Here is a 144179-nt window from a genome sequence, read left to right on the forward strand (position 1 = left end):
CTTGTCTCAAAATAAAAATGAAAATGACTTGGAATGGAGTTCAGTGGTAAAGTGTCTGTGAGTTCAATTCTTAGTACAAAAAATAAAGGAGAGAGAGAGAGAGAGAGAGAGAGAGAGAGAGAGAGAGAGAGAGAGAGAGAGAGAGAAAGAAAGAAAAGAAGAGGAAAGGAGAGAAGGGAAGGGAAGAGATAAGCTTAGTTATCTCATGATTCTGGTGCTGTGAAATCTAATGACATAGTGGAGGCGTCTAGTGAGCCTTTGTGCTGCATCATAACCTGACAGAGGGCATGAGACAGGGAGCTACTGGGAGCTCAGGCCTTTTTTCTTCCTCTTATAAAACCACAAATGTCAAGATGAGAGACGCACCTTAAAGACTTCATCTATTCCTAATTACCTCCCCAGGGCCCCATCTCCAAATACCATCAACATATTGCTTTGAAGATTAAGCTTTTTATACAGGAACTTTCGGGGCACACATTAAAATCATAGAATCCCCTCCCACACAGTCTGAGCAACATCCTCCTGTCTTGTTTATTCTCCCTCCATGGAGTGCTAACACTCCATGGAACCCCTGTCTACTGCTGGGGTGTGCCTACATCATTAACCTTTGTGTAGCCCTCCAATCCTCCCTTCACCCCAACTAGTGGAAATGGACACTAGACTATACTGCTTCCTTCAAATACCTTGGTCACCCTCTGTCTGTCTCATCTTGGGTCTGCAGATGCTTATTGTCCTCATGGTCCCTTTGTGGCCCCACTCTTTCTTCCTCATTAACGCTCCACATTCTTATCCTTTGTGGCTCACCCTGACCCAGAATACCAACCTCTCTCCATCTTCCCCACCTCCCAGTCCAGGTTCTGCTCTGCTCACCAATGCCTGGCCCTCCCATTTCAACTCAGGTGAGCATCCAGAACCCATGTGGCCCACAATTCTCTGGCTTCCCACCTTCTATGTTAGTCATCACCTGCCACTGGCCAGGGCACTGCCTCAAATGCCAAAGTGGGGCCCTTGCTGGTGACTTTGGCATCTGGTCATGCAGACCTGAGGCTCTCAGATACTGCCAATACTGCTGACCTGACTTTTGAATGAGAAGTGATTCCAGGCTGTGCCTGGCTCATCCTGGGAGTTAGGATGCATGAGTAGGTGGGGATACATGCATACGTGCATCCATCCACCCATCCATCCATCCATCTATCCAGGTGATTCACCCAAATCAATGCCTGCCTTTCTTACCTCAGACTCTTACAAGGAACAGCTGCTCTAGCAGGAATTGCTGAATGTGGGGCAAATCATTCCATGGTTCTGGGGTCTCCAGATGCTAGGGTTCCAGGAGCAGAGGATAAGAAGCCAGGCTGACTTGTGAGGACAGATATCCTGGAGCATATTTAGGACTTGATGAATTGATTGACAGGATGTTCGGGCACCATAGGTACTTCTTGGGAAGGCAGCTGAGATCTTCTGAGTCCTTCCCACCCTTCCATCTGTCCACCCACCCTTGCATATATCCATCCATTTATCTACGAAGCAGAGTAGCTTAGTGCAGAGTCATAAACTCCATTGTCCACAGGGCCACACAATCATACAGAATAGATCCAGGATGAGGATGTTTAGGGGGTCTTTGATTCTTGTCTTGGTGTTGAGGATGCAAAGGAGAGTGGTGAGGACTGGGGAAACTTAGGAAGACGTACCCTATAAAGGAATCTTTTGCTATTTGACTTGGCTAATATATGCCATGAGCAAATGTAGGCCCTATTAGACCTGATGTCCTGATTATTATAGAAAATCTAGAGTTTTTATGTAAATTTTCCTGATTGCTAAATGCTGACAACTCATAAAATTTTGAAACCTTGGATTGGCTGCCAATTTTGAGTCTCCAAAAGAGATCCAAAAGATAGATTTTGGAGCTAGATTTAAATCCTGCCTTGCCACTTACTGTATGAGGGTAAGTCACTCAAATGCTCTAACCCTCAGTCTCATGTTCTGTAGAATGGGTGAAATTCACCTCTCGCCAGGGTTGTTAAGAGGGTTAGAACAGATAACACTGCATGCAGTGGGCACCAGAGTAGTGCTCAAAAGGAAGGGCTGCTTTTGTTTTTATTATCAGTATTGAGTGTCTGCAGTGGCCGTGGTAGGGACTCTCCTAGGGCAGGGGCAGTCCCTGGCTGGCTGGCAGGAGGACCAGGGGCCTCACAATCAGTATGGAGACTTCCCCTTCCTCTCCCCTCCCACTGTTGCTTCACATCCTGTCTCTAGTCTTCCCTGGTTGCTTCTGTTGAAAGTAAAAAAGGGGAAAAGAGAATTTTTAAAAAGCAGAACAGAGGGGTGTGTGTGTGTGTGTGTGTGTGTGTGTGTGTGTGTGTGTATTTAAAATCCTATTTAAAGTTAAAACTATCAGTTTCCAGAAAAGTCAGCATAGACCACAAGATACAAGTGAGTAAAAGAAATTGTCTCAGTGGGGATGTGTGGTGGTGGTGGGGACTGCAGGCTCTCTACTCTCAGAAATCTTTCCTCTTTGCTGGGGAAAGAAATTGACCAAATCATGTTATGTGCATGCAGGAATACGTAGCAATGAATTCCATGATTATGTATAATTATAATGCACCAATAAAGATAAGTTTTTTAAAAAAGAAGTCTTTCCTTCTCTGAGTGTGTCTGCTCAGGGAATGGTCGGGGGATGAAGGGCTGACTCTAGGGGCAGTGGGCAGGGCTGGGGCCCAGCTGTGCCTGGACCTTGGTAATGTCTGGGGAAGAGCCAGGCTCTGCTGTGCTCCCGCTCTCCTTGTGTTGTAGGCTCACTCTCTGCTCTCCCCCACCCCTGATTCACTCCCCCTGTCTCTCTCTGTCCCTCCTCATTGCCTCATGAGTTCTTCCATTCCTGGGGGGTGGGGAGGTCTCCATCTTCAGCATTCCTTGACAACAGGCTTATTTTCTCTGAAGAGAAAAGAGGTGTGAGGAAGTTTCTGATTGCCTCACTCATCGCCACCATGAATCACATCTTCGGTTGCTGGCATGGTCATCCATTGATGTCTCCAAATTAGAATGTGTCACTACTAAGTACTGTGTGACCTTGACCTGTTTCCTTCACCCCTCTGAGCCTCTGTTTATTCCATCTGCTAAGAGGGGACAATGATATTTAGCTTACAGAATTAAGTGAGGGGTACAAATTTAATACTGGCACTATCAATTCCTTAAGGTCAAAGACAATGTCTTATTCAGGTCTAGATTTTTAGAGTCAGGTTCACAAAAGCTCAGTAAACATCTGTTGAATTAAGTTGTTTGTGAATGGTGCATGTATGTATCTATTAAGAATGCTTTTTGCTATAAGAAAATAAATGTCTAATTTATAGTAGACTCTCACCTAAGCAAATCACTTAACTGCTTACATTGGTTTATCAACTTATAATGTCAGTGTAGTCTTATTCACAAGTCTCAGGCTTTGACACTTCTTGTTACTTTATGATCACAAAAGAGCTACTGTGGCTGCAGACATTTTATTTGTGTTCAAGCAAGAAGGAGGAAGAGCAGATGTTAGCTGCACATTTCTCTTTAATCAAGAAAAGCAGAAACTTTTTCCAACCCAAGATTCACTTAAATTTCATTTCCAAAACTAAGTCAAATGTTCACTTAACTGTAGGGGAGTCTGATAAAGGAAGTATTTAATTTTCCCAGGTTCTTTAGGCGAGATGGCAAGGGTCAAGGGGAAAACCCCTTGATGAGGGGTTTGGATTAAATGTTGTCTGAAAGACCCACTACCTCTTATAATCTAGTTGCAAAAAATCCTTTGTCGAGGCCAGAGATGAACAGAGTGGAAGCAGAGTTAGGGAACCATTCATGTGAACATGCACCTGCATGTATAGCCATAGATATATCTGTAGGCAATGGAAACTGAAAGATTGGATTGAAGCCTCTCTGGCACTGGGCTGACTCAGACTCAAGTAAGAAAGCCATGGGTGATGTGTGTGGTGGTTCCCTTTGTGTAGGAGCCCATGGTCCCAGCTCCCGAGGGCTCCATGATGGTCCAGCTGCTCTGACTGGACCACCGTGTGGGGTGGGAGGGCAGGAGGGGCAATCCCTTCATTTTCTGTCATGAAACAATGAGCCAGGAATCTTAGACTCCTTCCAGCTTTGTGTTTCTAGGGAGGTACCTATTTATTATTAGCCTTAATAGCAGTGAAACCATCTGTTCTCTTTTGTACTTATGTGTGTTTTTTGCTCTTGCTAAACTGAATACGTATTACTCAGAAATTTAAAGAAAAACAGAAGATAAATATGAAAAGAAAGTGGATAGAATCACATGCTCACAGACTACTGATTTTTCATCACAGACTACTGTGAAAAGAGAATTTTTAAAAAGCAGTCATTTGCAATTAGTTGATCCATGAAAGCCAAGACTCGGTCTGTGGCAGTTATTTGTTATCTTTTATAAGGATAAATTATATATATATATATATATATATATATATTTACATACTCATGTATTTGTACACACACACACACACACATATATATATATATCTTTATATTTTAAAAAATTTAAAAATAGCTTTGCTTTGCTGTTGGTGGGACTATAAATTAGTATGACTACTATGGAAATAATTATGGAGGTTCCTCAAAAGACTAGGAATGGAACCACCATATGATATAGCTATACTATTCCTCAGTATTTATCCTAAAGGACTGAAGTCAGCATACTATGATGATACATGCATACCCATGTTTATAGCAGCAAAATTCACAGAAGTCAAAGTACCTAGGTGTCCATCAATGGATGGATGGATAGAACAAATGTGGTGTATATACACAGTGGAGTTTTATTCAGCCATAAAGAAAAACAAAATTATGTCATTTGTGTGAAAATGGAAGGAACTTGAAAACATTATGTTAAGTGAAATAAGCCAAACTCAGAAAGTCAAGGGATGTATGTTTTCTCATGGATGTGGAAGCTAGAAAGGAAAAAAGAAAAAGATACAAGAAAGGTGTAGGGAGTGGATCTCATGAAAAGGGGGATCAGTGGAGTAAAGGGACCAGGCGGAGGGAGAAGGGGAGGTGTTTTAGTCAGCTATTTTGCTGCTGTGACTAAAAGATCTGACTAGAACAATTGTGGAGGAGGAAAAGTTTATTTGAGGACTCACAGTTTCAGAGGTCCTACTCCATAGAAGGCTGGCTCCATCCCTCAGGGCTCTAGGTGAGGCTGAACACTGAATATCAAGGTGGAAGAATGTGGCAGAGGGAAGGAGCAGGGAGAGGGAGGGAGGGAGGGAGAGAGAAAGGGAGAGACTCCACCTTCCAGAAACAAAATATATACCCCAAAGCCACGCCTCAATTCTAATCTCCTCCAGTCACATCCTACCACTTCAGTTACCACTCAGTTAATCACTATCAGGGGATTAAATCACTGATGGGTTAAGACTCTCACAACTCAATCATTTCTCCTTCTTGCATTGTCTCACACGTGAGCTTTTGATAGCCAAACATAACAGGAGGGAAAGAGGAAATATTGGGGAATGATATTGGTCAAATTGTATCATTATATTGTGCACATGTACAAATATGTAATAATGAATCCCACCATTATGTACTTCTATAATGAAAATAAATATAAAAAAGTTTTGCTTTGCAAAAATTGTTATTTTTGATTGTAAGCTTGATAACAGACATACAAAGAATTTACTCAGAGAAAAGTACAAAAACTGAATTTCTGAATTTTTCTTAACTAACTTTGGTTATTAGAGAAAGAAGAGTACATAATTGACTTAATTATGAGATCTTCACCCTATGGCCTAAATTATGTTAATTATAATATTCCTTAAATATACATGAATACAAAATTTTAAAATTTATACTTGATTTCATAAGAGCTGACAGCAGTTCTACTACTTTAAAACCAAAACAAATATAGAAATAATATATAAACAACTTTATAAAACCAATAAAATTCAAAATAATATTAATTTAAGATAAAGCATAAGAATGTTTTACTGACATTAAGTAACAACTTCTTATATGACTGGGAGGCATAAGATTTGTTTTGTTTTTGTCTTTGTTTAGCATGCCTATATTCCTAAGGACAGACAATTAAAAATAAATCTTATGTTTCATGAAATATGTTTAGTTCTTCAACTAATACTAGTATTGTAATTTTGAGACATTTGATGCATGTTGTAACAGAAGGTAAATAAGTAAAGACATTAGCTAAACATATGAATTTCTGGGGGACACAAATATTCTATTGCAGTGAGTTTGCAATATAGCAGGAGAAAGGAAACGCTGGTATTGATGAATTTTATGTGCCAACTTGGTTCGGCTCAGTTTTGTCAAACACAAGTTGAGATGCTTCTGTGAAGACATTTTGCAATGTGACTAATATCTATAATCAGTTGACTTTATGTAAATGAGATTACCCTGTTTATTGTAGGAGGGCCTCATCCTATCAGATGAAGGCCTTAAGAGCATGAAAGTGGGATTTTCAGGAGCAGAAGACATTCTGCCTGATTGTAAGGCTGAAATCATGCCTTGAGTTTCTTGCCTACTGGCCTGCTTTATAGATTTCAAGCTCATCTGCTTCCACAATTGTGGGAAGCAATTTCTTAAAAAGACTCACACCCCCCACCCAGCTATCCCTACCTACACCCTTTCTTTGGGTTCTGATTCTCTGGAGAACCCTGACAAAACGACTTCAAAGGCTAATAGGGATACATCACAAAGACAAGAAGTCAGCTAGAAGAGGCTCCCACTGGCAAATCTGGGATAATTTGAACATTGAAAAAAGTAAGAACTAAGCTTAATGAAAACTTTGAATAAATAAAAACTCATGGTTTGTATATGAGGTGTCCCCCGAAAGCTCATGTATTGGGCAATGCAGGAATATATAGAGGTGAAATGATTAGATAACAAGAGCGGTGGTTTCATGAATCAATCCATTTGATGTCTTAATAATTTGAATGATTTTCTGGGTGGTTATCGTAGGCAGATGGGGCATGGTTAGAGGAAGTAGGTCACTGGTGTTGTGGCCTTGGATATACCTTGTTCTTGGCTCCTGTCTCTGTTTCTTGGAGTGAAGTATCATCTATAACTATTTTCAAATGGCTCATGTATATATAGGCATGTTATGTATTATAATAGATATATAGAGTTTTTTGCCACACACATGTGGCAAAGAGTTTGGTGCTATTGCATTGAGGTGAGGGTATATGTGTGTTTGTTGTATTTCTCTTTCCATTTTTCTTTATGTTCGAAATTTTCCATTAGGAAAAGTTGGAGTAAAAATCTGTAAAACCAATACAATCAAAATAATAACATAAATTTAATGTGATAAATTGTTTTACTTATCATTCTTTGCCGGGTGACCAGTAGGTGCAGTATGTCAGAGAATTCAGTTTCATGAGAAGATGCAATTCTCCAAACACTTTCCCTACCCTAACTGTTGCAAAGACTTTTTATGGGGTATTATGAAGATTTTTGGCCTTCTCTTGACTTGATGTCAACATTGACATATAAAATCTGTCCCTTTCTTTTATATGTACTATAAGACACAGAAATTTACTTGGTGTCAGTCTGATCCCAAACAGAAACATAACTTTCAGCCAGATGTGGCCGACAGTACCTCATACTAAGGTGGTCATGCAGATAATCTAGGGTGCTGACCCTGGTGGTTGTCTGCTTACTTCCCTACTATCAACATAATATTGTGCTGTGCCAGGTTTAATACTCACTTTCCCAAATTACCTTGTTAGTAATCATGGCACATGACTCAGTTCTGGCCAATAGGATGAAAGCAAAAATCATTCACTAAGTGAGACTTCTGGATGTCCTTTGTACAAGGGACATGGGTTCAGAAAGCACTAATGATAGATGTTTAGATTATCATATGAGTTTGGATACAAAAAAAGGTTTTTTTCTTGGTTCCAGGGATTGAACTCAGGGGCACTCAATCACTGAGCCGCATCCCCAACCTTTTTTTTTTTGTATTTTATTTAAAGACAGGGTCTCACTGAGTTACTTAGGGCCTAGCTAAGTTGCTGAGGCTGGATTTGTACTCATGATCCTCTTGCCTCAGTCTCCCAAGGGGATTACTGGCATGTACCATTGCGACCGGCTCAAAAAAAAAAAAAAATTCTTGACAAATTATTAGCAAGTAGAATTTGGTACTATATAAAAAAGAATTTTATATGATGACCAAGTGGGATGTAAAGCTTGTTCAAGATTTAAAACAATCCATCAATGTAATCCATCGTACCAACAAGCCGTAAAAAGACAAGATTACAACAGTTTAAAGATCTTAAATGGCTTCATTTTTTAATCTAATATTGACAATACTTAATTCTATAAATGTGATAAGTGTTCTGACGGGTAAAAGGTTGTTTTTATAGACGGAGAAGGGCTGAAGAAAGCAGAAACAAAGTAACAAAAAGTAGACTATTTCAAAGTCTACTTGAAAAATCAGGGACAAGAAGACAGACCAATAGAAAAATAACTGGTTAACATCAGATGGCTTCAGGTTACTTTTATTAAAGGATGTAAGGATTAAAGCAGAGGGGACTTCACTGTCACACTGATTGGCTTGTTTGGGAAATTTGACTCTCTCTTATTCTCCTGAATTCTCTGAAGGTCAAAGAACAATTTAGTTTGAGTTTGTTGATGTGGAACTTTAGCAAAGGTAACTCCATTTTTGATTTTTAGCCTGATCTGTTGGGGCCGACTTGTGGAGTTTAATATACAACAATGGCCTCCTATAATTTTTATTGAATGAAACTAAAGAAGAAAAATCATATGATCATTTGATCCAGAAAAAGTATTTGACAAAATTTGACATGACTTATGATGAAAACGTTCAGAAAATTAGTACTAGGAGGAACTCCCTTAACTTAATAAAGCACAGCTGCAAGGAACCTTCAGCTCACAGCATACTTAATGGTGAAAAGTAGAATGATCTCCCTTAACAATGGGAACAAGGCAGGGGGTCCTTGCTCTTAACTGTGCTGTTCAACACAGCACAGGAAGTTCTAGCTAAGGGCAGTAAATAAGAGGAAATTAAGAAGGCATACAGATAAGAAAGGTAGAAATGAAATCATCCTTATTTTCAAATGACATGATAGTCTACAAAGGAAATCTTGATGAATGAAGTCAGAGCAGATTTAAATAAATAGAAGACATATAATGTTTATGGGTTGGAAGACTCACAATGAAGTTTATCAGTTCTTTTAAAACTGAAATATAAAATTCAATTCCTATCAAAATCCCAGCAAGAAAGTTTATAGATGTATACAAGATTGTCCTACAATTGATATGAAAAGACAAAGGAAATAGAATAGCTATTTCATCTTAGCTTTTAGGACACCAGTGGGTATATTGTAGTACAGTTCTGACATGACCACCCAGATAGCTCAAACCCCACAAATTAAAGGACACAGTTCCCAATGGACACCAGTGACAAGTACAGTCCTCAGGACACCCACGGTTCTGACCATCAAGCTATAATCCAGGGAATTCCCATGATCTCAGGTTTGATAATTTACTAAAATGACTCATAGAACTCAGGAAAGCATTGTACTATGAGTACAGTTTTATTATAAAGATTTAAATCAGGAACAGCCACATGCAGAGACACATGGGGTGAGGTCTGGGAGGGTCCTGAATGACTTCTCCCTGTGAGTCATGTTACATCACCATCTTGGCATATTCATGTATGCCAGAAAGCTCCAATGTCCAGCGTTTTTACTAAGGTTTCATCGAGGAAGCATGACTGATTGAATTTCCTCACTTTCCATTCCTCTCCCCAATCCCAGAGGTTAAGAGGTTAGATGATATTCATGTGACTCAAAACCCTGATCACATGGTTGGTCTTTCTGGTAACCAGCCCCTGTTCAGAGTCACGTCATCATGTAGCATAAACTCAGGTGGAATCCACAGTAATAATATGAATAATAGACATTCCTATTTCTTAGGAAATTCTAAGGATTTAATCTTTTCTTCCCAGATATAAGGGTAAAGGCCAGTCAAGTTCTTTACTATACTACCAAAGCTGAAACAACTTTGGAAAAAAAAAAAGAACACAGTGGGAGAAATTTCCATACCTGCTTTTCAAGACTTAATCATAAAGCATAGTAATTGACTCTGTAGGGTATTGCCAAAGGAACAGACACATAGATCAAAGGAGTAAATTAGAGAACCCACAAAATGACCAAAATAAACATGGCTGTGACCGAAGATGTGATTTGACAAAAGTACAAAGGCAATGCAATAGAGGAAGGGGAGTCATTTCAGTCAGTGATGCTGGAGCGATTGGATATCGATAAACAAAAATAACCTAAACCTTTTACAAAAAGTTCACTTTTATAAACTCAGAACTTACACTCAAAGTTAAGATGGAGCATAGCTTTAAAAGTAAGTCATAAAACTAGAAACCTATTAGAAGATAATATGGGGGAAAATCTGTGGGATCTAGAACTTGGTTAAGTGTTCTTAAATATAACCCTCGAAGTACTATCCTTAAAAGAAAAACATGGATCAATTGGATGGCAATGAAATTAAAAATGTTCACTCTTCAAAAGACTGTTAAATGGATAAAAAGACATGCTGTGGACTATGAGAAAATATTTGCAAAGCACATATCCTGCAAAGAATTATTATCTAGCATATATGAAGACCTTTCTTAACAATGAAAAAAGAAGCAATCCAATTAGAAAATAGGCAGAAAACATAAAAAGATATTTCACTGAAGAGATCCATTTGGCAAATAAGTGAATGATGAGATGTTCCATATAATTCATGGTTAGGGAAATGTGAATTAAGATCATGATGAGATATACACATATTAAGAGAGTTAAAATGAAAAAATAGTGGCAATACCAAAATACAGGCAAGGATACAGGCAGACTACATCTATCATACTCAGGAACATAAAATGGTATGGAAAACCATAAACCTGAGTTTATGCTACATATGCCAGTATGGAAAACTGGCACTGTCTTAGAAAACTAATATATACTTATCAGATGATCTGGTAATTATACTTCTGGTTATTTAACTCAGAGAAATTAAAATTCAAGTTCACACAAGGACATGTGCACACTATTCATAGATTTCTTTGCCATGGTCAGAAACTGAAGTCAATGAAGATGATCCCCAATTAATGAATATTTGAACAACTGTGATCCATCTATCTGTATCCTGGAATACTGCTCCATGGACCATTGATGGAGGAATGATCTGCCTTGCAACATTTTGGATGGAGCTCAGAGCTATTATACTGAGTGAAAAAAGTCAATCTCAAAATGCCACATACTCTGTAATTCCATTTGTATGATATTCTTAGTATGAAAAAAAATCATTAGAAATAGAGAACAGGTTAGTAGTTGCCAGGGTTGAAGGATGGTGAGGGATTATGTTAGTTTTTCATTGCTGTTACCAGATTACCTGACAAGGACAACTTAGAAAAGGAAAACTTTATTTTGACTCAGTTCATAGTTTAGTCTATGGTTGGCTGACTCCATTGCTCTGGGCCCAAGGTGAGGCAGAACATCATGGCAGAAGGGTATAGTGGAGGAATGCTGGTTTGCTTGTGATGGCCAAGAAGCAGAGACAGAAAGAGAAGAAGGGGAAAAGGCCACAGGGCAGATGAACTCTCCTAAGACACACCCTCAGTGACCCATCTCCTCCATCCATACCCACTCGCCTATGGGTACCATCCAGCCAGTCCATTCAAACAAGGGTGGACTGATTAGGTTAAGCCTCTCATAATTGAATCATTTCACTTTCTACATTAACACAGAAACTTTTGGGGAACTCCTCATATCTAACCTATAACAGGGAGAGTGTGACCAGGAAGGGGTTAGTAGCAGGGAGGCCTTTTAGGGCTATTTTTCCAACATGGTAGTGGCTACTATAAATTTAGACATTTGATAAAATGGCAAAGAACTATATAGCCATCCCTCAGTATCTACAGGGTTTGCTTCCAGGATCTTCCACAGACACCCAAATCTGTAGATACTTAAGTTCTTTAGATAAAATGGTATAGTATTTCCATAGAACTCTCCCCACACGCTCCTGTACCTTAAATCATCTCCAGATTACTTATTATACCTAAAAAAATGTACATGCTATATAAATAGTTGTTATGCTGTATTGTTTAGGGGATACTTTCAAGAAAAAAATCTGAATATGTTCAGTACAGACACATTTTTTTTTTTCAAATACTTTTGACCTGTGACTGGGTTGAATCTACAAATATGGAACCTGCAAATATAGAGTACCACTGTACACATGAATTGTACCAATGTCACATTCCTAATTTTCACATGGTACTAGAATTATGCAAGATGTCATCATTGGGGGACCTGAGTGAAGGCTACAAGGAACCTCTATGCTATTATTAGTGTAAGTAGTTAGCTAGAGATGATCAGGAATGGGAAGAAAAAAAGTCAGGGTAAATGGGAGCCACTGTAAAGTGCTCCTGATTGTGAATTGACCCAAAGGCATCAGTCTTCTGACATATCCCAGAAAGAGGCCCAACACTCTCTCCTATAGGTTTATAGGTCACATCAGGTTCTCAAGGCCACACTGCATCACAAACTGCCCTGAGGTCAGTGGACTGTTATATGACCTTGGGCCATGGGGGCTAGGCCAGAAAGGGCAAAATGACCCAAGTATGCAGGTGAATGCCCAATTTTAACAGTGTAGGTATGAGACTTCCTCCAATGGGCAACAGCAGCTACACAATGCACCAGGCCCAAAGAGGTGTGGACCAAGGTTTTGCACCTATACAGGTTCCCACCCCTGCGTCCTAACAAAGGCCAGCTTTATCATTTCAGAGCCTTGCTGATCTGGCCACTCCTCTCTCTGGGGTGTATCTCACTTTCTCTTGCCTTTCTCTGCCTTGTAATAAACCTGTCCTATATGCCATCTGTCTCTGCCTCATTGTATACTTCTCTGTCTGTGCCAGGGTTATTACCTAATCTTAAGACATTTATGCCCAAGGGCTGAGGACCGCATGGCTCCATAGTCGACTCAACCTCCTGTAACAATATCCTGTCACTTTTGGTGAATTTGTTGTTATTTCAAAACAACAGGGAAAAACGATGAAAAAAATAAAGACTTCTTTAAAAAAAATTTAATGGAGTGTGTGGACCTTCTTGTACATCTTTGTATACCATCTGGTTGCCATGAGGACACACTGATGATGTCAGAAGCACTTGCCCCGGAGGAGGCTCCAAGCAGCTTAAGAAGGTGCAAGTAAGGCAACCTTGCTTCCCCTCCCCATCTCCTCTCCCCTGCTTCTCCTTCCTCAGGCTCTTTGAGTGCATTCTGCTTCAAATGCTGTTGAGTCAGGGGAGAATAAGGTGGTGGGTGCTACCTTGGGAGACACAGACAGTGATAAAGTGGAGTAAGTGCTGGGAGACCTTATGCCCAGTTGGGGGACCCAGAAGACTTCCTAGATGCAGAAGTCTTGAACTGGGCCTAGAAAGATGAGCTGGAACTGAGGAGATAAAGACAGCAGGAGCAGCTGGGACCAATGCTGCTGGTAAGGGTTGGCAGGCTGGACTGGGACTGGGTTCAACCTGGTAGCTCAGAGAGAAGACAGGGTAGAGGCAGGTGGGAGCTGGGAGGAGAGGAGGGTTGTGCATTAATTTAAGGTATTTGGAGTTTAGTCCAAAATTTCTGCAGAGGCAGTGAAGGGCAGGAGAATGGCCTTTACAGATGAATATTTTAGAAAAGTCTCTCCTGCGTTTTTGAGAGGACAGATTGGAGGTGGAAGGCCAGGGTCTGACCAAGAGTGTAATGCGGGTGAGAAGTGGGGAGTCCTGCACAGGGGCAGACCATGGACATGGAGAAGAGAGCTCAGGAAAGCAGTCTTGGGACACAGAGCTAACCAAGGTTTGTAAACACAATGCAGCTGTACTGTAGTATGTTTCAGTGCACCCATGGGAGTTAAGCCCCCTGTCTAGGCCTCTTCTAAGAATCCCTGGAATGAAACTCCCCCCAGGCTGCCAAACTGTCCCCATTTGGACCCTGGGGCAGAGTAGGCCTCAGCTCTCTGAGTTGCTGGGCCAAAAGCCTGCTCACTGCTTGGGAATGCCTTAGTTTCTGCAGATGGCCTGTAGGAGAGTCTGCCTTCTAGAAATGTAAGTCACGTGTTGGCTGAAGGGACTTCTCCACTCCCAGGCAGATGCAGCTGTGGTTAGTGAGGCCCCAGGAATAGGTCCTGTCACTGGAATCCTAGGCCAGTAGCCTGACTCCAGGAGGTCTCAACAAGCCAGTCCACTACTTACCCCAGAAAACAAACAGAAGAGGTCATGGTGAGGAGCAGGAAAAGAACTTTATTCAACCAAGTCACACTGGGAAGGCAAAGTGAGATCCAGCATCTCAGCTCAGTTTTTGGAGGTGCTGACAAGAGCTGTAGGTTTAAATAGAGGAAGATTTGTGGCATGGGATGAGAGATCTGCATAATGAAGCAACCTTGGTCAAACTGCATTCTGGTTGATGATTATTTTAGTTCTGGTTCTGCAGGTGGCTCAGGAGAAGTCCTCATCACACGAGGGGGCAATTACCATTTGCTGCTCAGATGTTTATCTGTCAGACCCGTGATCCTGGAAGGGAGAAATTCAGTGCCCATGAGACAATTGCTCAGGCTTAGGTGCAATTCCATCTTGGGGTGATGTGCCTCCCTCCTGCTCTTCTGGAAGGTGTAGGACAATGGCTAAAGACTTCTAGGTACTACTCTAGGGGTCTGCAACAAGGTGCTGCAAATCTTGCCTCAGTCTTGAAGAGGGATGCAATAAATGAGGTAAATTTAGGGCTAATAAACCTTGTAATACCAGTTTTTATTTATTTTTTCTTCTTTTTAGTTATACGTGATAGTGATAACAGTTTTTAGATGAACATATCTTAAATGATTGACATTTCTAGGTGTAGAGCTGAGCAGGTACCTGACCCAAAGTTGAAGGTAATAAAGGAGACCTATACAAAATGAAGGCAAAAATGCCAAGTTTTATCCCGCTTTCAGTTACCCAGGGGCATCTGCAGTTCCTGTTATGGACTCACACAGGCAGTTGCTCTTCTCTATGCATATCTACATGTGTGTGTTTGCCAAAGTCAATTCAAAATGTCTACCTTGTGTAGGATTCTCTCCCACTTGCAGAAGTTCTGGCAATAGGTATAACTTTCTTATGTTAGTGTTATCATCTACTATGAGGAATGCATAGAGCATTTATCTCCTTCTAGACCAGGATTCCTGTGCACAGGCACCTATTTTATTTTCCTGGATGTCCCTAGCATCCAGGTTACTCAGGCCTCAGTGAATGCTGGTTGCAAAGATTTTACCGCCTGGGAGGTAGAATTCACTGTAAATAGCCTTTGCAGCTACATTTAGAGGCAGCGTATGCTGGGGCTTGTTACATTGCAAAAACACACCTTCAGCTTCAAGTTTTCAGGGGTTTGCATAAGTTATCATATATATTTACAAAGATATATTGTGACCCATAATATATATGATATAGACATATAAATTCACAGGTTAATATTTGGAATGTTAATCAATGCTTCTACCCTCCACATTTCCTGTTACTTCTGCCCTACTTTTTTAAATTCAGTGACTTTTCTCTTTTCATTGCCTTCAAGGAATGGATCAAATCCTTGACTTTTGAACTCTTAAAAGCTTGGAACTATGTATAAACTAGGGCAATACCTGATGTGTGAGCCTAGAGCAAGGTTACCTCCTGTCCCATGTGAAAGGCATTCTTTTGCTGAGATTTTGTGGGGGGATTAAGGGCAGTGAAGAGGATTTAAGTGCTTCTCTGTTTTCCAGAGACCCTGGCCATGATTTCAGGACCAATCCCCAGGGATAGGGAGAGTGACAGAAATCCAGCTAGGTTTGGGAGAATCTGAGAGCAGAGGATACCTTGCTCCCAGTAGTCATGCAGAAGATAGGAGAAACTTCTGCCTGTCTTTTCTGGGTACGTGGACCAACGAAGCCTTACAGGGCTGCCTGCAGCCCCCAATGAAGCAAAATCACCTTATATATGTTCACCTACCTGAGACACCCCACCCAAGGGGAGTGTCCTAAAGCCCAAGTCATAAATGATGGAGATAGAATGTCTGTCCCATGTCCTGGAACAGACTGTGGATGTAACTGTGTGGGTGACACAAGGGACCCAAGACTGGAGAGAGAAGGGAAGGAGCCACCAGCTTGATATGGCATAGAGAACTGATTAGGGGACCAAGGGGAGGATCAGAGCTTTCTAAGAAATGCGAGCAGGGTAAGAAGTGACTGACCCACTGATAAACCAGGGCTTAAAAGAGAAGCATAAAAGAAGCCAAGTATTTCTTGCATAGCTGGGATTGTGGGTTGAGATGCACATCTTTTCAGTCATTTTTTATTTAAGGCAGCATTGTTGGGTTTGAGGGGCAGAACCATTGAATTGAACATTGTCAGATGTTTACTTAGAATGAACAAAAACGATTATTATGTTCTGTGTGCTCTTCTGTAGAATATAAGATGTGGAAAACATGATTTCACTGTGAGGGTGACACTGGCCACCTGCACTTTGGTGAATATGTGTCTCTGTCTGCTTGCTGCACTGGCTGCCTGAGGTCCAGCCAGGCCTAGCTCAGCTATGTCCCCAGTGCTTCCACCAACTCGGGATTCTGTGATAAAGTAGGGGTGGTAGATGCTGCTTTTAGAAACAATACAGGCCAGCAGAGTAAAAGTGAGTTAAAAATGGCCAATGACTTAAAAAGTTCTCGGTCTCACCCAGGCCTACTGCAGAGACAGAGGAAGTGACAAGGGTGGGACATACGTGAAAAGACAGACAAACAGGCAATTTTGGACAATTGCCCACTGATGAGATCCCAGCTCCAGGGAGGCCTTGCCCTCTACCCTCCATCTTTTTGGTGCTGAAAACCTTTCTGAGTTTAGGTGGAGGGTTTTCATAGCAATTCTGGTAGCTACCATGAGTATAGATTTGCTGAGTACCTGATCTATGGCCAGTCTCAAGGAGGGCACTGGGAGTCAGAGTTAACCAGATCCAGTTCCTGCTCACACCCCCACAGGAGCCATTGTTGAAGGCTGCGGTCTCAAACGGCATTCTGTCTACTCAAGGGCAACCAACATTCTGTGCAGATTGTTGTCAGTTCTCAACTTAGTGGCTGAGCAGGTAGTGGTTCTTCCTCCAAATGAATGTGACGTCCTTCCCCAATTCTGACCATCACCAGGCCAGGAGGACCATAGAGAATGTACTATCGGGTTAAGAAATGGGTCCCACAGCATCCTTCCCTCCACCAGGCCAGAATGTCTTCTAGGTGTGTGGGGTGCTGGGTGTATGAGAAAGGCAAGCACGGATTCTGGGGGAGTATGGAGGAAGGTCACTTGACCTGCCTGAGTTAGTTGGTCAGAGAAAGTTTTTGGAGGAGAAGACACCTAAGTGTGTTTTTAAGGGTCAGGGGAAGTTGTCAAATAGCTGGGTGAAGAAATGAAGGTAGGAGAGCTGGCTAAATTGGGTATGTATGTACACGTCTGTTACTAAACCAGTCCTGTTCAGTCTGCTGTGCAGTATGATCATCACTGAAATGAGTTTTGCAAAAGAAAAAGTTTGTTCACAAATGAATATGGGAGGGCAAGTGTCAAGTGGGCCTCCCCAAGGATAGGGCTTAAGGATATGGGGTGAGGCGTGGGAAAAGGTGGTTGGAGGTTAGTTACCATCATGGCGCATACGTCAGAGGTGTTATCTGTACCTCTAAAACTGGTGATTTTAAAGTTGACTAGAAACAAGTAATTAACAGTAAGTAAAGCAGGTTAAGCCAGGAGGGTGTTACAGTTTGGATCTTAAATATCCCTCAAAGGTCATGTGTTAAAGTCTTGGTCACCAGCCCATGACAATTTTGGGAGGTGGTGGAACCTTTAGGAGATGGGGCCTAGTGGAAGGAAGTTGGGTCATTGGTGATGTGCCCTTGAAGAGAATATTGAGAGCCTAGCATCTTCTGCTTTGTCTTTGCTTCCTGGCTACCATGAGATGAACAACTTTGCTCCTCTGATAAAGAGCATAGCTTCATACAGGCCCAGAGTCAAAGCAAATCTTTCCTCCTTACAAGTTGATTTATTTCAGGTGTTTTGTCACAGCAATGGTAAGTTGACTAACACAGAAGGTTATTCAGGTTTTCCATCAGAAGGATACATTCAAAATCCCATCTGTGCAGCAGATGTGTTTAGGCAAGAATGAGATGAATATGCAGTCTTTGGAGGTGGGAAGTCTCTTTCTCTCCAAGTGTTATGTGAAGCTCTAGGGACATTCATTAGATAAAACACTCACTCAGGCCCACAATTAGATTTTACATCTATATGATGAATTTAGAGAAAGGAGAGAAAGATAAAATTAAAAACAGAAAATAAGAAACAGAAATTCATCATCAGGAAAGCACGAGAAATTTGGTAGAGTGGAGAGTTGCTATGGGTGAAGTTCTGATTGCTCTACATTCTCACCCATGTTCTGTGTTTTCAGTCATTTAAATCCGAGCCCACACTTTTTTTCTGTTTGTGTGTAGTGTCAGTTCATTGTGGTTTCAAGTTATCTTCCCCCAAAAGACTGAAGAAGTTAAATAGCTTATGGTCTTATTGCCATTTGTAGATCTTCTTAAGGTTTCTTCAAATCCTTTGCTTTCTAAAAATGAACTCTACATTTGCTTATTATCAAGTTATAAAAATTCCTTATATATTCTAGATACAAGATGTATGCATCAAGAATATTTATCTGAGTGGACCACCCTTTTATTTTCATAATGTATCTTTGGAAGAGCAGATTTTAAAATTTTAAGTCCCATTTATCAAATTTTAGTGATATTTTAATATTCAAGATAGCGACAAACCAGAATTTGGAAATTTGAAACCAACCCATGTGTACACATTTATATTGGTTCTAAATTCATTATTTTACTTGAGAGGAACTGTGTTCTAATGTAGTCGGAGATACTCTCAGGATGCAAATGTTTGAAAGGCTTTTGTTATATACCTTGAAATTGATTTTCTAAAGGATGTCTAGTAACCTTGTAAATGAAGCTCAGACTTATTTTTTTAGAAGTCCCATAGCTTGTTAGTTTTTAGATTAAAGAAACTTTAGAAATTTTAAAAAATTTATTATGCAATCTTATCTTTGTACTTTATTTAGTAAGTCATTTTTTGGGTAGATAATACAAAGATAATTATAGTAAATTTCCAGTGAGCATTTCTAAAGACTGGTATCTTATTTCTATAGGAACTAAGCAGTGATTTATAGAAGGAGGTGCTGGGCAAAGGGCTGTTTGCTTTTCTACACTTCTATTTACCCATCTGTAAAGCTGGCAAAGGTCAAACTACTGTGTCTCACCAGCAACGTGGGCCACATGAGAGCATGTCATGGTAATAGCTACCATTTACCAAATCCACTCAGTCTAGGGACAGGGACTGCTTAGGTTACCTCTAATCCTCACCAACAGCCTGGTCTGTTGAGTGTTATTGTTTCATTTAAAAGGAGTGGATAGTGACTGGCCTGTGGCCATAATACTGACTTATGCTGATGGAGCCAGGTCCCTCTGGTCCAGAGCCTGACCTGTTCCTGTTGTCTTCTCTATCTTCTACGTTTTAGTCATATCACAGACCATATGGAGGTCAACAAAGGTTTCAAGATCTGCAGGAGAAACACAAGCAGGTGGTCATCTTGAAAAGTTGTTTTGCTCTTGAAGAATTCATTGCTGGTGACAAAAGGAAAGAACTTGCTTACTTATTGCCAGAAACCTTGTTAACATCCCTGAGCTAGTTGGTGACCCAGTAACCAGCCCATTCCACAGGCCCCTCCTGCAGGGACTGGTTACATTGGATCTAAACATCTGGGTCAGTAGTTTTAGAAGCTGGGAGTGGAGGGAGGGGTCATTTCAGAGAATTCTCTGAAGGGTTGCCCTCTCCTCTCTATAAGGATAAACTCAAAGAAACTGGATAGGCCTGGGGCAAGATAGACAGGCGTGGGGAAGATGGAAAGGCCAGGGGCAAGATGGACAGGACTGGAGCAAGATGAACATGCCTAGGAAAGATGGCCAGGACTGGGGAAGATGGACAGTCTTGGGATAAAATGGTCAGGCCTTGAGAAAGAGGACTGTGAATTGCCATGTCCTTAGCCCCTTTCCCCAAGTTTCTTCTTAACTCCCACATCTAATGTAGGAACTCATATGTCCTGTTTTCTGAGAATAGTCCTGGATTATGCCTATTTCCCAAGTAAATTATTTATTTTCCTTTTTACTTGAAGCTGTCCCTATTTGCACAGTCCTTATTACTGCAGATGAGCCAGGTGAGACACAGTAGAGACTAACTTGAAGATTCTCATAGAATTAGGGATGCATTGTGGTGTCTCTCAGAAGGATGTTATTATGACAGTGGTATATTAGTTGTGTCTCTTTTGATTACAAGTGATCTCAAATTGGATTTAGCAAGAAAAATGTATTGACTCATAGCTAGATAGTTGGAGGTGGGAGTGGGCAGGATTCAGAAATGACTGGGACTCTAGTAATATCCTTCATTCTGCTTCTCAGCCTTTGTTTCTCTGTCTCTGTCTTGCCTTTTCTCCATCTTTCCATTTCTCTACTCTTACCGATCTCAGTTTTTAGGTAGATCTTTCACATGGTAGGCTTGCTGGCCTCTGGCAGCTTTAAAATTTCATTCTCCAGACAGCAAATCTAGCAGAAAGAGGAACTTCTAGAACCACAAGCATAGTTCAGTCCAGGGAAGCTCCAGTGAGCTCTGCTTGGGCCATGTACTCATGTGTCCATCTTTTAAGCCTACGGTATTAGCATATCAGGGTACAAGGGACAAGACTGCATCAAACCACATTGCCTTGGTCCATTTTGTGTTGCTATAACAGAATATCTGACACTGAGTAATGAGTAAAGAAAAAAAGTTCATTTTACTCACAGTTGTGGAGGCTGAAATTTAAAAATTGGGTGGCCTCAGCTGACTGGCCTTTGCTGAGGGCTTTCTCTAGCAGAGAAGTGGGAAGAGAAATAACCACAGGTAGAAGGGTCTAAACTCATGGTGTGACCTCAGTTTATAGCAACCTGCTATCATGATAACTAACCTGATTCTTGAAGACAATACTAATCCCTTCTGAGGACAGCGCCCACATGACCTAATAACCTTGCAATAGTCCCACCTCTTAAAGATCCACACCCTCTCAAGCTCCAAAAATATGAGCTTCTGGGGGACAGACAAACCATATCCAAACCATAGCATGCACTCAACAAGGAAGGAATCCCAAAGGAAAGCAGGACAGTTAGCAGAGAAGACCAAAGTTATACCATCTGCCAGCTACTATATATAGCCACCACTGTCAGAGTCATTTCCAAAATTCCAAGGGCTTGATAAATATTGTTTATTATTTCCACAATATTCGAAGGAGGATAATTTATGCTCATATAATAGATGAATCTTGAATAGTTTAAGTAACATACCTAACGATGGAAAAGCAGTAAATTGGGGAACCAATTTCTGACTCCAAGTCTATCTACCATTTCCAATGTCATGGAACTAGAGAATGGTGGCATTTTATGAGAGGCAGGAAGGATAATTTGAATCAGAAAGCACTTCTTAGACACTTTATCACATTTATGACATCCCATAATAATTGGTTCAGTCTGTAGATTCTTCTAGATCCTGGGCAAGACAGCCCCTTCCTCTCTTAAGAGGTGAAGCCTGCTGTTCCAGGAGGGAGGTATGAAACTGATCTATTCAGTCCCTGGGTGCTGACTGTCTCAGCGTAGGACCTACCAACCAAGTACCTTTGATAAATTTATCTGAGTATCTATCTGTAAAATGGTATCAAAAAATCCTGCTTCTCAGTGTGGAGATTCCTTAGAAAACTTGGAATGGACCCACGATTTGACCCAGCTATCCCACTCCTTGGCCTATACCCAAAGGACTTAAAATCAACATACTACAGTGATGCAGTCACATCAATGTTCATTGCTGCTCAATTCACCATAGCCAGATTGTGGAACCAACCTAGATGCCCTTCAATTGATGAATGGATAAAGAAACTGTGGTGTATATATATATATATATATATATATATATATATATATATATATATACAATGGAATATTACTCAGCTATAAAGAATAATAAAATTATGGCATTTGCAGGCAAATGGATGAAATTGGAGACTATCATGCTAAGTGAGATAAGCCAATCTCAAAAATCCAAAAGACAAATGATCTCACTGATAAGTGGGTGAGGACACATAATGAGGGGTGGGGAGGCAAGAATGGAGGAAGGAGGGACTGTATAGAGGGAAAAGAGGGGTGGGAGTGGTGGGGGGAGAAGGAAAAAATAACAGAATGAAACAAATACTGTTGGGTATTTTTTCATGTTTATTTGCCTTTTTTTCATTATCCTCTTCAGTGAAATACCTGTTTATATGTTTTATTATATGCATTATTTGCTGATCGTTGAGTTTTCCAATCTTTGTATATTTTGTAAATAAGTATGTGTATTACAAATGTTAAAACAATAATAAAAAGGGGGGAAAATCCTGCTTCTATCAAACACAGCCAAGAAAGTATAATAGAGAAGTATAATAGAAATCTTGCTTCATATGAGAATTATGTTGCTACTGCTGGTGGTGATAGTGCTAGTTCAGAGCCTTTAATTCTTTAATTCTTGAATTATAAAAGGGAACATGGGGGAATACTATTTTCTCTTCAAGGGAAAGGAGGACTCCTTTTGGCTTGCCTGTGTTCCTCATGGTTTAAACAAACAATCAAACAGAAAGACATTTCCCAATCAATGAGACACCACCACACACATATCAGAATGACCAAAATTCAGAACTCCAACAACACCAAATGCTGGCATTCATTGCTGGTGTGAATGTAGAACAGCCTACCACTCTGGAAGTCAGTTTGTCAGTCCTTACAACATTGAGCATACTCTTCCCATATATCCAGACTTGAAGTCCTTGGTATTTATCCAAAGGAGTCTATGACTTAGGTCTACATAAAAACCTGTACATTGATGTTTACAGCAGCTTTATTCATGATTACTGACCCTTAGAAACAACCAAGATGTCCTTCGATAGGTAAATGGATAAACTGTTACATCCAGATCATGGAATATTATTAGTGCTGAAAAGAAACAGCCTATTGAGTCATGGAATGACATGGAGGAAACTTAAATGCATATTACCAAGTGAAAGAAGCCAATCTGAGTACGTTGCATAGATGTGATTCCAACTACCTGACATTTTGGAGAGGATCAAAAGATCAGTGATTGCCAGGGAGTGGGGATAGAGAGATGAGTAGGTGGAGCACAAGGGATTTTTAGGGTAGTGAAACGACTCTGTATGATACGATAATGGTAAATATACATCATTATACACTTGTCCAAACTCTCAGAATGTACACTCCCAAGAGTGAACCCTGATGTAAACTATGAACTTGGGGGATAATGATGTATCAATGTAGTTTATCAACTGTAATAAAGGTACCACTCTGGTGGGGACCGTGGGTAAGGCTGTGCATGTGTAGGGGGAGAGGTCATATGGGAAATCTTGGTATCTTCCCCTCAGTTTTGTTGTGAACTGAAAACTATTCTAGAATATTTAGTCTATAAAAAACAAACAAGCAAACATTATTTCTCCAGTCCTTGAAGTTCAGACACATAGCACACACACTCTGACTCTGAGATTTCTTTCTATTCTGCCACATCTGTGGTTTCTCAACTACTGTTCTAGAAGAGTTTCCTCATTTCAGTTTGCATTTTTAATAGCATTTCTATCTGATGACAAAAATAGGACATATACAAAGTTTGGAAAGTAAAAAAGGAAGAAGAAAAAAATGAAACCTCAAATCCTCCCTCCCAAATTGCTCAACCCAGAAATAGCTATCATGTTTTGGATAGTAGTTGGTTCTATCCTGCATTATTCTACCATCATGAAAAACTTTACAAGCATTATTGTTTTGGTAAACATTTCATGTATGACTATACATACATGATTATATACATGTAATCATTCCGGACTAAGATGGTAACATGTTGGATATTTTCAGTTTTGCACCATTCTAAACAATGTGGTGAACATCTGTGTGGGCAAGGCTGAAATTTTCAAATTATTTCCTAGACTTGAGATTGTAGGGTTGAAGGGATGTTTTGGTGACTCTTATACTATTGCAAATTGCTTTCTAGAAATTTTGTATTTGCTTATACTCTTGGAAGCAGTGTGTGAGAGTTTCTGTTTCTCAGGTTTTCATATGTAAGATAATTAAAAAAAAAAAGCTGGCTGCTGGGCACAGTGGTGCAAACCTCCAATTCCAGTGACTTGAGTGGCTGAGGTAGGAGGATAACAGGTTTGGGGCCAGCCTGGGCAACTTGGTGAGACACTGGCTCAAAATGAAAAATAGAAAGGGTCGCAGCTGGTAGAGTGCCCCTGGGTTCAATCTCCATGAACACAAGAATTATTATGAAAGTGGAGACAAGGATGGTGTCTATTGATTTGATGAACATTTCTTTTTTGTCTGGTAAAGAATGAACTTTTAAAACCTATTTGTTAATTTTCAAATATCCAATTTTGTGAATTATCCATTTGTATGATTTGCTCATTTATATATTGACTCTTTATAAAATGAACTTAAAAACTATTTCCCCCAGTTTCTTACAATTTTTAATTGTCAGACTTCAAAATGGAAAGTTTTTCCCCTTGATATTTAAAATAATGACCTATTCTGATCAAAATAAAATAGCATATTAATAAAAAATTATGAAGAAAGTAAATATCTCCTCCATTCTATCTCTTGGATTTGTATTAACATTTTTGAAGCATTTTCTTCCAAATGTTTATCCTACATGTTGACTGTAGCTTTTGAAGTTCAAAAATTTTAATTTTTATGTAATTCAAAACTATTTTTTTGAATTTTTTGAAACTATTTTTAAAATTTCAATATATGCTCCAATGTTTTTGTGTTTAGGGAAGTCTAATCTAGACATAAGATAAAGAATCAACTTTAAAAATAGAGCCGTGGGCCAGGAATGGTGGCGCGTGCCTGTAATCTCAGGGGCAGGAGGATCATGAGCTTAAAGTCAGTCTCAGAAATTTAACAAGACCCTAAGCAATTTAGTGAGACGCTGTCTCAAAATAAAAAATAAAAAGGGCTGGGGATGTGGTTCAGTGGTTAAGCAACCCTGGGTTCAATTCTCCATTTAAAAAAAGAAAAAAAAAGAACCGTGGTTCTCTTTATGAAGGCAATATATTTTAGGATATTTAGGAAATTAAGGGGGATGTCTTGACGCTATTGCAACTACTTTCTTTCTTGATGCATGGTTGAGTCTTTTGATCCTGAGTATTTTATTTACTTTTATGTGGTTGTGAGGATAGTGCATATACAATTTACCCTTTGCACTCATAACTATGCCATAAGCATTATTTTCATATTGCTACATAATCTCTGTAATGGCCCCTCTGGTTGCTGTGCAGTCATGACTGACCCTGTTCCACTGATGAACATTTCAGTTGCTTCCTATTTTTCCTTCAAGTGATATTTTGAAACACCAAAGTCCAGCCAAGCAGAATCTCCTACTGTTCCCGGGGGGCTGACTGTAACAGAATTTGACTTCTCATTTCTTCCTCTCCTCCCAGGAGCACTGGAAGAAATCGCTTCCCCCGACCCCTGTGTTGAAGATGGAACGAAGGGCCTCACACATGCTAGGCAAGCTCTGTACCATGGAGCTACATCCCCAGTCCAAGAAATAATTTTGAAAGAATGGTTGACAATCATAAAATTAGGAGGAGAGAAACTGTGAGGTGAAAGCATGTTGAGTTTTCAAGAGAAAGCTGCCTTAGGAACCCAGGCTGTTTAGATGTTGTTTTAGGGACTCATGAATGAAGTACAAGTTTATAACAATAATTTCGACAGAATGCTTTCTATTCACGCAGTGCTTGGTACTTCTGAGGGCTGGATCTGTGCTTCTCATTTGCTATCTCTGTGACTTTCAACAGTGATGCACTTGCTGAACTTGCTGTCTTTCTGTAAAATAGGAAGAATAATAGGTCAGAAGAGAGGCCAGGGGAGTGAGGGTAGGGGGTGAAGAATCAGGAGCAACTAGGGAGCAGGCAGAAGGACCTCCCAGGAAAGAGAGATGCTCTTGTATAAATGTAACCTGGATCTTTTATCCCTGGGCCATATTTCTATTTGTACAAGGGGTTTGATATGCAGTCCGCAAGAACCCTTCTTACAGGAACCCCCAGTCCTGAGACCTCCCACCCTAGGCCAGCTCTGCATCTCTGACTGAGGATCTGGCTCCTGTTCATACTCTGGACAGCAGCACTTGTCTGTTAGACTCAGCCCATAGTCCTGAGAAACTTCCAGGGAGCAACATGCCCTAGCATCCTTTATGGCTCCTGGTATGTTTTGGGGGTAGTGGATGTAGGCATCAGCAAAATATATATATTTATTACAGTCCATCCTCTGTACCTGTGGGTTCCACATTTCTGGATTGAAAATATTCAAGGGGAAACACTGCATTTGTACTGAAGATGTACAGACTCTTTTCCCTTGTCATTATTCCCTAAACAATACAGTATAACAACTATTTACATAGCATTTGCAAATGTTGGGTATTATAACTTATCTAGAGATGATTTAAAGTACCCAGAGAGATATGTGTAGATTATACGAAAATACTACTGCCATTTTATATAAGGGGCTTTAGCATCCCCGGGTTTTGGTATTTGCTGAGGTCCTGGAAGCAATCCTGTAGTTTATAATAACTGTCATTTGTCTGTTGGCAAAGTTGGAGAACAATGACCTTGACTTCTCTATGAAAATGATCCTTAATTATTTTCTCTCCTGCAGGAATTAGGAAACAACTCAGTACTTAGTGGTGGAGAACCAGGGACGTGATCAGAAATCTCCTTTCAGGCGTCTTAATGTCTCGTGTGTAGAATGGGAATAACAATACCTACTTCATAGGGTTGTCTGGAGACTGAATGAAATAATGATTGTCAAACGTTAAGCACAGTGCCAGGCACACAGTAAGCGCGCACTAATGTTAGGTGGTTGTTATGATCATGATTATTGGCAAACTGGAAAGACCGAGGAGCCCTTGAAAGACACAGGGTTAGGCGCTGGGGAAAGAGACTTGGAGATGTGCCCAAGGCGTGCAGAGAGACTTGTGCGCCTACCAGCAAGGAGAAGGCGGAGCTTTAGGTACAGGGCGGGAGGCGAGCCCCGGGAAAGGCAGGACGCTCCGGCCACACTCTTCCAGTAGTCGAGGCTCCTTGGCCACGCACCAATCGCAGCACATTATTTTTGATTTTCGAAAGTACCCAATCCTCTAGACTTGCAGGAGGTGACTGCTTGATAAAAGGACCAAGGTATCAGGCCCAGGGCAGTGCTGGACTCAGGACTGTTGTGTTAGGCCCCGCCCCGGGGCCGTGTCACCGGAGCGTTCTGGGAGTACCGCTCGCCACAGCACCCGGCGTCAGTGCTGGAAGCTCCCTCCTCCCAGGCTGTGCGGTTCCGGCGAGGGGTGGCCCTTTAAAAGGCAGTGTCTTGTCCGGAGGGGGCGGGCAGGGGGAGCTGACCGCCGCCCGAGGCCCGGCCCCTCCTCCCTGCCCCCTTCCTCGGTTCGTCCGTCCCTCTCGGGTCCCAGCGTCGCTGTCTCGCTAGCCCAGCGCACGCTCCGCCTCCGTCAGTCGGCTCCGCTGTCTAGTGAGCAGCGTGGACAGAAGCCGGGGCCGGACGCGCGGCCCGGGCTGGGGGCTGGGAGCGCGGCGCGCACGGCCTCCCGGAGCAAGATCGGCCCCCGCCACCGGGCGAGGCCGGCGCCGCGATGGCAGAGATGGGCAGTAAGGGGGTGACGGCGGGGAAGATCGCCAGCAACGTACAGAAGAAGCTCACCCGCGCGCAGGAGAAGGTGAGCAAACCGGAGTCCTGGTCACCTGTACCCCTGCTCCCCAGGGTCAGGCCCTGTCGCCTCCTGACGGCCGCTGCCAAGGGGTCCCCAGACTGCTTCCGACGCTCTGAGTTTTCCCCTTTGGTTCGCGTTCTCTGTCTCCCCACCTGGACTGGGGCAGGGGAGGGCGCAGCTGTCCGCTCACCCCCTCCTCCCCTCAGCCTTCGGCCGCTTTGTACAGTCGCTGTTCCGCTGTAGAGAAGTGGCGGCCCACGCTCTAGGCTCTAGCTGCGCTTGGTCCAGTCTAACCCCACCCTGGAGGCCAAGGGCCGGGAGGCTGGTAGGGCGACCCCCAGCTCTCCAGGCCTGTGCCGGCAATTCCGGAGGGGCCCACGCCGGGGGAGGGAGGGAGCATTTCTCTCCGGCCCGGGGCTACTGCGCGCCCCGGACTCCTAAGGCTACTTCCCAACCCGCGGGAACCGGCGCCCGCTGTTCTCTCCTTCCAACCACCTCTCCACCTTCGACCCCCACTGACCCAAATGAAGGATCGAATTTCCTTTCCTGTGAGGTGCCTGCGGCCTGGGAGCTCCTGCCTGGCTCTGCCAGCAGTAGAGGGCTGCGAACCCCTCCAGGAGGTCCCCTTGTTCGAGCAGGGGCTTAGTGTTTCCCTCTGCCCGGGAGCCGGTGGCAGTACTGGTTGTGGTAGCCCTTGGCCAGCCGGGTGGGGACCTGTCCCAGAGTAGGGGTGTGTAGGGCGCCGCAGGAAATCTGACCCTTCTTTGCTGAGAGAGACTCCCAGCTGGCGCGGGGGGGATGGAGTCGGGGCTTCCTGGGGCACCCTGACTGTGCAGGAAATGCAGGGATTGGGAGGCGGGGGTCCTTGCCCGGTCAGCTTTTTATCCCAAGCCATCTCTGGTTTATTGAATTGGATCACGCCAGCTGCTGACGCCACTTCCCCCAGACGATTCTTACTGAAATCTGAGAATGTAGAATCCGTGTTTCTGCCAGGGTAGCCCCCCAGAGCTCCGTGGCGGACGGGTGGGGACCCGGGGACAAACCGGCCTTCCCCAGCAGGCCTTGTGGCTGTTTATATAAACAATGACTTTTGCAGCTGAGACCTGCGGGCTCCCTAAGGATGCAGTCACGTGATGGCGGGGTGGGGGAGCTTCCCCTGTGCCTCCCTGAGTCCTACTGCTCATCCTTGTGGTTGGGCTAAGGAGGTGTGTGTGTGTGTGTGTGTGTGTGTGTGTGTGTGGAGCGAAGGGCTGTGGGCCAGGCTCCAGATCTGGCCAGCCCCAGGTCCCCACCCCATCCTAGGAGGAGGAGGGATTAGAGCCCCAGGAATAGCTTGGTGGGGGCTGGGAAGACTTGCATCTTCCAGGTTGGAGGGGTAGCAGCAGATGCAGCTACTCTTGCTCCCCCTCCTCCCCATGACTGGGTAATCCATCTAGGTGCCTGGAGCAGGCAGCCCTGGGCCTGAGCCTGTTTCTTTCTCCTCAGAGGAGAAGGGAGATGAATGGGAACCTGAGAGCTAACTGAGACAATTTCCCTGCCCCCCTCCACTGATGTCCAACTCCTGTCTGGCTCCCCATTGCTTCTGGTGTGCCCCTTTGCCCCAGCTGCCTTTTTCTGCAACAGCATCTTTGATGTAATTCTAGGGAAAGTGGGCATGGGCCATGTCCCCTCCTTGTAAGTGGCCGTGTGTCACTGGCTCACAGAGCTACTGTTCCTCCCTCTTCAACCCCTGTTCTGTGGTCTTGGGCAGTTGGCTGACAGCTGGTGGGCTATGGATGCTGGACTTGGCCAACAGCAGGGCTGGCCATGCTCAAACCTGAGCTTCTTGGAACTGCAGTTGCTTAGTGCCACAGCTGTTCTCTGCCCCACGGGTACTAGTTAGACACCCTGGCCCCATCAGAAGCCAAGGCATTGTGACAGGCATCCTGGCTGTCTCTGAAAGTAGACTTCCTTCCATCCTTTTCCTTCTTGGTTCAACTGCAGGCCCTGCTCCTAGGAAGCCCCATACCTCAATCCACATCAATCTTTTCGTTTGCTTTCCTGCCACTCAGAATCCATCACAGGATGGGTGTTGCTAACAGGGCTCTTTCTTTAGCATCCTCTGGTGGTGTTCAGTACCCACTCTAACTCCCATTGCTCATGGGACTTCAATCCTACTGCCTTACAAATAGTCCTACCACCGTACTCACCTTGCCTCAGTCAAATCAATGAGTAACTGGGAAATTCCTATTTCCTTATTCTCATAGGAGGGCATTTTTTTGTTGAAGGACAACAGGACTTATGGTGGAAGGGCCAAAGAATATTCATATAGGAAGAAGTGCTCCCGATCATTCATCCTCTCTTCTCTCCGCATCCCCTTGCAGCTCAAACATCCACCAAGACTCAGAGGGTGAAGCGTGGTCAAGGGCACCCTGCCCTCTGGTGCTGTGGATCTCTGTGGGAGTCAGTGAACCAGGTCTCCTGTGTCACTCCATGGATCCTGGGTTGCTGTTACCCACTGATCCACCTGCCTCTACCACAGTTCTGGGCAGATCATATGTGTGTACTTTGGGCATTCACCAATAAGTAAATCACCCACTAGGTGCTTAGGGTTTATGAGCAAATGAAGGCATTTGGGGGGCTTGGCTTGGTAGCTCTGACATAGGCCTATGGATGGGCTGATTTGTGTCATGTGCTACTTTGCTGTCCCTTGTTCATCAAATCCTGTCTAGATGTGAGCCAGATGCCTTGTCCTAGCCTGAGCCCCTGGTCGTGGTCTCAGATGGGGTGTGTGTGACTCTGGCTTGTGTGTAGCATATTCCTATAAGGTCTCCTACCACCACTGTTGGCGTCTCAGCTACCCTCAGTGTGCCTGGAGCTCAGGCCTGTGGGCGCCATGAGGTCATCTTCCCATTGCGTTTGGCTTGTCGGACCCTCTATAAATGACTGTGTCCATTTTTGGGCCTCAGAAGGGTGGCTGGGCAAAGCCAATTTAGGGTGGAGCCTGGGTCAGATGACAGAGAGGATTAGAGGTTGGCGGATTGGGCCCCTTGGGGGATGGGTGACTGGGCAGAAGGACAGCTGGGGTGCAGGGGATGGAATCTGTTCTGCTGGCGAAAGGTCTGTGGCCCAGGAGTCCTCAGAGCATGTGTCAGGGAGGCTGGGCCTTGTTCTGGTGGAGCTGGGCTAGTGATGAGCACAGGAGAAGGCCTTGGCGAGGGTAGAAGTGTGTACTTTCCCCTTCCTGGCTGGCCTTCCCTGAGAAGGCTGGACAGTGGGGAGCACCAGCTGGGAGGGGGAGGTCCCAGGGCTGTCCATGCACACACTGCGCTGGCATGCTGAGCAGATGCTCATTAAAGGAAGGGGCAGTGGCAGTTATTTATAGGACCCTGACACATGGCCATGAATCTCACCATGTTCCTCTGCATAGTCAAGGTCTCCCCACACAGTAGCCTTGTCAGCCTCTTCAGTAGGAGCAGGCCTGGACACCAAGCCTATCCTTGTAGCAATGATAAGAGTGACCAGACCACACTTAAGAGCAGGTGCACGTGGCCCTTTTAACATGAGGCAGCTGGGGCACAGGCAGTCCTTGCCACCCCTCCAGTTATACAACCCTGTGATGGAGCTCAGTGCCCACCTGGGCCACTGATTTTGCACGTACTTTTCCTCCTTCCCAGGCCTCAGTCCAGAGCTGCTGCACCAGAGCAGCAGGTGCTTTGTCCATCTTTGCCCTTTCCTCATCTCCCCTACCACTCCCTACTCCTCAGATCACCTGTCTTTTCCTCTACCTTTCTCTGTATCTCCTTGCTCTGGGCCTTTTCCTTCTGAGTTTGCCCAGGCTTTTGATGCACATTCCAGACTGGGATCAGCTTCCTTTGAACTCAAGTTATTTATGAACTCATTACCTGTGGGAGAGAGGGATCCTGGCATCTTATCTTGGTGTGTATAGGGGCTCTGGGGCATTGGGTTTAGGCAGGTGGTGAGGGGAGTTTGGAAGCACAACCCTGGGACCTCTCTGAGCTCCTGTAGGCTTGGGTGGCCTCAGTACAGTGTGCTGGCAGGACATAAGCCAGGCAAAGACTGTTTGGTCCAGGGGGCAAATGAGGGGGAGTGTGATGGACTACCAGGGGCACAGGGAAGGAGAAGGGGTCCCAGGAGGCGTGAGTATGGACTGTGGTGTGGAGAGGGGAGTGTGAATGATCAGGACATTAGCAACATGGAAGAAAAGGAGTGGCCATGCAGCAGTTTCAGGCCAGATGTGATCAGGTCTTGAATATTGGGGAAATCGTTGTACCCCAGGAATTCAGGGAAGCTGAACATGACTGCTCTTCCTCATCCTCACAGATCTCCCATCAGGACTCCCTTCTTATTTTTGCTCTCTGGCACCTGGCCAGGCCTTTACCCCTGTAACCCAAGGCTGAACCTTCCGTGGTCCTTTTGCTATGAGGTTCTAGAATCCCAGAGTCCCACCTTCTGCTCAAGGCCTATCCTGCCCTTCACCATGTGAATGACAGCAGAGAGTGCGTGGGCTTTGGGATCCCCTGACTGGCTCTTAGATAAGTCGTGAGACCTTTCCAAGCCCTGTTCCCTTTTGTTGAATTGGGGATAATGATGGTTCCTCTTTACATGCATGCTGTGGAAAGCAGAACCTTTGACAGGTTCCTGGCACATAGCAAATGCTCACTAAAGCCAGCACCACAAAACCCTCACCGGTAGCCCTCCCTCCCCACACAATCCCTCTTTCCAACTCCTCTCCCTGGGAGTGTCCATTACAGGCCTCTGTAGACAGCTAATCCCTGCTGAGCCCTTAGCTGATCAGGGTTTAGGATGCTGTCACAGCCCTGGGGTGGTGCGTGCGTATGTTCATGTGTGTGGTATATGTGTCTGTGTGTGCTGTGTGCATGCGCTTGTATGTGGTGTGTATAGGGGCAATCTATGGCAGGCGGAATCTCTTGGACTGGAGATCAGACTGTTTGGGAGTGAATCTCAACTCCTACACATAAACTGTGACTGGGCACATTTCCCTTGTCTCATCTTTACTTTTCACGACTGGTAAAGTGGTGATGGGGTTTGCATATTCATTCATTTATTCTCACAACAAGTTTTCAGTACCCACTATCTTCTGGGCACTGTTCCAGGGAGTAGGAATCCAGAGGTGAACAGTCTAGGACCCTGCTTTGCTAGAGCTGATATCCCAGTCAGGGAGACTTAATATACAAATGGTTATGGTGACAGGTAGCCACAGGAGCTAGAAAGCAGTAGGGTGTCCTGTATGTGAGACCTGTGCTGATCCAGATGTGATGTGGGATGTTGGCATACAGTGGGAGGGTTGGGTTGAGGTTGTGGGAAGCTTCTGGTCTCCAGGTGAGAGGGCACCTCTGGGAGCAGAACTTCCTATTGGACATCAGGTGTGTTATGCTTTTCTTTTCTTTTGGTACTGGGGATTGAACCCAGGCACACTTTACCACTGACCTATATCCCCATCCTTTTATGCTTTCTATTTTAAGACAGGATCTCACTAAGTTGCTTAGGGCCTAAGTTACTGAGACTGACCTTAAAATTGTGATCCTTCTGCTTCAGCCTCTGGAGTTGCAGAAATTATAGGTGTACCCCACCATTCCTGGCTTATGTTGTGTTTTTCTAAAGCCACCTTTTCATCAAGTCTCCTTTTGGAATTAAAAATACAAAGAAAGGATACCAACGTTGAAAGTACCAAGCAGGGCAGGTCTGGGCAGATGTGTGTGTAGCTTTGGTGGGTGTTTGTGCAGGGCGGGGGGCAGGGCCTCCTATGCTGGATGTAGGCTGGGGGAGGTGGGAGGGACTGCTAAAAGATGAAGAAGACTGTGCCAGAGATGGGCTAGACCAGGAGGGCCATGTGTAAGATTTTCACACAGACCGGTGACTGGCATAGCACAACGACACAGCCTTAGAGAACTGGGGTTGAGTACCCCCCAGGCATTCTTACCCTAGGCTAGTCACGCTGACTTCTCTGATCCTCAGTTTTCTTGTCTGAGGTAGGCGTACTTGCTGCCAGGGCCATTGGGAGATGAAATGAAAACATGCAGGGGAAGCTGCTTGCCCACGGTGGGGACCTAGAGCCACCAGTAGGATTTAGCATCTTGCTATTCTTGTGCCATCTCATGGGGAAGCTGGCACCTGGGCTTCTGTGCACCCCTGCCTCAGTCTGCCACCTTGTAACAAGGCCACAGGGTTGTGCACATGCCAATGACTGACAGGGGTCAGGGCTGAGGAATGGAAAAGAGAAAGGCAGGTTCTTCCTGCCCCAGGGGAAAGTTTGTCAAATATTAACTTAATAATAATAGCTGTGGGTTACTGTATACCTGCCATGTGCTGTCATTCCTGCCAACAAGTGAGGACATTAGGAGTCCCTTGAGCAAAGGAAGAAACTGAGGTTTGGCCCAGTGGTGTGATTCCCTTGAGTTGTCCATCTCTGTAGTGGTTGAGGCAGTGGGTCTGACCCTGGAGACTGCCTTTTAGACATGCAGATGAGATGGCAGTCTCCAGACTGGGGACCCTGTCTGTCCCTCCAGCCCCACTTGGAATCCAGGCTTATACTTTGGGGTGTATGGTAGACTCTGGGGTGATGGGAAGACATGGGGTTTCCAGAAACAAGTTCAGAGTTAGGGGTTCATGCATCATGAGGACAGACAAGACCCTGTGTGCTTGTATTTTCCTCAATAATAAAAGCTATGTTCAATTTATCCCATCTAAAGAGGACTCTGTATTCTGAAATTGTGTCCTGCCTACTTTTGTTTCAGTCATTGCTATAATGTTTCTTTGCTGAAATGATAGCATTACTAGTCACTTTTTAATGTGCTTGGGGAGGAAGTAGACATGCTGCCGATCATACCCAGGCACACAGAGAAGTTTTTCTCTGGTGAGGGACTCCTACTCTAGGTCCCTTAATGCCTACCTCTGTGGCTTGGGTTCAGGCTCGAGGCAGGCCTGTGTGTCTCTGCTTATGAGGATGGATGTCGGCCTATATCCTATTGTCACTGTGGCTCCATACCCCCAACTTGGGCATCCAGTTGTCCCTTGATATCCTTGTTTGGTGGGTTCCAGGAACCCCGCCTTCCAGTTGCTAAAATCCTTCTATACTCAAGTCCCTCATATAAAACCATGTGTTATTTGCATGTAACATAGGCTTGTCTTCCTTAAATCATCTCCAGATTATTTATAATGCTAATATAATGTAATTGTGATTACATTAGTTATTATACTGCATTGTTTAGGGAATGGTGTCAAAAAGTCTGCATGTTCTGTATAGGCAGTTGTTTTCTTTTGAAGATTTCTGATGCGTGGTTGGTTGAATCTGTGGATGTGGATACACAGGGTTGACTGTACTTCTTGCATGCATGGGTGCACGGCTTCTGTGGCAGCAGAGAGACAGCGCTGATGGCTCTCAGAGATTCTGGGTTTCAGGGTGCAGGGTAGAAGAGAGGGACTGCAGGATTTGGACTGGGGTAGGAGGTGCCAGTCCCACTCTGTCTCTACCACTGTGGAGTGATCTAGTTCTCCTTCCATACTACCTTCTCCCTTGATCAAATGGCATGATGAGTGGACAACACAGGGCTATAGGGGGGCCTAACTTAAGCCAGTGGCTATAGCATTTGGTGCTAGGTAACAGGGTTCTTGTGATTGGCCAGGGCCCTGCTAGGGAGTCCTGCCTGGTTTTAGGCCAAATGCCAAATGGGGCTTGGCCTTAGTCCTTAGCAGATGGGTATTCATAAGAGCCTATGGGTGACAGAGGAACTGGGGCACTGACTGGTGGTGGTGGGGATTCGTGTGATTGGCTAGACCAGATACTTAACTGTTAACGCAACCTGCCTCTGCTCTCAGACGCAGTTCTCAGGCTCTTTGCTGAACCTCTTCCCTCAGCTTGCAAGGACCTGTGCCCTCTCTCGCTCCCTGACCCAGATCCTGAGTGTCACAGCAAGCAGATGCAGTGGGATTGGGGTCACAGCATGGGGCAGGGGAGGAGTCCAGACTTGGAGCCTTCTGGGATAGAGCTTGGAGTGCTGTATCGGAGTAGTGTCCCCGGGAGTGGGCAATTGTACCTCCAATGTTGTGCCTGGTTCCCACTGCTGCCTCTGTCTCTTTGGAAGCGCTATGAGCTGTGGACATGTCCCCTCTGCAGTGCGAGGGCCCAGTGCCATGGGCTGAAGCCTGGATCATCATGGGAGTGAGTGAGTGGGCGGCTGCAGGCAGCAGCTGCTACATGACTGAGCTGGGGAGAATTCATTGCTGCCAGGACTGCTTGCTACTCTCAGCTCTTCTAGACCACTGCAGCCTCCTTTCTCAGTGTTACCAGGGCACCCTTTTCAGCATGTTGTCTCACCAGATATGCTCCTTGCTTTTTTGTTGTTGTTATTGTTATTGTTTTGATACTGGGGATTGAACCCAAAAGGCACCTTACCTCTGAGCTACATTCCAGCCCTTTTAAAATTATTATTATTATTTTTTTTGAAAGGGGACCTTGCTAAGTTTCTGAGCCTGGCCTTGAACTTGCAAACCTCCTGCCTCCATTTCCTGCCTCAGCCTCCTGAGTTGCTGGAATTACAGGAGCACGTCATAGCACTGGGCTGGCTCCTTGCTTTGTGTGCATCACTTCTTACGTGGGTTAGATCCCCTGAGGGGACTGTAGCTTACCTATGGGTGGTGACTATGGCCATCTTATTATCTTATTTGTATTCTCTCTTATGTCCATTGTGGGCCAAGATGCTGAGAGGTTCATGATGGTGCTGTCCATGCCCCCATGGAGCTCTCTGCCTTGCACACAGTGCCCATCCTGGGACTGGGGGCCAGGGAGGGCACCAGAGGGAATCTTGAGGTCTATGCCTCGGGCCTGGGCAGTCAGGAAGGGTTCCTTGGGGGAGGTGAGTCTGAGTTGAATCCCAGGGCGAATGAGGCAGGCTGGGGGTGGGGAGACATGCTTCTGGCAGTGGTGGGAACAGCACTCCCAAGGCTTGTTCAGGTACCTGGAAAGGGTGAGTGTGGATGGGGTGAGATGAGGCCTGGGTTTGAAGAGAAAGGTAATTAGAGCTGAAGGCCTGGGATGTAGCCTGTGGGCTTTGCCCCAGACCCATGTCAGGTTCTTCAGCATTTTTCTTCAGGTGGTGTTTGAACCTCTTTTCTGACTCCAGGTTTGGTTCAACTAAAGTCTGGGTGTTTTATTGATCTGGGTCTTGGGAGCTTCTGGCTTTCTGAGGAGGAAAAGACTGAGGCCCAGGAGAGGTAGTGTGCCCTGAGTCCCCAGAGGGAGCAGCATCAACTAGAACAGAATCTGGACATTTCCAGGAAGGTACAGGGGGACAGGGACAGGGTTGGGCTGCAGTCCTGGAGTCTACCTGTCAGGGTTGGGGCCAAGGGCCAGGTGATACCTGCTGCTGAATTGCTGGTGGACAGCATCCTGCACCAGCTCTGTAGCTGCACCATGCATGTCTGTTTCTCTGTCTGCTTCAGAGCCCAGGGTGACACGAAGAGGGTGTGACACTGCTGGGCTTGGAGAGCAAGTTGGGAGGGTTGTCAGTTAATTGCTCACCCTTTCGGGGCACCCCTGTGCTCTGCTCTGCCCCTTGGGGCTGGCCATTAAGATGGGCAAGGGTAGTCCCCTTGCTTTTGGATCAGAGTGATCCTGCCAGCTATGGAGACCCCTGACTGCAGGTTCACACCACTGGATGGGGACATAGTTTTTGGTGTGTGAATGTAGGTTTGGTGGCACCAGCTGGTTGGTGATGCTGATTGGAGCTTCCAGAGATTCCTGTGGCTGCAGGAGTTTTGTTGGACTTCAGGACCAGACGGGGTATGAGGGAACAGGAGAGTCTTTGCCAGACCAGCCCCATTTTCCAACAGCTGTGACTACTTTCTTTGGACCCTTTGCTCAACTTGCCCTCTCTATGGGGCTTCTGCCAAGATGCCTGGGCCCTGGGGACCAAAGTGGCACTGAGGGGCCTGAGCCACGAGATATCCCTTGTGGGGACCCCTGCTTCTCATCTAGCCAGTCCTCTGTAGCTCCCCTGTTCTTCTGGGCCAAGGTGGCATCAGCTGTCTTATTCCATGTTGTCCAGTCCGTGGATAATTGTCTCGGGGGTCAGATTCTGGTGATGGGGTGGATGGGTGTGCTGATCAGGACTCAGGACTCCTGGCAGGTGGGAGAAAGGAAAGAAGATTCAGGGGTGTGTGGGGCGAATTAAGAACCTTAAACCTTTGGAGAGACCAGGGGATTCGTCCTGTAGTCCTGGGCAAGTCGCCTGCCCTTTCTGTTTCATCCTCTGAAAGTGGTCTGGAGAGAGTTCTTGTTCCTGGGGTTTGTGTGAGGTTGAAGCACTTGGCTTGGAGCCTGCTTCCTCGTGCTCTGCTCAGCCCCAGGGAGATCTTGGGAAAGCCCTTGACATCTCACAGGTGCACACCATTGTGACTTTTGTGTTTTTTCTGTGCTTATGACAGGTCTCTTGAAATTGAACTTTGCAGTGTCCTTAAAATTGTTTTCCTGCATAGGCTGAAAAAGCTAAATTGGGAGGTGGAGACTTCACTTCACAAGGGAGAAAGTCAGAGCTCTCCTGAGCTAGACCCTGATTGAAGGGGGCGGGATGGAGGACACATGGCTCTAGGTGGGGCTGCATGTTTAAGGGGCCAGAGGAGGGTCTCAGAGTCATGCCTTCATTCACTGGAGGAGCCTGATGTGCACCAGAGGAGCATGAACTTGAGAGACCTGAGTTGGGCCCTGACCACAGAGCCCAGTGTGCCCATTTGGGAACTGGGAATACTGCAGCCAGCAGAACTCTGGTTCCTGTAAGGGGTAGTGGCAGCAGCTGAGCTCCTACTGGGTCCCTCTGGGTCTGGATGGTTCAGGACCATCTTAGCATCTTCACTGAATTTGGTAAATTACTAAGAACCATCACATCTACCACTGCCATTGTTTCTCTCTGCCCTGTGAGGTCACTGCACAGAAATATGGTCCTCCTGGGCAGATGAGGACACTGAAGCTCAGGGGAACCCTGACGTTTCCTCCCTTCTGGTCCTCAGAGTAGCCTTTCTCGCTTGCTGTTATTCCTCTCCTGGAACTTTGGAGATGGTGGGGGAGGGTAGAGGGATGATTATTGAAGAGCAAATGTGTTTTCAAATGAAAATCAGTGTGTGGGCTGCAGCAATCAGGGAGCACCTGGTATATGTTTGGGGGATGAGGTTGGGGGTGGACCCTTGGTTACCCAGGAAGCTGGCATGTCAGAAGAGAAGGTGGCAGTAGAGAGCTGGACCTCTCACTGTTGGAGATTTCTATATGTCCCCTGGGATCCCCCACCTACTCCAGGAGGAAGGCTGGGTGCAGGGGACCCGGGGGGCTGCAGGAATCAAGGGGCCCCAGAGATTCAGGACTGGATCTGAATGAATCTGGTCTGACTCTGTGGTCCCCAGATCCTCAAGGTGTCAGGGAGAGCTAGGTCAGATACCATATCTCCCACCTCCCACCAAGATAGGTTTGGGAGAGCTTGGGGAATTTAGTAGTTTGAGAGGCAACTTAAGACCAAGTGAATAGCCAGGAGTATGAGCTGAATCTTGTTCTAAACTGGGAATCAGAATCCATAATTAATTGGATGCACTTGCTAAACCTGGGATAGGACCCAAATATTGTTCTTTTTCTGAAATATAAACTAAGCCAGAAGTTTATTTCTTGATGTCCTCTCTTCCCTCCAAGGACTCAGTGAAGCAGTGTGTCCTGGAAGCCGGCCTGGCTGAGCTGGAATGTCACCTGCTTCCCCAAGTGGGCCAGCCTGGCCCTGTCCTACTGGTTGGGTGGGCAGCAGGCCTGGAGAAGGCCATAGCTGAGGCATGCTCTTGTCCTATCCTGAGGACTTAGAGGGCAGTGCTTCCCCATCTCTGTTGGTTAGGTGGGGGTTGCTCCAAGGCTGACTTTGGGCGGACTGCAGAAGCTTTGCTGAGAAGTGGGTGCGGGCTCAGGGCCTGGCTGGGAGAGCTGAGTCAGCGTGTGGGAGACTGCTCCGGAGTGAGGACAGAGCTGCTGCACTCGAGGGTCACCCTGCCCGCTGTGCCACTCAGACCAGAGAGGCCACCCCCGTAATCTGCAGCAGCTCTGTTTCACTCCTGCGCACAGAGTTGCTGCCTTAGCATTGCAGTGCACCTAGGGGCCTGGAGCTGCAGAGGCCTCAGGCAGGCAGCCTGGACCTTGGAATTCTGCTCCTCGCGCTCCCATTACTGCAGCCAGTTACTAAACCTTTCTGGCTCCTGTTCACTCTTCTATAAAATGGGGTAGCAGTCCTGCCGGCTGAACCCCAGTCCTCAAGGAGGATGATGAATTCTATTGTGCATCTCTTCCTGGCCCTGGGCACACAGCAGGCACACAGCATGACGTGAATTGGAGCGTGAAACTTCAGGAGATAAGGGTGGGAAGGGCTTTGCAAAGTATGGCAAGGTGGAAAGAGTATCACTTTTGAGTCTTGGTGGCCCAGGTTCAAATCCCAGCTCTGCTCTCCCAAGTCCTTTGGCCTCGGGCGAGTTGTTCATCCCCTGGGAGCCCCAGTTTTCCTGTTCGTGGAATGGGCTTATCATGAGGATTAAATGGGAGAATGTGTGTTTTCATTTCACACTGAGGACACTGAAGGTCGAGGAGCCAGCTCTGGGACAGGATGGGGTGGTGGGCTGGTGTGGGGGTGTTAGGCCACACTGTGCCCCGTGTGTGTGAACTCTTGGGGCGGTCATTCCTGAGGCCAGACCTTGGCCCACCAGCGGTGGAAGAGTTGAGGCCCTGCTTGGGATCTAATGGCCTGAGGGCCATCAGAGGGCGTAAGGAGGGGAAGAGGATAGTCTGTCGAGGACCTTATAGGTGCTATGCCCCAGCTGCACTGTGGAGCCCCAGCCTTCTCAGTCCTTGCATGGGGTAGCCAGGGATCTGCAGATCTCCACCCCAGCCTTGTCCCCTGCTCCTTCATTCCTGTGACTGGCTGCTCTGTCTGGCAGATCAAGGTCCCTTTACTGGAGAGTGGTATTTCCTCTTGTGAAGAGGGCTGCATGGGAAGGGACAGTTAGGGATGAGACCCCGCAGGCACAGGTGGGGTGCTGGTCTTGGCTGTGATTTCTGGGATCCTGTGCTCTCTCTTCTGTGTCCCTCCTACCCCTCCTCCTACCCCTCTGAACTCACTGCTGCATCCCTTTTCCTATAGGCTTTGGTGAAGGCCAGCTTGTTGAGCCAGAGGGACCTGGTCACATGCCTCAGACAGTGAGACTGGGTCTTCAGGGAGGGTGTTCCACATGAGTCCTGGAAGTCAGAGATGAAAGGGCTTTCGTGCTCTGGAGGCTGGCGACCTGCCTAAGGCTGTGGGTTAGTGACAGTCCTCTGACTGCCCCCTACATTGTCCCCTTGAGCTGGTGAGCAAAGACATTTAATCAGGAGGGTAAGTGAAGACATTCAATCAGCAACATTGTCTCATGCTGGGCAGCAAGCTGGGCAGTGGTCAGCCTCTCTGAGCTCTTCTGTTCCTTTTACTTCCGTCTGATGTCAGTAGGGCCTGGATTATGGCTCAGAGAGGTTTGGCACCTGTGAAATCACACAGCTTGTCAGAGTGGGGCTGGGAGTCCCCCTCCCTCACTTTCCTGTCTTGGCTTCTGCTCAACTGTATACAGACCTCCTGCATCTGGTGGAGGTGGTAGACAGTGTCTTCCCTGGCCCCTTTACCTCCACTTCAATCTCCCCTAAGAACATTCCTCCTTGCCAACACAAGAATAATAGGTGTGGGATCAGCAGGGGGAGACTTGGAAAAGTTCCATCTATGCCCCTGAATATTCATTCCATCTGCCAGGGAATGGGCACAGGTAGGGGCAGAGCCAGGGCTAGGGCCATGGGCAGGTACAGGGTTGAGGGCAGGGGCAGGGCTAAGGGCAGGGCTAGGGACAGGGGTGGGATTTAGGGTCCCTGACTCTCTCTGCCTGTTACTGTTTTCTCTTGCTTCTCCCCACTGCCCTCATCCCTAGTAGCCCCTTCCTTCTTCATCCCTTCTCAACTCTACTGTAACCTCCTCTATGGACTTCTTGGGGGATCAAGTGGTGGAACAACCCTGTGTTGGGATAGGACCCCTCTCCTCTGCTCTGGACTCTGGACCTGCCAGCCTCACCTTGGTTTCCCCATTTCCAATGTAGGAGTCCTTCTCTATGGTGCCTTGGGTGCTGTGTACTGTGGACAGTCCAGGTTTGAGGCAACAGACTCTTAGCACAGTGGCCGGGAGACCCAGGCTCTGGGAGTGACACATGGCTGCAATGAGGGTGGCCCTCCCACTGCTGTGCTGCGCTTTGAGTTTTGGTGGTGGGCAGGACTGGGTGGGAGCTATTTAAAAGCAACTCTGGGCATTCACTCCACTGAATAACAAAAATAACAATGGTGTCCAAAATAATATTGATGCTTTTGAAGTAAACACATGTCTTATCTCTGTTACCATTTAGTAGTTCTGGTGTCACAGACTTGGAAACTGAGGACCCTGATTAATAAGTGAAAAACCTGGTTGCATGCCGAGGTTGAGTTTCTCAGACAGCAACAGACACGAAGAGCTGAGGGCATTCAGAGGGAAGAGTGAGTCTTGTGCCTGGAGGAGTTGATGTGAAGGGCCAGCCAGGGCCTGGCATCTTCAGGGAGGCAGGACAGTGGGGGTGATCATGGCACTAAGACTTGTTGCCCACCCATACACTCAGACCTTTGCTCGGCCCAGAGGGTGCTGGCAGGCCCTTTCCCTGCTCTCCTGGGGCCCTCAGCTCTGTTCCTTCCCAGTATGGCTCCACGCTGAGCCAGGAAAGCAGGTGCTGAGGGGCAGGTGGGAGGCGGATGGGCTGGAAGGGCAGATCCCACCACTGTTTATGGCCAGCATCCTGGCCTGTGCTGAGAATAGCACCCACGCTTGTGTGGGGGCACAGGTGGGGCGGCTATGCTGACATCTCAGGACAGATGGGCCGAGGGCTGTGGCCAAGGGTGTGGTGCGTGCCTGTGGAGACACCCTGTCCTCAGTGGGCCCCACCCAGCATGAAAGAAGAGGCCGGAGAGGCGCCCTGTCACCCACATTCTGCTGCTGAGTCCTCGCTGCCAGCCTTTGGACTTGGCATTGGGGGTGCCATGCTGACGCCCAGCCAGGGTTTCTTGTAGTGGGTGCTGCGGGTCCTACAAGCTGGCCTTGCTGGAAGGGATACTATTTTGAGTTGCTGTTGGTTGATTTCCACGGAGCCTTGTACCACTTTACCCTTTTAACCAAGCGGACCAGGGTAAGGGGGTGGGGGATTGCAGGTGTCTGCAGAGCTGTGGGTGGAGGAGGCCGCTGAAGAGAGCTTGGTCCCAGGGGCCATGGGGTGGGTTGAGTTTTGTTTTCCCAGAGGAATGCTGAGCCCTAGTGAGTCATGAGGGCAGGTGTATGGGGCAGCAGGCACCCAGAGAGGCATGTGTGGGCTGGGTGTGGGGGAAACTGGGCAGGGTGAGGATTGGCGGGTTAGGTTCTCCAAGGTTTCTGGCCTGGGTAGGCGAATCCCAGGTCAAGATAGGGGTAAGAGGAGCTGGGGTTGTGGCTCAGTGGTGGAGCGCTTGCCTAGCATGTGTGAGGCACTGGGTTCGATTCTCAGCACCACATATAAATAAATGAATGAAAATAAAGGTCTATCAACAACTCAAAAATAAATTTAAAAAAAGATAGTGGTAAGGGGACAGAAAAGGAAAACTAGTCACCATTCTGTTTTAAACTGTCTTGTCTACACAGTCATAACTCATTTTAAAAATACCCCTTGGAGGGATTTCTTGGCTTCATCTTACTGATGAGACTCAATGACTCAGAGAAGTGAAGTTACTGCCCAAGGTTGCACAGCCTGGGCTTGCTGCCTGCACCTCTTGCCCACTCACCAAAAGGGGCACTCTGCTGGCTGTTCCAGACTAGTTACTCTAAGCTGGTCACGGCTCTGAGTGAGTCACTTTGGTGGGAGGGATTGAAGAAGGGGATGGGCAGGGAATGGTGGGGAGTGTCTGTGGGTCCTGCCTCTCCATGTCCTGCTGGGTTTTTGTTCAGAGATGTGCATCCTTCTCAATATGTCTCCTCCCTAGTGTGGGCTCCAGGGCAGTGACCTTGCTTGGGTCCCTACAGAACAGGTTCAGGTATACTGTGGCCTCAGAGCATGTTCTGTTTCTAGCCACTCAACCCAGGGGCCTAGGGGCCAAGTCCTGAGCCAGAAGAGGGGACTCACTGTGTGTGTGGGGTTGCTCCTGGGTCTGGACTATGAGGGGTGAAATCAGGTGGGGGGCAGCTTGACCCACTCCCAGGGGTTGGTGAGAAAGGGCTAGTGGGGCAAGTTTGAAGGTTGGCTGGTGCTTGATTGGGTCTGGGTGGCCCTGGCCCTTCCAGGAACCCTGCTACCCACTAGTGGACACCTGGTTCTGCTGATGACTGAGCACGAGCTGGGCCTGGTGGATGGTCTTGGAGAAGAGGGAGAGCGTCTTCACCAAGCCCTGGGCCCAGCACTGCCTGGGCACTGGAGCTTCTCCATCCCTCCTTTAGCTGGCACCTCCTCTTGGCTGACTGGCTCACCCTCAGCCCATGTGGCAGGTGGTAGGGGTGGCACGTCAGAGTCACGGGCTTGGGAGCCCAGGCCACATGCGAATTCTAGCTCATTGCTTATCTAACCCCTGAGCCTCGGTTTCCCCACTGTGGACCACCTCCCTCTCCTTGTAGATTTTGAGAACTCGTTCAGCTTTGGGATGCCTTTGTATGAGCTGCTCTTCTGTCACCTCATGCCCTCCTCTTGGCTAGCCCAGCTCCTCCAGCTCTTCTGAGCTTATTCCCCCTATCTTGACTCTGGCCCGTTGCCTCTGCTCCTGCTGTGGGCTCCCTGGGCCTCCTGAGCCCAGCCTGGCTTTTTGTGGAGTCTGGGTGGCCCCACCCTGGCTGCCTGGCCATAGGCTTATCTCTGAACTGGCTGGAATTTCAGGCACCCTGGGAGGGATAAAGGGAGAAAGGGAGGCGGGGCTTCCTGGTCCCCCAGGGTTAACTGGACACCCTTCCCTGGGTCTGAGTGTCCCTTGCAGCTGAAGAAGGGAGCATAGGGGGAGGAGACCTGACTTTTCCTCCCCCAACCCTCCCCCTCCTCCCTTCTTTCTCAGGGGGTGTAGACTGTCAGACACCACTGCCCCCCACCAGCTGGGAAGGCAGCTAGACTCTTTGTACTTTGATTTTTGACCAGCAAGTCATAGTTCAAGGTATTGTTGTGGGACTGACATAGGTGGCGAAGTTTTCTTTGTTTTTGTTTTTTAAAAAAATTTTTTCTCATTAGTTATACGTGACAGAATGCATTTTGACACATCATACATAAATGGAATCCAACTTCTCACTCTTCTAGTGTACACGATGTAGAGTCACACTAGTCTTGTACTCATATATGCATATAGAGTCATAATGTCCGATTTATTCTACTATGGTGGTCAAATTATTATTTTGTCAATTAAGAACAGAAGAAAGAAAATCAGACATTGGTTTTTCCTCTCACAGTGTTTCACTAAGGAAAGGGAAAATCACTCAAAAGAGGAAGGTGGTGGTCATTCTGGAGTGACAGCCTCCCTGGAGAGGCCAGTTGGCTTCCTTAGTCAGCTGTTCTGACCAGGAGCCCACAGAAAAGCGTGATGAATCTTTGTGGTCTGGTGTCAGAGGGCAGTGACTTCCGGAGCACAAGGACTGGTTCAAAAGGCGGCTCAGATCCCCATGTGGGTGGGACATGGCTGCGAGCTTCCGGGGCAGGGCTGCACCCAGGCTCGGTGGACTCCATGTGTGTTTTGTATGTCATCGCAGAAATCCTTGCAAACTTCACATTCTCACCCGCAATCTGTCTGTGTTGCTTATTTCACAAAAGTGTTTTCTTTACCAGTTAAATCCTTGGAATGCAGCAAGATGGAGTGTGTATCTTGGGCAGTAAACCCCACATGGGTTGCCGGCTACTGCCAGGTGCCTGTGTCCCCCAGCTCAAGAATCACAAGTGGAGTTTGGTCTGTAGAATTGGACAGGTTTGGGTCCTGCCTGACTCTGCTACTAGTTATGTCCCTGGACCTCAGTTTCTTTATCTATAAAGTGGGGCCTGAGGGAGGCCCCATTTTATCTTCTTTATCTATAAAGTCACCACCTGAGGGAGACCCAGTGGTATGAGCCCAACTGTGAGGGGTGTTAATTGGACCAAGTGTTAATTGGACCAAAACAGGGTGATTGGACCAGAGACTCCCTGAAGGCCCTGCCTTGCAGTGTGAGCTTTGTGGGGCTCAGGGGGCGGGTCAGTGTCCTCAGCTGGGATCTATGTAGCAGGCACATGGCCCAGAGATGGAATCTGATGGGGGAGGGGTTCCCTGTGGAACATTTTCCCACAGGGGAAAGGCAGTGAGATGATGACCTGTCCCGAAGCCAGCTCCTCCTGCCACTACCTCCCAGTCAGTGTGGGGAAGTAGGTCCCTAGGGTGGAGACCCAGAGAGACGCAGGGGAGAAAACTGAGGCCAGGGCATAGGTCCATCTCTTGGGGCAGGTTGAGTATGTGTTGGTGTGGGGGAGGGGAGGAGCCTCAGGAGGAAGGACCCTCCATTCCTCACCGAGAGGTGCTCAGCCCTTCCCAGGCCAGAGACCAACTTGGGCTTAATGTTGATTTCCCTTCGTCCAGTTCTTTCTCCAGCTGTCTTGCCTCATTTGGGGTTTTCTTCCCCTGGTCCCACCCTCTGCCTCCTGCCGGGCTCCGTGTCTTCCTCGTGGTTCCTGCTGTGCCTCCAGAGACGTCTGCCCTGGAGGGGGTGTGCGCATGTGTCAGCATCATCTCACATCTGGGGGAGCTTGCACTCATGGGGGTCTGAAGGCTGAAGTGCATTGCCTCCTGGGGATGGAACACCATCCTTGACACTTGTCTAAGACCAGCGTCTCAGTGCTTCTCTTTCTTAAAAAAGTTATTGTATCTTTGGAAGGTAGAAGGCAAAGTCAGATGCACGTCCAGCCCTGTGCTGCAGAAGTCTAAGGTTTTTTTTTTTTTTTTTTAAATCACCTGAGGTCTCAGATCTGGATTTGATATCTGGCATGAGCTACTAGTGGCCCTGGGCCCTGCTTCTGGGGCTTCATTTCCCTGTTGTGACCACAGCTGCAGGGTTAAGGGGCCCCACAGCCTGCAGCTTTCCCACAGTGGTTGTGCCCTCATCCTATTCCCTCCTTCCTTGGTCGCCCTCTCAACTTGGGCCTAAACTTCAGACCTAAACCTTCACCATTAGAATTCCCAGCCTCTGGGCAGAGTGTTGCCATTCTGAAGGGGCAGAGCAGCTGACATCCCCCTGTGTGAGTTCCCTGAGCTCTAAGAGGGAGAGGCAGAGCTTATCTGGGCTAGATGAGACATGGAAGCTCTCCCATGAGCCGTCCCATCGGCTGGGGACAAGAGTGACATCAGCAAAGAGGGCCCAGTCCTGGCCAGATCACCTCAGCATCTATTCCTGTTTCCTCCTTCACAAAGCAGGACGGCCATATGCCCACTTGCTACTGAAAGGATGAGGAAGAAGGGAGGCTCTGGCTAGAAGAGGCCCAGACTACAGTATAACGCCAAGAGTGTCCTGCAAGGCCCCTGGGTAACCCCGAGCCAAAGTTTCCCCTGGAGCTCCACTGTGCTCAGTGTCTGACTGGAGTAGCCTGGTGGCCTTGGCCTGAGCACAGTGGTGGGCCCAGAGGGTGGCTGCAGGGACCCTGGGCCTGTCTCACTTCCCACAGGAAGACAGATCTGAGCAGCATTTGCTCATGGCCACCGCAAAGCCACAGATTCCTGGCTCTGCTTCCATTTATCAGTGTGGCTGAATCCTTTAGCATCTTTGCCCTTCCTTTTCTTATCTCTGAAGTGGGGGTAATGATCTGGAGCTAACGGCATGTATGAAGACTAAATGCCTAGGAGCAAAGAGCATACCTTCCCACCAAAAGGAGAAGCAGTGAGCATACCTGGCCACTAAAGAGAGTATGGATTTCTTGAAGAATTAGCTGGTTTAGGACTGAGACAGAGAAGGGACAGGCTGAGTCTGGAGCATCTTCTAGTGCCAGAAGGAAGTACAGGAAGATTAATGGGGACATATCCAGAGGCTCCCACTGGCTACATTTGGGACATTTGAGCATCAAAAAGAATAATGATAGAAATAGATTTATAACATATAGAGTGTAAAACAAAGACATGAGTTTGTAGTGATACCTTTACCACCCTCCCCTCAAAGACAAGATTGAGGGAAGCTCCTCTTTAGAGAACATTGGGGCACGTGGAGGAGGCTGGGCGACAGTGGAGTTCCTTGAAAATGACAGTGCAGTGCATCTCAGACTTTGATGTGCATACAATGCACCAGGAGGTCTTGCTAAAGTGGAAATCAATTTAGTGGATCTGAGGTGGAGGCTGAAATTCTCTATCTGAACCAGGCTCTCAGGCGATGTGATACAGCTTATCTGTGGACCCCACTTTGAGTAACAAAGTGATTGTCAATCTGTGGGCAAAATGTTGTCATCTATGGGCATTTACACAGTGACAGTGATTACCTTTCTCTTGACTACTTGTCAAGAGAAAAATTACCTCTCATCTCTATAATCCCAGCAACTTGGGAGGCTGAGGCAGGAGGATCATGAGTTTGAGACCAGCCTCAGCAACTTAGCGAGGCCTAAGCAATTTAGTGAGACCCTGTCTCAAAATAAAAAAAATAAAAAGGAGAGAAACAAGATGTATCCCATTTGTTTACAATAAAAATAAATTAAAAAAAAATAAAAGGAATGGGGGGTATATCAGTGGCTAAGCACCCTGAGTTCAATTCCTAGTTACCTTCCCCCCAAAAAAAGAAAAGAAAAACTTCTAGCTCCAGAAAATCTGGCAAACACGACTCAGACCATGTGGTCAAGTTTAGCATACCAGGTAGGGGCGATCCTGTGCTAGTGCAGTTGGAAGAGCTCAATGTCACCTCTGCAATACTCTTGCCAAAAAAAAGTTCAACCTCAGCATAACCACAGGAAAATAACCAGATGAATCCAGAGTGTGGGGCATTCCCTAAGGGGCTGGTGTGTACTTTTAAAATATTGTCAATATCGTAAAAAAGAGTGATGAATAGCTTCGTGGGAAAATGTTCTGAATTAAAGGATCCTGCAGACACGGCACTGTGTGAACTGTGCTTGGATTCCACATTGGAAAGCCAAAAAGTCATCTATACGTGAGGGACATTTTGGGGCACAAGTAGGGATATTTGAATATGGACTGTACATATAGTCCACATATGTATGTCTATATGTACATAATATTATTAAATACATATTAAGCATATTGGGGGTGCTTGTGGCATTATGGATATTTAGAAAATATTCTTAAGATCTATGCTGAAGTATTTAGTGGTGAAGTATTTTGGGGTGAAGGGTCATGATTTTGCAGGCTACGTTAGGTTAGTTAACAAATGTAAAAGGGACCAAAGTGTTTTTATATAGAGAGATAAAAGCAAGTGTGGACATGTGGTAGCAATTGGGTGGCAGACCTACAAGTAGGGTAGATGGCTGTATCTTGCACTATTTCGGCTTTTTTTGAGGTTTATCTTTTCAAAATAAGAAGTTTGGTGGGTGTATGAAATGTGGCAGTGAATGGTGGCTTTGAAGCTCTTTTCTGACCCCTTTGCCCTCTAGCGGAGGATTACTGAAGGCCAACCAGACCCCCCACCTGGCAGTGTGGGAGTGGGCTTAGGCCACTCCAGTGTCTGAGCAGATCACAGGGATGAGGGGGAGTCACTTGTCCCCCTGGGGAGGTGCCAGCAGCAGTCAGGAGAGAGCCTCCTGCATGCCTGGGAACAGGTGGGGGTTGTGTTTTGTGTTTGAGAGGTCTTGGAGCGGGGGTTGGGAGCCTGAGGGGTCTGGTGACAGGGATGCCCTGTAGGACTGTCCTCAGGGAGGCCAACTCTGTCCCTGAGGATCCAAGACTCCCCTTGCTCAGCTTCACTGTTGCCCCAGCTTTGTGGGTCCAGCCATGAGAGGTCCCTCAGGGCAGGAGTGGAGGGGAGGGAGAACCTGGTACCCCTTCTCTGCCCACCTCTGCCCACCCATGCAGACTCTGGTCTCATTGCAGGCTTGTCCTCTGATGTCCCTGGCATTGCCAGGCATGTCCCTCAAGGCCTCAGAGGTTGTGGTGGTGAAGGCCTGCAGCTGGTGGCCCTGCCCTGTCTTCCTGGGAGGTCCCTTGAGCATCAGAGCAGAAGGACAAGGGCCCTGTTCAATCAGCTGCAGCTCCTAGCATGACTGGGGGTGGGAGAGATTCATAAGAGAGAACCCCAGGGTGTCAAGGAGACAGCGTGAAACCCAGAGGCCCTGGGCAGGTGGGCAGATCATTGCCTTTGGCCTGATTCTGGGGATCCCCTCTCACTTTCACCTTGGAGAACTATCTCCTTCAGAGCCAGGCCGGGGGAAAACTGCTGATGTCTTCCGTCTTCTGCCTGCCTTCCTGCCTGGGGAGCTTCGGTGTGAAGTTGCAAGGGCGTGAGGGCGTGCATCCTGTCACTGTGGTCCCCAACCGCAGGCTCTGCTGGGAGGAAGAAGTTCGGGGAAGACACCCTCCCCCCCCCAGGTGGGGCTCACTCTGAGACAGAGCCTTCCTGCGGCTGCAACTGGGCCGGTGCTGGGAGGAGATAATGAAGAAGGTGAAGGCCAGATATCTTTTCTGGGGTCTCAGCAATGTGGTGGTGGGTGGGAAGGATGGGAGTGTGTGTGTGTGTGTGTGTGTGTGTGTGTGTGTGTGTGTGTTGTAGGGTGTGGGAAACACTGGGGGTGACCTAGGCCTCATCTCTTGCCTCCTGCTGCAGGGTGGGAAGCAGGTGCCTGGGCCAGCAAAGCAAGCTTCTACTTTCCCGCCTGGAACCCTGGATCAGGGCTGACTGAGAATGTGACCTTGTCCCTACCTCCCTCCGATTTCCCTCCTGGCCCTGGGTTTGGCTCTTCTCACTGGTCCTGGGTTCTGGGAAGTGCTTATCCTTGCCCCATACCTTGCCATTCAGGCTGTGGGTGTGTTTCCTCAAAGTGCAAGGGACCTGGCCCTTCTCTGGGGTGGGGCAGAGATCAGAGCCCCCAGAAGGGGATTGCCTGGAGCCCAAAGCTCAGCCAGGGCAGGTCACACAGACTGCTCATCTGAGCAGTATCCTCCCCGTTTAACCCTTTTCCCTCCCTGGCCATGGCCATTCCTGACTGGATGACCTCAGACCATGGGTCCTGATTTGTCTGTACCCACCGTCTGTCACAAGGAGGTAAGCAGGGAGTCCTTGGTGTCTTGAAGTTCATGCAGGAGTTGAGGAGATAGGAAATGGTGAGTAGCTTGTGGGGGGCTTCCCCTCCCTCTGGGTTTGGTGGCCCTGCACTGACATGTGCCTTTTGGAACTCACTCTTATGTTTGGGGCTGTTTAGAGACTTGGCACGGTTCCCCATAGCAATGGGAGAGGCTGTCCCCAGAGCTCCTGTTCATGTTCTAGGCTGTGACAAGGGCCACACTGCAGGGATAGCAGGGCCTCCTCCCTTACCCGAAGCCCATGGGACCCTCTTGCCAAGCCCCTGTGGGCCCTGGCACCAGGAAGCACTGTGCCATGTTGTATCTGGGAACCTCCCAGCACTCCCAGGGGAGAGGCTGAGCTGTGTGGATGTTGGCGGAAGGCGGTTCTGCAGCCAGCCACGCGGCGGCCTGTTGTCGGCACTTCAGCTCCACTCACGTCTGGCCTCAGGCTGAGAATGTGGTGAGAGGAAGCTTTGATATGAAGTGACACTGAGTGGCACTGATAAGGCTTCCTGAACTAAACATTGGTTCTGCTGGCCATGTCCCATGGCCTCCCTGCCTGCCCCTTCCTTCCCTCTGCTAGCTAGGTGTGTCCAGCCTGGGCCTCGTCTTCTGTCACGTGAACAAAGACTTCTCTTTGTTTATTACAAAATGAGACACCTATGGTTAAGTGTAGGATGAATGTAAATGATGCTGGTGGTCTTGGGCTTCCCCCGGGCCCAGGCGTAACCCTGAGAGAAAGTGTGAACAGGACTGTGCCACCTGGCCCTCCTCATCCAGCTCCTCATCCTTCAAAACCCAGCTCAGTTGTCCCATATTCCCTGAGCCTCTGCTAGACTAGGCTCATCCTGGACACTTACTAGCCCCCTTCCCCCAGTGGTCTATCTGCGAGCTGGGCATAGGAGGCACCCACTCATGGTGTGTTAAATGGGTGGGATGGATGGACCTTTCAGAGTAGAGGGTCAGGTGTGTGTGTGTGTGTGTGTGTGTGTGTGTGTGTGTGTGTATGTGTGTGTGTGTGTGTGTGTGTGTGTGAGAGAGAGAGAGAGAGAGAGAGAGAGAGAGAGTGAGAGATAGAGAGAGAGAGAGGGAGAGGGAGAGAGTCACCTGAGTGAAGGCAGTGGTAGGGATGGAGAGAGCAACCTTGTGTCCTTACCCCAGGATGGGGACAGATACTGATGTGACTGAGCAGCCTGGGCACTGGGGCTGGTCAGAGAGGCCCCCTCCATGGAGTCTGGGCTGTGGCGAGGGTCCCACTCCTGGAATGTAGAACTAGAAGCTGCTCTGAGTGAGGTGGTGGGATTTGTCCCTGTCCTGGGACAGGCAGTGCCCCATGTTTCTTTTCCCCCTCTGGCAGCCCCACTGGAAACTCATTGAGGATGGGGCCTCGTGTCCTCCTTCCTTGTCCCTAAGATGGGGTGAGTGCAGGGAGGGTTGAAGAGGGCCGCTTCCCTGGGCCTTGGCTGTGCTGCATGTATGGTGCTACTCCTGTTTAAAAGTTCTGCACTTCACGGCTGAGTGCTTTCTGTCCAAAACACAGGAGGAGACTGAGGCCAAAAGATGGATTGTTTTGTTCAAGGTCACATGGGTGCCCTTGAAGCTCCTGGCTCAGGTGTGCCAAAAACCACTGACAGTATCTTGTGTGTCTGTCCTGTGTCTAGCCTGTGCGGAAGCTGCGGACCCAGAGATGATGGGGATGCTGTCCCTGACCACAAGCTGCTCATGTGGGTGGGGGAGGGGCATGAGGTGGACACTCAGGCACATCACACAGCAAAAAGGAAACGGGTGCCAGGCCCACAGTGATCCAGAGTTTTTTGGGGAAGAGAGAAGTCAGGGACAACTTCACAGAGAAACCTGAGCAAGGTTTGAAAGGATGCATAGGAGTTTACCTTGTGCATATCTAGGGTGTGGGGACGAGACCTCTGTCTAGCATCTTGGGTTGCTGTCTGTCTGGACCTGGTGTGAGGGGTGGGGATCTCAGACCCAGTTTCCAGCAGTGTGAGGCTGCCCCGTGGGCATTTTTGGGACTTGCTGTTTTTTGAGTATTGTGGGCTAGGTCCTGCCATGGGTTTTGAAACCCTGGAGGTGAGTGTGGATGGTCTCTTCATTTTGCAGATGAGACCCTTGAGTACTGATTTTTTTGACTCATGGAGGTTTTGCTTTGGTTTTCTCCTTTTGCTCCAGGGTCAGTTCCTGGCACCCAGCTGTGCTTGCCTAGCTATGTCCCTGGGTTGTAGCACTGAGTCCTTGGTGGCTGCCCCTCTTGTCCACCCCCACCCTCCCTCCATCCTGTGGGACCTGCAGTGGCTTTGAGAGATTTGGACATTCTCTGTCATGTGTCTCATCTCTTCAGTCTCCTCTGTCTGTCCTCTACCCTGGCTACCAGAACCCTGTGTGCTTCCCTCTGTCTCCAGGCTGGGATCCACCTCTGAGCATACCTGCTGCCCCAGTAGAGATTCCCAAGGCAGGTAGAGAGCAGGCACCTGGCGAGAGATGACCAAGAGCGCTGGCCTTTCCATGCTTCCTAGGTTGGACCAGGAAGGATGTAGCAGGGCAGTGACCACCTTGCAAAGTCCCGTCAAGGGTGGTAAGGTCCTGGCCTGGGCCTGAGTGAGCAAAGTTGACATTCCAGGAAGTGTGGCCCACCTGAGTGCTTTCAAAGGGAAGATGTGCCAGAGAACATGGCAGGTGGTGACCTGCTGGCCTTGGACAGCTGCTGGTTTGGCCCCCTTGCTCACAGGGCTCCCTGTCCTTCTTGCCTCTAATTTTGCCTCCCCTGCCATTATATCTTTCTTCCTTACATGAGAGCTCTGGGGTTGGAGAAAGCAGGGCCAAGGGAGGGAGGGCAGGTCCTTCTGGTCAGGGCTTCCTCTCAGCCTCCTGATTGAGGTTCCACCTTTTTCTAAGTTTTTCCTCTGTTTTGGATCTCCCTGTTTGCCCTTACCCACCCACCCTACCTCTCCACTTCCTCTCCCGGACACAGCGGAGGAGGGACAGCTGTGAATGATCAGGACAGACGGGTGGGGAGGAGGGTAGGGACTTACCTCGGATGTTTCCAGCTGAAGTAGAGCATGTGGTTGTGTGTGTGTGTGAATGCATGCATATGTATGGGTGTGAGAACACGCGTGTGTGTGACCATAAGGATCAAGGCGGACCTGGCATTGCCTGTTGGGTTGTGGAGAAGGAAGCAGGGTGACTGGAGCAGGTTACACCAAACAATCTGTTTGGATTGTGAACTGACTCCAGGTGACCTCTGACTCAACCTGGCCACCCCTCTCTGCCCTCCTCCATCTGGGACAGTTACCTGCCAGCTCAGGGGCTCTCTGTGCCTTCCTGTGGTGGTCATGGCCCTTGAGCCCAGGCAGCGGAGTCATGTGGGGATGTGGGGCTGCCCGTCTCCTGCTCAGCTCACTTGTCAGCTGCCAGGATTGGGGTGGAGCTCCCAGGGATGCAGTGCGAAATCAGCAAGGAGTGGGTGTCTGGTCATTCATGCTGTCTCCCTTCTGGTTTTATCCCTTTAGCAAGCCTGTCCTGAAGCTAGCCCTGGATAGAAGGTGGGGAGGCTATAAGGCCCAAGGGACTGTCTTACTACCTTTATCCATTCTGTGTTGATAGAACAGAAGACTCCAGACTGGATAATTTATAAAGACAATGTGTTAGTCAACTTTCTGTTACCATAACAAATACCTGAGATAATCTACTTAAAAAATAGGAAAGGTTAGTTTTGGTCATAGTTTGGGAGATTTCAAGTCGTGGTTGCTTGGCCTGTTCCTTTTGTGTCTGTGGCAAGATAGCACCTCATTGTGGTATAGCAATCTGTTCTTATGGCAGCTGAGAAGCAAAGAGAAAACAGGAGGGGCCAGGGTTTCAATATCACTTTCAAGGGCACTCCCCCAGTGACTTCCAACTAGACCCCATCTCTTAAATGTTCCACTGCCTCCCAATAGTGCCACTGGCTGGGGACCAAGCCTTTAACACATGGACCTTGGGGATACTATCTAAATCATAGCAGAAAATAAATGTATTTCTTACAGTTCTGGAGGCAAGCAAGTCTGAGATAAATGGGCCACACCTGGTGAGGCCTTCTTGGCAAATCATAGATGGCAGAAGATATCACATGACAAGAGTGGGCATAAGAGGGGTCACGTTGCTCTTATAGTCAGCTCTCTCTATTCACAAGTTCTGCTCCAACCAACTGTGGATTGAAAACATTTGGGGAAAAAATTTCCAGAGAGTTCCAACAAGCAAAACTTGAATTTGCCATGCACTGAGCATCATACTGAACCCACATGAATGAAGCAATGTGTGGGCACTCCCTCCTGTAGCCTCCCACCATTCCAGACTCTGTCTCTCCAGCACTCCTTGAGCATCATCACCTCTTATCTTGTGCCTTGTTCCTCTACTATGTCGCTAGGCCCACAGTGGTTGTGTCTGTACTGAACATATGCAGACTATTTTTCTTGTCATTATTCCCTAAACAACACAGTATGACAACTACTTACATAGCATTTGCATTGTATTACATTCTCTAAGTAAACTAGAGATGGTTTAAAGTCTATGGGAGAATGTGTGTAGGTTATATGCAAATACTAGGCCAAGATCTATAACTGACTTGAGCATCCACAGATTTTGGTATTCTAGGAGGTCCCAGAACCAATACTCCATGGACATTAGCAATTTAATAAAACCAGACTCTCAATAACCCATTCTCTTGATAATGACATCAGTGCATTCATGAAGTCCCACCCTCATGACTCAGTCACCTCCCATGAGGCCCCCACCTCCCCACATTGCTGCATTGAGGATTAAGTGTCCAGCACAGGAACTTTGAGGGACAGGTTTAACTCATAGCACCTGCCTTGGGGATCACAGTAGCTGGGAGACCTCCTGACCGTCTCTGTGCCTGGCCTGGGTGATATGGTCTGCAGGTCCCCATACCCTGGTCTGTGGTCTTGGCTCTTGATCATCCTTGCTTTGGCTACTCTGCTTCTCAAGGTAACACTCTTCTCTTCTCCCTCTCTCTTGGCAGGTCCTTCAGAAACTGGGGAAGGCAGATGAGACCAAGGATGAGCAGTTTGAACAGTGCGTCCAGAATTTCAACAAGCAGTTGGTAAGTGCAGTGACCCTTAGCCTCAGGGAACTCATAGGAATCGGACAGTGGCTTCCATGTGGAAAATGGCAAGGACCAGATTTGTGGAGTAAGAGAGCTTGGAGGAAGATTAGTGTGGGCTGGTGGGGTCACCAAAGACTTCCAGAAGGAGGGGGCACTGGCACTGGCCAGGAACACTGGAAAAGAAGAGAGTCAGGGTATACTTCAGAGAGTGATGGGGGAAGGGGAAGGGGTAGGTGGGAGCAGGCAGTGGCTTGTGGCCAGACTCTGGAAGAGCTTGCATACCAAGGCAAGTGGGAGCTACAGAAGCTTCATTCCAGGAGAGCGGCATCTGCAGGATTTAGTGTGGGGGCAGAGCAAGCTGGATTTGATTTGGGCATCTGCTGAGCATGATGGGTACTGGGCTGAGTGGCAGGCTTCAGGCTGGGTTCTGTGGATTATTGTGGATGCCTGCAAACAACCCCAGGTGGCTGGTACCATTAGTTACCTTGAGTAGACGATGAAGCAGTTGAGGTTCAGAGAAGTGGGGTGATTCACTTTTGGAAGTGGATGGAGACCCATGCTTATCTGCTTCTAAAACCTGGAAGGGTTTCCAGGGCATCCTTACCAAGGACCATTTCAGGCTAGAGGCCTATGACTCACACTTGGTTTACTCACACTTGGCAGGTGGGGGCAGTGGTTAGATATGAGGGAGGATGTCCCTACTGAAGGGAAAACCCTGAATATCCTGACTGGGCTGTCCCTGAAACTTCCCCCCAGAGATTTTCTAAGTCTAGAATAAGCTGCTTCTGAAGTTATGTCTGAAAACAGAAAAAGGTGGGCAGTGAGATGACCCTGTCAATTCTCCTTTCCCTGGGGAAGAACAAGGTAGCAGGAAGGGAGGGAAAGCTGGATCATGCCTTTATGGCTTCTGAAAGCCAGTCCCAAGTGAGAGATAGACAGAGATGATGGCCAGTGGAATAGGACTGGGCATGGGGAGTAAGGTTAGGATCTAAGCTCTGCTAGCAATGGGGTTGGGTGGGCACAGACTCTTGATACTCCTTGTCCATGGCTGTGGCCTTTGAAGGTTCCCATCAAAGTATCTGTAGTTGGAATGAAGCCCAGGGGAAGAGGTCTCCTTTGGAGAACCTCCACAGCTCACTGGCCAAGGGCTGGGAGCATCTGGGAGTGACAGAAAACAGCTGGGAGAGGGCTGAGAGCATGCTGGAGAGAGGTCCTGGAGCATGCTGGGAGAGGGCTGGGGAGCATGCTGGAGAGAGGTCCTGGAGCATGCTGGGAGAGGGTTCCTGGAGCATGCTGGGAGAGGGCCAGGGAGCACTCTGGGAGAGTGCTGGGGAGCATTCCAGGAGGGGACTGAGAACATTTTGGGAGAGGACTAGGGAGCAGGCTAGGAGAGTCCTCAGGGCCAAGCTACCCTGGCCTGCCAGAGAGGCTGAGCCCAAGAGGTTCCCAGAGCAGGGGTGGGAGTCATCATGTCTGCTTGTTCATCAGACCAGTACAGTAATGACAGGTGTTTTAAGACCCTTATAGATCCCATAACAGGGCACATCTACTGTGTTAGTTTCCTCACCTATAAAATAAAGACTTGAACAAGAAATCTAAAGCCTCAACTCTGATTCAGTCTTTTGGAAGCTCCGGATGTATCCACTTCTTAGCTGTTTTCCTTAGCTTTTGGGCAGCTCCAAAGTATTTACGGATTGCCGTGTAGTGCTATGTGTTTTATAGGCATTTCCTTGCAACCCTTGAAATGGGCACCATTATTCTCTTCATTTTGCAAATGTGGCACTTCAGGCTCAGAAAGGTTAAGCAATTTTTTCAAGTCTGCACAGCTGATTTGAGGAATTGGGAGTTGAAATTCAGGCCCTGGATCCTTGAATTTGCTCGAGTTTCTTCTCTGCAGCTGACCCCCAGTCCTGAATGCAGGTGGCTGGATTGATGGGAAAGCTACAGCCCTTGAGAGATTGTGGTGGAGTCTCCCCAAAGCAGTCTGGACTGTTTGGTAGAGGTGAGGAAAGCGCAGATGTGGGAGCTGAGGTTCCTGTGGCCTGGCTCCAGAGCTGAAACCACAGCATTGCTCTCCCTGCTCATCCCTCAGAGTGACCCCTTTTGAGTCCCTAGCCCTGGGCAAACAATCACTCACTGATCCTTGGGCAGAGGTGCTGGGCAGTGTTGCCAGGGCTAAAGATAGCCAGTGCTGGTGACTTCCTGGCTGTGGGCTTGGAGTGGTCACCTGAGCTGAGGCTTCGTCTATCCCAGGTTTGGTGGGGTGACTGACTTATCAGGGGCCAGGGGTAGTAGTGGGGGTGGGCAGTTTTGAAGTCTCATTCAAGTATTGGGGTAATGCTCCTGTGGTAGTCAGCTTTTTATTGCTTTGACCAAAATACCTGGTACGAACAATTTAGAGGAAAGATTTATTGTTCGTTCACGGTTTCAGAGAGTTCGGTCGTGGCTGGCTGGCTCCAGTGCTTTGGGTCTAAGGTGAGGCAGAACATTATGGTGAAGGGTGTGGTGGAGGAAAGCGTTTTAGATCATGGCAGCTGGGAAGCAGAGAGAGAAAGACAGGAAGGGGCCAGGGATAAGATATAGTCACCAAGGGTACAACCCCTGTGACCTACTTCCTCCAGCCATTCCCCACCTGCCTACAGTTTGAAGATATTATTCTGCTATATTATGTTTTCTCTGGAAACCAGAGTAGTCCATTTAGCTATTGGTGGGTTAATCCACTGATAAGGTCACTCACTTCCCTAAAGCTCCACTACTGGACATTGCTGCATTGGGGACCACACCTTCAATACATGAGCTTTTGGTGACATTCTAGATCCAAACTATAACACCTCCCTTGGAGGCTGTGGCACCCATCAGTTCTGGATTTGACTGGTATGTGGGGATGACTGGGGTGTGGGGGTGAGTGCTGGGATTGGGAACGGTGTGAGTATCACTGCTCTTGAGGGAGGAAATTCAGGGAGCTGCTGTGGGTTTGTCCTCAGCCCACCTGCGGGGCTTGGGAGACTCTGAGAAAGGCAAGATGGAGACAGGGTGGGAAGCCTGGAGACTAAGCTTTCTCCTGCCTCTTTACCTGTGTGTCCCAGTATTATTGGGCCAAGCACTAGGTGTGGACATAGGTGGCAGGGAATTTAGTCTCCAGAGAAGCAAATCTTTCCTGTGAGGGTGAAGCCTAGGAGAAGTTGCTCACGTTGCCATCACCTACTCTCACAATGATCCAGGTGTTTAGCCCCTCTTGGGCCTACTTGGCCCTGGTCATAGGTAGCGCCCTTGTCTTCTGACCCTACACTGAGTGACCACAGGGGCCTACTTGACCCTCCCTTACTTCTGGAAACCATCCCAGGTTTTGCAGCTTGGCTAAGCTCTTCTCCTTAGGGGCCCCTGCAGCATGCGGGATCCTAGGACTCACTGAAGTGGGGCAGTCTGGTTTCTTCTTTGACCCGGGGCCCACCTGGTGTTCTGCTCACAGTGGGCAGCCCTGGCTTTTGAGTGAAGACTGATCCCCAAGCATTGAATACTGAGGGATAGCGCAGAGCTGGAGCCAGAAGGGTCCTTGTGGGATGGATCATCCTTGCACTTCAGACCTTCCGGGAAGATGGGCTTGAGTCTGCAGGCCTTGGGGATGTTGCTTAAGCCAAGCCCTTTCTGGCACTGCACCAGGTCCTTACTAACTTCCACAGGCGAAGTTAGGCAGTGGCCCCAGAATCTTCTTCTTCTCCAGCTGGGCTCTGCAAAGAGTGTGATTAGAACCCCAGAAACTTCCAAAAAATTATTTCCCAGGCATCCTGTTTAGGAGGCGTAGGAAGCCAGTGTACAAGTGAGCACACACAGTTCTGAATTGATCCAAGGTGCTGGCCTGGATGGGATCCAAGGTAGGGGAGGGCGTTTTTCAACTTGAGGACTGACTGTTGAGTGAGGCTTAGGGATCCAGCTGCATAGGAGAGGCAGAGCTCCCGGCAGCCCCTTGCACATCTGCATACCACGTGCTTGCTCACAGCTCAGCGTTGTCTGGGAAGCACAAGAGGCCCTGGTACAGCCTGCAGCCTGGGTGAGTGCAGCTGTCCACCCGATGGGGAACTCTGCTTGGGTGCAGTGTGGAGTTGGATGGGGACCAGGCTAGAGGTGTAGCTGGGTTGAGGGAGTCTTGGCAGGGAAAGAAGCTGGGTCTGGAAGATTCTATGACATCATATGTCACAATAGCATTGCATCACGAATACTCTTGAATCTTCATCTCACCCAACAAAGCATTTAATTGTTAGATTAGGGAGGCAGTGTCTGGAGTGGATGGATCTTTCCTCATTGGTCAGTCAGAAGTCCACCTATCCTTGCTGGAATTCTAGAGAGGTCTGAATGCTTGTGGATTGGCCTTTTGTTTCTTCATTTGATTTTTAATCAGGATTCTCATATGTAGGTGCTCATAGACTTATGTTTGATCAGGGTTATGTACAATATAGTTGACCTTCCTTATCTGTATGTTCTGAATTTGCAGATTCAACAGACTGCAGATTGAAAATATTTTTTTGGGAAAAAACAATAAAATATAATAACATACCTATAGAAAAACCCAATATAAAGCAATATAGTGTAATGATTATTTATATAACATTTACATAATAGGTATTATGAGTGATCTAGAGATGATTTAAAGTGTACAGGATGATAGAGATGGTTTAAAGTGTATGGGACAATGTGCCTAGGTTATATGCAGATATGATGCCATTTTATATAAGGGACTTGATCATCTGTGGATTTTGATATCTGCAAAGGGGTTCTAGAGCCAATTCCCCATGCATTCCACGGGCAACAGAAAAAATTTTAGAGGCCTTTTGTTCTTTCTACTTCCTCTATTTTATTATATAGCTTCTTTCTTTAAAAAATATTCTTTTTAGTTGTAGATGGGCACAATACCTTTATTTTACTTATTTTTATGTGGTGCTGAGGATTGAACCCAGTGCCTCACACGTGCTAGGCAAGCGCTGTACCACTGAGCCACAACCCCACCCCCTATGTAACATCTTATATGCTGTTCTCAGCTACCCCTGCTGCATGTTCCCATATTGCAAAAGCATTCATTGTAGTGAATAGGCAGAACTGTGGGTTCATGGGGGCCACATTGTCACCAGTTACTCACTCAGCAAATCCCCTGGCTGTAGAGGGTCTCCGTGGCTCTCCTAGTCTCTGTGTGACTCTGGGAAGGTCACTGACCGTCTCTGCCTCCTTACTTGTCAGAAGGGTACAGTGGAGTTGAGAAGATGCAGTGTACCAGCTCCTGAGGGCAGCTGGTACACAGAGCTCTGTGTGCCCCAGGGAGGAAAGAGCAGGCCTGAGAGCAGTGCCAGGGTGAGCCTGGGAAGGTGGGGAAGCCTGCTTGCCCTCCTTGGAGACTGACCTGCATGGGCGGAGACAATCTTCAGACTGACTATCTGCAGGGTGACTGATCTCCTGGAACCATGGCTGGCTGCTGGGCCTGTATCTCCCTAACCCCTCTTAGGGCAAGAGGATCCAGAGCAAGGATGTCTGTGAGGCTGGGGTGGGTGTCTGTAAGACCAGCAGAGTGCCTTTCTGTAACACAGATCAACCTTAGCCATTGCTGTTCTTGTGCTGCTGCCCCACCCCCACTCCTCACATGTAGTCCATCTCCTGAGACTGGTCTTTAAGGCCTCTGGAATCTAGTTCATTGGACCCACTTCCTGACCACTTCTGATGTGCCAGACTGTCATTTACCCAGCTGGCAGATGAGGAGACCCAGGCTCAGAAAGGCCCACTAACCTGGGCCTTACTGTCTGGCTCCAAAACCTGTACATGCTTTCTTCTTCTCACACTTCTTTTGGAGCTTTCCATTTCTCACTGCTGGTGATCTTAGACCTGTTACCTGTTATTCACCCCTCTTTGTCCCAGAGTTCAGTGTCCCTGGCCCCCTTTCCTTTTTTTTTTTTTTTTTTTTTTTGGAGGGAAGGTACCAGGATTGAACCCAGGGACACTTAACCACTAAGCCACATCCCCAGCCCTTTTTACTTTTTATTTTGAGACAGGGTCTTACTAAGTTGCTTAGGGCCTCCCTAAGTTGCTGAGGCTGGCTTGGAACTTGATATTGTCCTGCCTCAGCCTCCAGAGCCCCTGGAATTATAGGCATGTGCCATTGTGCATGACTTGGCCTCTGCTTTCTGTGGTATTGATGACCCAGAGGGATGTGAAGCTAGTTTCACCCTCAATGCTGGCTCTGCTGTCTCAGGAGGCTCTGGGGGCTGTTCTCAGCTCAGGAGTCTTCACACTCTGCTCACTTTCTCTCTTCAGCCTTTTCTTTCTACATTCTCTATCCTACATCCTCCCTTTCAGCTGGGTCTGTGTCCTTAGGGTCCTGGACACACTGCATCCCTGCTAATGCTGTCCCTTTTGGAGTTTTCCCCTCCTTGGAGGTCCATGGCCCTCTGACCATCAGACCCCTTCTGTTCTGTGAAGGCTCACACTGGGCCTCCTTCCCTGGCACTGTGCTGTGGGAGCCCTCTCTTCTTGGGCACTACCTGAACTTGCACTACTATAGCTGGTTGTGACACACTCCTGGCCTGGGCTCCTGTGCCTGTTGTCTGAGTTCAGCTTGGTCCTTCTGTGCCCAAATACCTGCTGCATTCTGCTGTACTCCCAGCATATCGTGCAGTGCACAGGGATCCTGTCTTCCTGCCTTTTAAAGCATGCAGGGTGCGCAGGGTTTTCAAGGCAGGGATGACGCCAGGAGTGCAGTGTGAGCTTGTGGCCAGGGAGGCTGCAGCCGCTGTCTTCTGGGTTCCATGCTGGCCCACTGGGGGCTCAGCTGAGCAGCCTCGTTTATCACGTGAGAGAAGCAGGAAGGGGAGTTGGGGAGAGTGTGCCCCCGACCCTCACCTGGTTCTGATCTCTGTCTGCAGACTGAGGGCACCCGACTGCAAAAGGATCTCCGGACTTACCTGGCTTCAGTCAAAGGTAAGGGGAAGACAGGGCGGAGCTGGGGTGGGATGGCAGGGCCGCCTCTGCAGTGGGGATGGCTGTCAGTGGGAGGCCACGCACTTTTCTCTGCCCCTCAGCCATGCACGAGGCCTCCAAGAAGCTGAACGAGTGTCTACAGGAGGTGTATGAGCCCGACTGGCCCGGCAGGGACGAAGCCAACAAGATTGCTGAGGTGAGCATGGGGCAGGTGACCTAGCCCTTCCCAGAGTGCTCTTCTAGCCACAGCTCCTGTCCCCTAGCCTCTCCCTCTGGGACAAGCTGTCTTGGTTCCCCAGCATGCACATGCCGTGTGCCCTTGGGCAGGCTGTCATTCTCCTGACACTTGTCACCCGAGGGGTGAGATAATGGATTGTGGCAGTCTCTGTATTATGGCTCATGACTCACAAAGCCTCCTTCACTGACCACATCTCCCTGTCATCCCATGAGAAGCTGCAGGGCAGGAGATGTTGCCCCTGTTTTACAGACGGGGAAACTGAAGCCCTGAGAATCCACTGAGCTTCAAGGTAGTGGGGATGGGGCTGAGCCACTGGTCCCTGGGGTGGGAAACGGGGGTGAACATGGCCCAGCTCCCTCGAGGCCAACTCTCCTGCTTTACCTATTTCAGAACAACGACCTGCTGTGGATGGACTACCACCAGAAACTGGTGGACCAGGCGCTACTGACCATGGACACGTACTTAGGGCAGTTCCCTGACATCAAGGTGCGAATCCTCTTTGTGGATCTGCCTTGCTCTGGTCTGGCATACAGTGTAAGGAGATGGAGAAGAGGGTCCAGGGGTGCCATCCAGGGCTGACTCAGGCCAGAGGCAACTTTGCCTTGTGGATGGACATTTACCTGGCTTGGCATCTCATCCCTCTGGTGCTGTTCCCTCTATTGTCAGCCCACCACCTCTCCTACTTCCCCAAACTGGCCCTTCCTGTACTTTGGGTCTGAGGGCTGTGGGAGGAGCCCCAGGGTGTGTTACCTGTGTGTGACCAGGTTGCTGTGGAGTGACTCTGTGACTGACTGTAAGGTGTTTGGAGTGTGAGGCCAGGTGCATGTGTGCCTGGGGCACCCTGTCTTCGTGTCACGTGTGCCTGAAAGGGTGTGTATCGTGGTGCATGTTGCCTGCTATCTGGGTCTGCATGTCTGGGTATATTTGTGCAACTGCATGTTCAATAAACCAGCTTCATCTGTCAGGCTGGGTACATGTTAAGAGCTCTCCGTGTGCCAGCGTCCTGACTGACTTGAATAGGCCCTGGGGTGCTGTGTTCACGAACGCATGGGGGTCAGGAGCCTGGGAGGGCAACTGTTATGCTGGGCTTTTGATTCCTTGGTGGGTGTGGTTGTCATGGTCATGCTGTCCCGGGAGCTCCCTCAGAGGCCTTAGGCTTCCTGACACTGATGGGAGTTGCCTTTGGAAGGAGGCGAGGGGCCCAGAAGTCATCTGTAAGGAACCCAGAGCTAAGCCAAGAAGGGTCTTGGCCTGCATATTGCTGGCTAGTGTTGCAAGGAAACCTTTAGAGGCAGAGGGGCAAGCTGCCTGGAGGAGGTCAGTTCCTTCTCCCTGGAATGCCCCAGCAGGCCTCAGACAGGCTTCTGGGCCCAGGTCTTCTGACCCGGGCACTCTGGGATTGTTCTCTGGACCCAGCCTGACTGGACGTCTCAGCATGGGTGCGGGCCCTGTTCAGCCCCTCCCCCTCTGCTTGCCCCTTAGTCACGCATTGCCAAGCGGGGACGGAAGTTGGTGGACTATGACAGTGCCCGGCACCACTATGAGTCCCTTCAAACCGCCAAAAAGAAGGATGAAGTCAAAATTGCCAAGGTAAGGGCTGGAGGGCGGGTCAGGGGAGTTTCAGGGAGGCAAGAGGATGGTGGGTGACTAGTCCAAGGTCCCTGAGTTGGAGTGGTGATGGGTCCAGAGCTGGAGAGAGGAAGGTCCTTTTGGGTGCCAGGGTTGGGGCTCACTTCTGACTCCTCCCTGCCCTCGGCGGGCCCCTCTGTCCATTCTGAGATGCTGAGGCCACTTTCCAGAATGAGAATAGACCTGGCTTGGGTTTCAGTGGAATGGTGCCACCCTGCCTGGAGCAGGGTGGAATTCTGTCTTGGGATCTGATGTGACCCTGGGTTGGCCGGATCAAGCTGGTGGGCTGGTCACAGTGTTGGCCTGCTGGCCACTTGGTAAGGGGATTGGGGATGGTGGGATCCCTCCCACCTTGGGGCAGGACCCTGCTTGCTGAGCCCCTCTGCCCTGCTAACGACTCTCACGTTTTGCCTTTGCAGTTGGAGTTTACTCCCTCCTCATGCCCCCTCGGGCAGGTTCCTTTTCCTTGCTGCAGGGGCTGGCTCCCTCGCAGGGGGCTGGCTTGTCTGTCTCTGCATTTGGGGTGTGTGGGCTTGGTGTTTAATCTCTGTGTCTGTTTCTCTCTCCCCACCTCCCTCCCGTCTCTCCACTCTCCTTTGCCTTGACCTGCCTCCCCGCCCCCAGCCTGTCTCGCTGCTTGAGAAAGCCGCCCCCCAGTGGTGCCAAGGCAAACTGCAGGCTCATCTCGTAGCTCAAACTAACCTGCTCCGAAATCAGGTGACATTGGCTTCTAACCTTGCACGTGCTGGCGCCTTTCGGTCTGTCCTCCTGTCCTCTCACTGGGCACCTGTTGGTCAGCTCCCAGTGCTTCCCTGGGCGGGTGGGTAGGGCTTAGCCCCTTTCTGGGGTTGGGACGCAGGGCTGGCCTCTGAGTTGGTGGGCTGCCGAGCTGCAGCCAGGCAGGGGACTCTGAGGCAGCTCTGGTTTAGAGAATACCTAGGCCAAATATCTGAGGTGGATAAAGGCTGAGGGGCTGTAGTCCTCTGGAGATTCTTCTTTTGTTCTATAGCTCCAGGAACCCAAAAATGCCTTTGAGTCATTTGTTGTCCCCCAGGGCTCTGGTGGGGAGGGGAGGTGATATTAGGGCTCCTGTCCTGGCATGAGCTGTCTTTCAAATCTCACAGAACTCCAAGGTCACCTGAATTTACCCAGGGGACATATCTTCCCAGAGAGGCACAGTCTCCTGCACTGGGTGCCAGAGCTGGTTAGTGGCACAGTTGGATCTTGCCTGACTCAAGCCCCTGGGTCCTTAACCTGGTCACTACCTGGGACTCCACTGGGGGGGGCCCTGCCACAGCTGTCCCAGGACTTGTGGGCCCCTGAGGTGACTTGAGGGAGCTTGGGGAGGGTACTCCAGTCTGACTGGGATGCTGAGACCTGGAGGTAGAGATCGGGCTCCTTAAGGGTTGGCCTTTTGGAGGTGTCATGAGGGCAAATGGTCAGCATGACAGTGTTCCTGGGGGGGTTCCTGGAGGAAGCTCTTTGTACAAAACTCCTGGGTTATCCCACCACCCTGGCAATAGACTCTTTTCAGTGTCCTGTCCTCAGAATGGACCACAGTGACTGGGACCACTGGAGACAGTGCCCTGTCAGAGGTGGGCTGCGTGAAACCTTGTTATTTTTCAGGTCAGTGTAGATGAAGCCTGGACAAGATTCCAGAACCCTTCACGTGTGTGTGGCTGTGTGGCGTGTGTGTGTGTGTGTGTGTGTGTGTGTGTTGTGGAGGCAGGTGACAGGCTTGACCTAGGAGGTTGGGTTTCTCTCTGGGCAACTGCCCTATTTTTCCTGGGCCGCATCCTGATTTCATCATCTTCAACCCACATATATTGGGTGCCTAAGACGTGGGAAGCTGTGGCTTAGTGTGGCTCACTGCCCAATTTCTTACCTGACCTGCTGCCTGATTTCTTTCAGGCCAAAACTGGGGACTGACTTTGGATGCCCTGGGTGTTGTTAGCCTCCCCTGGGTGTTGTTAGCCTCATTCTGAGGTTGGGGTCAGGTTGACCCTCATTCTCTAGGGCCTGTGGAGATGGCTGGGGCCTTTAAAAGACCAGTCTTCCTCTATCAGCTTCAGGAGGGAGAAGAGAGAGGAGGAGGATTGGGGTTACTGAGCCAGAGCCAGGGTTTCTGCATACTTTTCGGTGAAACTGTTTTATTGTGTGGTTGAAGCCCCTAGGAGGCCGTGGGGCCTGGGGTGAGAGCCTGCCTGCTGCATTTGGGCTCCTGGGTGGGTGTGGTTGAGGATCCTGCTAGGAGGGGGAAACAGGCCCGTGATCCCATATTTGGGTGCTGGGCTGCAGATGTTCTTCTTGGCCAAACTGGCTTTCCCACTTGCATCCACTCCTGCTCTTCTTTTTGTTTTCACCCAGCACTGGGGATTTAACCCAGAGGTGCTCTAACACTGAGCCACATCCCAACCCTTTTTTATTTTCCATTTTTAGACAGGGTCTCCCGATGTTGCCTAGGCTGGTCTCAAGCTTGCCATCCTCTTGCCTTAGCTTCCCAGGTGACTGAGATTACAGGGTGTGCTACAGTACCCATCATAGATCCCATTTTTATTTGCGCATATCTTAACTTCTTCTGTGCCTCTCTGGAAGTTGGAAATCCTTTGGATTTGGTCACATTACCTGGGGACTGCTGGCTGGCCATGAGCTGGGAACTTAGGGCCTGTGGCTGCCCCACTGGTGGACTTGGCTTCGGGGAGACAGCACATCCTCTTGCACCTGTGCTCTTGGGAGCTGACCAGTTCCACTCCTGAGCTGGCTCTGAGGTGTTTTCTATACTTGCCACAGTCTTCTGAGACCTGCCTGCCAGACTTGATGCTGATCTTGGGTCTGTTTCGGACCCGTCAGCATATAGGGGAGCCTCCCCCACCATGGACAGTTTCCCCCCAACTCTCTGCCACCCCCAAGTGCTTCTTATGAGCCAGACTATAAGGAATGTGACCCAAAGGGATTAAAAGGCCCTGACTTCTGGCGTTTCTATAATGGACCTGTCCTATTCTTTGCAATGTGGCTGGGACCTATGAACAGGGCCTGGTGCTAGAGGGCCACCAGTCTGATGCATTACAAGAGATGGTTGCATGTTTAGATGAACATTTTCCCTGCTTCTATTACACCTCTCAATTTTATAAATTAGATTTTAAATGGTCAGATAAGGAGTCCATGCTCACTCTGGCAAGTATCTGGAGGTATAGACATCCTGGGGGTTCCTCCTCTAGTCCCACCCCATCACCCAACGGCTCTAGCTTGGGTATGTGGGCATAGGGGGTCATTAGGGCTGGTCCTGGTGCCTGAAGCTGGGTGGAACAACTGGCTGGGCTTGGGGAAATCGCATGCATTTGGCAAAGTGGTATTCAGACAGCCGGTTTGCCTTTGTCAGAAGGCGGCCCCAGCCCCAGCCCCAGCCTCAGCCTGAGAATGCGAGGCTGCTGGCGGAGGTTTCCCCTGGGTGGAGCCCGCTACGTTCCTGGGCTGTGACTCAGACCCTGAATCTGAGTCACCCCCCTGAGTCACTGTTCCCAGTAGTGTCTCCAGAAGTAAGCTAGCAGAGCCCCTTCCCCAGTCCTGGCCCTTCTCTGGCTGGGTGGTGGAACCTTAGCGCCACCCGCTGGTGATGTCAGCAACCTGGGAGACCCTGGAAGGGGAGTGGGCACTGGCACCTGCCAGCAGCCTAGCTCCCTTCTCCACAGTCACCACCTCCCTCTGCCACTCCCAGAGGTGCCTGAGCGGCTGCCCCTGACCTCTGGTTAGGACAGATCACAGAAGAGAGAGGGTTGGTGGTAAAGACTGTCTCAGGGAGGTAAAGTGAGGCTGGTGGAGGCTGAGCCAGAGTTGGCCCTGAGGAAGTGGAAAGGAGCACTCAGGAGGGTCAGCTAGAGCAGCGGCCCAGAGAGCTGAGTGTCAGGGCTGCCCCTTAGCCCAAGCAGTGCTCACCTGGAGGTGGGCGGGATCCCCACTTGGCTGGGTCTGAGGTCTGCCTCTGTGCCCCTCTCCTGTAGCTCTCCAGGCCCTTTGTCTCCAGCTTTCTTGTGTACTTCCTCCCGGCCCCTCTGGCCTTCAGGGTGGTCCCCCTTTTGTGTGGCTGCTCGCCCGTCCACTTCCTAGAACACCCCTTCCAGCCTGGACCTGGTTGCAGGGGCCCTGAAGGGCTGCGCTTAGAGCCCATGGATGGGTGTCGGCATCCAGTCCAGCCTCTCTTGCTCAGAGCCCTGGTCCCTGCACAGCGGCAGGAGGTGGCAGTGAGGCAGGCAGGCCTTGGTGCGGGGTGGGGCGGGGCGGAGTGGCCTGACCTGGGCTGGCAGGGGCTGGCTGGGACAGAGGCCCAGAGAGAGGAATGACTTGTCCTGCCCTTCAGGCGGAGGAGGAGCTCATCAAGGCCCAGAAGGTGTTTGAGGAGATGAATGTGGACCTTCAGGAGGAGCTGCCATCCCTGTGGAACAGGTGAGGGCAGGAGGGGTCCCTGGTGCCTGCCTGGAGCGCCCAGCCTGCGAGACCATCTGAGGTGGCCCCTGCCCTCTCAGGGTCTGTCTCTGATGAGGGTGCGTGTGTTCACATATGGGTGATGTGGTTTTCGAGTTGACCACGTGGGTCCTTCCTGACTGTCTGCTCACCTCCGTCTTCTTACTTCCACCAGCCGTGTAGGTTTCTATGTCAACACGTTTCAGAGCATCGCGGGCCTGGAGGAGAACTTTCACAAGGAGATGAGCAAGGTAGGCCCTAGGGACCCCCTGGTGGCCTCAGGGCCTCTGGACCATGCTTTCTCCTGGTCTGACCATAGTGATCACAGCCATGGATGGGGCCATCTGAGCTCCCCTTGCCCGCTGTGCTCGGGTGCTAGTGACTCAGTACCCACTCTGGGTTGTGGGCAGGATCTGACTAGTGCCTGTCTTCAAGGGACTCCTTCTACTGGAGAGGCTACCATCCTGACCCCGGATCCAGCCCTGGCCCTTCCCCACACCAAGACAGATTCTTGCCTGGACAGAGAGGGTGGGGAACATGGACCAGCAACCCTCAAACTATAAACGTGTTCTCAGGCTACAGTGGCTTATGGAGCTCAGTGTTAGGAGAGGATGATGGTTTCCCAATTTGTGGGGAAAGAATCGAGAATTGAAATAGGCCTGCTTCATCTGCCAGATGTGAGAAGAGATCTCACCAGCTGATATTCCTGCATTGTATTATCTTCATTTTAGCGTACTGGCAGTTGTAGGCAAAGCTATTTAACTTTGCACTTGGAAAAGCCCAGTGTTGTCAGCTTCCCTGCTCCATGCAGTGGGTGGGTCTGACTTTGTCTCTTGGGTTCAAAGGAATGAAGTCATGATGGTGGATTACAAGTCCAGGACCAGAGAAGGAAAAGCCAGCTTGGGACCTTCCTGACTTATAACCCTCAGTAGGGCTTCCTGCTTTTTAGGGTCTCTCCTTCATTCCTATTTTTCCTTCTTCCCTTCAAAGATTTGAGACTACTTATGAAAAGTTTAGAAAACAGAGAGAGAGGTGTTTTGGGGAACAAAATATCTCTATCTAAAGTTAGTCCATGGAAATATATACCCCATGGCAGAATTGTGTATAAGTGAGAGAAAAATTCAGCTCTGAGCTTCCTAGTGGCCAAAACAAAAAGGGAAATATTCTTAGTAATGAGAACCACAAGGTGCAGGGGATACACTACCTTTCTTGCCATGTTATGATAAAATTTCTGGCAGTTATTGTTGATTGGAAAGTATCTTGGCAAAATGACGTTAACATTTAGGATAAACAGTGATGGGAAAAACAAAAAACAGAAAATAAAAGTTAAAACAGTGCAAACTTTATGTAGAATTTTGGGGCATCCTTATAAGTAGTAAGAAGAGAAAATATGATCCCCACAGACAATAACTGTTAGTAACAAGCCCATTCCCCCCCTTTCTCTTTTCCCCTTGGTTTTTTTGGGTTTGGTGTTTGCATTCCCTATTCTCATTGATAGGGACAGGGGACCTTGTTCCTGACAGGGGCAGGAGTTGGGAGAGGGGGAAGAGAGGTGGTGTGGGGAAGGTGTGACCTTGGAGACCCCACCTGCTCACTGTCTCCCCCGCCGCCCCCTGCAGCTCAACCAGAACCTCAACGACGTGCTGGTCAGCCTGGAGAAGCAGCACGGGAGCAACACCTTCGCAGTCAAGGCCCAGCCCAGGTGTGTGCGCAGGTGGGGAGGCTGTGGTTGGCCTGGGTTCCAGCATAGCTGACTTGCACAGCAGGCAGCTCCTTCCTGTGACCTTAGGTGCCTTTCCTGGCCCCCTGGGGTTTTGGCCCTGGACTCTGGGGATCTTCCTTGCCTGGCCTCCTGGTAACAGGGCAGCAGGTGAGGGCAGTTTGGCTGCCTCCTGGTTGTGTTCAGGAGGAAGGAGCATCACTGGAAGACCGCAGGTCCCTGAGCCTGGGGCTTCCCTCCTCATTTGTCACAAAGGGACAGTCAGGGTGGTGGAGGAGCCCCTGCTCAGCTTTGGGGGACAGGACTGAATGGTTCCTAGGGTGCAACTTTGGAGAGCAAGCCCAACTCCAGAGTAGGGTGGTGCCACTGCCTTCCCCTCTGTGGCTGTTGTGAAAGTCCCCAAGCCTGGGTGCTGGCATGCCACACTCTGCATAGTCTCCTCTCCTGTCCTCTGCAGGCCTCTCAGTGGGCCAGGTGCCCAGGAGGTCCCTGTTTCCTGAGGGAGGCCACCAGGGGAGGGGAAAGGCCCTCTGCCTTTGGCTGGGGAGTGGAACAACAGCAAGTCTGGGGTTTCCCTTCCTTTGTGTGTGTGTGTGTGTGTGTGTGTGTGTGTGTAGAGAGAGAGAGAGAGAGAGAGAGAGAGAGAGAGAGAGAGAGAATGTATATGAGTGTGTGCGAGTTTAAGTGTGTACAAAAATATATATGAATGTGTGGATAAGATTGTGAGAGTGAGCAGATGGGTGTGTTTGAGAACATGTGTGTAAATGCCGCCTGTGTATAAGTGCACATGAATGTGTATGAGCATGTGTGAGTATTACATATGAGTGCATGTGAATGTGTGTGAGTGCGATAGTGTGTATGAGTGTGAGTGTGTGTGTGAATGTATGAGTGCCTGTGAGTGTGTGTAGGGCTGTACTTGTGAGAGTGATATATATCTCTGAGTGTGTGTATGTGTGTGTGTGTGTGCCCACGCACACGTCATGGCACGTGCAGAGAACCCCAGTGAGCTTCACTTTCTGCACCTGTGGAAAGGGGTGATTGCATGTGCTTTGTGGATGCCTGGGGTGCTGCCTAGTGACTGGATTTTCCCTCCTTCTTCCCTGAAAAAAAGTGTGACCTCGAGAGGGCCCCACAGGTGCCCAGAGGTAGCAGGAGAGGTGTGGACAGTGAGGAGAGGGTGGGATAAAGGCCACGAGGTGGAGCTGAGGTCACTGGGAGGGGACCTGCCAGTGGTGGAGGGACGGGTGGGTACACCCAGGGCAGGTGAGGCAGTGGCAAGTGTGACTGTCCTGGGTGGTGCAGGAAGCCCCCTTGGGAAGGGCACTGGAGGTAGGAAAGTGGAGACTTGGGACCCAGCTTTCTACCCAGCTGGCCCGTGGCATAGCCCTCCTCTTCAGGGCTGCGCACTGCCCAGTTGACCCCTTCCTGGCACTCCTGTGGCCTGGGCCCTGCCACCATCCCTGGTGCACCTGGCAGGTGCTGAGGTTCGACCAGGGCACCCAGGGCTGACAACAGGCCCAAGGACCATCCAGGCCTCTCCTGGCCTCCAGGAGGTCAAGGGAGGCTTTTGCCCCTTCGCCCTCCTCTGAGTGGAAAGGTTGGTGAAGAGGGCAGAGGAATGGGCTTCCCTCCGCATCTGGCATTTCCCCAAAATGAAGGCTTCCATGTCCCATCCGTCCCCACAGAAAGAAAACTAAACTGTTCTCCCGGTTGCGCAGAAAGAAGAACAGGTACCGGCAGCCAGTGCTGCGCTGGGGGCCTCCGAGCCCGCACCCAGCCACACGGTGCATGTGCCTTGTGCCCTGCTGCGAGGGCACCACTAACCCCTAACCTGCCCCGTGTGCCGTGCTGCCCCAGGGGACTGGGTTGTGCTGTGCGTGTGTTGGGAGGGGACAAAGGGCCGAGGGAGCTGTCAGGTAGGAAGAGGAGAGTGCAGGGTGGCAGTCTGAGGATGTGGCCCTGGCCACTTACAGGTAGAAAAGGTAGCACAGGAGGCCTGGGAAGGCTCAGGAAGGCTCAGGAAGGGGACACTGCAGCACACTTTTTTTTTTTTTTTTTAATTACACGTGTACACTCTATTTTATGTTAATAGATATTCCTTAAGGAGTTAAATACATTTCCATAAAACAAATTCAAAACAACAAGACAATAGCAGATATGTCCCTCACATTGTCCCCAAGCCCCCATCAGATGACTTGGTCTTTCTAGATCTGTACTGGCCAGCACAGTAAGCACTTGACGTGTGGCTAGGGTGATGGAGGATTTGTGCTTGTAATGTTAATTAATTTAAATTAAATAACCCCCCGTGGCTGGTGGATACTGTGTTGGACGGTGCTGTTCTAGAACATCCTTACGCAAGTACAAATAGAGAATTTTATCCTTCACATCCAATGGCTGCTGTGCACACCTCTGCCCACTGGTGTTACTGTGTGGACACTGTGGCCCAGGACCTTCCCCTTCTTTCTGGGCTGCCTGCACCTCTGCCATGAAGTCATGCCATCTGTTTACCGGGCCTCCAGATGTTTCCGATGTTTCTCCAGGAAGTGTGATAAGGCTGGCACATTGAGCTGAGGGGACTGTGGGATCCATGGTCTGGAGATAGTGAGGGTATCGTGGGTGGACTGATGGATTGCAGTGGGTGGAGGTGGGCAGCCTGTGGGGCAGGCTGGGGAGGGCGTCCCCACCCCCTGATCAGAGGGGCTGCTGTGTAGTTGGGGGGGACTCACTTTGCCTCTAGGATGTCTGGCTTGCTCATGCTGTGGATCTTGGACACCATCAGCATAGGCCAGGGTAGGCCCAGTGATACCTGTGGGGTGGCGGGCAGTTCCAGGGACCTTCTGTGTCTCTAAGGGATCACAGACCTCCAGTCTAGAGTCCCAGCTGGTGCAGCTGCTGCCTCCAAGGCAGACCCTCGCTGTGAACTCCTGCAGGTGCATGCCCAGGACCTTTTCTTACCTCACATTCTCTCAAAGACACACACACACAACTTCATATTCTCATACACCCACACACATGCATACATTTCCACACGTGGATACATGGGGACATGCAGGCAATGCATGTGTACATACTGTGACATGTGGAACCCTGTGGACTTTGAGGCATGCATGTACACTTACTCTCACACCTGGATCCACTGGGACACGCAGGCACATGTATGTACATACATGGCTCCGTGGAGATACACAAGCACACACGTATGCATGCACATGAATCCACAGGGACCTGTAGGCCCACGAGTACACACAATTCCACATGTGGATCCATGGGGACAGGCACTCAGGCATCCTTATACATACACCTGTGTACCCAACCCTCCACATCGGCTCATCCCCTCTCATGCTGTGGCCACCCTTCATTGCCCTCCATTTCTTATCCTGCCTTCATAGTGACAATGCCCCTGCCAAAGGGAACAAGAGCCCTTCGCCTCCACCAGATGGCTCCCCTGCGGCCACCCCTGAGATCAGAGTGAACCATGAGCCAGAGCCAGCCAGCGGGGCCACACCCGGGGCCTCCATCCCCAAGTCCCCGTCTCAGGTAGGCACAATGTCTCAGTGGCCTGTTCCCTCCCTTTCTTTCTCTTCCTCCTATGTTGCTGTCTTCCCCTCTCCCTCCTCCTCCATTCCCTGCCGGGACCTGGACAGGTTTGGAGCCAGAAGTTTTGCCCAGCGGGGGCCTGGGCCTGGGCCTTGTTGTCCTTGGACCCACCCAGCCAAGACTGGCCCAATGGCCCTGGTCCACCCCAGATCTGTGACTGTGACTGTCCCTTCCCTGTGTTCCCACATGCCCTCTGCCCCACTCAGTGCCTTCCCTTTCTCCCTGGCTGTTCGGCATTGTCTCCTTGACTTTCTTTCCATCTTCCTTCCGTCTCCAGATAGGTGCTCAGGTGCCCTCAACCTCCACAGTCTCGGAAGTCTCTTCTCTCACTGTCAGGGTTTGAAGAAGGAGCCCCACCAGGTGGCCTTGTGGGATCATTAAAAGGACAGAAAGAGGAAGGACTCAGTGAGGGAGCATGGGAAGTCCAGCAGCACAGAGCCTGGTCTTCTACACCCACCCTGCCCCACCAGCAGGGGGCAGGGAGCTGGCAGCCAGGTGGGGTGGAAAAAGAAGAAACCTTTTGGTTCTACGCTGTACCCTATTCAATGGGCAGTTAGGATAATGATGCCAGGAGTAGGGACAAGTGCCCACGTCTGAATGGCGCTTCTGCTGGGCTGGACACTGTACCAGTGCTTTCTGCGTTTTCATTCACTGAATCCTCCCAGCTGCCCTGGGCAGTGGAGACTAATAGCACCAGTATTCAACAAAGGAGGAAGCCTGGGTTTGGGGCTCGTGTGGCCTGCAACGAGTTTCCTTGCCTCATGGGCAGGTGTATGTCCCCTGCGGGGTTTGGCTCCATGCTGGCTTCTCTAGGGACAGACTGAGGCTGAGCTGGGTCCCTCCCTGGGCAGCCCTGGGCCCAGGGAGATGAAGAGTGAACCATGGGAGGGCGGGGGTGGACAGGGGAGGTGACCCTGGGCTATCTCAGATATAAGCTCTGGTATAAGCTCAGGTCTGGGGGGGCCTGAGCAGTCACTCTTACCTTTGTTTGCTCTCTCCTTTGCTTCCTCTTTCACTTTTCTCCCCTCTCCTCTTTCTTCTTTCTTTCTGCACAGCATTTCTGGACTTCTGCCTTGGTCTCCCCCCTGGGGGTGACCTGCTATCCTGGTGTCTGGGTCTGGAGGCAGTGACTCTTGATCAACTCATTTTCCTCATTTGCCTGGGTGGGGCCGGGGCTTGGGGTGTGACTAACCGTGGCTTTGTCTCTGTCTCTCCCGGACCCCCATGCTCTGCTCTGCCTCCTGTGCTGCCCCCTCGCCGGCGGACCCACAGCTCCGGAAAGGTCCACCAGTCCCTCCGCCCCCCAAACACACCCCGTCCAAGGAGGTCAAGCAGGAGCAGATCCTCAGCCTGTTTGATGACACGTTTGTCCCTGAGATCAGCGTGACCACCCCCTCCCAGGTCAGCCGCGGCCGCCGCGGCCCAGTCTTCTCCTTCTCTGACTCTCCGGGAGCGTGCATGATCTTCATCCTCCACCCCATGCCCTGTGCGTCTGTCTCCAGAGCCAGGAACCTGGCTGTCGCCTGCACCTCCCTCTTTCATTCGTCCGTCCCCCCCACCTCCGTCATTCCTCCATCATCATCCATCATCCATCTCTGAGCATGTCCTGTGGCCAGAGGCAGGGATACAGAGGTGAAAGCTGACCCCTCGCTGCTGTTGGTCGGCTCTGCTGATGGCTTCAGAGTGCAGCTGATGCTATAATGGCGAGTGTAGAGGGCTTGTGGCAGCCAGGGAAGGCTTCCTGGAGCAGGTGACCGTTGCTTGGTGGCTACTCACAGAAAGAGAGCCTTAGGTAAAGACAGGGGAAAGGCCAGGAGGGATGAGAGATGGACTTACTGTAGCCAGAATGATGGCAGTGGGAGTAGCTGGCCAGAGCAGTTGGACACCCTAGAGTGGCCCTGGCATGGAGACTTTGGCTTCCAGGGCTGCTGCTTGTAAATGCCCTAACAGGCATGTAATGCCCCTCCATATATGAACGGGAGGAGGGCTTAGCAGGGAGGTGCTGCCAATGGTGGAAACACCTCTTGTTGGCACCAGATTGGGCTGACACATTATCAGATCAACTCAGGGGCAACCCATGGAGCGTTTCTTGCTGGAGGCTTGCTCCCCTGGTCTCATAGCCTCCTTTCTGCAGGGCCTCACCTTTCGTGGAAGTGGCTAGACCAGATTGTGGAGGACTTAGCCATAGTGCCATGGGGTTTCTTGGGCCTGCCTGAAGCTCTGCCAAGGGCCTCCAGACTCTGCCTCCAGCAGGCTCCTTTGCACAAGCCCAGAAGCCTGGAGGAGAGGGACATGGTCGGGGGCGTGAGCATGGGGAGGGGCAGTTGGAATTGAAGAATGGTGGTTCCAGGTTGGCACCAGGAAACTTGAAACCCAAGACTGCTCCTGCTAGGTGGCTTTGTGATGCGATGACAGAGGCCCAGGAAGCATACAAGCCCCTCTCTGTGGGAAGGAGGTGCAGGGAGGTAGGAATAGCGATGAAAGCCCTCCTCTAAGCATGACTGACCAGGGAGTTGTGGACATGCTGGCCAGCATGTTTTCAGATGAGGGAGACGGATGACATGAGAGCTAGGAAATACTAACCAGGTAGTGCCAACCACTTCCTGCAGGACATCCTTTGGTTTTTAAACACCCTCTAGGAAGGGGCATTGCCCCATTTAGGAGGTGAGGGACCAGCAGGCCTGATTTACGGCCTATCTAGTAGCCCTGTGCTAGGATAGGGAAGGGGGATCTGGCTAAGAGGGGGCTAGAGACTGCCCATACCCAGATTACGACTCTGTCTCTGTCCCCCCATGTGTCTGCATGTGTCCTTTGCCACCCCTTGTGCCCATCTCCAGGGAGGTAGGGCTGCCAGTCTGCTCTGGGGTGGGACAACTGTCCACCTTGGGTATTGCTGCATGGGGCAGGGGTGGGTTTGTCCCCATCCATGATGCATGTGCTACCAGGGCTTCTCTGCCGTGATGTGGTGAGTAGCCTGTCCCTACAAGGAAGGATCCTCAGTCATGCATGGTGTGGGGTGGGGGCGTCACTTGCCAGGAGCAGAATAGCAAGGTGGTCAATACTCTGGTTGATGACCCTCCCCTTGGAGCACCAGGGGAACTGCTGTCTGGACTTAGCCAACTAATGTGAGAAGGAAGTGAGGGTGTTCAAGAAGCAGGGTGGGGCCTGGGGAGAGATGCTGGCCTCCTGCTGGTGGGAGGTGTCTGGAGGCTTTGTGTGTCAGGACACACAGTGTTCTGAGTACTCAGTCCTCAGAGATGGCTGGGCTGTGAGGTGGGGCAGTGACATCACCAACTCAGGCCCATCAGATGGGACTGGACCTGAAGGAGAGTCAGCTGCTGGGGGTAGGCCTGGGACCCCCTGGTTCTGGGGAGTCAGTCCATTCAGCCTGTTCCCTGACCCTGTGCATGGCTGACTTGGAAGGCCTAATGCCGGGGACAGCTGGCTGCAAGTGTTCTCAGGACTGTGGAGGCCTCTCTGGGGAACCAGTGCCCATACCTCAGGTCTCAGGTCCTTGATGGAGGCTCTGCAGAGACACAGGCCTGGAGAGCACTTCCTCTTAGTGCTGGGTGCCTGTCAAGAGTGTGTAGAGCCAGGAAGTTGGCTGGCCTGGGCTCGTTGGGCTGGGGACCCTCCCAGTATTGCATGAGGGCTGAGGAGGGCCAGAACCCTGAGCCACATCCTCTTTTGGACCTGGACAAAGTCTTCTCTGGTCCTAAAAGAAGGAAATCCCACCTATAAGATGAGGGCTGCAGACTGTCAAGTCCTTTCTTAAAAGTGGCCTGTCCTCTGAGTGCTGGTGCTTTTCCAGCCACCCCACCAACCTCAGAGGGCTCTCTGCAGCCGGACAGTTCCACCATCCAAGGGCCCTTCCCTGGGGCCTCTGGGAAAGACTCTTCCTCCTGTGGTGCTATGGCCTAGCATACAGTGGGACTTCTCCCTTGGGGCTGTGCCTATTCTTCTGTGTTGCTGGGCCCACTGAACAGGGGTCTGGTGGTGGCTGCAGGGGTGGAGTCTAGCTTTAATGCAGGTTTCCCAGGTGGATCTGAAACCCTTAACACTGGAGACCCCACCTTAAAGATTGACCCCTGAGGCTCTGTGGGCTGGCTTAACCCTTTTTCCATCCCTGCAGCTGGTTGGTAGATGACACAAAGGGCCACTTGACTGGGGCCCAGGGAAGGGTAGTATAAAACCCCCAACCATGGGCCCTCCAGGTTGGGGAGACTGAGGGTGATCCAGCTGGGCTGTGGCCTGGGGCTGCTCTTGTGCGGTGGAGCTTTTGCAGGAAGAGGAGGAGCACAAGAGGCTGCCCCACCCAGCTGATGGAGATGGGAGCAGTCTGGGGCCTGGCCTTGGTCTTGCAAGGTTTCTGCCCCACGGTGGGGCAGCTGCTGATGTCCAGTGCTGGGCACTAGGTGTTGTCTTTGTGTGAGGAGAGCCTGGGCCAGATCCTGTGGCCATGGGTATTGCTCCTTAATATGTGTGTGTGTGAGGTGGGTGGGGCAGAGTCTGGGATGTGTGTCTGCATTCGCCTGCAGTATGTACCTGTGGTGAGAGTTCTCAGCTTGCCACTAACTACCTTCCTCTTCTGCTGCCGCTGCTGCCAAGTTCGAGGCCCCGGGGCCTTTCTCTGAGCAGGCCAGTCTGCTGGACCTGGACTTTGACCCTCTCCCACCTGTGGCAAGCCCTGTGAAGGCGCCCACACCCTCTGGTCAGGTTGGTTTTGCCCACTACTGCCTGGGGGCCCACCAGCCTCCAGGGCTCTGTGGCCACGTAGGCACAAGCCATATCACCAGGCCCTCTTCCCACTCACTGCTCTGTCCTTCACCTTGTTTCCTGACCTGCAGGTCTTGTCACTTCTTTAGGTGTAGGGCAGAAAACAGACCCAGGCTAGCCATCAGACAACCCTCGAGGGTCGTTAAATACTTCCTGCAACTTCCGGTTCATCTCAGTGCGCTGCCCCTCTGGCAGCCACTCCCTGGTCTGGGTTATGGCAGCTGTAGACCTCAGAGCCCAGCCCTGAGCCACCCCTGTGCCTGCTGTACCCAAGGGCCCCAGGGTGGGAGTCTCTGTGGATTGCTTGCGCTCCTGTCTCTAACCTCCGTGCTGACTCTGTCCTTCTTCCCACACTGCTGCGCTCAGTCAATTCCGTGGGACCTCTGGGAGGTAAGCTGCTTGCTGTGCGCCTGGCCCCTGGGGAGCTGCTTCTTGGTGTGTGCCCAGGCCCACTCACCCCCTCCTCCACCTGGCCTCTTCATAGGTGCACACACCTGGCACACTCTTGCACACGCAGCACACACAGACCTGTGCTCGCATGCACAGGGAGCCACCGAGGCTGCTTCTTTAGCTGACGGCTGCTTCTGCCAGCCATCATCACAGGAACTCCTTGGTTTAACTGGAGAGGAGGGTCCTCCATGGCGTGACATTCTCAGGGCCTGTGAGTGTTTACCTGTGGACAAGAAGCCAGGTGGTCATCTAGGATGGACTGGGTTCTTTATGGTGGCCAGAGACCTGTGAGGCAGGAGGGCCTTGGGTGGGAGGGCTCTTTCTGGCAGTGGGGGAGGGCAGGTCTGGTCTTCTGAGAACAGGGTCACGGGCCAGCTCACTCGGGACAGGTGCCACCCTTCAGCTTATAGCTCAGGTCCAGCGAGGGCTTGGAATGTGCCCCATGACTGGTGGAGGTTGAGCCAGAATTCCCAATGAGCTTGCTCCTTGAGACCTCCTGACACAAGCTGAGGGCCTGGCTCCTGCCAAGTGGATGTGGCATATCATGCTCTGGGGTCACATGCCCCAGTGTTGCTCCTGGGAATTCCATTAGAGCATTTCACTTGAGCAGCCAGAGAAAGCAAGCCTGGTGTGAATGGGCAGGGCCATTTTGATGTGTGGATTTCTGTGGATGCTGAACTGTAGGTTACCATCCCACCTGACTGTTGCCTTGACAATGGCAGAAATAAGGAAGTGGGAGAGTGGTTAGAAGGCCTTAAGCCCCCACACTTTCCTGCCAACATTGGCCACTCATGACAGTCTTCTCTTGTCTCGTGCCCCTACCCAACATTTTTCCCACCTGGCCTCCCTGCTCCTCCTTTTCCCACCCACCCTGTTCTCTCCTGGTGGCCTGTCACTAGCCCACAGAGAGTCCAGCTGGCAGCCTGCCTTCCGGGGAGCCTAGTGCTGCTGAGGGCACATTTGCTGTGTCCTGGCCCAGCCAGACGGCCGAGCTGGGGTCTGCCCAAGTAAGTGTCAGCCCATCCCCCACCCTTTCCAGCTCGTCCCCATCTCTGGGGTTACAGCATGGATGAAGCGGCCAGAGGTGGGGGTGCAGGATGAATCAGGCCACTGTGGGTCTGAGGGTGAGGATGGTGCCCTGAGCCAGGAGGCCCCAGGACAGGGTCACTAGGGGGTGTAGGGTGTACATGGCTGGAGTCACATCTGCTCCTCCCACTTGCCCATCCCAGTGCAGGGCCCCCTGTGAGTTGGAGAGGGATGACCATTTTAGAGTACCTACCAATTTATATCAGGCACTTTCCAGAATTTTCTCAGTCTTCATTATGATCTTGTCAGCCAGACACTTCCTCCTTTTCCAGGTGAGGAAGAAGAGGCTAAAGGAGGTTGAGAAGCTTGGTTTCAGGCTAGGAAGTGTCTGAGTCTGTGTTGACCCAGATCAGCCCAATTGCAGTGCCCTTGCTGGGGGCTGCTGGGGCACCCCTGACCATGATTCAGTGTACAGGGCTGGGGAAGGGCCACCCCTGCCTGTTGTGAGCCGTGTTCATGTGGGGACAGGAACATGATGCAGGCACTGCCCAGTCAGCTGGCAGGCAGAGTGGGCAGGAGGAAGTTGGGACTTGGTGAAGTCTTAAAGGGCAGGGTCTGTGAGGCACCGTTGTGGGTGGCATCTAGGGGCCTGTACCAAGCTTCTCCATGTACGTCACCTGGTGTTCCTGTGGCTGCCAGCACCTTCTCTTCAGCGTCCTCCTGTGTCTGGGGCCTACCTGTTCTGCAGGGGCTCCCCAGATTATTCCTGGCAGTTCTAGAAATGGAGACTAGCCAGGCTAATTTCCCTGGCATTCCCACTCAGGTGCTGCCCTCCCATGGCCTGTTTCCTGTGTCCTGGCCGCAGCATCCTGTCCTGTGTCTGACCCCTTGCCGGCATTTATGTTGCAGCCAGCAGAGGCCTTGGAGGTGGCAGGTGGGACCCAACCTGCGCCTGGAGCCCAGGAGCCTGGGGAGACGGCGGCAAGTGAAGCAGCCTCCGTAAGACAGCAGGGACCAAAGCCCTGCTTTTCTTTCTGCTCTATCCACCGCCTGTCTGTCTACCTGCCTGCCCGTGGCTTCCTTGTGCTACTTGCCCCATAGGTAGCGGTTCCTGTTGAGGAGCCTGGGGCAGGCTGGTCTGGCGTGAGGTGGAGACACCTCTCCTTCCCTTCCTGGTGGCCCTTGTCCTTCCTGCACCACTGCCCTGCTCAGCTAACCTGTGTCCTGTTCCCAGAGCTCTCTTCCGGCTGTGGTGGTGGAAACATTCTCAGCAACTGTGAACGGCACTGTGGAAGGCAGCAGTGGGGCAGGGCGTTTGGATCTTCCCCCGGGCTTCATGTTCAAGGTGAGCCCAGGCTAGCAGACCCAGCCACTGTTCCAGAGTGCACTGGGTGCCAGCGGGTGGGGGGGTGGGGGGTGTCATCCTCTTATACAGTCGAGCCCTAGGCAGCATAGACTTACTGTCATATGAGCCCTGCTATGCCACTTCAACCCACTAAATGGCCTCTGATCTCCACATCACTACTTCACAGGGGTTCACTTTACAAAGCCTTCTGCCCTGTACTGGGCTGGAGGGGGACCACAGGGTCCTGACATGCTCTCCCAAATTCTGCAGGTGCAGGCCCAGCACGACTACACGGCCACTGACACAGATGAGCTGCAGCTCAAGGCTGGCGACGTGGTACTGGTGATCCCCTTTCAGAACCCTGAGGAACAGGTGAGTGGATGCTACCTCCCAAACTCCCGGAGGTGTGTTGGGGGTTGGGGGAAGTGCAGTGACAGAGATGGCCAGCAGGGGGCAGCAGAGGCTCGCTGTCTTGTGGTCCAGGATGCCATCAGTTTCTTCTCCCCTTTCTCTAAAGCCCTTTTCTCTCATCCTAGTTTCTTTCTCTGTCCTGTTCTATCCCTTTTGTCCCTCACCCACTGGCCTCTCCCTGCCCCTACCTCTCCTTATCTTTCAGCTCCTCAGGGTCCTCTTCCTTTCTTTTTCTTCAGACGCCACATCTTCCTCTTCTCAGACTCTGTCAGCTGTTTCTTTCTTCCCTTCTCTTCCCTCCTTACCTACCCCACCCCCCGACCTGCCTTCCTCCCAAAACAGGATCCTTCTTGCTCAGGTCCCTGCCCGCAGGTGTCCCCTCTGCAGTAGACAGAGCAATGGCCGAGCACTGGCCTCTTTCTGGGCTCACGTCTACCCTGCTGTTGCCCTCCAGGCTGACCTGCTCTGTTTATGCCGAACCACCATTTTCTCAGCTGTGTCCACATCTGGGTCTCACCCCAGATGCCTTCCAGACCCTTCTGCCTCTGTGGCTTCTCATATTAGTTCATCTCAAACAGAGGACCTTAGGTTGGCCCTAAGTGCATCCCTCCTAGGTTTGGGCCAGCTGATTTGCTCAGGTGGCCAAGGGCTCTCAGAAGGACTTCACTTTTGGTGTAAGTGAGTCTTTGTGGGGTGTTGGTAGTGCCCATGGGGACATCTGGCTTTTGCCTTTAGTTTTAGCACTGAGAACCTGCTGGCAGGGCACAGGAGTCTGGGCCTAAACCTACTGATTCTTCCTAAGCCCCCAGGTCTCCACTAACTTCTCAAGGGTGCCTGCCCTCGCTGGGTGGAATTTCAAGGAGAATCCTGAACCCTAACCCACAGGAAAGTTTTGTTCAGGGGCAGCTGGAGTGGGCTCAGATAAGACAGATAACAACACGAAGGTAAATCACAAAGATCCAGGAAGTCCCCAGGCATAGTCCGGCTACAGGGAAAGCACGGTCTAGCTGTGGGCAGGGGTGGACAGTCACTCAGTTTCAGGAAGTCCCTGTGCAGAAGACCCCTACTGGTGTCAGTTTTCAAGCACAGGACAAGTTGGAATTGAAGCACTTAATAGGGTGGACTGGGGACCTTCTGAAACTTTTAACTGGTCAGTGCTTCTAGAGCTTTCCAGTTCTGTATATAGAAATATGAAGCCTGGAAGGAGTGCTTCTGTCTTCCTCAGGGACAGGTCCTCTGTGGGCACCAGGTGGTAGGAAGCCCTGGGACTAGGACTGGGGGTATTGTTCAGTGTGTTCAGATCAGTGCCTTAAGAGTGAGAGCAACTCAACCAAAGCAGGCACAGGTTTAATCCTATACCCACCTGCTGAGGGCAGGTTGGCTCCTGTGGACTGGGTATGGGCCTCAGGAAGAAGCATCAGGAGGCATTTTCAAGGTGGGCGTGGCAGACAGAGAGGTAAAGAAGAGCAGGAAGAGGGACCATCTTCCAGCAGATTCCAGCAGGGCCGCGTTGGGTTCTGTGCCCTCTGTCCCTCATCCCTGTGTGATGTGGGTGCTCTCCTTGCACCAGGATGAAGGCTGGCTCATGGGTGTAAAGGAGAGTGACTGGAACCAGCACAAGGAGTTGGAGAAATGCCGGGGCGTCTTCCCTGAGAACTTCACGGAACGGGTGCAGTGATGGAGGAGCTCCCACAGTCCTCTGGGCGTGTGAAGAACACCTTTTCCCCCTGAAAAATGTGTGTTTCTTTTTTTTTTTTTTCCTTCTTCTTTTCTGTTTTTGTTTTTAAACTTTTGAAATGCAAAGGGAAATCGAGAGATGAGAGACCTTAGCCAAAAGGTATTCTCCCAGATTAGGTTGTTCTCCAAAAAGCCCAATCCTGGCCAGTCTGGTGGAATTTGCCAGTGTTTCTGAAGCTGCTGTGGTCCCTAGTTGAGTTCCTGGCGCCCCTGTCTGTGCCCGCATGTGTGCCTGGCTGCAGGGCGGGCTGGGGGCCGCCAAGCCACCGCCACGCTTGCCTGAAGCTTCAGCCACGTCACCTGGGCAGGGGTCTTCTTTACCTGGCAGCTGCTGTGGGTGGGCGCAGACACCAGCCCTGCCTGGCCCTGCCCCGCAGACCATCTGTGTGCTGTTTGAAAATAAACCTTAGTGTTCAAACAAAATGAAACAAAGAACAAAAAAACCTGACAAAAACGCTCAAAAAAATGCCTGTGTGTTTATTTTGCCATCCCACCCATCATCTGTATCAGGACTCCAGGAGTCCACAGAGAGAAAAACCAAGACCCTGCTGGTGAATGGGAGTCTGAGAGTTTGGTCCAGACCATGGGGAAGGCCTGAGTCTGGAGGACTAGGAAGGCCCAGGTCCAGGCCATGCTTGGCTGGCCTGGCTTCACCCTCTTGTGGCCCACACTGAATCCAGTCCCAGCTCCTCAGCTCCATCAGTGATGTACGCCAGTCTGAGCAGCCCAGAAAGATGACACAACTGTGACCTGGCCTTCCCAGGAGCTGAGGGAGTTATGCCAGTGACCCAGGAACCAGCCTGGACTTGCAGATGCAAAGAACTTGTCTTCACAAAAATCTGCACTGATAGTAAAAGCTGGTGATCGAGGTGACTGAGAATCTGAGCTTTATTTTAGAGTTAGACTCTCTGGACTTTGCTTTAGGAACGTCCTTGCTATTGGCCCTGACTTGTCCTGTGGGTGACAGATAGTGCTGAATCTGCCATCCATAACTTCCTTGAGCAGTAGAAGTTACAGCGGTAGGAAACAGAGGGCTCCTTTCTAGACACCCCTCCTTTGAAAGCTTTTGCTTTTTCTGCCTCCTTGCCTCCTTCCCTCCCTCACTCCTCCACTCTTTCCACGTTGACAGCCTTTTTCCCTTGGTCTAGCTGGATTTGGTGCCCAGACCTGGCCAGTTCCACTGCTTCTGAATCTGGGATGTGTGTACCCTGGGCTGTATGAGGGGTGTGCAGCCAGGGTAGCAACATGAGGGATCTTCACTTTTACTTCAGTGTAAAAATTTAAAACATAATCCTTGAAAACATCTAGGAGAAAGAATTTGCATTAGATTTATGACAATATGAGATTAGACTCAAAGATAGGTCAGATGATAACTTTGTTGCCCCTGACCCTCAAGGGAGTTCTGACCCTTGCGGTTGGGATAGTTTGGCAAGAAAGCCCTGGTCGGGGCCTGTAGGGCGCTGCACAGAGGAGCAGGTAGGTCTCCAGAGACAGTGCCCAGAGCAAGCATCCAGCTCCCCTTGAGCCTTAGCTGGGTTGTGTGTTGGGGTGGCACTAGGTTTCAGTCAGGGAAATTCGGAGCCAGGCAGCCTGAACAAGAGATCAGGGAGGTGAAGAACTGGGCAGAGAACTGAGCTGAGGACAGGTTGGAATGGAGGAAATGAGCAAGAGGCAGGTGAGGGTGTGAGCCAATTTTTACACCTGGCACCTGGACACGCACTGCCTGGAGGGTTTGTCAAGCCCTGGCTTGATTTGGGTTGATGGGTGGCCAAGGAGACCTGGTCCCTGGGCAGAGCTCCTGGCTTTCACAAGGGGTAGGCCAGGGTAGGTTCTGGGACCTACACTGAGGCTGGAGGCTCTTGCAGACCTTGTGCTTTTGGGGGGCCAGGCGAGGGGTTTGGAAGGAGCCTACCTCAGGCAGTCCTCTTCTCTGGCTCCCCTTTGGCCTCCAAGAGCCAGGAGAGTGGTGGGTAAGATTGTGACAGTGTGGAGCTGGGATTGGACAGAGCAAGGCCTAGGCAGGTGGGTCAATTGTGTGTGGGTGTCCTGGGGGGCCTGAATTTTTCAGGTGCCTGAGGAAGGGACAGGACCCACATGGAGGCAGTCCTAAGGCTTCCTGGCAGGTGTGGGCCTGTCATGGAATCTGTGAAAGTCTTTAGAAAACTGATTTACTTATTTATTACTTCTCTGTGTTATGAACCAAGTTGCTGATGGGAAGCAGGATTAGTCCCCATGTGGAACTTGGCAGCTAGAATCATAATACACACTTTAGGGTGATAGAACACTTGCCTAACATGCATGAGGGTGTGGGTTCAATCCTCAGTACTGCAAAAATACATGTATATAACATATACACATTGTCAGTGTGAATGGTCCAAATGACCCTGTGGTCGAGGCCATGGGCTCTGCACAAAGGGCCCCTGAAGTGTCTCAGAAGTCTCTATCCCAGCTCAGGGAACTCCCCCTGGTCCCTTTACCTTCCTTTTAGCTCCTAAGGCATCTGTAGTGGTAGGTCACTGCCCCAGGCACACCATATGGCCTTTTGCTTCCCATCCTTGGTTGGATTTGGTAACCATGGTTTTAGGTTCCTCTGGCTGGAGACCTTTTGGCCCTGCCTCTGGGAATTTAAGTATCCTTACCAATGCCCCCGCCTCCCAAACCAGGCTTCCTGAAGGGAGGCCAAGCATTGGGTTCATTTGCTCAAAAGCCTTGACTGGGCACCCTTGTGTCTAGGTATGTGGGCACTCAGGCCTTCCATAATACTCTTGGTTCCCTGTCCTCTTGTGTTAGCTTCATCTTGGGACTGGTCTCCTGGGGTTCTGGTTTGATGTCTGCACACTTCCTTACCAGAAGCTCCCAGCACATCTTTGTTTCATTGGCGTGATCTGTGTCAGGTACTCAGTCCTGAACCAATGACTGTGGCTGGAGGTGGGACCTGCAGACAGGTCCAAGACAAATAGGGCCTGGAGCTGCAGGTGGGCAGGTTAGGTGAGGCAGGGGTGAACCACTGAGCAAAAAATGGCTTCCGAGGAGAAGGGGCAGTGAATCCTAGGAGCTCAGACCCATGTATGTCCACTCCACAGTGGCATCTAGAAAGGGCATGAAACCAGGGAACTTAAATGGGCATATAAACTATGAATGAGTGTGTATGTGAGTATGTGTGTATTGGACTTCCCCACCTCCAGAGTCAAAGCCAAAATAAACCCCTCTTTTTTATAAACTACCCAAATGCACATATTTATCATAGCAATAGGAAATGAAATAAGACACAGGATTTCTAGCGGTCTGGACATTGGGGCCTGTCTCAGGCAGGGAGCAGCAAGTGTAATAGGCAAGTCAGGGATATGGGGTTGGCTGAGTTGGAGAAACCTGGGGAGTCCAAACTCTTGCTGTGGAACCTGAAGTTCAGGAGAGAGACAGGTCAGGGAAGAGATGAGTGGACCCAGCCTGATAGGAATAGGAAGGAGGACTCAGGGAAGAGTCATTAAGAGGAGGAAGATGTTTTGAGGGCAGGTACTGATAAGGTGCTGCTGAATTCCTTCCCTTAGGGAGAGCTCCCTTCTCAAGAAGACCTTTGGCCAAAGGAAAGGGGACATGTTCAAGACGGTGGCCTTCCCAGCCTGCTTTTGGGTCCTTGGGGCTCCACAGGCAGGGAATGCTGTGGGCCCTTCAGAGACAGGCAGGCTGCTGCTATGAGATTCCAGGTCCAGACTCTGATTATGCAGGAGGGCAGACCACTGAGGAAAGGCCCTTTCAGTGTAATTAAAAAGGATAATTAATGAGGAGCATGGGAGCTGCCTTCCTGACAGCCCCTGATGAGATGAGGATGTAGGCTGGTAGAGGGAGAAGGGGAGATGGGACATTTTTTTCTTCTCCCAAATAGCCAAGGTCAAAGATGGCTGTGGAGTCTTGCTAAAGGCTAGGCTTTGACGGTCAACTCCAGGGTGGGTAGAGACTGCCAGTCAACCCTAGGCATTTATCTCATATCCCCAATGTGCCCTGCCCATGTGAACTGCTAGGGGTGGGAAGGCAGGAGCCATGGCTTTTTCTTAAAGATGACAGGCTCATGGTGGGCCAAGGTCCACACACAGAAACCATCTCAGGGTTCTTTCTTCTGGGAGCTTGATAACATTACCACGTTCTTATTTTGGTACATCAAGAGGACACACGGTTTCCATAGAGCAGTCTTGGAATGGGATGAGAAGTTTCTGGAACTCATCCTCCATTATAAGCTGATGACCCAAATCTATGGCTTCAGGGCAGCGTTCCTGCCCATCAGTGATGGGCATCTTCCTTCATGCCATGGTCACAAACCTAACGTTCCCTGAACTCTTCCTTTGCCCTTCCCTTGGGCAGATGTAAGCGCTCACTCCTCATTCCCTCCTTTTTCTTAACTGAACTGTGATGTTGTTTAGGGAACCAATATTCTTCCTTAAAACCTCATTACTCTAGCTTTCCTTGCAGCTATGGGTAGCTTTATGACACAGTCCTGGCCAATGAGATGAGGATTGGCATCCCTTCAAAAGTAAGAAGTCAAAACCTTGCTAAGAGAGTGGCTTTCACCTCCTGCTGCTGCCTGGAGAGAGGACTGGAGGTACTGCAGCCATTTTGTATGCAAGGCCACATGCAGAGGCCATAAAAAGCATCTCACTGAGGATGGTAGAGGTCAAAGGTGGAGGGATGGCATTACAGAATATCTAGTCCAACCTGAGGGCTGTCCTTCTGACATGTTTGTGTGAAACGAACAAATAATTTGTGAGGGTTCTGTTACTTGAAGCCTTCCTAATTACTCCCTTGAACTTTCCTCATGTCCCCTGACTTGACATCCTAGAGAGTTCTGCATCTGCTCCACTACCCCGATCCAGGCTTGCCATCCATTTCCTGTTGCACCCATTGGAGTCCTGCTGCCAGGGTTTTTCTGAAACTTATTTCTGATCTTAGTATGCCTGTGTTTGAACCTTTCAATAGTCTCCATTTTCTACACAAGTCCAAATCCCATAACTGAATCCTTCATGCTCTGGTCCCTAGACACATTTTCTGCCACCCTCTGCCTTGTGTGGCCTATCCCAGTAACACTGGTGATCCTCATGCCACTGTGACTTCTTTGCCATGCTGTGGCTGAGCAACCCTCGGGGAGTTCCCTCTCTCTCCCAGCTGACTCCCACTTCCCTGAACCGGGACCCTGTGGGGAATGTCTTTGTCTTTAGTGCTCATCTGTCCATGAGGCATTTGCATCCTGCACACACAATGTTTGAACCTCCTGCCCCTCTGCCCCTCCTGCCTGGATGCTGACTTCCTGTGCAGCCTCCTGTACCCTGGCCAGGGTCTCAGCCCACTTCAGTGAGTGGGTGCTGGGCTCTGCTCCATTGGGTCCCTGCCATATGCTCACCCTCCACTTACTGCAGAAGCCACAGGGCACTGTTTACTAAAACACATCTTTAAGTAGGGAGTTTAGATGACAAGATGTGTTATAATAAAATTGCTAAATTCTGCCTGCAGAGCCCTGGGGCACATCACCATAGGCTCATACTTGTTCAGATATTCTTTTGGAATGTTAGTTTTCCCAGTTTTGGCCCCCCTTCCCACCGCCACTGCTTTCCTACATGCTAATCTTCCTCTGTTTTGTTTACGAAAATTATTTTAAAATCTTATTTATGTATATATTTTTATCAGTGCATTAAAATTACACATAATAGTGGAATTTGTTGTTATATTCTCATATAAGCACATAATATAACAATATAATTTGGTCAATTTCATTTCCTATGCTCACAGAATTTTGAGAAACCATGAGCTCTGGCAGCACAGATTAACATTTTAAGATGTGTGTCTAAAATTTTTTAAGCCCAGAGAAAACATTTGTCTTTCAAAATGAGGGTGTGTATGTGTGTCCTTGTTCTAACAAAAACCTGCAGTTGTTCAGCACATTCTAGAATTTCTTGTCTGGGAAACATCTCCAGGCCCATGGCAGCAGTGTTGGTTGGATGCCATCCATGCTGAGGAATTGCCATCTTCTATCAGGAAATTCAATTTTCGAGTCGTAGGAAGAAAATAATTTCAATTTGAAAGTTGCTTAGCATTTGAAGTTGGGATAGATTGGATTAGGAGGAAGCCAAAAAAAAAAAAAATTCCTCTAATGGAAATGAAATGTCATCTGTTGGGCGGGGGGAAACTACCTTTAAAGAGCATGTTTGTTTCTGAAAGAGGATCTGGGTACCCCTGCCCCTGCAACCATGGCCTGGTTGGGGAAGTCAAAGGACTAGTCAGTCTGTTTGAAATATAAATGGTAATTCTGCTTTTGCCTGTGGGAGACAGACGGAGTGGGTATGGGGAGGAGAATCTGGAGGGAGAGATAGGGGTCCAGGAAGAGGCTGCAGGACCAGGCTGTGGAAGTGATGTATCCTGGCAGCAAACACGGGCTGTGTGTAGGGCCCTGAGGACTGATGCTCAGTTTTGAAGTTGGCTCTTGTTCTGTGCTGGGCTGAAAAATTCCTTCATTCACTGTAAATCTTGAGTGTGTCAATGAGGAGATGGGAACAAGGGGCTGACTCCATTCTGGAGCTGACTCAAAGCAGAGAAGGGCTGATTTGTAGAGAGGAGAATATTTGCTGAGAGCAAACGGTCACACCACCATCTCCCAGCCCCTTGCTTGGCAAAGCTTCAGAGATAGGAGGGCAGGAAGTAAAATCTTCACAGTGTAAGAATTTTGTTATGAATAAGACCTTTTTACTTGGGAGCAAAGAAGAACATGATTTTGGAAGGCACAGGGCCCAGGGCCAATGACAAGGCAGGTATTTGGGCTGTACTCAGGCACTTGGAAATAAGTGTTGGGGTGGCTCACAGCTGGGCTTTGGAGTGAGAAGCATCTAGACTTTATGATGTGACATTGTCTTGAGCTGCAGTTTCATGTCCTATAACTCACAGGGTTGTTGGGTTTATTAAGAAATAATAAAATGCAAATTTTTAAAAGGTAAAATCAAACATATATGTATATGCCATTCAAATAGAATAGCTTTATATTTTGTTTTGCTTCTTTTGGGTTCTGGGACCGAGGCTCCCGTGCATGCTAAGCATGTGTTCTACCACTGAACCTTGTGGTGCCAAGGTTCACATTTTATTTATCTAATTAAGGAGGAACCAGGAAGGTGCTATAGGATGTTTAAAGGCGAATTGGATTTATAGAGGTTTACATTCCCAGGGGACAAGTTTCACATGCACTGCCTTGTTTAGGAATTACATACAACACCATGTAGAGGAGGTACCTATAATCCCAGCAACCCTGTGGGACCTGACACTATCTCTACAGATTGGCAGGACAGCTCATGTCCCCATGGAATCAGACAACACCCAGGGTCCACTAGACAACATATAGAATTCCATCAAAGGGATAGTAGGGAGTTTTTTTTTTTTCCCATTTAAAACCTCTCACCATTGTTTTAGACAGTGTTCCCTTTTTGTCCCAGGTTCATAATTAAACTTTATCTTAGATCACAAAATGAAGAGTCTCATTAGGTTTGGCCTGATTCCTTAGGTGGGTGCAGCAAGAAAGTGCGTGACTCTGCAGGCCTCTGCGAATCTGTTTTCAAGTGTAGAGGGCTATGCAGTGTGCGTGACTGTCCGGCCCTGGACAAGCTATTCTGGATGTTTGCATGAGGAATTTCAGCTTGGATTTTTGGTTACAGTTTTGGTACTGGAAATGAAATCTTCGATGATTTCCTCTCTTTTCAAAGTTCCCCAAATTAAATGAAGCTCCTGGCCTGCAGAAAGCTATCTTCTTTGCCACCTGTGAGACAGTCAGGAGTGTTCTTCCTTGAGAGTTCTGTGGCATTGATTCAGCATATAAAGTGGCTTTATAATGAGAATCCTTCCCAATATGATATACTAAATATGGCCCTTATGTGAAGTGCAATTATATACTAGTGAAAAGGATAGTTGCTTATTGAACCTATGAAAGTAACTATATTTCTATGAAAAAAGTTAAGGAGACTGAGTGAATTTCTGAATTTGGGGAGTCAGTGAGAATCTGATATCACTGAATTGAGCTTTATTTATTTATTTGTTTATTTATTTATTTATTATTTATTTTTGGTGGTACTAGGGATTGAACCCAGGGCCTCCTGCATATTAGGCAACTGTTCTGCCACTGAACTACATATCCCCAAAAATGTTTCTTTTCAATTGACAAAAGCAGACCGTTGTAGGTTAAGAAGGAGGAGAAAGGGCTTCCTCCCAGACCAATAATTGAAAGAACACTGAAATGACATCAGCAATATTCCCAAAATATAACCACACTGAAGTTGCTTTGCCCACTCCTATTGAGGTCAGTTCTCATTCTCTGGATCCTGGGCAATAGGCTGCTTTCAGGAAGCTGCTCCTCTGAACTGAGAGAACCTGGAATCCTGGCTCCACTTGTCTGAAAGTGACCTGAGAGAGGAGAGCACGGTGGTCTGTCTGCATGAGGTGATTTATCCGAGCCCCTTGCAGGAGCACTCCTGCTGCCCTTGTTGCTGAAGATAGGGCATCTGGTCTGCAGTTGGTGGCAGAGCTTGCAGATGAACAACACAGCAAACAAAAGTGGACTTGTAGATGATAAGAGTGGTGGTTAATTTACAACAGCAACCAATAGCCCAAAAATGCAGAAGAGTAAAATTCTCTATTGGGGAATAACTATTTCATAAGAGTTTTGATCAATGTTTCCTTCAGGGTAAAACCGCTTACAGATGAGGGCACTGACAAGCCTTCAGGGCCTTCCCAGAAAGCATGTGATGAATGAAATATTTCTATAAATGACATTTTACTGATACAAACTTGAGCTAGGGGAGGCTGAACATTTCTTTGGATGTGACAATTCTTCCCTTGCAGACCTGATTAAGGAATAACAAATGTAAGAACTTCTAAGCATCGTTCTTGCTCTTGTTTTATAAGGGCAAAGAGAAGATCTTTGTGAATTTTCAGGGGCCCTCTAGGAAGTTTCTAATAATGTTTTCATTAAGGATAAAATGTTTCATTTTAGTATTTCTAGATTCAAGATCTGAGCTCAGGAAGAAAAAATCAAAAGAGTTATTAGAGAATATGGGCACTTGGTTCAGAGGGCATCATTAGAGACCAGAAACAAGGCTTGCTCATCCTTTGGTGACAATAACAGGTTCTAAAGTGAACATAGATGGCAGCATAATTTTTAAGAACTTCACTTTCATAAGCAAGTGTGTGTATGTGTATATGTGTGTGTGTGTGTGTTTTAATAATCAAGGATGTAATAAAATCAGTATAAAGCTGTTTTGTGAGTTTCTTTTTTTTCCTGCTGTTACCAAAAGACCTGTCAAGAACAATTTTAGAGGAGGAAAAGTTTATTTGGGGACTCAGTTTTAGAGGTCTCAGTCCACAGATAGCTGGCTCCATTCCTTCAGGCTTGAAATAAGGCAGAAAATCATGGCAGAAGGGTGTAGCAGAGGAAAGCAGCTGGGAATATGGTTGCAGGAAGCAGAGAGAGAGAGAGATTCCCCTCATCACAGACAAAAGATATACTCTAAAGGCAGACCCTCAATGACCCACCTCATCCAGCCACACCCTACCTGCCTATAGTAGATCCAGTTAATTTCTATCCACGGATTAATGCACTCATTAGGCTAAGACTCTCATAACCTGATCATTTCACCACTAAACTTTCTTGGATTGTCTCACACATGAGATTCTGGGGGACACTTCATATATCTAAACCATAACAAATGCACTGAAATTTCTGTGATAAGACACAGACTCTGCTGTATGGGCAAACTTCACGGATGGTAAAGAACAAACTTTTGTACTATAATCAGTAATCAGTAAGTCGAACAGCAAGCCCTTCAAAGTGAGTGAACTTTGCTGAAAGTTTAACGTATTTCATGGTCTCTTTTCAGACCCAGATGTTATAAACCAAGGTAAATAAAATTCACTTTTCCTTTCTTTTCCCTTCTCCTTTACTGAATTATATTCTGGAACTAAACTACTCTTGCCTTATAGAAAAAAAGCCTGTATGTGATTGTATTTCTTTGTCTCCATTTCTTTGTGTACAGCATCAACCACCTATATAATGGTTGCTTTACCTAAAGTAACCAACTTTCTTTCACAGAAAAAACTGGGAAAGGGGGCAGAAAACTGGGACCTGCCTACCAAGCATTTCTGTAGACTCCAGAGTGCATGAATACACATGTTCCCCAGTCACACACGCCTTTCACGTCTTATAGCAGCAAACGCTAATGCCTTTATCAACATGACTCTAAATGAAAATAGTATATAGAAATAAGCAGCAAAACTATACACACTTAAAATAATGCTAGTAATCTGTACTGTATCTTACCTAGAACTTTACCTATGTATTCACTGATTATCCATTAATTAGCTACATATTCATTCAAGGTTTTAAGTAACCTAAAGATTTGGAAAATTTATTTAATCTGATATGCTACAAAACAGATTTATAAGTTTATCTGAATAATGATTCAATTTAAAGTAAACACCAATTTAAAAGTATCTTAAACATAACATTACATAAGTGTAATGTTAACTTCTTTGTCAGTATATTATTTAGGAAGTTCAGATTAAGTGTTCTCTTTCGTAAGAGTTCAAGCCAAATAAAATATGTATTTTATTATACTATTATACTTAATACTAATAAAGAGAGGTTCTATTTGTTTTCTAAAAGTTATAAGCTATTTTATTTCTTCTTTATTCATTTTAATATATTTAAATTTTAATTGACATAATTTATTTGGTATGATGTGAAGTTTCAATATGTGTATACGATGTCTAATGTCTAACGATCAGATTAGAAAAACTGGCACATCCATCACCTTGAACACTGTGTGACTTTTTATTATTTTATTTTTTTGGTGCTGGGGTTTGGACCCAGAGCCTCATACATTCTAAGCATGCACTCTACACCCCCAACTATCTTTGTTTTTAAAACCAAAATTATTGTGAATCTAATTTGCTAGAGATCTATCTTAATTATGTGAACTTGGATTTATTAAATATTTCTTCACTGATTCTGTACGACTATGTTTTTTCTCAAAGTCTAGCACACACTTACTAGAAATCAGGACTATTAGATTTATATAAGTACCTTTTCCCTGTAAACTAAACAGAACAGAGTACCTTTGATTTAGGAAACAATAATCTGATTTATTAACATATTTCCCAATCATATGCCAAGTGGCCAAGGTCCTTATTAAAGACTCACAGACATTTGGATCACAGGCACATAGGAGATTTTGGCTTTGGCTCTGCAACTTCTGCCAAAATTAAACACAGAAACACACAAACTTTTATGTCTCAGGTTCACAGTGTTCTTCCCAGTTGGACACTAAATTCTTAATCTACTTGAGCACAAAATAGACAAACAAGAAAGGACAAACAAACTGGATTTTCTGTTGTTTCCTATTCAAGTGGGACTAGATCCCTATCATCCATCTACAGACATTACCAAACAGTCAGACCACAGAGTCAATTTCCCAACCATTGTTGCCAAGAATGGAGAATAACTTATCAGTCATGCATGAACCAGAAATAAAACATAAACACAAATTCAACTAACATTAGAGAGAAACGACCTATTGGAAGGGTCATTTTAAGAAAGGTAGAATCCTTACTCTCATGTAAGTACAAATGAATTAATTTTTATTTTTTATTTTTTTTTATTGTAAACAAATGGGATGCATGTTGTTTCTCTGTGCATGGAGTCAAGGCATACCATTTGTGTAATCATAAATTTACATAGGGTAATGTTGTTTGATTCATTCTGTTATTGTTTTTCCTTCCCCCCACCCTTCCCACCCCTCTTTTCCCTCTATACAGTCCTTCTTTCCTCCATTCTTGCCACCCTCCTTAACCCTAACCCTAAACCTAACCCTAACCCTAACACTAACCCCTCCCACCCCCCATTATATGTCATCATCCGCTTATCAGCGAGATCATTTGTCCTTTGGTTTTTTGAGATTGGCTTATCTCACTTAGCATGATATTCTCCAATTTCATCCATTTGCCTGCAAATGCCATAATTTTATCATTCTTTATGGCGGAGTAATATTCCATTGTATATATATGCCACAGTTTCTTTATCCATTCATCAATTGAAGGACATCTAGGTTGGTTCCACAATCTGGCTATTGTGAATTGAGCAGCTATGAACATTGATGTGGCTGTATCTCTGTAGTATGCTGATTTTAAGTCCTTTGGGTATAGGCCAAGGAGTGGGATAGCTGGGTCAAATGGTGGTTCCATTCCAAGCTTTCTGAGGAATCTCCATACTGCTTTCCAGAGTGGCTGCACTAATTTGCAACCCCATCAGCAATGTATGAGTGTACCTTTTTCACCACATCCTCGCCAACACCTGTTGTTGCTTGTGTTCTTGATAATTGCCATTCTAATTGGGGTGAGATGGAATCTTAGGGTATTTTTGATTTGCATTTCTCTTATTACTAGAGATGTTGAGAGACTCATCTCATAGAAAGAGATACCCATAGACTAAAGGTGAAAAGATGGGAAAAAACATACCATGCACATGGACACAGCAAAAGAGCTGGAGTATCCATCCTCATTTCAGATAATGTGGACTTCAAGCCAAAACTAGTGAGAAGGGATAAAGAAGGACATTACATACTGCTGACGGGAAGCATAAATCAGCAAGACACAGCAGTCATAAATATCTATGCCCCAAACACTGACTCATCCATGTACGTCAAACAAATCCTTCTCAATTCCAGAAATCAAATAGACCACAACACAATAATACTAGGTGATTTTAACACACCTCTCTCACCACTGGACAGATCTTCCAAACAAAAATTGAATAAAGAAACTATAGATCTCAACAACACAATCAACAATTTAGACTTAACCGACATATATAGAATATACCATCCAACAAAGAACAAATACACTTTCTTCTCAGCAGCACATGGATCCTTCTCTAAAATAGACCATATTTTATGTCACAAAGCTACTGTTAGCAAATACAAGAAGATAGAGATACTACCTTGTATTCTATCAGATCATAATGGATTGAAATTAGAAATAAATGACAGAATAAAAAACAGAAACTTCTCCAATACCTGGAGATTAAATAATACACTATTATATGATGAATGGATAACAGAAGACATCAGGAGGGAAATAAAAAAATTCTTAGAAGTAAACGAGAACAAAGACACATCATATCAAAATCTCTGGGACACTATGAAAGCAGTACTTAGAGGAAGATTTATTTCATGGGGCTCATTCAACAAAAGAAGTAGAAATCAACAAATAAACGACTTAACACTGCAGCTCAAAGCCCTAGAAAAAGAAGAGCAGACCAACACCAAAAGTAGTAGAAGACAGGAAATAGTTAAAATCAGAGCCGAAATCAACGAAATTGAAACAAAAGAAACAATTGGAAAAATTAACAAAATAAATAGTTGGTTCTTTGAAAAAATAAACAAAATTGATAGACCTTTGCCACACTAACAAAGAGAAAGAGGGAGAAAACTCAAATTACTAAAATCCGAAATGAACAAGGAAATATCACAACAGACACGAGTGAAATACAAAACATAATTAGAACCTATTTTGAAAATCTATATTCCAACAAAACAGAAAACCTCGAAGACATCAACAAGTTTCTAGAGACATATGAATTACCTAAACTGAACGAGGAGGATATACACAACTTAAATAAACCAATTTCAAGCAATGAAATAGAAGAGGTCATCAAAAGCCTACCAACAAAGAAAAGTCCAGGACCAGATGGGTTCTCAGCCGAGTTCTACAAAACCTTTAAAGAAGAGCTCATTCCAATACTCCTCAAAGTATTTCATGAAATAGAAGAGAAGGGAACCGTCCCAAACTCATTCTATGAAGCCGATATCACCCTGATACCTAAACCAGACAGAGACACATTGAGGAAAGAAAATTTCAGACCAATATCCTTAATGAACATCGACGCAAAAATTCTAAACAAAATTTTAGCAAATCGCATCCAAAAATATATTAAAAAGATAGTGCACCACGATCAAGTGGGTTTTATCCCAGGGATGCAAGGTTGGTTCAACATCCAGGAATCAATAAATGTCATTCACCATATCAATAGACTTAAAGTGAAGAATCGCATAATTATTTCGATAGATGCAGAAAGAGCATTCGATAAAATATAGCATCCCTTCATGCTCAAAACACTAGAAAAAATAGGGATAGTGGGAACATTCCTTAACATTGTAAAGGCTATCTACACTAAGCCCATGGCAAATGAATGAATTTTAAAGATTGTAATTAACTTTCATTTAGCAAGGGGGCCAGTTCAAATATTTATATTTATATGCTCCATTGGATAAAATCCATTTGCATTGCTATGGATACCTTTTATGTTAAGTGAACAGAACACATCTGCATCAACGTCAGTCCTCCAAAAGTTAATTTCTGTCTCTGCAGAGTTGACAGATAGCACAGGTAAAGGAAATCAAGGGTGCTGGATGCAGTGCTGCACTCCTGTAATCCCAGTGGCTCAGAAGATTGAGGCAAGAGGATTGCAAATTCCAAGCCAACCTCAGCAACTCAGCGAGACCCTAAGTAGCAACTATGGCCTCTAAATAAAATATATTTCTTTTTTTTTTTTTTTTACTTGTTTATTCTGTCTTCCCCTATTATAAAGAAACTCTCATAGAGCAGAATTTTTTGTCCCCTGCTTCGTCCCCCAGTGCCCAGCATATGACAGGCATTAAGCAAACCTTTATTGAATGAAAGAGCCAACCAAATTAACTTTTAACTGTAAACTTCAAGCAAAGTAAAATATTCCCATCAGGTCTGTATTGCTTTATTAATTCCTGAATACATGTGATCGTCCAAAGGGTTTTAATGATGTTAATAGAACCCAGTAGCAAACATTGGGCATCTTATTTTCACAATCCAGACTGTTTAACATCAACAAGACACTTATTGTTTTTCTATTTGGCAAAGATAATGGTATCTAGGAAATATATAACTATTGTCATATTGTGTTTCTACCATAAGAATTTCTACATAAATTCTTGTCCCTGGCATCCAAACAGTTTAATGCCTTTGACAAAAGAAGGAAATATTAGAATTTACATACATCATAAATCTGTCATTTAGAGAATTTATGGCCTACTTTGTTGAATTGAAAATAAAATTCAAAAGACATGTTTTCTTCATTTTCACACCATACAGAAACAAAAACCACTAGTGTACAAGTTCAGTGAAGTGAAAGGTGTGGAGTCAAAGAATGTGTGAGGGTGAGACTCACAGGTTTAATCCCCTTGATTACATTGGGTGTAGGAGAAATGGATATGTCATACTGAGCCAGTTGTCCACCTAAAGGAAAGCAAAATATCCCACTGTTCCCAATTTGACCTTAAGGAAGTTCAGAGCTCAGGCAATCAACAGAATTTAGGATAAATGGACTTAAAAGGAATTCCCTTCCAAAACTGCTATAAGAAGTTGTTCAATGTTCACGTGGAAATTATTTCTACTAGTTTGTATAGGTATCTTGTTTGGGGTTTCCTCAGAGGCAAGGAGGTAAGTACCAGAAGGTACTTAGGAAGGCAGTCCCAGGAAATAGAGAAAGGGGAAGGGGAAGGAAGAGAAGGAAACGAGAAGAAGCCAGTAAAGGGAGAATTATCAAGCAAGTTTCCATTGTGGGTATGCGGAATTCAATCCCACTGGGGAACTCTGGGAGCCAGAGCACAACACACATCAGAGTTCTCCCAAACTGAGGTGAGGTAGCTGGGATGTTTAGTCACAAAAATCCCTGTGCATCGTGGGTTTAGGGTTGCCATCAGAGACTAAAAATCCTTCAGAATTTCAAGTGTTCAGGTAAGCCCTTGGCAATCAGTGGAGAATGACAAAAAGATATGAAGGAGGTATTGCTAGCATCTACAGCAATAGATTTTAAAGCTCAAATGTGTGAAAACTGATCTTTCAATTCTTCAGTGTGATCTGTTTTCCTGATGAACATAAACTGAGGTGTTAGGAGGAACACTGACCAGGTGGCCTTGTTCTGTTCCTGTTGCCATATCTTTCTACACATAATACTTGAAAACCAAATCCAGGCTGCAGCTGGGCCCTCTCTGTGTGATTTCCCATCTGTAAAATGGGAGGCCTAGGCCACATGATCTCGAGCATTTTTTTCTTTTTTTTTTTTGTAATCATACGTTTACATAGGGCAATGATGTTTATTTTTTTTCCCTTCCCCCCCACCCCTCCCACCCCTCTTTTCCCTCTATACAGTACTTCTTTCCTTCATTCTTACCGCTCTCCTTATCCCTAACCCTAAACCTAACCCTAAACCTAATGCTAACCCCTCCCACCCCCCATTATATGTCCTCATCCGCTTATCAGCGAGATCATTCGTCCTTTAGTTTTTTGAGATTGGCTTATCTCACTTAGCATGATATTCTCCAGTTTCATCCATTTGCCTGCAAATGCCATAATTTTATCATTCTTTATGGCAGAGTAATATTCCATTGTATATATATATACCACAGTTTCTTTATCCATTCATCAACTGAAGGGCATCTAGGTTGGTTCCACAATCTGGCTATGGTGAATTGAGCAGCAATGAACATTGATGTGGCTGTATCTCTGTAGTATGCTGATTTTAAGTCCTTTGGGTATAGGCCAAGGAGTGGGATAGCTGGGTCAAATGGTGGTTCCATTCCAAGCTTTCTGAGGAATCTCCATACTGCTTTCCAGAGTGGCTGCACTAATGTGCAACCCCACCAGCAATGTATGAGTGTTCCTTTTTCACCACATCCTCGCCAACACCTATTGTTGCTTGTATTCTTCATAACAGCCATTCTAATTGGGGTGAGATGAAATCTTAGGGTAGTTTTGATTTGCATTTCCCTTATTACTAGGGATGTTGAACATTTTTTCATATATCTGTTGATTACTTGTACATCTTCTTCTGTGAAGTGTCTGTTCATTTCCTTAGCCCATTTGTTGATTGGATTATTTGTATTCTTTGTGTAGAGTTTTTTGAGTTCTTTATAGATTCTGGAAATTAGCGCTCTATCTGAGGTATGGTTGGCAAAGATATTCTCCCACTCCGTAGGCTCTCTCTTCACATTTCTGATAGTTTCCTTTGCTGAGAGAAAGCTTTTTAGTTTGAATCTATCCCAGTTGTTGATTCTTGCTTTTATTTCTTGTGCTATGGGAGTCCTGTTAAGGAAGTCTGATCCTAAGCCAACAAGTTGAAGATTTGGACCTACTTTTTCTTCTATAAAATGCAGGGTCTCTGGTCTGATTCCGAGGTCCTTGATCCATTTTGAGTTGAGTTTTGTGTAGGGTGAGAGATAGGGGTTTAATTTCATTCGATTGCATATGGTTTTCCAGTTTTCCCAGCACCATTTGTTGAAGAGGCTATCTTTCCTCCATTGCATATTTTTGGAACCTTTGTCTAGTATGAGAAAATTGTATTTATTTGGGTTGGTGTCCATGTCCTCTATTCTGTACCATTGATCTACCTGTCTATTTTGGTACCAATACCATGCCGTTTTTGTTACTATTGCTTTGTAGTAGAGTTGAAGATCTGGTATTGCAATACCCCCTGCTTCGCTCTTGCTACTGAGGATTGCTTTAGCTATTCTAGGTTTTTTATTCTTCCAGATGAATTTCATAATTGCTTGCTCTATTTCTTTTTTTTTTTTTTTATTATAAAATTGTAGACAAATGGGATACATGTTGTTTCTCTGTCTGTACATGGCGTAAAGGCATACCATTTGTGTAATCATAAATCTACATAGGGTAATGTTGTTTGATTCATTCTGCCATTTTTTCCCCTTCCCCCCCTCCCCTCCCACCCTTCCCCTCCATCTATACAGTCCTTCCTTCCTCCATTCCTGCCCCTCTCCCTAAACCCAACTCCAACCCCAACACTAACCCTTCCACCCCCCATTATGTGTCATCATCCACTTATTAGCGATATCATTCTTCCTTTGGTTTTTTGAGATTGGCTTATCTCACTTAGCATGATATTCTCCAGTTTCATCCATTTGCCTGCAAATGCCATAATTTTATCGTTCTTTATGGCTGAGTAATATTCCATTGTATATATATACCACATTTTCTTTATCCATTCATCAATTGAAGGACATCTAGGTTGGTTCCACAATCTGGCTATTGTGAACTGAGCAGCTATGAACATTGATGTGGCTGTATCTCTGTAATATGCTGATTTTAAGTCCTTTGGGTATAGGCCAAGGAGTGGGATAGCTGGGTCAAATGGTGTTTCCATTCCAAGTTTTCTAAGGAATCTCCACACTGCTTTCCAGAGTGGCTGCACTAATTTGCAGCCCCACCAGCAATGTAAGAGTGTACCTTTCTCCCCACATCCTCGCCAACACCTGTTGTTGGTTGTATTCTTGATAATTGCCATTCTAATTGGGGTGAGATGGAATCTTAGGGTGGTTTTGATTTGCATTTCTCTTATTACTAGAGATGTTGAACATTTTTCCATATGTTTGTTGATTGCTTGTATATCTTCTTCTGTGAAGTGTCTATTCATTTCGTTAGCCCATTTGTCGATTGGATTATTTACATTCTTGGTGTAGAGTTTTTTGAGTTCTTTATAGATTCTGGAGATTAGCGCTCTATCTGAAGTATGATTGGCAAAGATTTTCTCCCACTCTGTAGGCTCTTTCTTTGCATTGCTGATAGTTTCCTTTGCTGAGAGAAAGCTTTTTAGTTTGAATCTATCCCAGTTATTAATTCTTGCTTTTATTTCTTGTGCTATGGGAGTCCTGTTGAGGAAGTCTGGTCCTAAGCCGACATGTTGAAGCTCTGGACCTACTTTTTCTTCTATAAGATGCAAGGTCTCTGGTCTGATTCCGAGATCCTTAATCCATTTTGAGTTTAGTTTCGTGCATGGTGAGAGATATGGGTTTAGTTTCATTCTGTTGCATATGGATTTCCAATTCTCCCAGCACCATTTGTTGAAGAGGCTATCTTTTCTCCATTGCATATTTTTGGCCCCTTTGTCTAGTATGAGAAAATTGTATTTATTTGGGTTTGTGTCCGTGTCCTCTATTCTGTACCATTGATCCACCTTTCTATTTTGGTACCAATACCATGCCGTTTTTGTTACTATTGCTTTGTAGTAGAGTTGAAGATCTGGTATTGCGATACCCCTTGCTTCACTCTTTCTGCCAAGGATTGCTTTAGCTATTCTGGGTTTTTTATTCTTCCAGATGAATTTCATAATTGCTTGCTCTATTTCTGTAAGGTACATCATTGGGATTTTAATTGGAATTGCATTGAATCTGTATAGCACTTTTGGTAGTATGGCCATTTTGACAATATTAATTCTTCCTATCCAAGAACATGGGAGATCTTTCCATCTTCTAAGGTTTTCTTGAATTTCTTTCTTTAGTGTTCTGTAGTTCTCATTGTAGAGGTCTTTCACCTCTTTTGTGAGATTGATTCCCAAATACTTTATTTTTTTCGAAGCTATTGTGAATGGGGTAGTTTTCCTAATTTCTCTTTCTGAAGATTCATCGCTTATATATAAAAATGCCTTCGATTTATGTGCATTGATCTTATATCCCGCTACTTTACTGAATTCACTTATGAGATCTAAAAGTTTTCTGGTGGAATTTCCTGGTTCCTCTAAGTATACCATCATATCATCAGCAAATAGGGATAGTTTGAGTTCTTCTTTTCCTATTCGTATCCCTTTAATTTCTTTGGTCTGTCTAATTGCTCTGGCTAGAGTTTCAAGGACGATATTGAATAGAAGTGGTGAAAGAGGGCATCCCTGCCTTGTTCCAGTTTTTAGAGGGAATGCTTTCAGTTTTTCACCATTTAGAATGATATTAGCAATGGGTTTAGCGTAGATGGCCTTTACAATGTTAAGGAATGTTCCCACTATCCCTATTTTTTCTAGTGTTTTGAGCATGAAGGGGTGCTGTATTTTATCAAATGCTTTTTCTGCATCTATTGAAATAATCATGTGATTCTTGACTTTAAGTCTATTGATATGGTGAATGACATTTATTGATTTTCTGATGTTGAACCAACCTTGCATCCCTGGGATAAAACCCACTTGATCATGGTGCACTATCTTTTTAATATGTTTTTGTATGCGATTTGCTAAAATTTTGTTTAGAATTTTTGCGTCGATGTTCATTAAGGATATTGGTCTGAAATTTTCTTTCCTCGATGTGTCTCTGTCTGGTTTAGGAATCAGGGTAATATTGGCTTCATAGAATGAGTTTGGGAGAGTTCCCTCCTCTTCTATTTTCTGGAATACTTTGAGAAGTATTGGAATGAGTTCTTCTTTAAAAGTTTTGTAGAACTCGGCTGAGAACCCATCTGGTCCTGGACTTTTCTTTGTTGGTAGGCTTTTGATGACTTCTTCTATTTCATTACTTGAAGTTGGTCTATTTAAATTGTGTATGTCCTCCTCGTTCAGTTTAGGCAATTCATATGTCTCTAGAAACCTGTTGATGTCTTCGAAATTTTCTATTTTGTTGGAGTATAGGTTTTCAAAATAGCTTCTAATTATGTTTTGTATTTCAGTCGTGTCTGTTGTGATATTTCCTTGTTCATTCCGAATTTTAGTGATTTGGGTTTTCTCTCGTCTTCTCTTTGTTAGTGTGGCTAAAGGTTTATCAATTTTGTTTATTTTTCGAAGAACCAACTATTTATTTTGTCAATTTTTTGTATTGTTTCTTTCGTTTCAATTTCGTTGATTTCAGCTCTCAGTTTGACTATTTCCTGTCTTCTACTACTTTTGGTGTTGGTCTGTTCTTCTTTTTCTAGGGCTTTGAGCTGTAGTGTTAGGTCATTTATTTTTGAGTTTTACTTCTTTTATTAAATGCGCTCCATGAAATAAATCTTCCTCTAAGTACCGCTTTCATAGTGTCCCAGAGATTTTGATATGTTGTTTCTTTGTTCTCGTTTACCTCTAAGAATTTTTTAATTTCCTTCCTAATATCTTCTGTTATCCATTCATCATATAGTAGCATATTGTTTAATCTCCAGGTGTTGGAGTAGTTTCTGTTTTTTACTCTTTCATTAATTTGTAACTTCAATCCATTATGATCTGATAGAATACAAGGTAGTGTCTCTATCTTCTTGTATTTGCTGACATTAGCTTTGTGGCATAATATATGGTCTATTTTAGAGAAGGATCCATGTGCTGCTGAGAAGAAAGTGTATTCGCTCTTGGTTGGATGGTATATTCTATAAATGTCTGTTAAGTCTAAATTATTGATTGTGTTATTGAGATCTATGGTTTCTTTGTTCAATTTTTGTTTGGAAGATCTGTCCAGTGGTGAAAGAGGCGTGTTAAAATCACCTAGTATTATTGTGTTATGGTCTATTTGGTTTCTAAAATTGAGAAGGATTTGTTTGACATACATGGATGAGCCACTGTTTGGGGCATAGATGTTTATGATTGTTATATCTTGCTGATTTATGCTTCCCTTAAGCAGTATGAAATGTCCTTCTTTATCCCTTCTAACTAACATTGGCTTGAAGTCCACATTATCTGAAATGAGGATGGATACTCCAGCTTTTTTGCTGAGCCCATGTGCATGGTATGTTTTTCCCCATCCTTTCACCTTTAGTCTATGGGTATCTCTTTCTCTGAGGTGAGTCTCTTGCAGGCAACATATTGTTGGATCTTTCTTTTTAATCCAATCTGCCAGTCTATGTCTTTTGATTGATGAATTCAGGCCATTAACATTCAGGGTTATTATTGAGATATGATTTGTATTCCCAGTCATTTGGTTCATATTTAAAATTTTTGACACATCTTGGTTCCTCCTTTATTTGACAGTTCCTTTAGGATAATTCCTCCCTTTGCTGATTTGCTTCTTTGTTTTTTATCTCTTCCTCCTGAAATATTTTGCTGAGAATGTTCTGTAATGCTGGCTTTCTTTTTGTAAATTCTTTTAGCTTTTGTTTATCGTGGAATGATCTTATTTCATCGTCAAATTTGAAGGTAAGTTTTGCTAGGTATAAGATTCTTGGTTGGCATCCATTTTCTTTCAGAGCTTGAAAAATGTTGTTCCAGGCCCTTCTAGCTTTTAGGGTCTGGATTGAAAAATCTGCTGATATCCGTATTGGCTTCCCCCTGAATGTAATTTGGTTCTTTTCTCTCACAGCCTTTAAAATTCTGTCTTTATTTTGTATGTTAGGTATTTTCATTATAATGTGCCTTGGTGTGGGTCTGTTGTAATTTTGTGTATTTGGAGTCCTATAAGCCTCTTGGACTTGATTTTCCATTTCATTCTTCAGATTTGGGAAATTTTCTGATATTATTTCTTCAAATAGATTGTTCATTCCTTTGGTTTGTTTCTCTAAACCTTCCTCAATCCCAATAATTCTCAAATTTGGCCTTTTCATGATATCCCATAGTTCTTGGAGATTCTGTTCATGATTTCTCACCATCTTCTCTGTTTGTTCAACTTTGTTTTCGAGGTTAAATATTTTGTCTTCAATATCTGAAGTTCTGTCTTCCAGCTGTTCTATCCTATTGGTTATGCTTTCTATGGAGTTCTTAATTGGTTTATTGTTTCCTTCATTTCAAGGATTTCTGTTTGGTTTTTTTTCAATATCTCTAACTCTTTATTGAAATGATCTTTTGCTTCCTGAATTTGCTCTGTTAACTGTCGATTGGTGCGATCGTTCAATGCCTGCATTTGCTCTTTCATCTCATCGTTTGCTTCCCTAATCATTTTAATTATGTACATTCTGAACTCCCTTTCTGTCATTTCTTCTGCCATGCTGTCGTTGGATTTTATTGATGTAACATCTAGATTTGTTTGGGGCATTTTCTTCCCTTGTTTTCTCATATTGTTCAGGGATCAGTGGGTCATTAAGATATTGCAGATTTCCTCTATCAACTTATAATGTCCCTGAAGATTGCTAGTATATCCCCTCTTATCCTTCAGTAGCCTGAAGTCTTGGAGGAGGTTGATAATGCAGAGCTCCACGAAGAAGCTGCCTCTCTAGGTGTGGTAACCCTCAGGTGGCGTATATTCCCTGCTAGTGGGCGGAGGTGCCTCCACTTGTTGACCAATGGTCATCCAGTGGGGAAGTAGACTGTGGGCTGAGGCAAGGCCTGTTTGTGCCTATGTCTCTGGCTTTACCGTCCCTGTGGGAAAACCTCCCCCGGCCGGGAAGAGTCACTCGGTGGGGACGTCTCGCTAGTCAGTTGCCCTCCTAGAGGTTCCCCTCAATCTACAACTACCTCCTGGGCTGGGCTGTCTTCTTCTGCAACGATCCCAGGGGCCCGGACCTACATCCTGGGCCTGGGAGCCTCACCCTTCGCAGGCGAGTCTCCTTAGGCTGCCTCTCCCAGAGAATCTGCCCGCAGCCCTGGAAACTTCGCTCCGCCCCTAGGCGTGTCTCTGTGCGGCTCTTCCAGCAAGAAGCCACCTAGCTCCTGGGACCCTGCTCTGCACCAATCGCCTGGCTATGCAGCCCCTCCCCTGAGCCACCACCTGGAGCCCCGTACAATAGCTCCGAGACACAGAGACCCGCCACACACCTCCTCCTCCGGACAGCCGCCCGGTTTCCGACGCAGTCACTAGGAATCCAAACAACTCACTTCGGGTCTCCTCCTCCCGCCAACCACCCGTAGCCCTAGGCAGTCACTCCAAGTCCAAGTGACCCGCCCTGTTCCTCCTCCTCCTCCTTGGGGTAGCCCCCCAGGTGTTCAGGAACGGTGGCTCCGAGACCAGGTGACTCACCACGCTCCTCCTCCAGGCAGGCCACCAGTGTTCAGGAGCGGTTGCTTTTAGTCCAATCAGCTCACCACTCGCCTCCTCCTCTGGCAACTGCCTGTGGTTCTGATGCAGTCACTCCCAGGCTAAGCGTCCCACTGCTCTCCTCCTCCAGGCAGGCCACCAGTGTTCTGGAGCAGCTGCTCCGAGTTCAAACAGCTCGTCATGCAGCTCCTCCTTTGGCAACCGCCCGCAGCTCTGATGCAGCCACTCCCAGGTCAAGCAACACACCGCGCTCCTCCTCCTCCTCCGGGCAACCTCCCGGCACTCAGGAGCGCTCGCTCTGGGTTCAAACAGTTTACCACGCAGCTCCTCTTCTGGCAACCGCCTGTGGTTCTGATGCAGTCACTCCCAGACCAAGCGTCCTGCCGCGCTCCTCCTCTTCCTCCGGGCAGTCCCCCGGCGCTCAGGAGCGCCCACTCTGAGTTCAAACAGCTCACCACGCAGCTCCTCCTCTGGCAACCGCCCGTGGCTCTGATGCAGTCACTCCTAGACCCAAGCGACCCGCCGGGCCTCTCCTCCTCCTCCGGGGAATCCCCCGGTGTTTGGAAGCGGTCACTCTGGGTCCAAACAGCTCGCCACGCAGCTCCTCCCCAGGCAGCCACCCGGAGCCCCAGCGGCTGCTCGAGTCCAAGCGCTATGCTGAGCCGCCTCCTCTACGATGATCCCAGTTGTCCGTGTTTACCGCTCCAGCCTGCTTGCTCTATTTCTGCAAGGTACATCATTGGGATTTTAATTGGAATTGCATTGAATCTGTATAGCACTTTAGGTAGTATAGCCATTTTGAACAATATTAATTCTGCCTATCCAGGAACATGGGAGATCTTTCCATCTTCTAAGGTTTTCTTGAATTTCTTTCTTTAGTGTTCTGTAGTTCTCATTGTAGAGGTCTTTCACCTCTTTTGTGAGATTGATTCCCAAGTATTTTATTTTTTTTGAGGCTATTGTGAATGGGGTAGTTTTCCTAATTTCTCTTTCTGAAGATTCATCACTTATGTATAAAAATGCATTGGATTTATGAGCATTGATCTTGTAACCTGCTACTTTACTGAATTCACTTATGAGTTCTAAAAGTTTTCTGGTGGAATTTCCAGGTTCCTCTAAATATATAATCATGTCATCAGTGAACAGGGATAGTTTGAGTTCTTCTTTTCCTATTCGTATCCCTTTAATTTCTTTGGTTTGTCTGATTGCTCTGGCTAGAGTCTCAAGGACGATGTTGAATAGAAGTGGTGAAAGAGGGCATCCCTGCCTTGTTCCAGTTTTTAGGGGGAATGCTTTCAGTTTTTCACCATTTAGAATGATATTAGCCATGGGCTTAGCGTAGATTGCCTTTATAATGTTAAGGAATGTTCCCACTACCCCAATTTTTTCTAGTGTTTTGAGCATGAAGGGATGCTGTATTTTATCGAATGCTTTTTCTGCATCTATTGAAATAATCATGTGATTCTTGACTTTAAGTCTATTGATATGGTGAATGACATTTATTGATTTCTGAATGTTGAACCAACCTTGCATCCCTGGGATAAAACCCACTTGATCGTGGTGCATTATCTTTTTAATATATATTTGTATGCGAATTGCTAAAATTTTGTTGAGAATTTTTGCATCGATATTCATTAAGGATATTGGTCTGAAATTTTCTTTCCTCGATGTGTCTCTGTCTGGTTTAGGTATCAGGGTGATATTGGCTTCATAGAACGAGTTTGGGAGGGTTCCCTCCTCTTCTATTTCATGAAATACTTTGAGGAGTATTGGAATGAGTTCTTCTTTAAAGGTTTTGTAGAACTCGGCTGAGAACCCATCTGGTCCTGGACTTTTCTTTGTTGGTAGGCTTTTGATGACCTCTTCTATTTCATTGCTTGAAATTGGTTTATTTAAGTTGTGTATGTCCTCCTCATTCAGTTTAGGTAATTCATATGTCTCTAGAAACTTGTTGATGTCTTCGAGGTTTTCTGTTTTGTTGGAGTATAGATTTTCGAAATAGGTTCTAATTATGTTTTGTATTTCACTCGTGTCTGTTGTGATGTTTCCTTGTTCATTCCGAATTTTAGTAATTTGAGTTTTCTCCCTCTTTCTCTTTGTTAGTGTGGCTAAGGGTTTATCAATTTTATTTATTTTTTCAAAGAACCAACTATTTATTTTGTTAATTTTTCCAATTGTTTCTTTTGTTTCAATTTTGTTGATTTCGGCTCTGATTTTAACTATTTCCTGTCTTCTACTACTTTTGGTATTGGTCTGCTCTTCTTTTTCTAGCTCTTTGAGCTGTAGTGTTAAGTCGTTTATTTGTTGATTTCTACTTCTTTTTTGAATGCACCCCATGAAATAATCTTCCTCTAAGTACTGCTTTCATAGTGTCCCAGAGATTTTGATATGATGTGTCTTTGTTCTCGTTTACTTCTAAGAATTTTTTTATTTCCCTCCTGATGTCTTCTGTTATCCATTCATCATATAATAGTGTATTATTTAATCTCCAGGTATTGGAGAAGTTTCTGTTTTTTATTCTGTCATTTATTTCTAATTTCAATCCATTATGATCTGATAGAGTACAAGGTAGTATCTCTATCTTCTTGTATTTGCTAACAGTAGCTTTGTGACATAAAATATGGTCTATTTTAGAGAAGGTTCCATGTGCTGCTGAGAAGAAAGTGTATTCGTTCTTTGTTGGATGGTATATTCTATATATGTCCGTTAAGTCTAAATTGTTGATTGTGTTGTTGAGATCTATAGTTTCTTTATTCAATTTTTGTTTGGACGATCTATCCAGTGGTGAGAGAGGTGTGTTAAAATCACCTAGTATTATTGTGTTGTGGTCTATTTGATTTCTGGAATTGAGAAGGATTTGTTTGACGTACGTGGATGAGCCAATGTTCGGGGCATAGATATTTATGATTGTTATGTCTTGCTGATTTATGCTTCCCTTAAGCAGCATGTAATGTCCTTCTTTATCCTTTCTGACTAGTTTTGGTTTGAAGTCCACATTATCTGAAATGAGGATGGATACTCCAGCTTTTTTGCTGTGTCCGTGTGCATGGTATGTTTTTTCCCATCCTTTCACCTTTAGTCTATGGGTGTCTCTTTCTATGAGATGAGTCTCTTGCAGGCAGCATATTGTTGGATTTTTCTTTTTAATCCAATCTGCCAGTCTATGTCTTTTGATTGATGAATTCAGGTCATTGACATTCAGGGTTATTATTGTGATATGATTTGTATTCCCAGTCAATTGACTCATATTTGTTTTTGACATGATTTGGTTTCTCCTTTATTTGGCTATTCCTTTAGGCTAGCGCCTCCTGTTGCTGATTTGCATCGTTGTTTTTCATCTCTTCCTCATGGAATATTTTGCTGAGAATGTTCTGTAATGCTGGCTTTCTTTTTGTAAATTCCTTTAGCTTTTGTTTTTCATGGAAGGATCTTATTTCATCGTCAAATTTGAAGGTAAGTTTTTCTGGGTATAAGATTCTTGGTTGGCATCCGTTTTCTTTCAGGGCTTGGTATATGTTGTTCCAGGCCCTTCTAGCTTTTAGGGTCTGGATTGAAAAATCTGCTGATATTCTTATTGGTTTCCCTCTGAATGTAATTTGATTCTTTTCTCTCGCGGCCTTTAAAATTCTGTCTTTATTTTGTATGTTAGGTATTTTCATAATAATGTGCCTTGGTGTGGGTCTGTTGTAATTTTGTATGTTTGGAGTTCTATAAGCCTCTTGTACTTGGTTTTCCATTTCATTCTTCAGATTTGGGAAATTTTCTGTTATTATTTCATTGAATAGATTGTTCATTCCTTTGGTTTGTTTCTCTAAGCCTTCCTCAATCCCAATAATTCTTAAATTTGGCCTTTTCATGATATCCCATAATTCTTGTAGATTCTCTTCATGATTTCTTACCATCTTTTCTGTTTGGCCAACTTTGCTTTCAAGATTAAATAATTTGTCTTTTTTTTTTTATTGTAAACAAATGGGATACATGTTGTTTCTCTGTTTGTACATGGCGTAAAGGCATACCATTTGTGTAATCATAAATTTACATAGGGTAATGTTGTTTGATTCATTCTGCCATTTTTTCCCTTCCCCCACTCCCCTCCCACCCTTCCCCTAATTTGTCTTTAATGTCTGAGGTTCTGTCTTCCAGGTGTTCTATCCTATTGGTTATGCTTTCTATGGAGTTTTTAACTTGGTTTATTGTTTCCTTCATTTCAAGTATTTCAGTTTGTTTTTTTTTCAGTATCTCTAACTCTTTATTGAAATGATCTCTTGCTTCCCGTATTTGGTCTTTTAACTGTTGATTGGTGCGATCATTTAATGCCTGCATTTGCTCTTTCATCTCCTCCTTCAATGCCTCCATTTGTTCTTTCATCTCCTCATTTGCTTCCCTGATTGTTTTAATTATGTACATTCTGAACTCCCTTTCTGACATTTCTTCTGCTGTGCTGTCATTGGGTTTTATTGATGTAGTATCTAGGTTTGTTTGGGACATTTTCTTCCCTTGTTTTCTCATATTGGTCAGCTGTCAGTGGGACCCTGAGATATTGCAGTTTTCCGCTATTGGCTTATAGTGTCCCGGTAGATTTCCAGTGTATCACCTCCCAGCCTTCAGTAGCCTGATGTCTTGGAGGAATCTGATAAAGCAGCGCATCCGAAGAAAACTGCCCCTAGCCCCCTACTGGTTCCACGGTTTGGAACTGGTTCTGTGCGGAAATGCTCTCACTGTGGGCCTGCACCGTGCAGCTGGCCGTGTGGGAGGAGCCAACTGCCGGAGTGTGGAAGGGTACCTTGGGAAGACTCTAGCTGCCCTGCCCTGCTCCGATAAGCCACCTCTATCTGGGCCTGCCACCCGGGCCGAGCTTTACCCAGTGGGCAGACTCACCTGTGGCTCTATTTCAGTCCAAGTCTCTCAATGCCTCCCCTTCTTAACTCCTGGGTTCTGGAGCGACTGGGGGTGCAGTCACCCTCTAGGCCGCCATCTTGGATCGCCCTGTGAAGAGAGCCTGCGACCGGAGTGGGCAGAGCTGCCTGAAGAGTTCTCTGGCTGCCCTGCCCTGATCCCAGAGGCTTCTTGCGGATCGAAGCTCTCCGTTGGTTCGGGGACTTGTGGCTGGTTCTATGTAGAAAACCTCTCACTGGGCGGTCTGGTCTGAGAAGCTAGCCTTGAAAGGCACCTCCCACCGCAGGGGTCCAGGCTACTTGGGGAGGTCTCTGGCTGCCCTATCCTGGTCCCTGAAGCTGCTTGTGTGCCGGAGTACGTTGTGCTGCACTGGCTCCGGGACTCGGAGTTTGTTCTGGTCAGAAAGGCTCTCACTAGCGGACCAGTTCCGTTCCGAAAACCTGGAGAAGTTGGCTGTGTGGGCAGGGCCCACTGCCGGAGTGCGCAGGGCTGCCTGTGGATGACTCTAGCTGCCCTGCCCGGCTCCGATAAGCCACCTCTATCTGGGCCTGCCACCCGGGCCGAGCTTTACCCAGTGGGCAGACTCACCTGTGGCTCTATTTCAGTCCGAGTCTCTCAATGCCTCCCCTTCTTAACTCCTGGGTTCTGGAGCGACTGGGGGTGCAGTCTCCCTCTAGGCCGCCATCTTGGATCTCCCTAAAATATATTTCTCTAAATAAAATATAAAAAAGAGCTAGGAATGTGGTTCAGGGTTAAGCACCCCTGGGTTCAATCCCCAGGACCAAAAAAAGAAGAAAAAAAAAAGGTCAAAGATGAGTGCTCCCATAGAATCAGACAGTTCTCAGAGGGTCCTCTGGGCAACAGTCAGAATTCCATTGCAAGAATAACCTTGCCATTTTTTTTTTCCTTTTGAAAAATATTTTTCCAGGGAGTGCATCTGTCATAGAATAAAGGCCAGATAAATGGCAACTACATTGTTAAACCCAGTGACTAGGAGTGATCAGTAGCTTAACAATATTTTTTCAGACAGGAGGATGCCATGGTACCAGGATGCTGTGTAGAGGTGGCTTGGTCCTTGGCTTCTTTGAGCTGACTTCTTTCTTTCTGGGGAAAGAGACAGAAAGTGTTGATGGGGGGCAGCATTAGGGATGTGGTGACAGTAGAGCAGGATATCTGCCAAGAACACAGGCTTGCCACTTCCTGCAGGGAGGTATGTTCTGGTTTTTCTGAAAAGTTGTATGGAAAGGTTTCAAATAAAATTTTACCTTAAATGTGTTGAGGGGGTTTTGCCATAATGAATAATTAGCACTTATGATGAATGAATGAATGCTATAATGATTTTTTAAGTGATTAATTTTTTTCTTATTGCAGAAATGATTTTAAAATTTCTTAACAACCAGAATGGCACAGGAAGTGATAATCAAGGTCCAAGTGACCAAAGAGAATAGATGCAAGCTGTGAGCCCCTTAGTTATATATGGCCAGATCAATTTTTTTCCCCTGTAAATTTCAACTTGCTCCTTACAGAAAAATCAGAAAATGCCCCAAGTAAAGACAGTGCCCTTATCCATATTATGGTAACTTACGCATATTATTTGAGATCTTTGTGTTTATCTATTTTACTACTTTTATATTTTTCAAACATGGATTCACACCTTTCTACTTGGCAGTTAAAGTAAGTATGTTAACATCAGCTGTGATATCTGAAACACCTTAAGTCTGACAATCTTCTGTGAGCTATGTGGATCTACCATCCTTTACTGCTATTATCTATTGGACTCATATGCTCTTTCTGGTTTTAATTATTATAAACTTTGTATTTATAACTTGTTCTTTGTTTATATCTTTATTTATTTCCTCAGAATAAGTTTCCCAAAATAGGATTTCTGGGTCAAAGAACATGCACTTAAAAAAAATGTCTTATTTTAGGATGGTTCTAGATGAATGGAAAAATTATGAAGATAGTACAGAAAGTTCCACACACCTGCATCCAGGTTCCCTTACTATTAACATCTTACATTAGTATGGAGCATTTGTTACAACTAATAAACTCGTATTATTATACAAGTTACACAATCTATGTTATTATGAATTGAAGTCTATACTTTATTCAGATTTCCTTAGTTTCCCTCAGTGTCCTTTTTCCTGTTCCATGATCCCATCCAGGATCCCACATTACATTGAGTCATCTATCTCCCAGACTCCTCTGGACTGAGATCTTTTCTCTTACTTTCCTTGCTTCTGTTGATCTTGATGATATTGAGTTATCAGATATTTCATAGAAAGTTCCTTAACTGGGATTCATTTGATGTTTTTCTCACAATTAGACTGGGGTTTTGCATTTTGGAGAGGAAGCCCACAAAGGTAGAGTGACATTTCCATTGCCTTGCATCAAGGGTACTGTCAACATGACTTTTCACTCTTGGCATTGACCAACGACTGGCTGAAGCGGTGTTTAAAGTTACCCTCTCTATTCTCTGGAAGAAAGTCACTGTGTGCAGCCCACACTTAAGGGGTTGGGATAATGTTCCATCTTCCTGGGGAAAAGAATTACATGAAGTATTTAGACTGTGCCTGCAAGGGAAGTTAGTCTGTACTCCCCTGTTTATGTATTTATTTATTCAACCGTTCTTTAACATTAAATGAACTCAGGGCTATTAATTTTATATTCTATGTTAAAATTCAACACTATTTTATTTTCTTGTCCAAATTGTTCCTGCTTTTGTTCATAGAATTTCTTTCATTTGACTCCTGCGTCCCTTGACACACCCCCATCGTGGGATACATTTGTTTTTGAGCACTGTCTCACTTTCTGGCACTACACAATCCTCCAGGGTAATCTCATATATTTTCTGTACCATTCCTAGAACCAGTCATTTCTCCAAAGCCCAGCACACATTTTTAAAGGTTTTTTTTTTTTTTGATACCTATTGCCAGATTCTCCATCAGAAAGCTCACACAGTTTAAAATCCAGGCAGCAGTGCAAGTGCTTATTCCTCATTACACTGCAATGATCCTTGGGTCCTTTTAATAATTAGTGACTTTCTCTAATTTTTAAAAAAGTTTATTAGCCATTTATAATTTGATAAATTGCCTTTTCACATTTTTAACCCATTTTTCTATTATAGTGTTCACTTGTATCTTAACATTTTATAATAACTATTTATCTAGAATGTATACTTTATAATAACTATCATATGATTGAAAATATTTGTCCTAGTTTGTTTGTTTTGAATTTTTATTTACAAACAATAAATTTAGGAAATTAAAAAAATTTTAATTTGGAAAACCTTAAACACGTACAAAAAAGGAAAATGTAATAAAAGATTCTCATGGACTCATTCCCTGACTTCAATAATTATCAAAATAGTCGTCTTTACTTGAGTTTTCTCTCATATTATTGCTTTTTTAAAACTTGAATCCCTTAAAATATATCAGAGAGCATGTCATTTTACCTATAAATACTGTAGTATATGTTGACTATAGTTGGGATTGGGAATGACTCCAAAAGTCCATGTGTCCAAAAAGGCTTGGTCCTTAGGTTGGCACTGTGAGGGGATGGAACCTTTAGCAGATGACCATAGAGGGAGGAAGTTAGGTTACTGACGATATGACCTTGAAGGAGATATTGGGACCTTGGCCTCTTCCTGTCTGTTTTTGCTGTCCAGTTCCATAAGTTAAATAGGTTTCCTTTGTGCTGCCCTAGGCCCAGAACAACAGGGCCAAGTGATTGTGGACTGAAACCTCTGAAACCATGAAACAAAATAAACCTTTCCCTCCTTTTAAGTTGATTATTTCAGGTATTTTGTCACAATGATGGAAAACTGACTAATAGAACATCTCCAAATAGAGCATTTTTAAAACCAAAAAACTACATATCATCACATCTATCAAAATTAAACCACATATTCTTTCATATCATCAAGTCTCCAGTTCATGATCAAATTTCCTACAACACCTTTTAGAGTTGATTTGCTTCAATCAGGATCCAAACAAGGTTCATACATTGTGTTTGGGTATGTCTTAAATATCCTTTGTTTTTTGCTTTGTTATTATTATTATTGTTATTGTTATTATTATTATAGTAGCAGCAGCAGCGGTAATAAACACCATTGATTCACTGGAGAAACTAATTCACTGGATCTAGTGAATGTCCTATATCCTGGATTTGGCTGATTGCTGTCTGGCTTTTAAAACTTGTTCTATTCTCTGCATTTTCCTATAAACTGGTGATTGGATTTAGATATTTGATTAGGTTCAAGTTCACTTTCTGGCACAAGACCAGAACACTTGGTAGGTGATGCTGTGGTTTCCTATTTGGTTCCACCAGGGAGGCTCATCATATCTGTTAACATTTTAGTGATGATAAGATTGATCAGTAGGTTCAGATGAAGATCAACCTCCATTACAAAGTTCTTCATCAAAAATTTATCTCATCTACTCTTTGTTTCCTCTGAAATGTAGTTCAGAAGGGAAAGACAGAAAGAATGTTTGATTTTGTCTATTTGTCAATTTGCAGAGTAATAAGTGGATGTCTTAATTCTAATGATGACCAAAGTATTAAAAATGTAATTACTAACTCATGGAGTTTTGTATAATTATTTTGTTTCATTTCATTTTGATTACTTGACTTTTTTGCATACAAATGGTCCCCTCTTAGGACAGTAGGAGTTTCTTCAACTTGGTTCCTGTATTTTTTTTTTTTAAGATCATAACATTTTATGAAAAGACATTCAAAAGACCAAAATGAATGGAGAGATAATCCATGCTCATGTATTGAAAACTTTATTGATTTAACATACCATTTCCTCCAAATACATGTGTAGAGTTAATGCAATCCAATTAAAACTGCAACAGGATTCTAGGTGAAATTTGGCAAACACATTCAAAACTTTATATGGTTATTCTTTAAAAGAACAAAGTGGGATGACTTGAGTCACCAAAGTTTAAGACTTATACTAAAATTATAGTAATTAAGGCAGCATATTACTTATGCAAGGGCAGACTTGATGATCATCAGCTCAAAATATAGGCTTTTCAAACAGACCCATACTTTAATAGATCCTTCATTAATGACAATGTAAATTACAAACTTCTCAATAAATTAATAATTAGAAACCCATGAGAAAATAAAATGAATCAGAATCCCTCTACACACACATACAATCTATTCTAGGTGCATTAGGGACTCAGGTAGGGAAGGTAAAACTATTAATATTTTAGAGAATAAAACAGAGCATATTCATGACCCTGTGATAGTGAAATATTTCTTAAATAAGAAAGAAAAAAATCCTACAGTGGAAAAATAAGGCAAACTGAGCTATTTTCAAAGCAGTTGGTGGAAAACTTCAGACCAGTGTCATCTGCAAACTGTTTCAGTCTGTGACAAGTCAGTTGTCTTGAAAGTCAGTTTTTACAAACTTTTTAATACGTTATCAACTTGACAGTGTATTTTACATTTTTTAATCTAGTAATTAAAAAATAGGGCTTAGTTTGTGCTTAGATTAAAATTTTAAAGACAATTTTATTTGACTTTTGAACAAATCAATTGGTCACTGATTGAAATAAAAAATTAACGCATTAACCAGAATTGGTCCATCACCACAGATAACTTAAGAAGCACTGAAATAGACAACATGAAAAACCAAGAAATCAAGGAAACAAGAAAAAAAAAAAAAAACATAAGTGGGAAAAACGTTGGCAACATATTGATTTGCAAACACCATATAAGAATCAATTCAAGTCAATCAAGACAAATGGGTAAAAGTATGAACAAATAGGAATATTTTACATGAAAATCTCCAGCACTCTGTTGATACGTGAGACCTGTTCAACCACACTATCTTCAGGGAAAGGAACATAAAATCATAAGGAATCCTTGACACAGTAACAGCAGATCAACAAAGGTTAAAAAAAAGTCTCACAGTAAAGGACTGACCAACATGAGCTCTGGGAAAGCACCGCTGTTGGAGAGTAAATATGTCAAGCCCTCTGGAAAGCTCTGGCAACATCCACCAACTTTTAAACCCTTAAACAAGTGCTGCTAGGTGACGGGAGCAGCACCTGCGCACCTACCTCTAAGCATCAACAAAAGTGCTCACGCAGGACCCCGATGTCTACAAGGGAAAATAAGCAAACCACCAGCCCGTTGGACAGCAAATAGAAGAGCTTTGAGCTGTGAAAGAGTAAGACAACCCAGCGGTGGTGACTTCGGGCACCCTCCGCGCACCTAGCAGATCACATCTGGTCCCCTGATCCCGGCTCTCGTGGGATCTGAAGGGCGGTTCAGGGAAGACTCCCCTCCAGGTTCAGTAAATGTCCTGGTGGGGCACAAAGGCAGTACCTGCTCGGTTGCCAGGCCGGGGGGTGAGGTGGGGTGGGGTGAGATGAAGCCCGTAAGGTCACCAAATGAGGCAGCATCTGCTGTGAACCCCAGGCGGAGTAGGCAGGAGTCCAAGCCCACGCTGCAGTAGAAGGAGCAACCTGCTGGCGGCGTGGTGCAGCTCCCCAACTCCCGGACCTGCCGGGACCTGGAAGCAGTGGGTTTTGCTGCTGGGGAAGATTTCCAAGGGCTAGACCGAGGGGGAGTGCAGAACTCTAACACCTCCGGGAGTACAGCCCCCTCAGAGGTAGGGACAGTGGCTGGGTGCCCCGGTGCGCTCCCAATTGCAGTCCTGGTACTGGTAATCTCTGCACTTATTGTCACTGCTACTGCGGAGCACTGGCTGTGGCATCTTGAATCACACCTGCACGTGGTGCGCCTGCATTTTGAATTTGGTGATCACCCTCGCTTCTGGTGAGATGTACCTGTTCATCTCTCAACATATGTCACCAGTTTCAACTGCTGTTCCTTGTAGTGGACCAGTCACTTCCTGTCGCCCTCTCTTGGGAGAAGTATCTGGGGGTCTAGGATGGTGGGGAAAGTGAGGTACTCAGATTTTTGCATCCTCACTTGAGTTCTGTTCTCTGTGCATGAGAGGGCCCACAGTGCCCTCCACCCTGGGCTTGCCCTGTTGGTGCTGGGACTATCCCCAGTCTCCCCTATCCCTTCCCAGTGTTACAGAGGGCCTTCCAGAAGACTGGTCCTCCCACCTCCTTTAAGCCCTAATTCTTGCTGATCAAGTCAAGAAATGTTTCAGGCATGTTACTCAGAGTAACAGGAATGAGTTCATGAAGGGAAAGGGGACACTCTCAAGGGAGAGAGTGGGTCCTTTCAGAGAGGAACAGTGTGCCTTTCCTGCATTCCAGTTTTATTGGGGTGGGGGGCAGTCTCTGAGAAATTTCCAGAGTCCTGTCCAGGTCTACCTCTTGACTTTTGACTGACGCAAGATGACATCAGACTTTCATGTCCACACATGACATGACAACTCTAGGTCATCTTGGCCCATGCTGACCGGTTCTAATTGGCTTCTTAACCATACATTCTTATAGATTTTGTTATTAGGAGGAATTATTCTTATCTCCCTGAGTTTCAGGATCTAGTCTATAAAGTCTCCCCCTTCAGGGTAACTTGGGTTTCTCTATGGACATTTTTTTGGGCTTCCATTTCTACTACAGATAACAGGTAGTTTGCTGAGGAATGTAACATATCCTGTTCACTTAAGTCAGGCAGGGTTGCAGGTAAATTTCTTCTTGGAAAAGAACTTATGTGGGAGCCAATGCAGTGGGCGCATTTTAGAGAATTATATCCTTAAACTAATGTTCCCATTACTCTCATCTGTCTGTCCGATATCACCAGGAGTCTTGGAGTTAATGATTATCTTTTCCTTATAAAGTACTTACCGCAGAGGTGCCTTTGCTATCCTGTATCACTTTAACATGACCTTATCCATCTTTGATCACTCCCTTACTTTCTGGTACAATAAGATGACCCATACTGTGTATATTTTTAGACTTAACCCCCTGGGAATCATCCAATTTCCCTAGCAAACTGGCCTGGAGAATGTAATTTGGGCATGTGTAGTTATTGTTACTGAGTTGTCATTGCTTCTAGGCTTTTCAGTTGACAGAGCTAGGGAACAGGTTTATTTGTATGGGGGCGCTGGGGATTAAGTCCAGAACTTTGTGCATTCTAGGCAAGAACTCTACCACTAAGCTGTATCCCCAGCCCAACAGGTATTTTCCAAAGAGAAATGTACAATATGAGTTCACAATGCTATTTCCAATTAACTTTTAAGATTATAGGATTTTTTTCTTAAACTTCTTTATTTTATTTTGTAAAGTGAACTTTATGTCACTTTTATGCTGAAAATTATGGTTCCTAATGAGGGAAACATAATGACTTAATAAAAATATCAATACTAATAATATGACTACTGCACGCAGTTTATGATTTCCTTCCTTTTTTTCATTATCCATAGAATATCTCCCATTTGGGATGCATAGTAAAATGCTGTGTTTTAAAGCCACTTCAAGTAATTGTTTTCTTTATGTGGTTACGCTGCATACTTTATGTGCAGTTAGGCTCATTCATTTTGGTTTACTTTCAAATTTTAAGAGATTTTTTCCTATGACTTAAAAAATCTTTTAAATTACATAAAACATTCAACTTCCATCCCCCTCAAATCCTACTTAAGTTATATCCACAGAAGTTATGCTTCCATGGAGTCCGCTTTACCCTGAATCTTTTTTCTTCCAAAGGATAATCATTAAAAAACATTGGATTTGGGTTTATCTTTCCATTGTTCCTTTTGATAATATAAATAAGTATCTATCTATCTGCCATGAATTAAATAGTTTTTCCCCTCCCAAGTTCATATTTTGAAGCTCTGATCCCCATGTGATGGTAGTTGGAAATGGGGCCTTAGGGAGGTGACTAGGTTTAGGTGAGGTCATGAGAGTGGAGCCCTCATGACCTGAGGATCAGTGCCCTTATAGGAAGAGACTCCAAAGAGCTTGCTCTTTCTCTCTACCATGTGAGGAAACAGTGAGAAGACAGCTGTCTGCAAGTCAGGTAGAGAGTCCTCACCTGGGGACTGCGTTGATCAGCACCTTGATCTTGAACTTCCATCCAGAACTGTGAGAAATACATTTCTGTTGCTTAAGACACTCGGTTTATGGTATTTTGTTATGGTAGTCTTAACTGATTAATTCTCTATAATCTATCTATTATCTCTCCATCTACCAATCATTTGTTACCTTTTTACATAAAAGGTATCATGTTACAAATAATATTCTGATTGCTTCTTTCATTTATTTATTTCTTCTCCATATCAGTGTATAGAAATTCTTCTCATTTCTAATTAAGTTGCTTAGTATTCCATTGTGTGACTGCAACACAGTTAATTTAATCTATCTCCCACACTGGTTTGACCCTTTATCATGAATTTTTGATGGGATTCTCTGTCTCTCTTTCTCTTTCTCTCTCTTTTTGGTCTTTTTTGGAACTGGAAGTCGAACTCAGGACTTTGTGAATGTGAGGCTGACGCTTTGCCACTGAGCTTCAACCCAGCTCAATCACACATTTTTTTTCTTATAATTTCTACCACTGAGTCATTTTAATAATTTTTTAAAGTGAAAAATTCAAATAAATGATTTAAAAGTTCTGTGGTTAATTTTTTAAGTTGATTTTTGTTTATCAGAGTTTTCTAAATGAGATATTTTAAACAATCAGTTGCCATGAGATAAGCGTGCTCAATATTATCGCCCTGTGTGTGATTCTAGCCCTTCTCAGGCATCTTGCTGCTATAGGGGGTGTTTTCTAGTGGTCAAATCTCTTACTGCCCAGCCTTGCACTGATGGTCAGATGTAGGGCAACTGCTGAAACAAATTAGGGCTTGTTGAAGATGCAGAATTTTATGAAGCAGTTTGGTGTTGATTTGATAAAATCCTATGTGAATAGGCACATAAGAGTAGTGCAATTTGAATATCAAAACCACTAGGCCAGGGGCAAGGTATGATTGTACTGGTCAGGTTCATTGTGAAGCCAAGAGCACTTGGTCATACCTAATACTGCATGCACATACTCTGTGGGAAAAACAAACAAACAAACAAACCTATCCTCCTCCAGCCAATCAACACTTGATTCTTTCCCTGCTCATTCTAAGAGTGGAAAACACCAAGGCTCGAGCTTTAACTTGAAGTTCATAGGAAATAAAGAGGTAGAGGAAGAAATTAAAGGACATCATGAAGAAAGAATCGGACACATCCAGAAGGTAGGGGTATTCTACATAACAATTAGCCTGATCTCTTCAAGAGGCTGATGTTCTATGTAGAAAGAAGCCAGACCGAGAGTACCTAGATCAAGAGGAATGTTCTAGATCAGCACTGTTCAGCAGAATTTTCTGGGGTGATGGAAATGTTCTAGTCTATCAGTGCACCTATTAAGCACCGGAAGTGTGGTTAGTCAAACTGAAGAGCTGCATTTTTCAATATTATTTATTTATTTTCGATTAATTTAGGTAGCCATATGTGGCCAATGTCCTACTATATTGGGAAGTGCAATATCTAGATGGAAAGAGAACTTGAAGTCATAGCCATCACATGCACTAAGTGCTTCTTCATTGGATTTTTGTTTGAACAAGTGAGCTATAAGGCATTTTTCGGAATACTTGGAAGAAATTTAAATTTTTTCCTGGATATTAGATGGCATTAGGGGCTTCTTTTGATTTTCTTAGGACTTATAATGACATTATGTTATTATATAAGTAAATGCCATTTAAAAAATTCACAGTATAAAGTAAAAAAGTAAATGTGCAGAAAATTAAGAGGTATGAAACTTAGATAATCTAGATAATCAATATATGGAAGTTCATTGTATAACTCTTTGGGGTTCTGCTTGAAGTTTTTTGCATAATACAAAGTAAAAACCGACAATAAAAAACAGAAGTAAAGGATTATGATAATAAACTGAGTTTTATTTAACACAGAATACCATAACATTATATTTAAATTTTTACTTACATTTTTCAAAATAAAGTCTAAATATAAGCCTTTGTCCTTTTCCTGTGAATTTTAGTTCCTGCTTTAAGCAGATTCACTCTTAGTGAAATTTATTTATTTATTTATTTGTTTGTTTATTTATTTATTTGTCAGTATCTTTGGGTAACAAGGACCTTAGTGTACCTGGGTGAAGTGTTCACTACAAGTAAGAATTCTGAGGCCAGGTATAATGGTGCACTGTAATTCCAGTGACTGGGATGAAACTGAGACAGACAGGAGGATCACAAGTTTTAAGCCAGCCTGGGCAACTTATTTTGAGACTCGGTTTCAAAATAAAAATAAAGAGTTGGGGATGTGGTCCCTCTGGGTTTAATCCCTAGTACCAAAAAAAAAAAAAAAAATCCTTTTGAAAGCCAAGGGTAAGGCCCCAATCAATTACACATATTTCAAACTTCACTGTGGAATTGTGGAATTGTGGACTGGAAGCACTGGTCATTTCCCTTGAATTACAGGGGCATCATCTCCTGTCATTGTGCAGGGTTGCTTCCCTTACTATTCGTCAAATGGGGATAACCCTGATCTCCCAAGAGGTTGGAGGGGATTAAATGAGCTAATGGTGCCAACCATAGAGCAGCTGTTGTCTGGTCCTGAGAGATCCTTGAAGAAGGTATCCCTGTCCCACAGAGGTGCTAGGTGCTGTGCCTTCAAAACTTCCTCTGCCCCCTGGTTTACTGGGGTGCTTTGGAAATGTAAGTCCACTGGATGAATTTCTAAGAAGAGATTGGAGTGGTCTGGACAGTCAGGGAGGGTGCAAGATGGTGGGCAGGTGAATCTAGACAGTAAGTGAGTGGTCAGAGCACAAAGAATGGAATAGAGTATTTGGTGAAATTATTTTGGTTGGTAAATACTTCTTGAACTACATAGCAGTTCTGCAGTTCCATGGACTGAATGTTTTTTGGACAAAGGAATGAGCATACTAGTCCCACTCCAAGCTCTGTGGCTATCATAACCTCCAGCAAACTTCTGCCTGAGAGCTCTTATAAAATGAGATGACCATGTGCAGATGGTCCTGATTTATGATAGTTTAATTTAGGAAATTTGAATATCATAATGGTGCAGTAGAAGCTGTACTTTGACTTTTGATCTTTTCCTGGGCTGGCGATATATGGTATAATCTTCTCTTGAGATGCTGGGCGGCCCCAGCAGCTAGTCACAGTTCCTAATCAGTCACGCAATGTGAGGGAACGACCCATGCTCTAAGCTATGAAGTTTGATAGGTTAGGTGTATTCTGTACAATTTAGGTTTTCAGCTTGAGATGGGTTTCTCAAGATGTAACACTATCATAAGTTGAGGAGCACCCAGAAACTTGGATCTCTTTACATTGCCTATCTGTATGTAACTGCCCTTTACTGTTGGGAACAAAAATCACATTACTTAACGGGACTCAGGCTTTAGATGGCCAAAGCCTCACCTGCTTCTCTTGCTTTACCTTATTCCATTCTCTGCTCCGGTCAGGAAGAGGGTGATTTAGCACGGGCTTATGGAACACTCACCTCAGTGGAAGAGAGGGCTTTTCCATTGATTACTATAAATGGACCACTTAGAAAACAGGTGGCACCACTATAAATGGGAACATTGGATTTTGAAAAACTAAAATGGCTCATTTAGCTTCTGGTTGCCTCCTTTTCCTGGTTTGTAAAACCTGGTATACACCACTGGTACCTTTGGGTGGATTTATGGGTTAATATGGGGAATAGTGTAACTTGGTTTTGAAGTCTTTTGGCTTTAAATTGTTCATTGAACCTGGGCAGCAGTTGCATGGCATGGGAGATCAATCTTCAAATCGTGTCTCCTCCATGTAGTAATTTTACAACCTTGGGTAGGATCATAATTTCTCTGACCTTCAGTTCCTTCATCTATAAAATAGGGATAATCTTACCTGTTCTGCCTGCCACAGGGGGTTTACCTTACCGTGCTGGGCTTTGCTCTCACAGGTAATCACTTGGGGGAAGGTGAGCAGGGCCATTATACAATTCAAAGAGAGCACGAAATGCATTTACAAATGGATATGTGCTTTCAGTCTATGGAGATTATCTCAACTCCTTAGACACACTTTGGTCCTGCTACTGTGTCTGGTAGATTATAAATATTAGTGGTTGGAAGAAAAACTCCCAGATCAGGGACAAAGGTTGTGTCAGAGGGTGGGGAGACATCGTGAACTCCCACAATCACTGGCTTGCACCAGTTCCTTTTGGTGTCTTTAATCTTTGTCTTCTGCATTTCTCTCTTTCTGCTTTTGTCCCTATGTTTTGTTGGTCTTTTTTCTGACTTGATTTCTCTCCTTACTTTTCTGTGGTCTTGTCTTCTGTCCCACTGTTACTGGCATTCAAGCCAGGAAATCTGCCTGGATCCTGGATGGCTGGATTCAGTCTCCCACCTGCATAAGAACTAGGCAAATGATGACAAAAAAAAAAAAAAAAAAAAAAAAAAAAAAAAGAATTTTTTCTTCAATTGATTAGATTTGAATGTAAGTTTCACATTTATACATTTAAAATTGTTTTTTCCTTATTTGCTTTTTATGTTTGATTTATTTTCTTAATTGGTGCATTATAGTTATTCATAAAAGTGGAATTCATTGTAATATGTTCATATAAGCACATGACATAGTTCAGTTAATTTCATTCTGCTGTTCCTCCCCTTCCTCATCCCTTCTTCCTTCCCCTTCCTCTACTCCATTGTTCTCCCCTCTATTTTCATGAGATCCACCCCATCTTTAAAAAAAAAAAAAGCTTCCTTATTTCTCTTAGGTTTCTACATAAAAGACAAAACACTCAACCTTTGACTTTCTGCATCATTTTCTGCTTATTTCACTCAGCATGATGTTCTCCAGTTTCGTCCATTTACCAGTCAATGACATTCTTTATGGCTGAGTTAAACACCATTATGTATATATACCACATTTTCTTTATTCAGTTGTTCATTGAGGGAGACCCAGACTGGTTCCATAACTTGGCTATTGTGAATTGTGCTGCTATAAACATTGAAGTGGCTGTATCACTATAATATGCCGATTTTAGGTTTTTTGGATAAAGACCAAGGAGTGGGATAGTTGGGTCATATGGTGGTTTCATTCCTAGTCTTTTGAGGAATCTCCACACTGTTTTCCAGAGTGGTTGTACTCAACAATATATGAGTATACTTTTCCCACATCCTTGCCCACATTATTGTTATTTGTGTTCTTGATGATTGACATTCTCACTGGATGAGATGAAATCTCAGTGTAATTTTGATTTGCATTTCCCTGATTGCTAAGAATGTTGAACATTTTTTTTCCATATATTTGTTGACCATTTGCATTTCTTCTTTTGAGAAGTGTCGGTTTAGTTCATTTACCCATTTATTGACTGAGTTTTTTGTTGTTATTAAGTTTTTTGAGTTCTGTACTTATTCTGGTTATTAATCTCTGGTTGAAAGAGTAAGAGGCAAAGATTTTTCTCCCATTCTATAGGCTCTGTCTTCCTTTGTTAGACATAAACTTTTTAATTTAAAGCCATTCCACTTATTGATTCTTGGTTTTATTTCTTAAGCTTTAGGAGTTTTATTAAGAAAGTTGGTGCCAGTATGTTTGGAGTATTGACCCTATATTTTGTTCTAGCAGAATATCTTGCCTAATTCTTAGATCTTTGATCCACTTTGAGTTGATTTTCATATAAGGTGGGAGGATAGTTTCATTTTCCTGCATATGGATATCCAGTTTTCCCATCAACATTTGTTAAAAATGCTATCTTTTCTTCAATGTATGTTTTTGGCACCTGTGTCAAGTATTAGATGAGTATAAATGTGTGGGTTTGTCTCTGTGTCTTCTGTTCTGTACCATTGGTCTTCATGTCTGTTTTCATGCTAATACTTTGCTGGTTTTGTACAGTTCTTCACTATAATTTGAGATCAGGTATTGTGATGCCACCAACATTACCTAGCATTGCTTTGACTCTTCTGGGTCTTTTATTCTTCTACGTGAATTTTATGATTTCTTTTCCTGTTTCTGTGAAGAATGCGATTGCTATTTTGATAGGGATTGCATTGAATCTGTATGTTGCTTTTGGTAAGATGGTCATTTTGACAATATTACAATATTAATTCTGCTTATCCAAGACCATGACAGTTCTTTCCATCTTCTGAGGTCTTCTTCAGTTTCTTTCTTCAGTTATCTAAAATTTTTCTTTAGAGGTCTTTCATCTCCTTGGTTAGGTTTATTCCCTAGTACTTAATTTTTTGAGGTTATCATGAATGGAATTGTTTTCCTGATTTCTTTCTCAGCAGATTAATTATTGGAATATGGGAAAGTTATTGTTTTTGTATGTTGATCTTCTTTTCTGCTACTTTGCTGAATTTGCTTATCAGCTGTAAAGGGTTTCTGGTGGAATATTTTGGGTCTTCTGTAAGTGCAAAAGGATGGGAAACCAGACCTTTGTTCCTTCGGGAACTCAGGCTCCATTCTGAGAAGCCTTTGTTCCTTCGGGAACTCAGGCTCCATTGGGGCCCATTTTCTGAATGGAAAAATGGTGGTCAGTTACAGAGGGGATTTTGGTTTTTAGGGTAACTGATGTAATCATTGGAAGCTGTGTACATGCAGTTTTGACCATGCAGTTTTGACCGTCAGGGACTAGTTGTACAGGTTAAAATCAGACCCCAAGGGATGAGTACTCAAATCTTGCTCATTGTCATTTAGGACTAATTTGCCATGGGGGAACGTTAAGGTTTAGGGCCTGGCATTCCGTATTCACCCCTTTCCTCTATATTAGAAGATGAAGGTTTATGGAAAATAATATTCCTATAAGACAGTGCCCCAAGAAAAATGGAGAGATGAGTGGCTTGGAAAGAGGGAGGAGAAAATTGGTCAAACCTTAAGCCTCTCCCTATTAACAATGGGTCCTGGGGGAAAGGGGTGCATACAGAATGTGGGGCCCTAAACCTTGATCTTCCCCCATGGCAAATTAGTCCTAAATGACAATGGGCAAGGTTTGAGTACTCATTCCTCGGGGTCTGGTTTTAACCTGTACAACTAACCCCTGATGGGCAAAACTGCACCTGCATGATTTCCAATGATTACATCATCCTCATTGTACCCTATAAAACCAAAATCCCCTCTGTAACTGATGGCCATTTTCCCATTTGGAAAATGGGCTCCAATGGCCCCCGAGTCTGGGAGGGAATAAAGGCTTCTCTGAATCTGTTGAGTTCTGCTTCCCATCCTTTTGCAATTACAAATATGATGTTGGCTTTGATTTGTCATCTACAGCCTTTGTGATTTAGAGATATGTTCTTTCTATCCCTAGGGTTTTTTTTTTTTGTTGTTGTTGTTGTTTGTTTTTACATAACTGGGTGCTAGATTTTGTCAAAGGCTAGTAAAATAAATTTTTAGTAATAGTTTGATAAAAATTGGAGAGAAGCATCTAATCTGTCTCCACTGGTCCTAGAGAAACTTTTACAATTTATAGAAATGAAAGACAAGAGATAAACATATGGAGATTTAGCTAGACTGTGCTAGTCAGAGAAGTACCACAATTCCTGTTTTTCAACACTTGCTGGGGCCACCTGAGCTTTGGGGGAAATTTCTCAGCATCCATTGAGATGTGGAAAAACATTTTAGGGCTTTGAATTTTAAAGGGGCTCTTATATCCATGGCTATCTTAACCACTTGGTGTTCAGAGTGATATGCCATCCCTCTTGTAAATAAAATTTACTTTTTGCTGCTGCTTCTATGTTTCTCGAATGTATAATCTTCAACACTGGGGGAACAAGGACCAGATCCTGATTTTCAAGACCGGTATTAAGGGGAATGAGGCACCCACCTAGGTGACAAGACTTTAAACATCAAAAAACTAAGCAATTTGAATATGTATGTCTGAAGTAAAACTCTTTCACCACAGCATACTTCTGTGACCCAATAATTAAGAAATCAATTCTACATTCTTCAGCAAAGGTGAGCTGAGTGTCCTGTGATTCAATTCTGACACTATCTACCTGGAGATAACATCAGATCCCACAAGTTTAGGGCTCAGTCCCACAAGACTGTCCTCCCCTCAGATGCCATTTACAAGCTCCAGATTGTTTCATCTGTGCTAATGTTAGAGAGCTGAGACCTTCTGGGAAACTGAGGCGAACTGAAGATCCCCCCTTAAAACCCTCATTCTTGTGATCAAGTCAGAAAGATTTCAAACATGTCACTCAAAGTAACAAGCATGAGTTTATTGAAGGGACAGGAAAAAGGAAAGGGACACTTTCAAGGGAGAGAGTGGGTCCTCTTAGAGAGGAGAAGAACAGTGTACCTCTTCTACACTCCGGTTTTGTTGGGAATCCCAGGAAAGTTTCCGGAGAGTCCAACCCAGGTCCACCTCTTGACTTTTGAAGGACAGCAAGATGACATCAGACTTACAAGTCCCCACAGTCACGGCAACTTTAGTTCATCTTGACCCATGCTGACCTGTTCTAACTGGATTCTTAAACATACATTCTTACAGTTTTTTATTGTTAGGAGGAATTATCCTTATCTCCCAGAGTTTCAGGATCTGGTCACCCAATCTCCTGGGTTCCTCCCATAGACATTATCTTGGGCCTGCATTTCTACTGTAGATAATAGGTAGTTTGCTGAGGAATGTGACATATCCTGTTCACTTAAGCCAGGCAGGGCTGCAGGTAAATTTCTTTTTGGAAAAGAAAGCTTGTGGGGGTAAGCACAGTGGGCCCATTTTATAGACTCATTCTCTTAACCTTGTGTTCCCACCATCTTCACCTGTCTGTTGCCTAATACTATAATTCAGGGCTCCCATGACCCCTTCTCGGACTCAGTATATTTGCTAGAGTTGCTCACCGAGCTCAGGGTGTTATGGTTTGAATATGAAGTATCCCCCAAAAGCTCACATGTGAGAAAATGTAGAAGGTTTAGAGAAGAAATGATTGGGTTGTAAGAGTCTTAACTCAATCAGTGAATTAATCCTCTGATAGGAATTAACTGAGTGGTAACTGAAGTGGTAACTGAGTGGTAACTGAAGTGGCTGGAGGAGGGAATTGGGGGAGTGGCTATGGGGTATATATTTTGTGTTTGGAAAGTAGAGTCTCTCTCTGCTTCCTGATCATGATGTAAGCTTCTTCCTCTGCCACACTCTTCCGCCATGATGTTCTGCCTCACTTTGAGCCCTGAGGAATGGAGCTGGCCTTCTACGTACTAAGACCGCTAAAACTGTGAGCTTTCAAATGAATTTTTTCCTCCTCTACAGTTGTTCTGTTCAGATCTTGTAGTCATGGTAGCAAAAAAAGCTATCTAAAACATAGGGAAGCACTTTACTTAACCTTCACCTACTTATCATAGAGGATGTTACATAGGAAACAGAAGAGATGCATAGGACAAACTATGGAGGGAGGGACGTAAAGCATCGATGCTCTCCCCAAGTACACCACCCTCCAGGAACTTCCTTGTCTTATCTGGAAGCTTATACTAACTTTGTCTTTTGGGGTTTTTATGAAGGTATCACTACATGGGCATGATTGAATAAATCATTGGCCATTGGTGATCAAATTAACCTTCAGCCCTTCTCTCCCTGGAGGTTGGTGATGTGGTGGCTGAAAGTCCCAATCTAATCATACCTTGGGCTTTCCTATGATCAACCTTCATCTTGAAGCTACCTACAGGCTCCAACCTCCAGTCAGCTCATTAGCATATGAAAGATACTCATCACTCCAGTGATTCCCAGGACTTTAGGAACTGCTGCTGGGAAACTTGGGAGGAAGACCAAATATATATATTTCACAATAATACAATACTAATTTTAATGCTATATTTAAAAAAACAAAAATGCAAAATTTCCATGAGAAACAAAATATTAAAATTTAAAATCAAGGCAGGATCAGTGCCTAGTAATATTGGAGCCTGAGGCAAAAAGAAAGAAAAATCAGTAATATTGATCCTGTCTTTAATTAAAAATTTGACGTTTTGCTTATCATAGTTTTTTTTTTTTTTTTTTTTTTTGCCTTAAACCTGCCACAAGGGGGAACTAGATCTGAAATTCCATGGAAACTGCCATCTCGTACCTTCTATAAAAGTTGGGCCCAAGAATGAACCATCCCCTTCATGCTTCAAGTGCAGAAGTGTCGCTGGTGAAGTCTGAGGAGGTCCCCAGAAGGGAGAGGAGACCTTAACTCATCCCTGGCAAGTTCTTGACTTGTCACTGAAAGGAATTTCAGGATGTCAAAAGAGGCGCAAGTAGAGAGATCTTTCCAGAAAAGTTAGCAATAGAGCAAGGTACTCACTTAAAGGGATAGGTAGTGTGGGTGCTTTGGGGGTCTCAGTCTTCTTCTTTTAAGGGAAACTTTGTAAAAGGTGAACTTGAGAAGCATATGGGAGTGGCGTCAGGCCTGATGATCTCCATTCCTTTGATCAAGGAGCATGGAGCAGCCACGGTGGTCTGATTCTCAGATCTTCAGATTGACATTATCTAGTTAATAGATAGCTCTTGGGCTGTACCCATATTATGGGTCTTTAATAATCTCTTTCTCTAGGCTTCATTTAATCAGTCTAAAAATACATTCTGCAAGCTAACAAAGTATACAATTAGCTGGGATTTACAGAACAAGATTTATTGGACCTTTAAAGAATTCGGGCAGCTCTCTCTCTCTCCTCCTCACTCTCACTTGCTCTTTCTCACTCACTCTTACTCTCACTCTCTCTCTCTCACATACACCCTGTGGGCAGACACTCTGCCTATCTGCTTACTAAAATCTCTTGTGTGAGTTCTGGAGTCTGGAGTGGTTTCTGGGTGCTTTCCTTGGTGCCGTGACTCAGATGGGCTCTTCTACCACCACTTATGTGAGTGGAATCCCAACTGTCTCCCCAGACCCTGAGACGCAGGTCTCACCTCCCATTTTCTCTCCTCCACATCCAGACACCGGCCTCATTCAGGTGTTTCTGCCTCTTGTCATTGCTGAACTCCTCACCCACCACAGAATTTGACTCTGGACTGCCTTCCCTCTGATGGATAGAGACTCTTCGCCCCTAACCAGGAGGAAGAAGATACAGAAGAAAGACCATCGTCCCATCCCGGTATCTACAAAAACAAAAAGGGAGGAATAGTGGCATCAGATCTGCTATTTTCCTGCTGCCAGTATTCTGCGCCCCTCCACACCACTTTATAACCCAGATCATCAGTCTGCAAACATCCCAGCCAGCCACTGATCTGCTCAGCAGTCATTGGTCCAGACTGTTAGCCTGTGAACCTCCTTGCCAGCCAGTGGTCCATTGTTATTACCCTGGGAAATTCCACTACTTAAGAATAGCTCCCCTGCCATTCTCATATTCTCTCTCTCTCTCTCTCACCCTGCGGGCAGACATTCTGCCTGTCTGCTTAATAAAATCTCTTGCATGAAAAAAAAAAAAAAAAAAAAAAAAGAATTCAGGTTTGGAGGAAAATAAGACTGGGGTGAAGGTGAGGGTGTTCATGGAGTTTTAGATTCAAAGTTATAGTCCCTTTTTCCTTCCCTGTCTGTCTCCTTTTCTACCCATCCTTATGGCATCTATCTTACCTCAGAGGGAAAAGATGCCAAGATGGAATTCCCACCAAGGCAGGGGAGGTAAGAGAGGGCTGCACCTTGAGCATGGGAAGGAGATAGGATGGGGTGAGATGTGGAGTCCTCTAGGAAGGAAGCTTGGAAAGATGCAGGCATGAAGAGTCCAGGATGAGAGAAGAGAGAGCCTGCAGCCCATCTGTGAAGGAACTTGGATTTCAATTTGCAAAGGTGGACCATGAAGGTCTTGAGGAGCTCCAGTAGTGATCTGTTCATGAACGCCTGCAATGTGCTAAACCTCCCAGAAGGCCAGGCATGCGTGAAGGGCAAGACAAGAGGCCCAGGAGTGGCTCCGCTGGCTTGGAGGCATCACTCCAGGGCCCTTTTTGGGGCATGGAGAACTATTCCCTTCCATAGTATAGTCTCCCTCAACAACGAATATCTATTTTTTTCTCTTTCCCCAGTTTTGAGTCTGGCAGTGAATTCTAGAGAGTATTACTGGAGTTCTAGGACAGAAGCCATTCTCAGGGGGTCCTAACAGACTAGATTTGGCCCCTTGTTCCAAAAGACAAACAGGTGGAGAAGTTGACAGTAAAACCAGAAAGGCATTTTAATTTCGGAGTGGCTGCCCTGGGAAGATAGACCTAAGGGATGACTTCTGGGTATCATTAGCAGCCTTGAGATTACAGGTGGGAAAGAACATAGGCAAGAGTTGACAGGGTTTGTATAGCTAGTGATCCTGGTCAGGGCATAATCTAGTTGATCATTATCTCATATCTGGTTACACGGAGTCTTATCAGTGTCAAGGAAATTGCTGGGTGGGGGATGGTGGTGGAGGGAGTGTGGTAAGGTAGGAGGTTGGTGGGGAGTGGAGGTATTGTTTTGGCAATTTCCATTTGTTTTCCAGGATGTTTGTCTATTAGACCTGTGATCCTGGAATTTAGGAGAAACTGAGGGAAAAAGCAAATCAGAAAAAAAAAAAAAAAGTCAGAGAGAGACAAAATGGAATCATTTAGGTTAATAATTGGATCTTCCATAAGGGGACTTTGAGAAAGAGAACTCCCTCTCCAGAGTCTCTCCACTCTGGACCTTTCCCTCTGGAGCCCTCCAGGGTTGGTGGTCAGAGCCTTAGCCTGCACACACCTGCTGGTTCTATGAATCAAGATGAGGCAGCCTCAGGTGGAGGGGAAGAAGGTCCCCCTCACCCTTGCTGATGCTGAGCAGATGGGTGCCCACCTGTCAGCATTCATTCTTCACTCCTCACTTTTGGGCAGGGTATGGCTTATACACATAGCGAAGCAACCCTGAATAGACTGGAATCTCTTCCTGCACACAGAGTCTGGCTGAGCTTCCTCAGTCATTATGTCATTAGGATCCCAGGCATGGGTGGTGTCCAGTGGACCTCAGGGCCAGGTAGCCTCCCCTGGTAGTAACAAGGCCTGCTCTCCTTATGCCCTTCCTCCTGTCTCCTGCCCTTGGCCTGTGTGTTATGATGGCTTCTGTAGTATCCTCTTATCTGACTCCAGATTTATGCTGTGAGTGACTGAGGCAGCCCCTGCCATGTTTGTGGCTCAATCCAAGACTCTGTCCTCATGGGTCCTTGAAATCTTTTGTTGGCCCTGGGGAAACTGGACCCACTTCCCCCACCAAAGATCCTCTTGTCACAGGAAGGCCACCTTACAGAATGCTCATTTTTACCTCTTCATCCAGACCCTTACATATGGAAGCACGGGGGAGAGTTCCATACCACGCCCCTGTGAGAAATAGAGTCTGGTGGTCCATTATCAGAATGCAGTATTTAGCATTAAATGTAAAATTATATAAGAAAAACAACAGGAGGGGAGATCAAAATGGGAAAGTTAAAAGCAGTTAATAACAGAGTGTGACAAACTCACAGCTCCTTGACAAACAGGAAGTGAGGGGAAAGGGCCCGCCTGACCAACACAGAGAAACTGCAAGATGCACCCAACCCAAGATGAGAGAACAAGGGAGGTGGGGACAACTAAACATACATTTCTTTAAATAACCCAATAGGAGATAATAAAACCTAGGTGATATTCTGGAAGACCGAACACCCCATAGTACTTAGCCAGTGAGGAACCAGGGGAGGGACCTTGTGCACAGGGGATAAAATGCTGATTGTAACTGTTCTGGTACACCTGCTCACCAGACACCAGATCTTGCAAAGATCTAGCAAAAGGGTTGGTAAAAAGCCTCACTTTTGCTATGTCTGATGTCTTGTAGTTCATTCTTTGGGTTTGGGCAGGTGAGCTTGTTGCTATCACCACACAACTGAATTCATAACTACAGTGCCAGGTTCCCTTGAAAACAGACTGAGGCAAATGCTTGGGCACAGGGAAGCAGGAGAGAGGGATTGGGGCAGGGTGAGACAGAGAAGGAGACAAAGTCAACATAAGGTTGGACTGTGAGGTCACCACCATGGGACAATACTTCCAGGATTGTCCCCAGAAAGGCCAGGAGCCAAATGCTTCCTGGCTCTATCTTATGATGGGGTGCGAAGGGATGTGAAGGACTTGGGCAAAGGTAGACGGACTCACAACTCTGGTTTAGTGCTCAGGTCTGCTCCTCAGCATTCCAAGCACCTGCTTTGCCCTTGGAGCATGCTTATGGGTTGCTTCCACTCTGAGCACGTGTAGACAGGACCACAGGATCTTCCTTACTTCCCTGTCATTTCCACTGCATTTCCATGGACTGACATGCAGGCTGCCCTATACCAGGTCTGCACCACAGCTTTTTATATAAAAGTATAATTCAAACACTTGTTCTTTTATGCCAACTTGCAGGAGTGACTGCTTTGAGGACTATATTATGAAAGATTCTGAGGCTAGAATTCAGGGTCATAGAGAAGAACGTTAGGTGGGTGGTAGTGATGGCAGTGCTCATGTCCCCTTGTTGATACCTCTGCATATCAGAATATTGTAAAGGGAGGCAGTTTTGTAGACATTGGAATATCTCATGACATATCTAAGGAATCATTTTGCACATCCCAATGAAAACGCTTGGCTCATAGGAAGGAAGCCTCTTATAATGGTGAATACAATGTTCATTTCCTCTTATTAAGTGCCTATTAATTCCAGATACTGTGCTAGGTAATTTCTATGTGTTTTCCCATTTAATTCTCAAAGCATCCCCACAATTGCTTGTTTTTTTTTTCCATGCTCACAGTATCATGCTATCCCCATTTGTTTCATTCCACTGTTCAAAGTTAAACAATTGCAAGTTATTCTTCTTGATGACCAAGTTGAGACTCAGAGATGTTGAGTAAGTTACCCAAGGTCACATAGTTATGAAGTCTATGTCCTTGTCACATTGCTTCTTTGTATCACAGGTAAACCTCTGCATGCAAGCATGAGACTGGTCAAAAGTTTGAGAAACATACATGATGGGTCTCCTCTATCACACACATAAACTTGGGTATACAGACCCAAATCCTGCAGAGAAAAGGGAGTGAGATGGTGATCAGAAAGGCTTCCTGGAGGAAGAAGAGTATGAGGTCAATGCTGAAAGGAGAAAGATGGTTGGTATGTGGGTAGCAAGAAGGTAGGGGATGAATATTCTGGGAGGGGTGCAGACCTGGTCAAGGAGAGATAGTGTTGTGCATTGGAGGGATATGTGGGTGACCAGTGCATATGGCAGAAAGGACATAGGGTGACTGAAAGCTCTCAGAGTTGCTGAGACTCAAAACACAGGTAGCACAGAGCAGATGATGATATTGGAACAGAGCCAGAACTGGAACAGAGCAGCATGGTGGCTGAGAGGGTGGAGGCATTTTGAAGGGAGCACTGCTATGGTTTGGATGTGGTTTGTCCCCACAAAACTCTGTGTATTGGAATCTTGGTCCCCAGTACAGCAATGTTAAGTGGTGGTGGGACCTTTAAGAGGTGGAGCCTGGTGGGAGGTCATTACCAGTCCCTCCATTTGCACTGGCTTCCTATCTTATCCCCTGGATCTCTTCCTCTTGAATGTGCTTTTGTTATTGTGATACCATCTGCTATGAAGTGCTCACTAGATCCAAGCCAGTGCCAGTGCCATGCCTGGGAACTGTGAACTAAGAAAACCTCTTTTATTTATTCAGCTTTAGGTATTTTTTACAGTAAAAGAAAATGAACTAATACAAATACCAACTGGAATGTGTTAGTCAGTTTTCTGTTACTGTAACAAATGCCTGAGATAATCTTAGAAAGAGAAAGAGTTTATTTTGGCTGAGAGTTTTGAAGTGCAGATATCACTTAGATATACTAATTTCATTTCTTTTGGATATATATCCAGTAGTGGAATGGCTGGATCATATGATAGTTCTATTTTTAACATTTTGAAGAACCTCCATCTTGTTTTCCATAATGGTTGTATTAATTCATATTCCCCCCAATAATTTGCACTGACTGGCATATTAAATTCTCCCCTCTCTGGCTGCTATACAAACAGGAGCACGGATATAGAGTTTATGGAAGTAATGCTGGGTTGGAACATAGGATTGGAGTGGTCGGTAGTGATTATATTTTGATTTTGGACACATTTTGAAGTCATACCAACAGAATTTCTTTCTTTTTTTTTTTAAAGCAGTTTTTTCCCCAACAGAATTTCTTAAATGGTATGAGTGGAAGAAAGAAGTTAAAGCTGACAATTGGAAGGATGAAGTCACCACTGCCATGTGGAGCAGTGTTCTAGGTTCTTGGGGAAAAACTCATTACTGGACAAGTTAGAGGTGATCTAACCATGAGACATGCCAGTGGAGATGACCACGTGGGCCTGGGGTGCAATGGAGAAGTCTGAGCTGGAGATCTAAATGCAGAGGTGGGGCTGGGGTAGTTTTTGGTTGGAGAAGGATCTATACTAGCCTGCCATGATATGCTTACCCAATTTTTCCCTGGGTCTGGATAAGACTCTGAGGTAAGTGCAGAAAGAGAAGAGCAGTGGGCATTGAATCCTGGGCCCCCACAGGAAGTCAGGGAAAGGAGGACTCAGCAGGAATGGGAAATGGAGTAGATGTGGGGTAGGAGGACAGCTGGGAGAGCATGATGTGGACATACTGAGTGAAGAGGGGACATAAAGGAGGGGGTGACCTGACATAGCCAGTTACTCCCTAGGGTTAAAAGACTGGCTATTCACGTTTAGCATCCCCACTGTGCAATGGTTAGCACGGAGAGAACAGTTGTTAAGAATCAGAGCTCTACCCACTGGGGAGATGGGTACAGGAATACACACCCCCGCTATTACAGCTGGGTGGGGATGGTGAGGATCCCTGTCCCTGGGCGAGTCAATTGGGCAGTCCTTGTGGACCCTGTCCTCTGTGAAATCCTCAATATAGGCCCTGGGGTGCTCTGTCTGCTAGCTGCAGCACTGCCAGCTCTCTGAGGGTGTTCGTAAGAAACATGTGGGGCTGGAGCCAACACAGTCTGTGCTCAACCAGACTTGGCTTCCTGTCTGTTTGCTTCAGTTGTTCTCATAATGAGAGTTCTCATCTGGTTATAATTTAGAGTCTGAGAATTTCTGACGGCCAGTGGCAAGTCATAGTTCTTGTTCCATTGTTCTCTATCACTGGTTCTTAAACTTTAGCCCACCTCGTAATCATCTGGAGGGCTTATCAAAATACAGAGTATTGGGCCTCCACCCCTATATCCATGATCCAGTAGGTCTAGGGTGGGAGCCTGAGAATTTGCATTTCAAATACATTTCCAGGTGCTAGTGATGGGTCCTGTCCCAGGGATACACTTTAAGAATCATTGCCCTATATTTGTTTTAGAGACTTCTACTTTCATCTCTTGCTTTTAAGAAACAGAAGGAAGATTAGAATGACCTTCTGGTACCTACTAGGTTTAAAGTGATTTAATTCATAATATGAATTATGAGATTATAATTATTTAATTATAATTATGAATTATAAGAGTGGTGTATTTTGGGCATGGTGGATTTTTAGCTCTTTCATGCCCTTTGTCCCTCTCTACCACTCTGTCTCTTTTTTGTCTGTCCCAATTATTTTCTTCTTTGGTTTAATGCACCAAGACTGAATTAAGATTCAAGTGTTTTATAGGAGGCAGAGTCCATTAAGATGTTATGGCTCATTAGGGTCCTAGCCTGGATAACTTCATTGGATTAGGCAGTCCCTGAGCAGTACTCCAGACTGGGACACAGAAATCCTATGGTTGGAAGAGAGAGGGAAAGACTGCAGTGTGAGCCTGCCCCAGGGTGGAGGAGAGGGCCATGTAAGGATTGGGTAGGGCAGCAACCTCAGTGTAGAGGAGTCGGGGTAAATAGGTAAATACTTTCTTCTCAAGTCATTTATGTAGTGCTTGCTTTGCCCCTATCCAGAGAAAGTGGCTCAGAACTCTGGGCAACTTTCCAAAGAGCTAGAAAGAAGTAGATAGGTCTGAGAATGAACTGGTCTGAAGGTTGGTTTGGAGCATTCTGAATGGGTATCTATGATTTGAATAGTGTTTTAATCAGGTTTTGTGTCACTAAGACTAAAATACCTGACAAGAACAACTTAGAGAGGGAAAAGTTTATTTTGGCTCATAGTAACAGAGGTCTCAGTACACAGAGAGCCAACCGCATTGCTTTGGACCCAAGGTGAGGCAAAATATGGTGGAAGGGCTAGTGGAGGAAAGCTTCTCCCTTCGTGGTAGCGAGGAAGCAGGAAGAGAGAAGGGGAAGGGACTTCAGGGAAGAACAACCCTTTTAGGGCTGACATGTTTGCTCTGTCTTGCCACATGATGCCCTCTGCCACATTATGATGCAGCAAATAGTTCTTCTCAGATGTCAGCACTATGCTATTAAACATCCAAGCCTCTAGAACTGAAAGACAAATTTCTATTCTTTATAAGTTCCTTAGCCTTGAGTATTTTTGTTATAGCCACAAAAAATAGACTCAGTCTCTGAGAAAAGCCTACTTTCAGGTATTTCTTCTTTTCTGAACCTCATTTATTTTTTCCACTGTCAATACATTGTGGATGAGGGTATTGGTACATGAAGAAGAGAGTTATATGACACATTTATTCTGTTACCAGCAGTAAGTCAGAAAACCCATCTGGATCCCAGCTCACTGGATTCAGTCACCTGTCCACATAAGAAATAAGCAAATGATGCGAAAAAAAAAAATGAATTCACTTACAGTTTTGGCCAAAGAGAAAGCAGCTAAACTGTGTTCACCTACCTTACAGAAGTGGTTAAAATTTTTTGGAAAAAAAACCTCAGGAGATATTTATATATATATATATATATATACTTAGAAAGACAGTATTAGCCAGAGAACATGTCACAGTTCAATTTATTTGGTACATTTCCAATACAGGAAGTAGTTTTTCAGTTTTTATTTTCAGCATGAGGAAGTTCAGGAGCTACTCACTCACTGATAGAGCTAGTTTTAAGTAAACTCACTTTAAAAATAAGTTTATAAGATTGACTAAGGAAAAGAAAAAGGAGACAAAACTCATATTACCAAACTCAGAAATAAAAGTAGAGATTTTACTATCAATTTTACTGAAGTAAAAGGACTAAAAGAGAGTAATATGAACAATTGCATGTCAACAAATTGCATATCTTAGATGAAATTAACAAATTCTAAGAACCATGAAACCTATTAAGGCTGAACCACAAAGAAATAGAAAATTAAAAATGACTTACAACTAGTAAGTAGAATTAAATTACCAATGAAAAATATCCTGACCAAGAAAAGTTGTGGATCTGATGATCTCACTGTGGAATTCTACCTAGCATTTAATGAAGAACTAATCCCAATCTTTCTCAAAAATTTCTAACAAATTGAAGAGGAGGGAACACGTCCTAATTCATTCTATGAGGCCAAAATTGCCCAGATACCGATACTGAACAAAGACACTGAGAAAAGAAAACTACAGACCAATATCCCTATGAACATTGATGTAAAAGTTCTCAATAAGAATCTTGCAAACCAAATTTAGCAGCATATTAAAAGGATTATACACCATGACTTAGTGGGATTTATGCTTAGAATATAAGGATGGATCAATAAGTGAAAATTGTTCAATATAATCACCACATTAGTAAATAAAAGGAAAAACAGTAGTGGAAGGACACTATCTCAACAAAATAAATGTTTAAAACAACCTCAACTAACATCATAATCTAAGATAAGTGACAAGAAAAAGATGCCCACTTTTCTACTTCTATTCAATATAATACTCAATGTTCTAGCTAGAAAAATTAGATGAGAAAGAGAAATAAGAGGAATCCAAACCAGAGAGGGAGAAGTAAAATCATCTGATTACAGATGATATAATAGAATGTGTAGGAAAACCACAAAGATTTCAGAAAAAATGTTAGAATAAACAAGTTTAGCAAAGTTGCAAAGTTTAGATATAAAAATCAACATGCAAAAATCAGTTGCATTTATACACTTTGACAACTAACAATCAAAAATGAAATTAAGAAAAACAATTTCATTTTCAACAGCAAAATACTTGAAATTAACTTATCCATAGAGGTGAAAGACTTGTACAATGAAAAGTATGAAATATTGCTAAAAGCAATTAAAGAAGACACAAGGAAATGGAAAAACATCCCAGGTTCATGTATAGAAGACTTAATATTGTTAAGATTTCAACACTATCCAAAGTGATTTACCAATTGAGTGCAAATCCTATAAAAATCCCAACAATGCTTTTTAAGGAAATAGAAAAACCCATCCTATAATTCATGTGGAATCTCAAGGAACCTGAATAGCCAAAAGAATCTCAATGAGAAGGACAAAGTTGGAGGACTCATACTTCTTTATTTCAAAACTTACTAAAAAGGTACAGTAATTAAAACAGCGTTGTACTGAATAAAGACTGGTACAAGGAGTAATATAGAGAACCCAGAAACAAACCCTTATATATGTGGCAAAATGATTTTTTTTTCGGTGCTGGAGATTGAACCCAGGGTCTTATCTTTGCATGGCAAACACTGTACCAACTGAGCTACCTCCCCAGCCAGAAATGATTTTTGATAAGACTGCCAAGACGACTTATTGGGGGAATGGACAGTCTTTTCAGCACATGGTGCTGGGAAAACTGGATATTCACATGTTAAAGAATGAATTGGGATTATCACCTAATAACATATATAAATTAACTAAAAATGGATCAAAGACCTAAGCATAAAAGTATACAACTGTTAGAAGAAAACATAGGGAGAAACATTTATTACATTCGATTTGGCAATGATTTCTTGCATATCTCACCAAAGACATAGGCAACAACAACAGAAATAGACAAACTGAATATCATGAAAATTTAAAAAAAATTGTCAACAGAGTAAATGATAATTCACAGAAAGATATGTTAATCTTTTGTTACATTGCAAATCATATATTTAATAAGGGTTGATATTCAGAATATATAGACAATTGCTAAAACTCAACAGCAAACAACACAATTAAAAAATGAGTAAAGGACTTTATTATGGAAGAATCAAACCTTCTGGGATCTTTTGGACTTCCCAGTCTCCATAATTGTGAGAAATAAATTTGCTTTTTAAGCTGTCTGGTCTATGGTATTGCTGTTATACAAGCCTGAGTAGACTAAGACAGATATGAATAGATGTTTCTTAAAAGAGATGTATGGCCACTATAAACGTGTGAAAGGGTGCTTGACTTGACTAAACACAAGGAAAATGCATATCACAATCACCAGGCATGATGACAACTATATTAAAAAAACCCAGAAAATAGCAAGTGTTGGAGAGGATATAAAAAAAATTGAAGGCAGGCTCTCTTCACGGGGCGATCCAAGATGGCGGCCTAGAGGGAGACTGCACCCCCAGTCACTCCAGAACCCAGGAGTTAAGAAGGGGAGGCATTGAGAGACTTGGACTGAAATAGAGCCACGGGTGAGTCTGCCCACTGGGTAAAGCTCGGCCTGGGTGACAGGCCCAGATAGAGGTGGCTTATCGGAGCCGGGCAGGGCAGCTAGAGTCTTCCACAGGCAGTCCTGCGCACTCCGGCGGTGGGCCCCGCCCACACAGTCAGCTTCTCCAGGTTCCCGGAGCGGGCCCGCTAGTGAGAGCCTTTCTGACCAGAACAAGCTCCAAGTCCTGGAGCCAGCGCAGCACAGCGTACTCTGGCACACAAGCAGCTTCAGGGACCAGGATAGGGCAGCCAGAGACCTCCCCAAGTAGCCTGGACCCCTGCGGTGGGAGGTGCCTTTCAAGGCTAGCTTCTCAGACCAGATGGCCCAGTGAGAGGTTTTCTACATAGAACCAGCCACAAGCCCCCAAACCAATGGAGAGCTTCGATCCGCAAGCAGCCTCTGGGATCAGGGCAGGGCAGCCAGAGACCTCTTCAGGCGGCTAGGCCCACTCCGGCTGCAGGCTCTCTTCACGGGGCGATCCAAGATGGCGGCCTAGAGGGAGACTGCACCCCCAGTCGCTCCAGAACCCTGGAGTTAAGAAGGGGAGGCATTGAGA

The 144179-nt window shown here is 46.0% G+C and overlaps 1 protein-coding gene across 18 annotated transcripts; it reads left to right on the forward strand.

Moving 5' to 3' along the window:
- Nucleotides 1-27581: 27581 nt before the first annotated feature.
- Bin1 (bridging integrator 1) lies at nt 27582-95682 on the forward strand. 18 transcript variants are annotated; one of them, XM_047543159.1, is made up of 20 exons: nt 27591-27919; nt 56230-56310; nt 63216-63270; nt 63372-63466; nt 63899-63994; nt 64991-65098; nt 65762-65854; nt 69492-69577; nt 69771-69846; nt 71215-71297; nt 73001-73045; nt 74705-74852; nt 76185-76313; nt 79521-79628; nt 80055-80078; nt 81038-81145; nt 82074-82163; nt 82399-82509; nt 82780-82881; nt 84491-95682. In XM_047543159.1, the coding sequence occupies exons 1-20, from the start codon at nt 27836-27838 to the stop codon at nt 84596-84598; spliced, it is 1830 nt and encodes a 609-aa protein (XP_047399115.1). In that variant the 5' UTR covers nt 27591-27835; the 3' UTR covers nt 84599-95682. The 18 variants fall into 18 exon arrangements, with proteins under 18 accessions (XP_047399116.1, XP_047399122.1, XP_047399115.1 ...); XM_047543160.1 differs by lacking the exon at nt 73001-73045 and having other exon boundaries at nt 27582-27919; XM_047543162.1 differs by lacking the exons at nt 65762-65854; nt 73001-73045 and having other exon boundaries at nt 27593-27919.
- The last annotated feature ends 48497 nt before the right edge of the window (nt 95683-144179 follow it).

Source organism: Sciurus carolinensis, chromosome 3 (assembly GCF_902686445.1).
Source record: "Sciurus carolinensis chromosome 3, mSciCar1.2, whole genome shotgun sequence".
NCBI lineage: Eukaryota > Metazoa > Chordata > Mammalia > Rodentia > Sciuridae > Sciurus > Sciurus carolinensis.

Coding starts and splice junctions, on each gene's coding strand:
- Bin1 (XM_047543159.1), top strand. CDS start 27,836: ATGGCAGAGATGGGCAGTAAGGGGGTGACGGCGGGGAAGATCGCCAGC. Junction 69,847..71,214: donor TTCACAAGGAGATGAGCAAG/GTAGGCCCTAGG, acceptor CGCCCCCTGCAG/CTCAACCAGAACCTCAACGA. Junction 82,164..82,398: donor CGGCAAGTGAAGCAGCCTCC/GTAAGACAGCAG, acceptor TCCTGTTCCCAG/AGCTCTCTTCCGGCTGTGGT.